This window comes from Mytilus edulis, chromosome 4 (genome assembly GCF_963676685.1).
Source record: "Mytilus edulis chromosome 4, xbMytEdul2.2, whole genome shotgun sequence".
NCBI classification, from domain to species: Eukaryota; Metazoa; Mollusca; class Bivalvia; order Mytilida; family Mytilidae; genus Mytilus; species Mytilus edulis.
Window position 1 is genome coordinate 76,311,118 of NC_092347.1, and position 133,095 is coordinate 76,444,212.

At 31.6% G+C, this 133,095-nt stretch overlaps 3 protein-coding genes across 18 annotated transcripts; 2 read left to right on the top strand and 1 right to left on the bottom strand.

Annotated features, from left to right (window-relative positions):
• Positions 1–2,475: 2,475 nt before the first annotated feature.
• LOC139520560 (centrosomal protein of 120 kDa-like) lies at positions 2,476–25,839 on the bottom strand. Its single transcript, XM_071313332.1, has 21 exons — positions 25,664–25,839; positions 20,903–21,171; positions 20,237–20,369; positions 19,792–19,946; positions 18,579–18,776; positions 17,925–18,044; positions 17,497–17,595; positions 16,534–16,810; positions 14,747–14,845; positions 14,180–14,315; positions 13,231–13,380; positions 12,181–12,298; positions 11,458–11,525; positions 10,724–10,820; positions 10,047–10,187; positions 9,468–9,557; positions 8,726–8,931; positions 5,843–5,891; positions 5,079–5,201; positions 4,500–4,744; positions 2,476–3,764 (listed from the first exon to the last, which is right to left on the bottom strand). The coding sequence occupies exons 1-21, from the start codon at positions 25,707–25,709 to the stop codon at positions 3,521–3,523; spliced, it is 3,063 nt and encodes a 1,020-aa protein (XP_071169433.1). The 5' UTR covers positions 25,710–25,839; the 3' UTR covers positions 2,476–3,520.
• A 306-nt stretch (positions 25,840–26,145) lies between these two features.
• Positions 26,146–68,351, top strand: LOC139520561 (casein kinase I-like). 16 transcript variants are annotated; one of them, XM_071313334.1, is made up of 12 exons: positions 26,173–26,875; positions 41,320–41,360; positions 42,936–43,005; positions 43,950–44,098; positions 50,677–50,911; positions 51,865–52,035; positions 52,271–52,416; positions 54,359–54,421; positions 58,700–58,801; positions 59,420–59,455; positions 61,970–62,079; positions 63,547–68,351. In XM_071313334.1, the coding sequence occupies exons 1-12, from the start codon at positions 26,689–26,691 to the stop codon at positions 63,590–63,592; spliced, it is 1,356 nt and encodes a 451-aa protein (XP_071169435.1). In that variant the 5' UTR covers positions 26,173–26,688; the 3' UTR covers positions 63,593–68,351. The 16 variants fall into 16 exon arrangements, with proteins under 16 accessions (XP_071169439.1, XP_071169448.1, XP_071169447.1 ...); XM_071313333.1 differs by having other exon boundaries at positions 64,422–68,351; XM_071313336.1 differs by having other exon boundaries at positions 54,359–54,406.
• A 6,158-nt stretch (positions 68,352–74,509) lies between these two features.
• On the top strand, positions 74,510–101,513 carry LOC139520563 (activating signal cointegrator 1-like). Its single transcript, XM_071313350.1, has 12 exons — positions 74,510–74,853; positions 76,736–76,880; positions 77,187–77,309; positions 87,202–87,310; positions 88,001–88,119; positions 88,746–88,951; positions 89,555–89,897; positions 90,591–90,760; positions 97,829–97,950; positions 98,381–98,478; positions 100,108–100,204; positions 100,756–101,513. Exons 1-12 carry the CDS (start codon positions 74,777–74,779, stop codon positions 100,815–100,817), a joined length of 1,671 nt encoding a protein of 556 aa, XP_071169451.1. The 5' UTR covers positions 74,510–74,776; the 3' UTR covers positions 100,818–101,513.
• Positions 101,514–133,095: the final 31,582 nt, after the last annotated feature.

Consider the following 133,095-nt stretch of genomic DNA (forward strand, 5'->3'; position numbering starts at 1 on the left):
TCAACTCCGACAAAAAAAATGGAGGTTATGTTTCTTAATCATGTTTAAAAGAAGACAAAATTGAAGGCTAGTATTTGTTTTATTTCTGTAATGCATTATGGCATCTTGCTGCATATTTCCATAAAACATATATATACATGTATATGTGAATTCAAATGTTTAAATTTACACTTGTTTAAATTTTCTATATACAAATAATTTTTGTATAAATAAATAAATAAAAATGTCAACAATAAAATATAATATCACTAAAATGAATTCAATGACTGAATGCATAAATTTGATTTAAAATACAAAAGAAAAAAAAAGTACATTTTTGAAAAAAGACTAACCAACTATAAAAACATCATTTCTTTCACATAGAATCAGAGCAAATATTGGTGAAACATGATTCAAAGTTTTATCTATGTTCAAAGATTATTCATCTAAAATAACCACAAGATGGGCCAAACTAAAATTATCAGGGGGGAAAGGAGGGATACAATAACAATAGAAAGGGACACTAAAAAGAAAAAGTTCAACCCTTTGAAGGAACTGAATTTGATTGAAATTAATTTCTTCTAGTTGTCTGCCCATAGACTGTTATTTGTATTCCCGCGCTTCATGGGATATAACCATTCAAAATGACAGGGCCGACTCGACTAGACGTGTTTCTCAGATAAATTTTTTTATCTTGCTTATGTGAATTTATTCGATGTTAAATGACATGTTCTAATTTCAGTAGTAATTATAAATTACTTGACTATATTATGTATTATAATGTGCAATTAAAATCAGCACATGTCATGTGGGTATTCAATTTGAACTTTGGTTGTTATTAGTCTTATGTGTATAGAGTTGAGAAGTCTATGGGCGTTAGTAATTGTAGAAGATTAACAGTGAGTACAAGACTTCTCATATTTAGTTCTATAAAGATGGCCTACTTCTTACATCTTATCAATGAATTGTATAGGAGACAAAAAGTAGGAAGGAAATATTTTAAATTTTATCCATCATTACTGTTGATTGCATTTGCTGAATCTGAAACTATGCAAACACACATTAGTGCATAATGGCAATTAAAAATTCTGAATATGATTTCAAACTCTTATTGGCCTTTTTAAAGAGTCTTGCTTGATCAGGCAAATATGAGTGTTGTTGGCATGACACCGGTTATGTTCTTCTCATATATGTTATGATGGTATGATACTAAACCCCTAACGGGAAGGATTGTGCCTGATGTTCATATGATGAAATCATAATCTTTCAGTCAGTTTAATTGAAGTCTGGAGCTGGCATGTCAGTTAACTGCTAGTAGTCTGTTGTTATTTATGTATTATTGTCATTTTGTTTATTTTCTTTGGTTACATCTTCTGACATCAGACTCGGACTTCTCTTGAACTGAATTTTAATGTGCGTATTGTTATGGGTTTACTTTTCTACATTGGTTAGAGGTATAGGGGGAGGGTTGAGATCTCACAAACATGTTTAACCCCGCCGCATTTTTGCGCCTGTCCCAAGTCAGGAGCCTCTGGCCTATGTTAGTCTTGTATTATTTTAATTTTAGTTTCTTGTGTACAATTTGGAAATTAGTATGGCGTTCATTATCACTGGACTAGTATATATTTGTTTAGGGGCCAGCTGAAGGACGCCACCGGGTGCGGGAATTTCTTGCTACATTGAAGACCTGTTGGTGACCCTCTGCTGTTGTTTTTTATTTGGTCGGGTTGTTGTCTCTTTGACACATTCCCCATTTCCATTCTAAATTTTATTCCACATCCTTATAAACTTTAAGGTTTAATTTCTCAGGTGAAGATTCCTAGGGTACTAGAAAATTTAAACAGACTGTCATGTTAAATATAAATGCTAAATGAACACGGACTAGAAGTGTAACAGGACGGATAAATATTAAGCAAGGAAAATATTAAATTGAGATACAAAATGTATATGAGTAATTTCCATGCAGAATTAACAATGAAATAGTATGTTAAATGAAATGAAAAATTCTCTCTGGCTTCTTGGCAAAATGATTTATCTACAATGAACAAAAGCTGAAAGGGTTATGATTTCTAAGTTTTACTGCTTTTCATATATGTGTTACCAGAATCAAATTTAATATTCTTTTGATTTTTTTTCCCCACTTTCCAAATGTATTTATCTTAATTCTATACACAAAATATTAAGATTTGGGATGAATTTTAAGGTAAAGAAGGGATTTGGTCCAGTTAAAAAAGATAAAAAAAATAAATATGTCAGAAGCTGTAAAACTGAATTATAGACCACCCTTAACATAGAATTATTCATATTTTGAATTAGATCTGGTAGTCTTTTCTAAATATTGATATAATTTGTCCCAAATGTAGTAGTACACTGTAAAAAATTTTGTTTATGCTTTCTTTTTTAATTCAAATTTATTGTTTAAAAGAAATGCCCTACGAAATTATTGTTTTTTATGGCCTTATTTGTAAACAATGACTTTAGATATCACAAGGTGAGTTAGTTCCAGACTTTATTCTCGAATGAACAATAGGATAATAGAATGTTTATATCACTTAACATAAACATGATGAAGGATCTACACATTTAAAGTTTGTATTTTCCTAACTATTTGCATATAAGTGCATCATGATTTTTACCTTTTACACTTCATATATACATGTACCATATTGTAAACATTATATTTCACTATATCAGCACCACAAACTTAGACAGCTGCTGTAAATTGTTTATTTTCAGCTGTCAAAATTTTTTTCACTTTACAAATATTAACTTTTAATTTTACTCTACAATGACTAATTTTTCTTTATTTCTTAATTTAAAAGGATTATATGTATAACTGAAAAGTTTTAATTTTTAAGACATTCCTTTTATATAGTATTTGTTTATCATTATCAACAACATTGAACATTGTGGTCTAGTCAATAAATTAGAAACAAAAAATCTACAAGATGCTATATTCAATTAGTTAATTCCACTGTAATTTAACTAATGGAAAAGGTAACTTTATTTCTATCCAGTAAAATGTATAATAACATTAGCTAACCATCTTTATCATAGTTTAAATTAGAATTTCTCCAAATTACCTCCCCTTAGACTGGATCTTTATTTTTCTTTTCTTCTTTTTTTTAGACTGGATATTTTTGCCTACTTAAATAAAAATCAACTTGTATGTTCATACATTTCTGTCCTAATTTTTGAAGACTTCCAGGAACTCCAAACAAAATTTTGATATTTTAGTAAGTTTCAATATAAATTTCTGTATTCTTAACAACAACCTTTAGTGAAGTATATGGCTGCAAATAATCACAGGTTCAATTTACAGTCTGCCATTTCCATTTACATTAGTTCTACATCAAAAAACTTTTCTACAAAAATGAACAACAAAAAGACCACTAAAGTCATTTCAATCGAAATAAATTGACATCACTTTCTGCTATGCAATGCATTACTTCTTTTAAAAAGTGATTTGACTGATGACTATTCAGTGGCATAATTATTTTATCACAGACAAGCTTCCATCATACAATTTTCTCATTCAATTTCACAAGTTGTTTGTTTTCTTCTGAACCATTGAATCTCTGATCTGTCTGTCTAATTCAGCGATAATTCTGTCCTGTGTACTATAAACACCTGTCCGTAACAAAGTATCACGCTCTTCAATAAGTCGCGTTATATGTTCGTCTATACTGCAGTCTAAATCTGGTTTCAGTGGTCTCATACCATCCACTTCCCGCGGACTGTTTTCAAATGAATTCTTTAACTTTTCTTCTTCAAGTTGCTTTAACCTAAAGAATAATTTATATATATAATAGCCAATTACTGCTATCTTTATTATGAAGAGATCAAACTTTAATTATTTTATTACTTTAATTTCAACATTAAAGACATTTGATTCAGTTAGAAAAAGTATGTCTCCAACATTACTTCTATGAATAGTTACTTTGTTTTCAAAGTGCCTTACCTAGGTACAGTGCATGTCTACATGAAACATACTATAGATATTGGTACATTATGCCATCAAACAGCAAAATTTCCATTTCAACCATTTTTGTTTGTTTTCTTCAACTTAATAAAATGATGTTTAGCAATCAACATAAAGCATAGAAATATGTAAATGTTCTGTTTATCTTGCTTACTAAAAGAATAAATTGTAATAATGTCTGATATACATCTTTCTGCTGAAAGTTTTGATATCCTTATTTCTCATCAACTTTAAATTTATGTGACAGATGCAAGTCTTTTCATATTTTAGTGTTCAAATAATATCTGCAATAATATAGGTCCATAAATTAGTACAGATTTTATGTTCAATTACTATAAATTTATCACAAAATAGTGGTGCCAAAAATAGATTAATGTTTTATATCTGGACATAATTAATTGTATGCAGTATTTCCTGAAATTACAATTATTTTCTCACATTTTTTACATTGTTAAACAATTGCAATAATAAATGGACACCAAATTTTCTGAATTTACAGTATCTTTCTTCTGTACAATCTACATATAGACTAAATTACCTATTTAATTCATTCTTAATTTCCTCCAGTTCCTTTTTATCAGATTTGACCACTTCCTTCTCCTCGGCTGCTAGATATCGTAATCTCATATGTTCTAACTCCTGTTGTTGTCTCTTTAATTCAGCTTTAGCAGCAGTTTGTTCCTTCTGTTTCAGTCTCGCTAGTTCCTTCAATGCCCTCCCCCATTGCTGTTTGTAGTGTACTTTAGACTTGTTTACAGTATCTAGTTTTCTTTCTAGTTCAACCTGATAAAAGTAAAAAATTATCAAGTTAGGTTTTGTGCCACTATGGTTTTCCTGTATATAAATCATTCTGATTTTGTTATAACTTTTCTTTAATTTTCTAAAATAACAGGCTTCCAATTTAGCTTACTTTTTAACTTTGACTTTTAATCCTCACATTATTTTACCCGTTTTATACAATAAACACCACCAAAAAATAAGATATCATCATCAGAACAACTTTGTTTAATTTTTTGTGGTTTTTTTTTTCAATGGAAAAAGGCCATATTATCTTTTATCAAAGAGATTACTTCACATCAGACCACATAAGCTATTTATGAAAATTACAAAATTATACCTTTTCTAAAGTGAGAAGATTGATTTCTGCCTGAAGTCTGACTTCTGGTTTGGTATTCTGTTGTTCTTTGTAGACAGCAAAATCTTTCTCCAATTTATGGTACTTCATTTCTGCTTCATTCATCTAAAAAATAGCATAAACTTTGATCAGATCCTGTATCAGTGTATGCAGAAAGTATAATATCAATCAATTGAAATAAACTAATATTTCTTAATTCTTTGCACCTTCTTATACTGATTTACTTTTAAAACATTAGGACTTGGTTGGTTAGTTGTCTCATTGACATTCATTTGTCAAAGGGAGATAATTCATATGATATCTGCCATATTGTGCTATTTCATGACTGTCAAGTTTTTTTATTGGTGGTGAAGGCCAGGATGCCAGGCAAGAACCATCAACCTATGATGAGAACACTGAAAACCTAGTCAAATCAGATTGGAGTCCAATGCATGCACCTGCCACATGCTGGATTCACCTCAGATTACAACCTCGTTTTTCAGACTACGGATATATAAGTGTTGGACAACTTGAATCACTCTTCCACCAAGGCCCCGTAAATTTAAATTAAACAAATGACCAATGTAAATTAAAAATTGAATTGATTTTCCCTCTAAATTTACTTAACCATGACTACAGTAAAGAATAACTTAACTACACTTAATATTACTTTTTTCATAAACCTCATAGATAACCAAAGTTGTTCAATACTATATCAAACCATGATTAACTATTCACCTATTAAATCAGTCCTGACTCTGACTTACCTCTCTTTTATATCTCTCTACTAAATTTTCTATCTCTTTTGTTTTTGATCTGAAAAAAAATTATTACCAGTATTAAATTATAAATAAAGAAAATAAATACTCTTTCTCCCAAGTGCCCTGCAATGCAATTTAGTTTTACATGCATGTAAATGCCAAAAGTAATTAATTTAAACTCTAACCATTAAAGATATCTGAGCCTTTCTAAAAAAAAATCACTGCATTCTCTTTTACAAACATAACAGCATAGCTCTTAACTGGTAAATGTAGCATCTACCAAACAGAGACCAACAACAAACAAATAATCATTTTTTTCTTTTGACATTTCAACAACAATTGGCAACATGTTAGGCCAACTAAAATTAGTAGATTTTCATCCAAATTTTTGAAAAAAATGGGGCGGGTGGGAGGATTTTATTTTTTAAATTTTATTTCATATATCAAACCTTCTTGTCACGTGTTATTCATATATGCAATTTTAATTATAAGCTTATATCATTTATACACATGCATAAGGTATTGTGTATAAGACAATAACAATCAAAACCAAGGAGTTACCAAAAACCATAAAACCAAAAGACATTTAAATCATCAAATACAAAATAAGAAATAAGAAACAACACAAACTCCACTAAAAACCAGGAATGAAATCAGGTTCACCTAAAGGGTACGCATTTCCTGCAACTTATATGGTACCTGTCATGTTATTTCTTTGTTCAGTGCGGTAATGATGGAAGGTTATTATGATTGAGGAAGAATATCAGATATGATTTCTGACACACTTTTGTCATAATGGCAAATCAGCTCATAATGGCAAATCAGCTCATGATGGCGACCATAAAATTTCTTGAGTGATGACCTTAATTTGATTGATTTATAGCCCTGTCTTAGCAACTTTTGAGAAAGCAGTATTCAACAAAATCAACGTACTTTGATCTATAGCTCTAGAATAACGTATTTATTGAGACACCTAATTTGGGAAATAAAAATATACTCCATATGCTGGTGACGCTTTTCAAATTCGTAAATATATATCTCTGATTGGCAACCACTGTTCTACATGTAATTGCCGCTTTAGAAACATATTTCATAGTAAACAGCAGAAACGTGGAGAAATGCTCTCTTCAGTTGGACTACCTACACCAAATTTATTTTAGCAATGTTTTGTTGTCCTAGTAAAATGAAGCAAATGCATTGGTATGAAACACAAGTATGATAAGTACAGAATAAAATAAAAACTCAAACAGTGTTGAAACAACAGGGTTGGTCCTTAATATGCAAGTTGCAAATATAATTACAATGCTGAAAATATGGTTGTTTAATGACTCTATCGTGGGTATTGGGACAGAGAATATTTTCTGTTCGTCTACAAAAATCTAAATTAATAAATTAAAAATGCGTATGTTTTTCGACTTTCTGAACTCAATATAGGGTCACCAATCTAATAAGTTCATGTTTGTTTCAATTTCTTTATTCCAGTCATGATTTTTGTACCAATGTGTTCCACGATTCTTAATACGCTTTTTGGTTTCATTCACAGTCATAATTTCTTGAAACAAAGTCATCAGCTGGTCATTGTATAAATATAATAAATCCAAGTTGGATTTAATTTATACAATGACCAGCTGGGCAAGGTGTTTTACTCACAAACGTTTGTGACATACGGCGATTTGCGTTCTTGGACACAGCGTAATCGTAACCCGAATATTTCACGCCCTTCTCGTAATCATTCTCTATTCTCAGTAAATGATGTTGTCATCATAGATCAGCAGTATATATTGACTTAATAATTTAAAAAGAATCAATACGAAAACCGAAATTTTGCATTTTAAACAGGAAGTTTTAAATGTAATGAAATTATCGACGGTTACCGGTGACAGAAATGAACAAAATCCGGAAATCGTAATTTTTTCAAAAATAAAAAAAATCAGGGCGGGCGGGGATGAAAATCTATCAATTAATTTTAATTGGCCTTATTGAAGCATTAAAATGTAGGTTTTTTTTATCATTTTGTTATGTACTAGAAAGTATGAAACAAATTAAATTATTTCATTTTCAGAGTTCACGAAAATGGTCGGTCCTGTCGGTCCTATCGGTCAAAATTAGGCTCGGACCAGTGTTTTGAAAGCTAGTGCGGGTCCTGATGACCGATGTAAAAATCGGCCGTTGCAGTGCCTTTTTTTTATCGGTAATTAGTTGTACCGCAACTAATTCCAATATGTGTTAACATCGGTCTTCGGATGTACCTGCTGCTAATTTCCTGTTATAAACAAACTGAAACCTATGGAAACCAAAGTGCCGATCTACACGTGGCCTGCTAAATTTGTTCATGGCAAACAATCGGCGATTGAAATCTTAGATGGAGATAACAAATACTGAGAAAATGAATCAGATGATGAAATGGATAGAGAAAATGACTTTAATTAAGAACAATCAGAAGATCAGAACTGGTCCTTCATTATTAATTTGTCCGTGGCTGTGAAAAATAAAACTAATAATAATAAATTTACTTTTGGATAAAATATGTTATTATTTTTATTTTAGGATCAAATTGACAGATTTTTTTAGGACTGGCTAAAATTTTGAAGGACTGACAAATAATCTTGCTTTGTCGGTCCCATGACCGACGGGTCAAACAAAGTTTTCGCAAACTCTGCATTTTTCTGAAAATGTTAGTAATCCAAAAATACTTTTGAAGTGGTTGTTTTCCTCACAATTTATCCTTTTCAAAATAAAGCAAAGAATGTGTCCACATGTCAGGAAATTTCATTTTTATTGAACAAAAATAAATGTATAATTGTTTATGAATAGTTGTATAAGGTTCCTCGTGTGATTGCTTTTTCACCTGTTAATACATTAAGTAATTTCTAATGACTGTCAACTTACTTTTCAAGTTCAATTTTATGATCAACATCGTCTTTCATACGTCTAGAAGCCTCCTTCATTTCCTGAAGTTTAGCATCATGATCTCTCTGTAAATCCTTCTTTAATCTCATAACTTCCTGTTCATTAGCAGCCAGCTGTTTCTCTCGTTTTTCTAAATCTTTCAATGTTTTCCTTAGCTGTTCCTCTAGGTTTGCATACTCTGCCAACTATAACAAAAGAGAATACGGAGTTTCAAACAGTGAGCAGAGAAGGTTCAATTCAGTCCAGGCATCAATAAATCAAACTGAAAAGCTATTAGAGCATCAGTTTACTTACTTGCTTGTACATAACCTAGTTACAACATGTACATCAATTGTCCCACTTTTAAATCACACTATTAAAAAACAGCATATAGCAATAATCTTTTGTAAAAAAAATCTTTTTAAGAAAAAAATATAAGTTTATTTGTCCCATATTTTAGAGAGCAAATGTCTGTAGAACTTCATATAAAATTAGTCAAGAGATTATGACACTGTTTAAAGATTCTATACTAGTATCCAAGTAAACCAAACATACTAATTCTAGTAACCTATCTTTATCTATGATGCTTGTTTATACTAACATGTTATCTGATTGTTTTGTTATAAGAATACACATGTTAATCATTTCTGAATGGGATCAGTATTTTTTTAATTATGGTATTTCTATGCACCTCCTAAGAAACTGGTGTCTGTTATCAAAAAATATTACAGAGTTAAATTACCTTTTTCTTCATGAGTACTTCTCTTTCTCTGTCTCTTTTCTTCCATTCTTCTGCAAGTGCTTTCATGTAAGATGCCTCCTTCTGCTTTAACTGAAAAATATATCAACTCTTACATCAATTTCAATAAAGAATAATGAATCACTTTTTCCATGATAATTATTGATATTGCTTTTTACCTGATGTATACAAGAACTACTTGAAAGAAAGCAAGGAATGAATGTACGCTATTTTTTTTTTTTTTTTTTTCATGTTATTGGCTGCTTGCCCAAGTCAAAATAAATGAGTAATACTGTAAACCAACTTATTTTCGCGGATACTTTATTTCGCGTTTTACCCTTTCTAGATCACTTCGCAGGTATTTAATTTCGCGATTTTCTGATTTACTTGAAGAAGTTTAATAAGGAATAATTGAAGTTTTACATATTCGCGACGATTTAAATTCGCGTTTTTTTTCTACTCGCGAAAGTCGCGAAAATAAATCGCTCGCGAAAATAAATCGCTCGCGAAAATAAGTTGATTACAGTAATGCTTACAAAAGCTGGATAAACACCACAATTTTACATGAAAGTTTTGCCTTACCTGATTTTCAAAATTCTTTTCCTGAGTTTCTTTCCACAGCTCCAGTTCAATAGCAGCTTGGTATTCAGGTGTTTCCCTTGGTTCTACAGGTGACGGTGCTCTGGGTGGCTGTGTCTGTTGTACTTGAGGATGACTAGGTGCCTAGTAAATAACAATTTTGTAAGCAAAAATGATCATGAATCTTATTTTAATCATCTTTCTTATACCAAGCATACTATGTTTGAAATTCTATAATCTATAAAATTGTATTATCTGGACTTACTCAGAATAATTCAACCTCATAAAATGAAAACAGTTTTCTTGAAACAGATACTGTTAATTCAGAAATTATTGCTTGCATTTATTATTGCAATTTTTTAATTTTAAACTAAAATGCGAGAAAAAATCCTGTTTAATTCATATAAAAAATTTCAAAATGCAAATTTAAATTATTGCGATTATAACCTTGTATTTTTTCTAATAATTTCTGAATTTACAGAATGGCATGTATATATGAAGGGTAAAAAAATTAAGATTTGACCAACATGAGAAATTTCAAAATGAACAAATACTTTTTTTGTTGTGGATTTTGAATAAACCATCTTTAAGTATGCTTAGAAGTCAAATTAAATTAAAGTTCTCCACTTTTCTCTTGTAAAATGATCTACAGATCATGCATATGTTACTGTAGTACTCACAGTGGTAGTTTCTTGCTGTACAACAATTTGATGTGCTGAGATTGGTCCCCAGTCTTCTAAACTCAGCACCATACAAATGTCTCCTACCTTCTTTTCACTATAAATAAACAAATATTTATTCTTGAGAAGTGACTTGGATTTAAAACTATTAAAGTATAGAGTTATGTTTTCTTGGTAAATGAATTTCAATAAAAGAACAGAGTTCCAATTACAATGCCCCTGCTAATGCACATATTTTATGTGTCCAAAAGTAATATCTTAAAAAATAAAATCTTTTAAATATTTTCCTATATATGTATGCTGACAATATTATTTTCTATAAATTATCTTTTTCAAATGAATATAACTCTTGTATGATAGTCCATTGGTGCTGATTATCTAACTCTTCCAAAACCTTGCTGATAAAAAAACTTTGATATAAATTTCATGAAAATATGACAAGAAATGTAGGTTTGAGAGTGTTTACAATGTAATTGCAATATTCAATATAAATTTCATTTCAAAGCAAATAAGTTCTATTAAATAACTTGATTGGCACTGATTTCAAATCTGTCTAATACACTGTTGATTTAACCTTTGATATGAATGTTTAATGTAATTTCAATTTGATAGACGCCAAGTGAGCTAGAAAGGTCAAACAAAATGGATTTCAAAAAGGGAAATCCAAAGAAAAACAAATGAGTAAAGGGACCCAATCCCTTGGCAATCCTCTCTCTTTAAATTTTAAATTTTACCTTTCTGGAGAAATGACGTTAATTCTGTCACTAAAACTCTGCCTCCAACCTGAACCACCTGTATTACTCTAAAAAAACAAAACAAATTTTTTTTTTATTATTACTTACTGGTACAATAACAACATGTGTTATATTTGATAAATCAAGTTATTGTGTGCAATCTATAAACATTGAATGTGTTTTACACTTTTCTTTAAGCACAATTACAAGATTTGGTTTATGTTCATGTCTTTGTCTCAAGCAGTATCAAATTCTACTAAAAACTCACAAAAATTTTAGATAAATAAGGGATTAAAATGGTTATGTGAGGGTTGGAAAGATATTTTTCAAGGGTCGTAGGTCAGTTATGGTTGTATTCTAACTTTATGTATGCAAAACTACTCCACAAAGTATTTTGGTAGTGAAGGTATTTCACAAGTTCCTTACAACCCTCACACACCCAATATACTAGAATAGCCCATGATATCAAGTTATAAAATAAGACACTAATATAAGTGTACATATAATGTGAAGGTAGTAAAGCAACATTAATAAATAACAAGTTTGTACTTAAGCTGCTTACTGATTAGGTGTGGACATTTAAATTTTACACAAAAGAAAAAACGCAAACATTTAAAAACGTTGTTTGTGATGAAAAAAAATACAATTCATATTGTGGCATCAAATAAGTTTTCAAATACTATAGTATTTTTTAACACGACAAGCAAAATTTCTGGACATTACCGAGATTCTGTTCTTATCAGTTGATATAATCTGTTCTAATGGCAATTTAGTTACACCAACAAGTACATCTCTTGACTGTTGTTTATCTCTGTGGAAAACCTCCACCATCAATGGAACTCTAAAATATATAAAAAAAAAACGAAATAATTTTACTGAAATGGTAGAATTATTTCCAAAACTGTGCTCTAGTATATTCAGTTTTCTTTTAAATCTGGAAATAAAAAGAATTAAAACTATTGAGTGAATGAACTAGCTATGAAATAAAAAAAAAAATGTGTGCATGTAGGGGCATTGCCACTTCCGTTCCAATGTTGAGCGAGTGGTTGGAAAACTATAAAGCTATATTGCAAGAATTTTTCGGCAAATTGAATTCTCATAATAGTCATTCAGCACTGCTGTCATTAGGGAATTGTGATTAAGTACCTACAGGACAAAAATTATTTCTAGTAAATCCTGCACAATGACGATCACTTAGACGTTATAAAGGCGGGCATAATTTACAAGTTATTTCTGGTGACGGACAAATTTGAAAGTGGTCTATTCAATAATTCAACCTCATTGTAATACAAATAAATTTAATACAAATAAATTATGATTTATATATTTATTAATCTTTGACATGAAATCAAACAGTCCTAGAACATTTGTCAAATGATTGCACATAACTTATTTGTGTCATAGCTTATGCATCAGCATACTAAATAAGCATTGAACTAGCACAAGTGGTTCCCCTTAAACTGACCTAATCACAAACAAATACATGTAAAGTAAGATAAAGTGTCAATGTCAATAGATCATGATTGAGGGCCAAATAGTCTCTACAGAAATTAGATGTGCCAATGATAATATAAATAAATACCAAATATCTGTGGCCTAGCACTAGTGGCTTCCCATAAACTGACCTAATCATAAACTTATACATTGTTGACGACATCACTGTCAGTCTTGCCTTTTGATTCTGTGAAGACGAGACAAAAACATCAAGTATTAATTACTTGACATATTTTAATCAAGCATACAAAGAAGAATTAACCATCAACATGAGCTTACCTGAGGAATGTTTCTTGTAATTGCTGTGTACTGCAGGCAAAGTCAAATGCACAGAATGACTGGGGTAGAAGTACCTCCATACCTCTACGAATCTCTACTGGAGGATGTGTAATAATAGCAGAAGCACTCCCGAAAAAAGGATACATATACCTATAAAATGAACATTAAGTTGTGATTAAGCAGCAACACCATATAGTATAAATATTATAATAAAAGAAGTGATAAAAAAAACTTTGAATTACATTCGATTGGTGTAGTATGTTGTAGTATGTAAAATTCTATTTTTGGCAGTATTATTTATGAGACATAATTCTGTTTTTGTACTATATTGATTTTGAATTATACAATACAATAGATAATTGTTTTCGCAGTATAATGTAGTACAAATGTATTCATAATTCTATTTTTGCTGTATTTTGTATTATACATAGTATATTGTATTATACATAATTTTGTCTTTGTAGTATATTGTATTATACATAATTCTGTCTTTGTAGTATATTGTATTATACATAATTCTGTCTTTTTAGTATATTGTATTATACATAATTTTGTCTTTGTAGTATATTGTATTATACATAATTCTGTCTTTGTAGTATATTGTATTATACATAATTCTGTCTTTGTAGTATATTGTATTATACATGATTCTGTCTTTGTAGTATATTGTATTATACATGATTCTGTCTTTGTAGTATATTGTATTATACATAATTCTGTCTTTGTAGTATATTGTATTATACATAATTCTGTCTTTGTAGTATATTGTATTATACATGATTCTGTCTTTGTAGTATATTGTATCATACATGATTCTGTCTTTGTAGTATATTGTATTATACATAATTCTTTTTTTTTATAGCAACATTTGGTTACAGTGAGTGCCTTTGAAAAAATATATGAACCAGTATCTGCAGTAATATACACATGTTGATTGTAAAATACTAACTTTAAATAAACAAATAATGTATTTGATGAGTCGACATCTTTAATGCTGCGTAAATCAATGGAAAATGTGAAATGATGTGCCTGTGGAGGAATAGCTACATGTGTAGATGTGGTTTGATTACTGTACTCTTGTTCACCTGGAAATAAAAAGTTAAATTGTATAGGTGTTATCATGTTGAACCTTTAATATGAAATCTATGATTTATGCACTCCAATTTACAGGTACAACTAAAACATTTTCTCAATCTAACGTAAATTGTCCAATATTACATAATCACTTTATAATACTCAAACAATATACTGTGAATTCATTTATTTTCGTGGGTACCAATTTTCGTGGATTAAGAAAAACTTGCATATTCGTGGATATTTAATTTCGTGGTTTTGCTGAAGTCTGCATACAAACCTAAAGTAAAATTATCATTCGTTGAATATCTAATTTCGTGGTTTGACTGTGCCCACGAAATCCACGAAAATTGGTATCCAACGAATAATAATGAATCCACAGTATACAATTTATATTATACATGATATAGATATAAGAAGAGATATCTATATTTGTACATACCATGGTCTGAAAGTCTTTTGTGTTCATGGCCAGCCATTATAGGACTTGGCGGTCCCTTTGGAAACATTGGAGGCTTATCTTTTAATTTCTTGGATATCTCTGTAAAATAATTAATTGTCACATCAACAAATTCCATTGAGACAAATAACAGTTTACTAATAAATATATCATATTTGCTTCCTTAATATCCACATGCTTATTTTCTAGTTCTCATTTCAATAGTTTGGCTGTACAACCACTTATCACATGGTTATTCAGGTACACAATCATTCTTACGAACTGCTTCAAATTTTCAAATAGAGATTCTGTTATTCCTAAAAATATCTTAGGAAAAAGGAAGAAGATAACTCCTATTCATTTTTAAAGACTAATTAAAGAGTGATACCAATACAATTTTAATCTTTCAAAGACCAATAGGCAAATATTAAGGTAAATTCCATGAAAACATGTATTGGAAGGCACTTTAAAATTTGAACAATGAGTGGTTGTCTAGTGCAATGAAAATTTAAATTTGTCTCTATGGGTGGGTACCCATTTTTGGAAGTGCAGTCTTAGGTCCAATGTAAGATTAAATAGAATAGCCCTGAAGTAAAGTTTAAAGTTTTAAACTAATTACTTTCTATCAAATGTCAAAAAGTGTTACTAAAATTTATGATAAAAGGGATGATTTTTCATTTCCTATCGTTATTTATCCGTTTTTAGATGGTGACGTTCCCTTGTCACCATCTTACGGTGTTTATATATCTCAACTTGTACGATTCGCTCGTGTATGTAACAATGTTTTAGATTTTAACGAGAGAAATTTATGTATTACTGAAAAATTATTACACCAGGGTTTTCGATATCACAAACTAGTCAAAACATTTACTAAATTTTATCATCGGTATAAAGACATCATTCGTAAATATAGCTCAACATGCAGACTTCTAATACGTTCAGGTATTTCACATCCAATTTTTTATGGTAATATTCTTTATAAAGCACAAAGGTGTCAGTATTCACCTCAGAAACTTACAAAACCTTTGAATAGACTTATTAAGAAGGGATATAATTACGATACTGTTGTCAAGTCATTAAAGATTGCATATTTTGGCGTTAATATTGAGTCACTGATAAGGTCTTTGCATCGGAACTAAACACATTTATTTTTAAAAACAGTTGTTGGCATGACACGGGTTATGTTCTTCTCATATATGTTATGATGGTATGATACTAAACCCCTAACGGGAAGGATTGTGCCTGATGTTCATATGATGAAATCATAATCTTTCAGTCAGTTTAGTCGAAGTCTGGAGCTGGCATGTCAGTTAACTGCTAGTAGTCTGTTGTTATTTATGTATTATTGTCATTTTGTTTATTTTCTTTGGTAACATCTTCTGACATCAGACTCGGACTTCTCTTGAACTGAATTTTAATGTGCGTATTGTTATGCGTTTACTTTACTACATTGGTTAGAGGTATAGGGGGAGGGTTGAAATCTCACAAACATGTTTAACCCCGCCGCATTTTTGCGCCTGTCCCAAGTCAGGAGCCTCTGGCCTTTGTTAGTCTTGTATTATTTTAATTTTAGTTTCTTGTGTACAATTTGGAAATTAGTATGGCGTTCATTATCACTGGACTAGTATATATTTGTTTAGGGGCCAGCTGAAGGACGCCTCCGTGTGCGGGAATTTCTCGCTACATTGAAGACCTGTTGGTGACCCTCTGCTGTTGTTTTTTATTTGGGCGGGTTGTTGTCTCTTTGACACATTCCCCATTTCCATTCTCAATTTTATTCCAAAACTTACGTTCTTTCATTTTATCCTCCTCCAAGCTACTGACATTTTCCTGAGTATTGTTGCCAATTTCAAAATCATCAGGATAATGAACTTCTTTTTCTGCAGTCTCTTCTTGTTTTCCTTTACTCTTTCCTTTGCCTTTTCCTTTTTTAGGAGATTTGTGTCCATCTTTTTTAGGGGTTTTTGGTGGTGATCTCAATGGAGAATGTGTTAGAGATCTCACAGGTGACTTTGGAATTTCATGGATGTTTTCCCCTGAAGGACCTTTACCAGGAGACATGACTCCCTGAAAAAGGACAACTTTATATCTTTAAGGTAATTTATACAGTAGTATGGACATGTGGTAAAATATCTGAATGAGCATACTGTTTTTTTATGTTGCTTAGACCAAGTTATATAATTGTCTTTCTTTTTTTAAAACTGATCTATGACATAAAACTTTAAGATAGTGCTTTTTGTGAAAATCAGCTATCAAATTTGGTCATCAGGAACAAAAAGCATCAATTTTAATTTTTTTTTCAGCCTAGTATTTGACCTGGGAGACCAAGGAAAGCTGATGAAATCCAACTTTAGTTTCAATGTAGAGTGGAGCCCAGCTGTGAACATATTAATCACAACAGTTCTTAGGTCTTTAAACAAGGTCATTTTCACCAAAAAATCCAGAATTTCCTGTTTTTTTTTATTTTTTACTTCTACTGGACCTGTTTCTGGAAGTAGTCGTTTCCTAGTATTTCTCAATAATAAACATGATCAGTAGGGAAATGCCTGCCGGTTTACACTATTTTGGAAGTTTAAGGAAGCTGAACTTTGTATGTCAGACATTGATGGGAAGCCCACAGCTCCAAAACAAAAGTTTTATCTGATTTCAAGTTTGTATTCTAGCTCAAAATGAATATCAAACCTGAGAAATATTACAACAAATAGCATAAGGTTGAGGGAACATGCATTAATTTTGAATATACAATAACTTACTAAATCTTCTTTTCTGAGTACAATTGACACACCAACAACAGGGGCCAAATCTGGGGGTGCTGATAAGATCTGTTGCTTTGCCTTGTTAGGTGGATTTAGCTGAAATAAATAAACAGAGCTTTTGAAGCATGTTCAAATAAACTGGTGAGAAAAATTATTTTCAATTAAAGTTCTGCAGCTCTTTTAAATAAAAAATAGTCTTACAATAAAATCTTATCATACTTTACTTGTTCATAAATTAAAAATATGTAATACAGCAAAATCGACTAGAAAGTTCTAAACATAAAAAAATATCTTTGTAAAGAAAGACTTATTAATTTACAAATCCAATGATATTTATGAATGAAGAACTCCATCAAACAACAAAAATTTACATTTGTATATTTATGTTTTTACCCAGTTTTCATTTCCAAGTGACTATTTATTACCTGAAATGGTCCCTCTATGGTCACAGGTTTCATATGGATCTCTGTACTGTTTTTCTTTATTAATGTATTCAGAGGTATTTCACAGTTTCCTAAAGACTGGTCTCCACAACATAAATGGACCTTTAAAATAAATTTAATAAATGTATTGAATTATTTAACAAGCAGGTCTTTTTCACTATAAACTTTTATAATGTGATAAATGCCACAACAGATAAGCTTGGTATGGTTTTGTACATTTTTTTTAATTTTGTCATATTAACTCTCATTTCTTGCATTTTATCATAGGTAAAATGATTACAAAAAGTTGTATTGACATACATATATAATATGTTCAACAAATAAAATAGCCTTTTTCAAGTGATTGGCCAAATACCTGTATGTTCATGCTTTTTGCATGCAGTAGAATGTTTCTGCACGCTTGTTGCGTTTGTCCTTTGTTTACACCATTTTAGTTTTTTCTTTGTAAGAGAGATGTCCTATGTTAATTTTTATTGTATATTTGTACAGTTGTTTACATCCAGGTCCTTCGGTCTATGCTGGACAGTTGTCTCATGGACAATCATACCACATCTCCTTATTTTCATAACAAATTATTTTCACTGAAACAGCTTTTGTATACTGTGCATGTGAAGCCAATATAATCAATTATTTTACCTGTACTCCTGGTTGGCTTGATAGAAATATTCTGAGAGCATCTACACTAGACTTGATCTTAACTGAAGCTCGCTCTGCAGGGAAGTTTGGATTAATGAGGTCCTGGAATGTCTCATTCGTCACATCATTTCCCAGCAATGAAAAGTAGAAGAAATATCCAGTGGCTAAAGATGGTAATGGGTGAGTGCTTGGAATTAACTGAAACATTGAAATATTTATTACTTCAGGTAGGCAAAAAAATAATATGAAAAGCATTAAAAGCAAACTCACTTAAAATCATAAGAATGTTTGCTCCATTTTTTCTAATTATGGTCTGCATTTTTATATAGACAGAAATGGGGACCTGACCTGTGCTGATCAGAATTATTCTGATCAAAAGGGTGAATGTAACTGTTGATAGTGTAGGTAGTACATTTTGTATAATGTGGATTCATTATTTTACGTTGGATACTAATTTTAGTGGGCTTCATGGATACAGATGAACCACGAATTCAAGTGTTCACCAAATTATAAATTTTCCATTGACATGTATGCACAGACTTTAAGAAAACCACAAAATGAATTATCCACGAAAGAGTAATTTTCCTTAATCCACAAAATTGGTACCCACAAAAATAAAAAATCCACAGTATGACAAAAACAAGAGTTTGTATTTTATCATGATTAATGCTGACAACAAGAATGTGTCACAAGTACATATATGCCCTATCTGCACTATCATTTTCTATGTTCAGTTGAGTGTGAAAATGGTATAAATTCTCTAATTTGGCATTAAAAATTAGAAAGATCATAGGGAACATTTTTACTAAGTTTCAAGTTGATCGGACTTCAACTTCATAAAAAACTACCTTGAACAAAATTTTTAACCTGAAAATGGACAGACAGACGAACGGACAGAGGCACAGACCAGAAAACATAATGCCCATAAATGGGGCATAAAAATATTTGTAGTATATGTGTAGAATAACCCCATAGTGATGCATGATTGATTGTTGATTTTTAAGGCACCTTCAGACCTCTTATCTATATCATGACTGTTAGGTTTTCTTTTTGTTGTAGGAGTAAGCCAAAGTATCAGAAGACAATCATGATCTAAGTGTTTTCAGGGTAGTGATAACTAGAGATACAAACTTAGACCACTTGGTCACCTAAACTCACTAATAGTTACTGTATCCTGCAGAAAATTTTAAACCTAGTTATAATTCCTGTTTACCTGAGCTAAGTTATTAGCATATCCAATTGTTACAGACATGACAAAGCTATCTTTACATTTGTCTGCGGGACCTATTTGGTAGTAACCCTCATCTTCCACTAAAACTGGCTGTAAAGTACGCAAGTAGCCTTCACCTTCAGCTAAATCTTCTATGACTAAAAAATAACAGCATCAGTTGATATAAAGCAATATAGAATACTCAGAAATAATTTGTTAACAATCTACTTTCTTGTGGTTCTTTTTAATGATTCAAATTAAATGTTTTAACCATATTTTCAAATTACTTGTTTGAACTTGGGATTTGCTCATTGTTACAGGCCGTATGGAGTACTATAGTTGTTAGTTTCTGTGTCATTTGTCTTATTGGCAATCATACCACAACTTCTTCGAAATGCAGTTTATACAGGAGGTGCTTTCCTGATTTTATCTCTTATATTATAATTACCTCGAGGGGGTGCTTCTCTAGCTTTAAAACTTGGCTGTTCTCCAGTTTTATCATCGTCTAGGTATATAGACAACTTTATCTCAGGTTTATTTTTACTGTACTTTGAATGTAGCAATGGATACCACTTTGGAGTCTGTAAATAAAATAATAATATATATTTGCCACAAGTAATTAACTACATTTCAATTACTTTTGTGTTAAGAGCTTTATTATATTGGATATAAATTTTACACATTCATTTTAAAACCTTTTTTAGATTAACGTTAGTGTATAGGCACCACACAAACCACACACCAGAAGTCGGCTATTGGTTACATATATATATTTCTCTTATTCATACAAGATTTTAAATAACCTTTTCCTGACCTGTTGATTATTTTAATAAATCAATGTGTGCATTTGATCTCAGTTCTTCATTGGTCTAAATTCATTTATGACTACAATTTTTTTTTTGCTTTCCTCTGAATTTCCTATTGTGACGTCCTAAAAAAAGTCATTTGATGCCTAATGATGCACATAGAAATAACACATCTTTTGCAGACCATTCAAATGGAAGGATTGAATTTTTCTGCATATTGTTTATAAATCATTAGAGAAACAGATTTCACCACCAAATTTTGTGCAAATATTTATTCTTAAAAACTCACTACTAAAAATGTACTGTACCTGTTTTGTTTGAACTGATCTGATGTCTAGAACAACATAACCAATAACTTCTTTCATGGTACTGACTGAATCAACAGCATAACATTGGATTTTGATTGAAGTCCTCTGTAACCTGTGTTGCTGTAGACCTTTTTTATCCAATTCCCATGCCAGTTCCTGTGTAAAATCTGGGGCCTCCACATGATCAACAGGGTCTGAAGCCAAAAGCTCACCATCAAACCTTGCTTCAGCAATGACCTTGTGCTTTGGTCTCTTTGGAAATCTCCTACCTAAAACACAAGAAATCTTATAAAAGGCCTTGAAAGAAATGTATAAGACATACAAACATTATATGATTATTAACAAATAAAAGCAGCAACAAAATTAAGTGAAAAGTTGCATGTATATATACAGATGATTCCTGAACGGCACATTTATTAAGAAATTATTTTGGGGAAACTGGAAACAAATTAAATGCTTTAAAATTGTGTGATTCTGCCTTCTTTGTTGTTCTATATCAGTGGCGGATCCAGCCGTTTTAAAAAGGGGGGTTCCCAACCCGGGACAAAGGGGGGGGTTCCAACTATATGTCCCCATTCAAATGCATTGATGGGCCAAAAAAAGGGGGGGTTCCAATCCCTGGAACCCCCCCCCCCTGGAACCGCCAATGTATATACTGTTCATGTTCAATATATTATTACAAAGTTAATTATCTTTAATATTGAAAGTCTGTCATGTCTGTTATCAATGGTTTTAGTTTCTGTGTATGCACAATAGTAAGGAGCACTTTGACAGTTAGGTGTGTGCAATGAGTGTTGTACTTGAGAAAATGTAAAAATAATAAATGCAGTTTTTTTCAACAATAACAATATAATTAAATGTTAAACATGTTTAAAATTTGAAAATTTCATAGTATCTTCAGACACAAGACAATACAATATCAAACAGGCAGATTGAGAAAATCTGATAAGTATCTGACTTTAATGCATACATGTAGCAGTATTAAGTTAAGAAAATAAATTTAAAATTTACAAATCAATTCTATGTGAGGAACTCAATATCATGCAATTTTATGAAGTCTAGTCAATTGGAATTCTGGTCCAATTATAATTAGCACCTGGTTATTTCAGCACCTAAGGTAGGTGGGTTTTTTTCTCGGCAGACATGATTTAAATAATATTATGCTTTGCAAGTCAGTCAGAATAATGAAGACTCTGATTTTTTTTCCATATTTTCAAAAATCTATTTGTCACGCACATCAAAAGTTCAAATTGAAACTGTTATATTAACAATGCCATAATATTTGTTCCTATTGCAACTTATATTATACATGTACAGGAACTTCTATTTCATGACAATAAAATACTAGTAAAAATGTTGCCATGTTATTCATTCTATAAAATTAGACAGAAAATGTTGAAAAAACGATTTAAATAACAATGATTAGATTTGTTTGTATTCTTATCTGTAGATTAAATAAAAGCTTCTGTTTGGTTAAGACATCTATGAATAATCTATTTAAAATTTACAAAATCGTAAAACTTCAAAATCCAACTTAAAATGGTTGTAACAACATGAACAACAAGAGGGTTAGTATAAGTTTTTTAAATGATAACCAATCAAAGGATTATTAGAATATTATAAAACTTCAAACAGCAAATTTTAAACCAACTGATTTTTTATTGTGTTTTTTAACTGCTGAACTTCAGGTGCTAAGTTTTTTAACAATAAACAAAATGTATCTATATGGTCCTCCTGTAATACACTTTAACATTATTTGTTCATTAATGTGGGCATCAAAGGGTATAAGTCATATAAGCTTGCTCAAAATACAGAAAAAAATATATCATTTCAACATGGGTGCAAAAATTACTTCATGCATGGGATGCAATTTAAACAGGTGTCGATATGACTAACTTACATTCAAGAACATCATAAATTTTCCTGTCACAACAATAACAATAGAAAATGTTTGACGCCACAATGAAAATTTATTGTTGTTTGGCGTCAATAGATCAGGTGCCAAAGATTCTAAAACAATGATAAGGTCTATACCCCTTATCGCTATTCCCAGCTAGCCCGAGAATCTGTCCCACTTGAACTATTGACGTCATAAAACAATCACTTTTCCATTGTGGCGTCAGATATTTTGTATTATGACGTCAAAATTTTACGGGAAACTGTGTGATGTCCAATAATGGCGGACAAATATAGCGATATGGTGTATTCAGGTATTATCTCCTGAATCCGGGTCCATCGCGCCCATTCACGTTCGCACCCACTCATGTTCGCCCCTTTTCATTTTCGCACCCTACATGTTCGCACTCAAAGTCCGTTCGCACACTACATGTTCGCGCCAAATTTTAATTGGTTTTGTGTTTAGTAGCTTTGTAATCAAGTTTTGGCAAGTAGTATTCTTATAAGTATAAATGTTTTCATGGTCTAAAAATAAAGTGAAACAGCATTTTTTTTTTGTGTTGAATAAATCTTAATCATGTTTTGGATAGTGTATTGTTAAAAAAAATTATATTCCTATCTAAATAAAGTGGGATTCTGTCAACATTTCAGTGTTCTCCCCAGGCCGTTTTAGCGTCGCAGTACCGCGACGCTATATTTTTTCACCGTGATGCTATAATAATTTCCGCGACGCTATAATTATTTTGAAGATGCTATTTTACTTGTCCTCATTTTGAACTTTCATCTATTATCGATTATGATCATAAAAATTATATCACCTTTAATTGTAATCCCTTTAAGTCGGACACTAAAGGCAATTAAGAGATTAAATAGCTAGGTGTTAATTGCCCTCAGGGTGATAACTGTTTGGATGCGGATATCCCAAGCTGACACTTGTGACATGACTAATACCACGGCACGTGTCTGCAATCACCAATTTCGACATGGAAAAATGCAATCACAAAACATTTCGAAATCTACGTTTTGTATTACGAAATTTCAAAGATTGAAACGATTTTTTTTTTTTTTTAAAAGGTCGTTTATTTGTGCATCTCTCCAAAAATTACTTTCTTTCTCTTCCGGTAATACGAGAGCGAGAATTTTGGTTTAGAGCTAAACTAAGTTTAATACTTCTTTAAAAAGTTATCATAATTGGCTTAAGTTTATGTTTAATCCATTTAATGCATTAAAAGCGTCTTATTCATTCACAATCTCTTGTCAAACAATGTTTATTCTCGGACTCATTTTCGTAAATTTTTCTACGGCCCCCATTGCACATTTTTGTGTAAACTGCGGATCGAACCGGACAAGATATGACAAAAAGCCGCATTTTCATGATAATGACAAAAAATGGACAGTAGACAGAAAAAATATACCAAGAGAGAAAACTACGCATTAACAGACTATTTGTTAGATAACTTTGTTAAAAATACATATCATTTTGATGTAAAGATAAGAAACAACTGGGACTAATTTATTGAGTGCCATGAAACAATGAATTTCATAAACATGATAAAAAAAAGTTTTTAAATTGATTTTTTTGCTACTTTATCTTTACTTGATATACTATAAAAATAGTTAATTTTGTGTACTAGATATTTAGTTTTGTATATAAACAGGTTGATCTATAATGAACCATTCATTCATTTGACTTATTGTTGGGTAACTGAAACCACATATTTATTTTTATTTGGCACAAGAGGAAAAAAATAATTCTGTAACTATAAATGAATAAAGAAAACACAAACTGAAACAACTGTTTTTGTGGTGATAGTTTAATTGTATTCTCAGTTATGAATTGAACAATATAAACTAAAACATATAAAGGAAATAAAGTGTCAACGTGACGCGACAAACGACATTAAAAAAATACAGTTATTTATTTTACGCAAAATGTGATGCTATCCAAAATTTCTGGGGAGAACACTGCGTTTTATTTTGTGTTGAATAATTCGCCGTTTCAGAATCTAATGCATCCTGGGTAATATTTTCAAAAGTGTTCACCAAAACGTTGTGATTGGTTAAAAATGTCATAAACAATGGAAATTCAACCAATGACGTGACGTTATTTTCATTTTGGGGTACGAACAATGAAATTACCCATGATTCTTTAGATTCTGAAACGGCCAATTGTTTATCATGTTTTGGTTAGTGTATTGCTATAACTTTTTTTTCATTGACTTGTTTCAAAATGAAGTGAGATTCTGACTACGTTTCTTTTTTTTTTGTGTGTGTTGATTAAATTTTATCATGTATAGTGATATATAATACTCATTAGTGTATTGTTTCATTATTTCAGATCAAAGGGACCAAGCTGTTAAAAACAATTATCTTTTGTGTTTTTCATTTAAAATCTTCAATCTTTTACTCATATACCAAGCTATAAATACATTCAATATTTACACGAAAGCAATTAAAAACAACAAAAATTACAATCATGGTTTTCCAATTATTCAACTGGAATTTGAATTAAAATTGGGCGTGAACGTGTAGAGTGCGAACAGACCTTGGGTGCGAATGTGCGAGGTGTGAACGTGTAGGGTGCGAAAGTATATTGGGCGCCAACGGACCTGATACCTTATCTCCCTTGAATGTGTACAGGAATGATAATTATATCATGTAAATAACATTAGAGCAATTTAAATAAAGAAATTATTATACAGTACAGTGCAAAAAAGACACAAAAAACGGTATGCCAGAAACTATAAAGGGGTGTTTAACGTGCAATTTTTTTCTATGTTGCCGATCGCTTTCGATGCTGAAACGAGAACGGACGTGTTTAGAATTCCTCAACAGACTAAAAATCTACTTCTAGGTTTCTTTTACCCTCCAACACAGAAATAACAACTAAGAATTTTTCCTTTTCAACCATTCTTCTTAAATATTTGGTTATATGTATGCTGATCTGTTATAAGAGGCAATATTTCATTATAAGTTCTGAGACATCTGACTTTGTTTGAAAACAGCCGCCATATTGATGCAAATTTATTGACGGAAATGACGTAATATGGGGTGACCCTAATATCCACTTAAAATTTTTCATTTGAAAACAACTTTATCTACAAAATTCGTAGACTGGTTCGCCTGTCTAGATCAATGTGCATATTACATATTTCATATATCAATATTTATAGAACAAGGTGATTATATATAGCGGGATCCCAGTCTACAAAATTCGAACTGTAACTTTGTTGGGAAATTGAACGAAATATAAGTTTTAATGGAATAATGCATTGTCGATTTATTTCGTAGACTTTATAAACTGTTTACAAGTAAATAAAATAAACCGCCTGGTAACGGGAATTCCCGACTTGCGCAAACTACCGGCACACGTATCACAATGTTCCGGTTCTGAAAATATAGTTCGATCTCTACTTTAAATTTCTTTAAATTTGATTTTTTCAAAATTGTTGAATGTTCAACTTTGCAATTTAGATTAATGTGAAGTTATTTGGATGTAAATATGACTTGGAAAGTCTGTCGTTTACGAAAAGCGGATTAATTTACTTGTCAAACAGCTGGTAAATGTAGTCCACAAGAGAAACTATGAAGTGGAAATGACAATAACATTTGGCCGATCTCGCAAATATGCTAGTCAATTACCTTAATTTTGGACACTTTACAAGAGAGTTAGTCAATGTGTCATCTCAAGGCTGGGGTTAACTAAGCAGACAGTTCTAAATTCATTTATAATTATTATTATCCGGTATAAAATGATCGACAACTCTGACACATTTCATGTGCTGAAACATGTACTTTCATATCATCTGGTATCGCTGGTGGTTATTTCACGTTAATATTTGTAGATAACATTTAGAAGAGACGCGTGTGTGTGTTTGGACTTAATTAGTATGCAGAAAAGACCCGAATACGAAAAAAGTGAAGATCAAAGTAGACGTAAAACAAGTGGAAGAAGCATGCACACGTCTAGAACACCAGGCCAACCAGGCTCCAGCAATTCTGGGGTTCTTATGGTTGGACCAAACTTTAGAGTTGGCAAGAAAATAGGGCATGGGAACTTTGGCGAAATACGCCTTGGTAAGAATTTGCCCATAGTCCTATTTATCTCCTGTAATTCTAACACATCTAGTTTCAATGTGTACATGTACATTGAACTGTATACAACTAGGTTTTGTTTTAATGTTTATGTGTACACACCAATGAAAAGTTGACAACTATTGTAGAGTATTCAAAATAGTATTGGTTATATATTTGTGTTCTTTTAACCACAGTTATGCATGCAATTTATATGAAGATCTGGAAAAAAAATATTACGACTTTGAGGATCGGGAACACAGTTTTCACCTTTTGATTTTCATTGTTCAAGAATATAGTCCCTAGTGTATTCTGTTTATTCAAATGCAAAACCGTTTTCTTCTTCTTTTTCTACTTGCAATCGATAATTTTTAACTGGTTCTTTGTCAGGTACATTTTAAAAGGTAAAAGGTATACTATTCTCGGAAACCAGTCTAACTGATCCGAATCAATGATGCGCTTTGTAAATAAGGTAACTTTATAAGACAGTTCGTCACCTGGACAGGTTTAGCTCCAAGTTAAATAGACAGTTTGGCTCCGTAGGAGACATATTTAGTAGACATGATTGATAGACAGTTTGGCAAGGCAGGAGACATTTCGGGACCAAAACAAATCAGTACCTCATTTTGCTATCTTACAGTGTTTTCCATTCGGCATTTAAGCCGGGTGTGCCGACCACCTTCTTTTGAAAGCCGACCACCTTTCGATTTTAGGAGGTGGTCGGCTTTTTTTTCAAAATCCGGATTTTTTTCGGTTCCGTACCGTTAAAATTTGAATACTAATCCCGCCTTGTTTTCATTAATCAATCGGGGGAAAAGAAAGGCAGATGACGATGATGATAAAGAAAATACTAGACCAAATAAGTTAAATAAAATTGATAGTTATGTTGAAGTTGTGGAAATTGAACAAAAATCAACCAAACAACAGAAAAGACACGCAAGTGAAGACAAATATGAGCAACACTTCAAATGACTTATAGTCACAGAGGAAGGATACTACTGTTCTGTGTGCCAAAAATACGGCACAAAAGCAAGAAACAGGACGGAAACCTGGATCGAAAGGCCTTAAATCCATGCTGATGCATAAAATTGTAAATGAAAGAAGAGACAAAAGAGATAAATTTTTGAAAAAATAAAATCAAAGAATATTTGACAATTAATATGACTACTTCTATTTATGTTTGTTCAACTCCATTAAATGTGAATATTATACTCATCTTTATTTCTGTGACCCCCACGTGCACCCACAGTAAATTAAAAAAGGTTGGACATTTAAAAAAACCCACCCGGTTGCAAGTTATTTTTTTAAAACACCCACCTTACCTTAGTGAAAAAAGGAAAACACTGTATCTTATTCGTTCCTTATAATACATACTATACCAGTAATTTTTTCACAAAAATTTTTTTTTTTTGATTTACCATAAAATTCACAAAATCATATTTGATCATAAGTAGAATATTTCAATAAAACAATACTTGCAATATAGTGACCTATAGCTGTAAATTTCTGTGTCATTTGGTCTCTTGCTGAGGCCAAAAAAAAATATATGTCTGTTTCCTGCTTCCAAGGCAAATAAATAGGTCGGGATTTTTTTTTTTTTTTTTTTTTTTGCACTCCCTGTCAGATTTGCATTCGGTTACATGTCATGTTTGGTTAGGGTCCTGTACCCCAAAATGATTTAATCCCTTTAAAGAAGCTTTAATTGAATAATCCTCCCAGTGCAGACATTTTTTAAACCTTAATTGTAGCACATTTGTGCTGGGAGCAGCCATTTTGATTGTTTGGGCATAGTAAAATACGGATTTTGATCAGACCGGAAACGATTTTTTTCCGGATTTGAATAAAAAGATCTAGGGTCGGGGGGTTTGAGTCAGGGTCGGTCGGGAAACGGGAAACAGACATATATTTTTTTTTGGCCTGAGAGTTGTCTCATTGGCAATCAGACCTTATCTTTTTTTTATTGATTGCATTTGAATACACTTTTTATACGACCGCAAAATTTGAAAATTTTTTCGTCGTATATTGCTATCACGTTGGCGTCGTCGTCGTCGTCCGAATACTTTTAGTTTTCGCACTCTAACTTTAGTAAAAGTGAATGGAAATCTATGAAATTTTAACACAAGGTTTATGACCACAAAAGGAAGGTTGGTATTGATTTTGGGAGTTTTGGTCCCAACATTTTAGGAATTAAGGGCCAAAAAGGGCCCAAATAAGCATTTTCTTGGTTTTCGCACTATAACTTTAGTTTAAGTTAATAGAAATCTATGAAATTTTGACACAAGGTTTATGACCACAAAAAAACGATTGGGATTGATTTTGGGAGTTTTGGTTTCAACAGTTTAGGAATTAGGGGCCAAAAAAGGGCCCAAATAAGCATTATTCTTGGTTTTCGCACAATAACTTTAGTTTAAGTAAATAGAAATCAATGAAATTTAAACACAATGTTAATGACTACAAAAGGAAGGTTGGTATTGATTTTGGGAGTTTAGGTCCCAACAGTTTAGGAATTAGGGGCCAAAAAGGGACCCAAATAAGCATTTTTCTTGGTTTTCGCACCATAACGTTAGTATAAGTAAATAGAAATCTATGAAATTTAAACACAAGGTTTATGACCATATAAGGAAGGTTGGTATTGATTTTGGGAGTTTTGGTCCCAACAGAATAAGGGGTCCAAAGGGTCCAAAATTGAACTTTGTGTGATTTCATCAAAAATTAAATAATTGGGGTTCTTTGATATGCCGAATCTAACTATGTATGTAGATTCTTAATTTTTGGTCCCGTTTTCAAATTGGTCTACATTAAGGTCCAAAGGGTCCAAAATTAAACTTAGTTTGATTTTAACAAAAATTAAATCCTTGGGGTTCTTTGATATGCTGAATCTAAAAATGTACTTAGATTTTTAATTATTGGCCTAGTTTTCAAGTTAGTCCAAATTGGGGTCCAAAATTAAACTTTGTTTGTTTTCATCAAAAATTGAATAATTGGGGTTCTTTGATATGCCAAATCTAACTGTGTATGTAGATTCTTAATTTTTGGTCCAGTTTTCAAATTGGTCTACATTAAGGTCCAAAGGGTCCAAAATTAAACTAAGTTTGATTTTAACAAAAATTAAATTCTTGGGCTTATTTGATATGCTTTATCTAAATATGTACTTTGATTTTTAATTATGGGCCCAGTTTTCAAGTTGGTCCAAATCAGGATTCCATATCAAGTATTGTGCAATAGCAAGAAATTTTCAATTGCATGCACAATAGCAAGAAATATCTAATTGCACAATATTGTGCAATAGCAATTAATTTTCAATTGGAGTTATCTTTCTTTGTATAGAATAGTAGTTGATAATATATGTTGGAAATTTGCCAGACATGACTATGATGTCATTTTCTATTTTTATTTGCCAATAACTTTATGTAAATAACTTCATTGGAAATTTGCCAATATAAAATGTTGCTGATGAAGCTTTTTTTCCTTATCTTATCTAAAATGTTTTTATACGACCGCAAAATTTGAAAAAATTTTCGTCGTATATTGCTATCACGTTGGCGTCGTCGTCGTCGGCGTCCGGCGTCCGAATACTTTTAGTTTTCGCACTCTAACTTTAGTAAAAGTGAATGGAAATCTATGAAATTTTAACACAAGGTTTATGACCACAAAAGGAAGGTTGGTATTGATTTTGGGAGTTTTGGTCCCAACATTTTAGGAATTAGGGGCCAAAAAGGGCCCAAATAAGCATTTTCTTGGTTTTCGCACTATAACTTTAGTTTAAGTGAATAGAAATCTATGAAATTTTGACACAAGGTTTATGACCACAAAAGGAAGGTTGGGATTGATTTTTGGAGTTTTGGTCCCAACATTTTAGGAATTAGGGGCCAAAAAGGGCCCAAATAAGCATTTTCTTGGTTTTCGCACCATAACTTTAGTATAAGTAAATAGAAATCTATGAGATTTAAACACAAGGTTTATGACCATAAAAGGAAGGTTGGGTTTGATTTTGGGAGTTTTGGTCCTAACAGTTTAGGAATAAGGGGCCCAAAGGGTCCAAAATTGAACTTTGTGTGATTTCATCAAAAATTGAATAATTGGGGTTCTTTGATATGCCGAATCTAACTATGTATGTAGATTCTTAATTTTTGGTCCCGTTTTCAAATTGGTCTACATTAAGGTCCAAAGGGTCCAAAATTAAACTTAGTTTGATTTTAACAAAAATTGAATCCTTGGGGTTCTTTGATATGCTGAATTTAAAAATGTACTTAGATTTTTAATTATTGGCCTAGTTTTCAAGTTGGTCCAAAATTAAACTTTGTTTGATTTCTTCAAAAATTGAATAAATGGGTTCTTTGATATGCCAAATCTAACTGTGTATGTAGATTCTTAATTTTTGGTCCAGTTTTCAAATTGGTCTACATTAAGGTCCAAAGGGTCCAAATTAAACTAAGTTTGATTTTAACAAAAATTAAATTCTTGGGCTTATTTGATATGCTTTATCTAAATATGTACTTTGATTTTTGATTATGGGCCCAGTTTTCAAGTTGGTCCAAATCAGGATTCCATATCAAGTATTGTGCAATAGCAAGAAATTTTCAATTGCACAGTATTGCACAATAGCAAGAAATATCTAATTGCACAATATTGTGCAATAGCAATTAATTTTCAATTGGAGTTATCTTTCTTTGTATAGAATAGTAGTTGATAATATATGTTGGAAATTTGCCAGACATGACTATGATGTCATTTTCTATTTTTATTTGCCAATAACTTTATGTAAATAACTTCATTGGAAATTTGCCAATATAAAATGTTGCTGATGAAGTTTTTTTTATTGTTTTATACAATAAACAATGTATATTCACTTTTACTACCAACCAATCTTTACCATTCAGTGATAACAAGCACTTTATTTTACATTTTAATATTTTATGATGTATTTAAAAGAGTAGTTATTGTTGCAAACTCCATTAGAAATTTGAATTGATATCAGTTTTGGAAAAAGGGAAACGGGGATGTGAAAAAAGGGGGGGGGGTTAAATTTTTCTCATTTCAGATTTCATAAATAAAAAGAAAATTTCTTCAAACATTTTTTTGAGAGGATTAATATTCAACAGCATAGTGAATTGCTCAAAGGCAAAAAAAAAAATTTAAGTTCATTAGACCACATTCATTCTGTGTCAGAAACCTATGCTGTGTCAACTATTTAATTTTAGATTTAAATAAGAAGAAATCTTTAATTGATTTGTAAAATCTTGACATTTGTTTTGTGTAAAAAAACCCATGTAATGTCAAAAATTTGATCACAATCCAAATTCAGAGCTGTATCACGCTTGAATGTTTTGTCCATACTTGCCCCAACTGTTCAGGGTTCGACCTCTGCTGTCGTATAAAGCTGTGCCCTGCAGAGCACCTGGTTAGATAATGTATGTTGGACATTTGCCAGACATGACTATGATGTCATTTTCTATTTTTATTTGCCAATAACTTTATGTAAATAACTTCATTGGAAATTTGCCAATATAAAATGTTGCTGATAAAGTTTTTTTTATTGTTTTATACAATAAACAATGTATATTCACTTTTACTACCAACCAATCTTTACCATTCAGTGATAACAAACACTTTATTTTACATTTTAATATTTTATGATGTATTTAAAAGAGTAGTTATTGTTGCAAACTCCATTAGAAATTTGAATTAATATCAGTTTTGGAAAAAGGGAAGCGGGGATGTGAAAAAAAGGGGGGGGGGGGCAAATTTTTCTCATTTCAGATTTCATAAATAAAAAGAAAATTTCTTCAAACATTTTTTTGAGAGGATTAATATTCAACAGCATAGTGAATTGCTCAAAGGCAAAAAAAAAATTTTAAGTTCATTAGACCACATTCATTCTGTGTCAGAAACCTATGCTGTGTCAACTATTTAATTTTAGATTTAAATAAGAAGAAATCTTTAATTGATTTGTAAAATCTTGACATTTGTTTTGTGTAAAAAAACCCATGTAATGTCAAAAATTTGATCACAATCCAAATTCAGAGCTGTATCACGCTTGAATGTTTTGTCCATACTTGCCCCAACTGTTCAGGGTTCGACCTCTGCTGTCGTATAAAGCTGCGCCCTGCAGAGCACCTGGTTAGATAATGTATGTTGGACATTTGCCAGACATGACTATGATGTCATTTTCTATTTTTATTTGCCAATAACTTTATGTAAATAACTTCATTGGAAATTTGCCAATATAAAATGTTGCTGATAAAGTTTTTTTTATTGTTTTATACAATAAACAATGTATATTCACTTTTACTACCAACCAATCTTTACCATTCAGTGATAACAAACACTTTATTTTACATTTTAATATTTTATGATGTATTTAAAAGAGTAGTTATTGTTGCAAACTCCATTAGAAATTTGAATTAATATCAGTTTTGGAAAAAGGGAAGCGGGGATGTGAAAAAAAGGGGGGGGGGGTAAATTTTTCTCATTTCAGATTTCATAAATAAAAAGAAAATTTCTTCAAACATTTTTTTGAGAGGATTAATATTCAACAGCATATTGAATTGCTCAAAGGCAAAAAAAAAACTTTTAAGTTCATTAGACCACATTCATTCTGTGTCAGAAACCTATGCTGTGTCAACTATTTAATTTTAGATTTAAAGAGTTTGAAGAAGAAATCTTTAATTGATTTGTAAAATCTTGACATTTGTTTTGTTTAAAAAAAAAACCATGTAATGTCAAAAATTTGATCACAATCCAAATTCAGAGCTGTATCACGCTTGAATGTTTTGTCCATACTTGCCCCAACTGTTCAGGGTTCGACCTCTGCGGTCGTATAAAGCTGCGCCCTGCGGAGCACCTGGTTTTAACTTAGAAAAATAAAGGATGCAAATGTCAAACATGTCAAATGAGTGTACATGCCTATCAGATGGTGCCTCATGTGCAGAGTCTGACGAGACTAGCATTGATGAAAACTAGAACCTAAGTCCTGTGACATGACAAGATTCAGTTGTACTTGACTCATATTTTTGAAAAGTATTTCAAAAGAAAAACATCAAATTCTGTTCTATTGTTTAAACTCGTTTTGTTCCTGTGATCAACTTAAGATGTAAAAAGGTTATTTGTAGTAAAAAATATTGGACAAGTAACAATTTCATTCAGACAAGTAAGTTTTGGTATGTACTTGTCCTACTAGACAAGTTGAAAAAAAGTTATTGTAGAGGCCTGTCGAATAATGATCAATTTTAGACCCTTTAGACCTAAATGTGGACCAATTTGATAACCGGGCCCAAATTATGGCAAATATTAAAAATCTAAATACATGGTTAGATTCTGCATATTGAAGAACCCTTTATATTATTTTTTTGATGAAATCAAACAAATTTTTAATTTGGATAAAACTTTTTTATGTTTATGCAGTCACAATGACATGAAACTTCATTGAAAGCTTGAACATTTTGAAGCAAAATTAACATCAACAGCTCACACAATTATTCAAGTCAGTTTTTCACGAACTATTCCAAATCAAAATAAGCACTTTAATTTTGTTTATTAAATATTTGATTTGGTAACTACACAGAAGCAAATCCAGATTTTCAAACTCAACACTAATTACAAAATTTATAGCTTTGTAAAAACCAATTAATAATACTCCTTGTTTTCAAAATTCCAATAGGGAACAAATTCCAGTCTGCCATGTTCCATCTCCTCACAATCTTCCATTCTTTTATAGGGTTTGAGTAAAAATCCTTGTTTCCAAAATTCCAATAGGGAACAATATTATGTGACTATTAATAGTAATCATAAATAACAAACATCTATGTTTAAACATTCTATTGTCCAAAGATTAGAATCAAGTTTTGCAACTGAGAACATCTTCTCCATTACATACAAATAATAACTACATGTAACCGAACAAAATAAAAACACATGATAATAACATCATAAACATTATTAATATTGAGACATGAAAAAGGGGGCAAATGGGTGGGGTGTAAATGTTAAATTGGAGCAAACGGACCAGGTACCAGGTTGTAGTGTATGGAACACTTTCAGGTCCTGTACATGTAGGCATTTAAAAAACACTTGTGTTTCCAGTAAGGAACACATTTGATGTCCCGAACATACATGTACCTTGATACCTGATCTGTCAAATGTATACTATTAATTAGCTTGAACATCTTTACTCATTATAGCAAGAATATCAAACAAAGTAAAATCTACAAGTTACAAATAAGTCTACATGAGTTATTGTCCTGTAAATTCATTTCCTGCAATTTATTTGTAATTTTTGTAAAAAATCAATATTTTAAATCTTTTTAAGTTTGCCTCAATCAAATGTTATGATACTTAAACGCATTACTTATTACCACTAAACACAGATGAAGTATTTATTTTGATGGCATATTTTCTACCATTCTAGAGTTCTGTCCCTTTATCATAGGAAAAATTGCTGAATTTTTCGTTTCTTTTCTCTGATCATCAGTTTACCTCAACTAATTAATTATATATAATTGTTATGAAACTTATACATTGTAAATAATGCTGAATGCAAAACTCAGATCAAATTTTGATAGCGTCACTTTTAAAGTGCTTGAGTTATGTCCCCTAATAACTATAAGACAAACAAAATGATATGTGACAGTGTGTTTCATTTTACATTAAGACTATGGTAGGGACATTCTGACTTTAACAGTGCTTATTGAAAAATTACAAAAAAACGTTAGCTTGAAAAATAAGATGGGTACAATTATAGGAAAAGGTAAAGGACATTTGTAGATTTGTTTAGGTCCATGGTCTGGTTTTAGGGAACGTTATGGTCAATTATGGCATTCACGTAAAAGGTACATTTGTACATGATTATGTGAAATGCTTTAGAAATGGATTTTAATGGACAAAACACATTTTTTAACCATTTTACATAATTGTCTTTTTTACATATTCATCATGTTAATACATTGTGCAACCTTGAGTCATGGCGGCTGTCTTTCGTACATGTAGACCAGAAATATATTTTTATGGTGGCAATGTAGGGTTTTTTTATATTAATAAATATGAATACAATGTAGATCATGTACATGTAGATTGAACATTTATAATGTTTTGTATTTAGTTCATGTATATTGATCATGACCCTTGAACTGGCTTGAAGTCATTTACAAAGGAAATGATAATACATTGTATTTATATTTTCTGTTGTATGAAAGCAGATTTATAGAACTATGTCTCTTTTGTGGTTTAAATAATGTTGATTGTGGACATGGAAATACATTGCTTGAGGAACCTATTTCACTTTCAGTTTTTATTTTTTTGCTGCAGACCTTTCTTATGCTTATTGATGAAGCTTACAGTAATATACATTTGTAGCATGTTACTTATTGATTAATTCTGTTATTAAGCTGTTGATTCACTCACAAACTAATGATGACTTCCTTCATTTACATAATTATTACCATCAACACAAATACACCTCTCTTGTCCCTCAATGTCCATAAACCTGGTCAGTTAGGTTCTTCTTTTACCATCAAAACAATTCAAACTGTTGTAATTAACTTTTCCCAATTTTATGTGTATCTCACCTTCATCTCAATCATGCTGTAACATTCACTTGAGTATTAAGCATTTGGCTGCTGATTAAGTTATGAGATATATTTAGGCTATTATTTTTTTTTACTTAAAAAAGTGTTATAAAATTTGTTTTAACCAAGTACAATAAACTATAGAAATGGTGTGAAAATTAATGCTGCAATGATCATGAAGGCAAATATTTTAAAAACTAAATAATCATGTGCTTTATTTTATTATTTCTTCAATATTGAAAAAAAAAACGTAACTGATTCATTCATGAGTCAGGCTAATTTTAGCTGGCTTTTCTACGGTTCAATATATATAACAGTCATAGCTAACATGCATATCATTTGGAATAAAACATATTTTTAAATCAAATGAAATAGTATATATATCTTAACATAGAAATAACTTATTAAAAATTTATATCATTAAACTTCCCTGTTTTATTTTGAGAATATAGAATACTAACAAGTGGGGACATGTGTGTCTTACTATTGAACATGGATTTATTAACTAGAGAGGAAGTCCTTGTTATTGACATCCTAAGACGAAGTGATAATTAAAATACCACATGTTCAAAACTAAGTGAACTAAACAATTGAAGTATGATCATGGTGATTTATAAATGTCTAATGGCATACTAAAAAATATGATAATATGTAATAAAATCATAAAGTCTGATCATTGATTCAAATTTCTGAATAAATTTACTTAAGCAACCCCTTCTGTATCTCAAGGGTGATCTCAAACACTTGTATGCCTATATTGCTTAAAGTAATTATTAGGTTGTCAGGTTAAGTCGTGTAAGTAGTGTAGATACATTAGCTTGCTTCTACCAATAACAGTATCAACCAGACCCCTATAAGTGTTAGTGAGATGGTTCTCAGAGTGACTGTCCTTCAAACAAGTACATGTATCACTCCATGTGATTTGTCTTTGAATTGCATTAAAATATTACCACTATTAAATTTAGAATACAATATTTACTAAAACAAATCTTTTTGACACGGACGACACAGTAAATATCATAGGTGTAAAATTAATGTGAAACAACAAGCTCCTAGATTCTTTACTATGCTATATTTGTCAGGAGAGTGGGGTGCTCATTTTCGCCATAATTTTCCATGTTTTTTTGCAGTTTATGTTTAGGTCTTTATGTTTTTGAAGTATATTGATATTTCAATATGAAAATAACATCAAAAACAAAATATTTTTAGCTTGTCAGAAACTGTGTTTCTTTGAAAAGTTAGATTAAAGGCTATTTGAAATTTCCTGATTTATTGTCAAAGGGGATACATATTCGCCGTTTTTACATATCTATTTAAAACCAAATAACTGCAGCTTTTATCAAATCAATTTTATCATAAATGAACAGCAGACATTTCAAAGGTGTAAAGAACTGAAATTTAGGGCATTCAGTCAATAAATTTACTTATAAATACTTCTTTGAAATCATTTTTTATTCAGGAAATTGGCTGAAAATTGTTGTCTGTTTTTCAGTCCTTTGCAGTAACTTACTTTCGCCAGTAAGTAGCGAAATTTTGTTTAAGTTTAAAAAATAATCATTATTTGTTATGATAATATAATTTACTGGCATATTTTTTCCATTTAACCCATCCTTTGAAGTTTTTACACCTCAAAATCATATAACGGCGAAATTGTGTCCCTGGCGAATATGAGTGCCCCACTCTATATGAATCACCTGGACAATTTCAGTTTTGTGAACAAATTTAATTTAGGGATTCCCAATAGCCAATTAAGTTTACAAGCTGTACAATGAATATTACTGTTTATGTAAAGAAAAATCTATAACTCAAAATAAGTAAAACGGCCAGTGTGGGCAGAGATTTCTATAAAATACTGCACCTCTGAGGATATTATTTTCCATTCACTCATTCATTCTAATTATAAAGATCGATGTTATAGGTCTATTCATTTAATGAAAGTTCACATGACTGATGTACAGCAGTACAGAATTACAAATTGTTTTAAAAATTTATAATGAAATGCTATTTTGTTTTATGCTTGAACTGTTGTTATGATTTTGAATCATGGATATTCTTTTTTTCTTCTTTTGTATTTCATTTTTCTATGTTAATATATGTACCGGAATGCAGAACTGATAACAAGAGGTTTTTATCCAATCAGAAATTTTGATTGCTGTCTCATTTATGAATATGATATCCCTAATCTCCTTCGTTCTACAATACAAGGCTCTCCAGGAGTGAATTTGGTGGTGGTGGTGGGGGGCAAGGTACCATCTCCCCCATCTCCCCCTTTGGTTGAAAAAAAGTAGTTGATATACAGGGAATCACTGGTGACTGGAGCAGACCCCTCTAAGGCAGTCATTGCCCCTCCTGAAAATTACTGAATCAGCCACCGCTTTCTTGGAAAAACAAATAAGTTGTTAAAATGAAAGATACTACATTGTAACTGGTGGGTTTTTCTGGACCTGTCCTGTACATGTAATTGTATTGGACCTTATATATTTATATCTTTAAAAGCCTTTACATGTTTAATGACCAATAGATCAATTGAACTGACAGGAACATGAATTTGAATGGCCTCAACATTTTGCTTCAATTCCATATTTTTAACGTTCAGATTTGTTCATTATCTAGAAATGTGTGTTTCTCATAATGTTGAGAATTTTTGTTCAAAAAGTAAACTGAACTAGAAGAAAAATTTAAAACATTTTCATATAAGACTTGCCCTTAATCAAATGGCAAAATGAAAATATATATTTACTGTAAGAATTGGCTTTGTACTTTAGTAAAGGTGTAAATAATCAATATCTACACATGTATTAGGAGTAGATTTAATCCTGTTGACCTGGGGAATATAAAGAAATACTGAGATAAATCCAGCCAATACTTAATTATGTCTAGGGGGTCTGGCTAATGAACTTCCTGATGGGGGGTAAACAATAAATTGATTGGCGCCAGATGCACCTGTTGCTTGCAAATGTTTTATCAGAATATTAAAGGATTACCCTACTTTTGAAATTGTCAATAAAATCAATAATTTATAAGTTATAAAAATGTTTAATGAATTTTAGTGTTTAGTCCTAACATTTCTGATAAATGTACAGTTTAAAGTTATTAAAAGTTTGTGATGATTTTTTTAATCTATAAATTTACATGTTTTACTGTTTTTCACTGTACATACATGTAATGATCATTGTCAAGACAATTGTTCATACATGTATTCCGCATTTCACTGACAAGTTTATTTTACTCATAGGTTATGAGCAAAATTTAAGTTTAATATTGCATTTGTGCTTTTGGGTGGATTGATATCTTTATTTTGTCGATTTAGTTATTTTCATACAATGAAGATACATTTTGTATGATTTAGAAGGCCTCATTTATTGTCCGTTGAGTGCACTGTACATGTATTATAAACCATAAATGTTTTCTGACATTTCATTTCCCATACACTACATGTATAATAAAATTGACTTTATTTTATGAGTTATAACCAATTGATTTAGTAGTTATTTGAATATTTATCTCATTGAAATGTGCATGTTAAATAGGTTTATAATCCTTCACTTTATAAATGACAACATTAATTAGTTTCCCCGGCTGATCCCAGAAGCAGAATTACACACTTCATTAGCTAATAGTGATCAATAAAACACTGTCACAATGCTTTACAATGGTTGTTTGTGCTATATCTTGTCAGTGGACTAAAGGGGTATTTTGAGAGTTGTTTCTGGTAGTATTGTACGTACTTGTACTTGTATTTAGATTTTAGAAACACAAGTTCAGTACAACTGACCACAAAACATGTTTGCATTTGTTAACCTCTCTAAATGTACTTTTAAAATCAAAACTTCCTTTTAAACCCACTTCATGTATGACTATGATTATTAGCTATAGGTCAACCAGAACAATTCTTACTTCAGTCTTCACGCTCAACTGCCAAATCTACAGGCCTGCAGCTCAATTTTTGAAAAGTTTTAGTTAGATTCTATTGGCCTGTAAGTCTGATTTTTACAGGCCCGAGAGCAATTTTACCTGCCTGGGCTGCCACTCAGCGTGAAGACTGTACTTATAATCAGTCTAGATTTATAATTAGAAGAGAAACATCTGCCTTTCATGAATTGGTGGCTCAATCTTTGTATTCGTACTGTAGTTAAACAAGTTTTACGTTGGCACAACCCTTGGCCCTTCTACGCCAAATGGCCTAAACGTCAAACACTATGATGGTTTATATAATTGATACCTGGCAACTGGTACTTATCTCATCTAATGAATTTGTGATAGATTGTCATGAAAAAGATGTGACAGTGAAATACAGACTTCAGAGAAACGGTTGTCTCAGGTTCTAACTTAAAGTTATCTAGGTCAGGGTCATCTAGAATATTTAAAAAAGTAATAGATTTCAACTTTAATATTATGAAAAAATTGAAAACAACATATTATGAATTGCATGCGCCTAAAGCAATTTTCTGGATCTACCTTCATCAGGAATGACTATAGTTGAATATTTAAAAGTCAAGGATGTATAAGAACGGAAACAGTATAAGACACCCACATGCATCTTTGGCTCATCTACACATGTATATATATAAGTACAAAACAAGTCTATATTATCAGTTTAAACCAATGTAAACTTGTAAAGTGTATTTCCAATTGTAAATTGTAATACATGTTAGCAACTGATGACACCTGATGAAATATTACATTTAACTTAAAAGATATAAATGAAAGATTTATTTAAAATAAGGTTTAAAACTGGTGACAATTAAAAACTCAGACCCTGGACCTAATAAAAATGAATAAACAGCTACCAATGTGTTTTCTTCATTAATATTGACATAATTCTTAGAAATTGATCAATGACTTTGAACTGTCAGACTTACTTTATTAATTTATTCTTTTCAGGAAAGAATTTGTACAATAATGAACATGTGGCCATAAAATTGGTAAGTATAAAGTACTGTTGTCTTCATCAATTAACAAAAGAATTGATTTGATTATATAGAAGAAGGGAGATGTTGAGATAGATGAAACTGAAATAAACCATTCCAACCAACTTAAAACATACTCTAAAGATAGGGATTGGTAAATATGAGATATAACAAAGCCTTTCAAAGGGAAAACATTTTATTAGATATACTGAAGAGTGTATACAAATGTAATAAAGAATCAATACAATGTTAAATTCAAAATTTACTTATCATACTTTGATACTTTTATAGATCATGTAAATGCAAATATACTCTTTTAAGTTCTAATAGTTATCAAAGTATCAGGATTGTAATTTTGTACGCCAGACACGCGTTTCGTCTACATAAGACTCATCAGTGACACTCGTATCAAAATATTTATAAAGCCAAACAAGTACAAAGTTGAAGAGCATTGAGGATCCAAAATTCCAAAAAGTTGTGCCAAATACGGCTAAGGTAATCTATTCCTGGGATAAGAAAATCCTTACTTTTTTAAAAAATTCAAAGTTTTGTAAACTGGAAATTTATAAAAATGACCACAATATTGATATTCATGTCAACACCGAAGTGTTGACTACTGGGCTGGTGATACCCTCTGGGACGAAACGTCCACCAGCAGTGGCATCGACCCAGTGGTGTAAATATTTATCAAAGTACCAGGATTATAATTTTGTACGTCAGACGCGCGTTTCGTCTACATAAGACTCATCAGTGACGCTCATATCAAAATATTTATAAAGCCAAACAAGTACAAAGTTGAAGAGCATTGAGGATCTAAAATTTACTTTTAACTGGTGTAATTAATATATCTTTCAAGATTATGAGTTCACTTTTTCTACTATTTAAGAAAATGTCTATATTCTTTATTTCCATATCTGGTATTCTTCTTACATTTTACCATGACTAATTGCAAACACTTTAAAATAAATTATATGATTTGACTTGCTAATGTACATGTAACAGAAGTCAAATAAATCACTAACATGTAAAATATATACCAAAGGAACTGATGGAAGTAAAATGAACACACCCTTCAGCAAGATTCAAGACAAATATTCTGTCAACTTTTAATTTCATAGATACATTATCACTGCTATTACATGTAAAACAAGTAGATTATGCAGATAATGTTTATTAGTTTAGTTACTGTGGATTCATTTATTTTTGTTGGTGCAAAAATGTATCAATTTTCATGGATATGGTAAAAAAAAAAAATGTTGGTGGGTATTAAAATGTTTTACAAAAGTCATACAAAGAGGCTTAAATAAAAGTTGAGTTCATTTGGCAGTTAAATTTGTGGTTCACCTGCACCCAAGAAATCTAGGAAAATTGGTATCCAATGAATAATAATTAAAGAATCCACAGACCTTCAATTTACATTCATTCACTGGTTGTAAAAAAAAAAGAAATTAATAAACCATATTAAAAATCAACTGTAGAGCTTGAATACATATTGTGTTGTATTAGTTAACTATTATATTGAGATTTAACAAGGTCTGAACACTGAATTGTAAAAGCTGTTACAAGTTATATAATGTGATTGTATTACAGGAGTCTATGAAGTCTAGAGCTCCACAACTTCACTTAGAATACAGATTTTATAAACAGCTAGGTCAAGCAGGTAACATCTTGTTTAATGTTGGGGTGTGAATTGGAAAATTATAGACTTAAACATGTGCATAGGATATGGTCCTGTTGTCCTTAACCTGTCCATATACATATATGGGACACGAAAAAAACCCCAGAAATTACATGTATAATTTGGAAAAGTTTTCTTAAACAAACACAGCTTACCTTAATTTATTGTAATATAGTATATTCATGTATTGCAAACCACTTGATTAATCAGAAACATGTTGTATTATCAATTTTATTATTGACAAATGGTGGTAGATTGAAAGTATACAAGACCATAAAAGTTCAGCCGAGTAGGATGAAGGATTTATGCTTATTCATGAGTAAAAGAGAAATGAAAAGAATACAGACAAAAACTTGTGTTTTAAAGAGAACATATAAGATTGGCTTGAAAGAAGGGTCACTGGAAACAGCCATAATTTCGCTATCATAAATCCCAAATTACAAACTGATCAATGTGAATTGTCTTTCTTACAGTGTGAATCACTAAATTAAAAAGTCTTATGGCTTATTAATTCATCAATAATGTTACCAGTTTGTACCAATTAAAAAATGAAGTTCTCAAATGTATTTATGCACAGTGACAAATACCTCTGCTGAAGAAACTTTAAAAAAAAAAGTCACATGACAAAGGATTGCATACAATTCAATTGTAACTGAAATTATAGAGCTAAAGTCAAAATTGGAACTCAAATGTGAGAAAAATGAGAGTGTGCATGCAAGCGTATATATATATATATGCAGTCCAATTTGATTTGTCTTGGACTTAAGTCAGAACTATGTATTGAGGGTGTAAAAAATTTATACATGCATCACTGTCAGAGTGGTCTGTCTATTGCATTTTGTGAATATAATTTTCTTTGTCTGTATATGACACCTCAGAAACCAACCATTTATGAAGGACAAATATTGTATATTTTCTTATTTCAGAGGGGATTCCAAATGTATATTATTTCGGACCATGTGGGAAGTATAATGCCCTGGTACTAGAGTTATTAGGACCTAGTCTAGAAGATCTGTTTGATCTATGTGACAGAAAATTTTCTCTTAAGACTGTCTTGATGATAGCTATACAACTGGTAAGTAGTTAGTTAACTGGTTCCTTGTTTTGATCAGTCTATGCATTGTATTTAAAAGTAAGGAGTAGGGGTATGCTTGCCAATTGGTCATATATTCCCCAGTCTAAATAACCTGGATTTAAACAATTATAGGTCACTATAAGGTCTTCCAAAAATTGAAAGAGAGCACCAACAGCTGAGTTTATACAACAACAATGAACCATACATGCATCAAACAGCAGTCAACCACAACTACTGGATTACAGGTTCCTACATAAATGATGAGATTGGCTTAAACATGTTTGTAAGCATTCAACCCTCTTCTTAACATTTGAAAATAGTGTAACAGCACATCATAAGAACAAAGTGCAATATACATAAAAAAAAAAAGATAAATGAATAAGAAATTGTTATCAACTTACTAGAGTGAATAGTTTAAAAAGTTTATTTTTGAGACTGAAACTATCTCTTTTAAGAACATGCAGACTTTGTTAACTTTGTGATTCCACAATTGTACGCTTGCTAATATAGATTTTAACTATTCTTGATAGTTGTTACAATGTATATGGACCATAATTTGGTATTCGGCCTTTGGTTTCTTTTTGTATCCTTTTTTATAAGTTCTAAAATTTTAACTTTTATTTTGTGGGTTGTGTTGGTGTTAGAATAGTATGAATGGAACAATTGAGTTTTTCGAGAAAAAATTAATACATTTTGATTCACCGTTTAAGTGACAGGAAACCAAACAGGAAACCAATCTTTATTTTCTTTATTTTGCACAATATAATTCAAAAGGCATAAATAAACACCATTACAAGTGTTACTTGCTTCATGTTAATATTTAAAATCTATTTTCAATGTTATATTAAAGTTTTTTTTAAACGTGACAGGAAACCATAAGAAACCGAAAGCATTTTTTTAGTTTTATTTTATTGCAAAATCTGCTTAAAATAATCTGAACAGTATACTTTTTCTTAAAATCCATCTTAAATGTAACAGTATTATAAAACTCCTAAATATGTGCTTGTTTTGAAAACAATTAGTACAATTTATTCAGAATTTTCCATATTTTCTTCATTGATACAGGATACCATAATCGTTGTATCTTGATGTTTTGGCCAAAAAAATATATTTATATTTGGTTTTGAAATTCCAGTTATATAAAATTTATTCCAAATCATTGGCAATGTAAAATTCTTTAAATCCAGTAAAGAAAAAAAGCTTTTAACTTGGAATTAAAATCTTTAAAATAGGCACCATGTGAAATTTGTGACCTGTACACCATCTACATGGTTTCCACATTTTAACCTACTTTAGTGGGCTAAAATCAATAAAGTACTTCCTTTCAAGTCATGCCTGGTAAAAGTTTACTTTTCCTTTGACAAGTTTATTGCGTTTCTGAAAAGTGTTTGCAGAACAATAAAAAAAAAAAAAAAAAAAAATTGTGACAAAGTTACCAACTTTGTACATTCCTAGTGTAACGGTATATTAACATGCATTTTTCATTTAATTATCTTTATTCACCTAAAATATCCAGTAATATTTACTGCTGAAGCAAAATCAATCCAACGAACATCGGCACCATGATAAGAGACGTAATTTCGATTGAATTTTCCAAGGACCCTTTACATCATTATTGGGAAACGTAGTGTGTTTAAACGTCGGTCAAATTTGAAATCGATTTTGTCAAGTCATTGGGCATTTATTTTCACACAAGATCGTATGTTATATTATGCACATAGGAATAATAATAGACCCCCGGCGCAATCTCTTTGAAAATTGTATTTTCCTTTTTAGCTCACCTGGCAGGAAGGGCCAAGTGAGCTTTTCTCATCACTTGGCGTCCGTCGTCGTCCGTCGTCCGTCGTCGTTAACTTTTACAAAAATCTTCTCCTCTGAAACTACTGGGCCAAATCAAACCAAACTTGGCCACAATTATCATTGGGGTATCTAGTTTAAAAAATGTGTGGCGTGACCCGGTCAACCGACCAAGATGGCCGCCACGGCTAAAAATAGAACATAGGGGTAAAATGCAGTTTTTGGCTTATAACTCAAAAACCAAAGCATTTAGAGCAAATCTGACATGGGGGTAAAAATGTTTATCAGGTCAAGATCTATCTCCCCTGAAATTTTCAGATGAATCGGTCAATCGGTTGTTGGGTTGCTGCCCCTGAATTGGTAATTTTGAGGAAATTTTGCTGTTTTTGGTTATTATCTTGAATATTATTATAGATAGAGATAAACTGTAAACAGCAATAATGTTCAGCAAAGTAAGATCTACAAATAAGTCAACATGACCAAAATGGTCAGTTGACCCGTTTAGGAGTTATTGCCCTTTATAGTCAATTTTTAACCATTTTTCGTTAATTAAAGTAATCTTTTACAAAAATCTTCTCCTCTGAAACTACTGGGCCAAATTAATCCAAACTTGGCCACAATCATCTTTGGGGTATCTAGTTTAAAAAATGTGTGGCGTGACCTGGTCAACCAACCAAGATGGCCGCCACGGCTAAAAATAGAACAAAGGGGTAAAATGCAGTTTTTGGCTTATAACTCAAAAAACAGAGCATTTTGAGGAAATCTGACGAGGATAAAAATGTTTATCAGGTCAAGATCTATCTGCCCTGAAATTTTCAGATGAATCGGTCAATCGGTTGTTGGGTTGCTGCCCCTGAATTGGTAATTTTGAGGAAATTTTGCTGTTTTTGGTTATTATCTTGAATATTATTATAGATAGAGATAAACTGTAAACAGCAATAATGTTCAGCAAAGTAAGATCTACAAATAAGTCAACATGACCAAAATGGTCAGTTGACCCGTTTAGGAGTTATTGCCCTTTATAGTCAATTTTTAACCATTTTTCGTAAATTAAAGTAATCTTTTACAAAAATCTTCTCCTCTGAAACTACTGGGCCAAATTAATCCAAACTTGGCCACAATCATCTTTGGGGTATCTAGTTTAAAAAATGTGTGGCGTGACCTGGTCAACCAACCAAGATGGCCGCCACCGCTAAAAATAGAACATAGGGGTAAAATGCAGTTTTTGGCTTATAACTCAAAAACCAAAGCATTTTGAGGAAATCTGACATGGGATAAAAATGTTTATCAGGTCAAGATCTATCTGCCCTGAAATTTTCAGATGAATCGGTCAATCGGTTGGGTTGCTGCCCCTGAATTGGTAATTTTGAGGAAATTTTGCTGTTTTTGGTTATTATCTTGAATATTATTATAGATAGAGATGAATTGTAAACAGCAATAATGTTCAGCAAAGGAAGATCTACAAATAAGTCAACATGACCAAAATGGTCAGTTGACCCCTTTAGGAGTTATTGCCCTTTATAGTCAATCTTTAACCATTTTTCATAAATCTAAGTAATCTTTTACAAAATCTCCACTGAAACTACTAGGCCACAATCATCTTTGGGGTATCTAGTTTGAAAAATGTGTCCGATGACCTGGCCATTCAACCAAGATGGCCGCCACGGCTAAAAATAGAACATAGGGGTAAAATGCAGTTTTTGGCTTATAACTATGAAACCAAAGCATCTAGAGCAAATCTGACAAGAAGTTTAATTGTTAATCAAGTCAATATCTATCTGCCCTGAATTTTTCTGATGAATTGGACAACTGGTTGTTGGGTTGCTGCCCTCCAATTGGTAATTTTTAAAGAAATTTTGCCGTTTTTGGTTATCTTGAATACTATTATAGATAGCGATAAACTGTAAACAGCAATAATGTTCAGCAAAGTAAGATCTACAAATAAGTCAACATGACCTAAATGGTCAATTGACCCCTTAAGGAGTTATTGCCCTTTATAGTCAATTTTTAACAATTTTCATTAATTTGGTAAATTTATGTAAATTTTTACCAAATATAGTTCTCTGTTACTAATGGGCAAAGTTCATTATAGATATAATTGTAAGAAGCAAAATCGTTCAGTAAAGTAAGAACTTCAAACACATCACCATCACCAAAATACAATTTTGTCATGAATCCATTTGTGTCCTTTGTTTAATATGCACATAGACCAAGGTGAGCGACACAGGCTCTTTAGAGCCTCTAGTTTAAACAAGTCGAAACAAGTCTACAGATTATGTTTGCTAACATCCCGTTGGAAACAAAAACAATGTTTAGAACTAGTATATCGTATGTCCGGCTGTAAGGGCGTGATCACATGTTAGTCACATGTTTCACGTATGACCGGAAATGATTAGAACTTAAGGACAAAAACAATTTTAATAAATAACTGGACTTCTGTTTCGTGTGAAATGTAACGCATAACGATAACGTCATTTTCTTACTTAATTATTACGAAGATCAAAACAAGAATGTAAATCATCTCTGATTTACCTGTTTGAACATCTCGCGTGAGTTCATATTTGCATATTGTTTTTAAGAATTCTATTACAACAAAGCAGATTACATCATCTAAAATTTGCGTTACGAAATCGGACACAAAAATCACGCCACTGTTCTTACATCTGCTACATAAATACTTATAGTTCTCGGCATTTTCTTCTCACTATTCTTATTGGTCGATGTTCTTTGTTATTTGAAAGCAAAAGTTACGAATTTGCCAGTGACGATTATCTATAAATCAGTCGGGGTTATGCTCTTCGGAAGCAAAAAGTAACGCGAGAAACGACACAAAAAATATGGTTGTAGAATCTTTGAAATTTGTATATTTCAATTTTTTTTCTAGGGAAGAGTAGCATACACTTGTATGTTAATAAAAATAATGGCATCTTTAGATGTAGTTTCAACTTTTCTTACAGTAATTCAAATTTTATCACTTTTCTATAGTTATAGGAAACGGAGCCCAATAGCAAATTATGGTCCATATATGTTTTTAATGTTATATAAATTCGTAATTTTTATGTGACCAGCTGAGACATATATTTGTTGTCAGTGATGTATGACATATGTTGGATTATAATAATGTCATGTAACAAGGTCATAACCTTGTCTTAGTAGTAAAAGACATGACATGCATGAGTAGTTACATACTAGATTAGGTGGAACTTATAATTTCTGTTATATATACTTTTATTATCACATTTTGGCAAGATCATGTGGGGTATATTTAAGATATAAGGATTTTTCATTTATAAGTACTATTTTCTTATTGTGACCATGACAGAAGCCAGAAGGTGTTTGAACCAGGTGTGATAATTGGTTTATAAACCTGTCGTGTAAAATCTGGCTGAATGAATTATTGCTGTTGTCTCTGGAAAAAAAGTTCTTGGGGCATTAGACTTTGCTATACACTACAAAATGATGAGCTGGACATTTTATTTAGGCTATTTGACTTTAACATGTTTAATACCTCAACAATAGAAAAAATCTGTATGTTTAATATAAGGTTAGACGACAAGGTTAAGGTTTCCCATAGATATCAATTATCCAAGTGTTTTGCTTTCTAATTAAGGGAAGTCATTTTCCAGGACAAAGACTGAGTTTTGTTTTGGTAATTTGTTTCCTTAATTTATGAATGTTTGGTTAATTTGCATGTATGCTTCCAAATAACAATAGTGGATTGAGAAAACAATATGATATCAATGTTTTTAGCAGTAATCTTAAGTTTTGTGTCTATATTATTGTAGATAAGCATTACTTAGTAACTTACTGATATATTTCAGTTCTAAATAATAGTTTTAAAGTGTAATAAACAATTGTAAAAAGATTGACTGTTACATTTCTTACAACAATCAATAACAACTGGGAACATATGTACTTATACTCAGTAGTTGTACATAATATACCTTATATTTTTATTTTTGAAGTATTTGAATTATCCTCTAGTATGTAACATAATGGATACTTTGATTGTTTTTCTGGTTTCTATTGAGGAAAATTTCATTTTTTTTTTATCATTTTATAGATACTTCTGATAGAAATATCAATTTATATGATTGATGATCTCAGTATGACATTAGAACTCTGGTGAATTTACAAATTAGTACTAGATTATCAATCTCTAATAACTTACAGGTAAAAACATAACCTGAAGGCAAAAATAACCTACATGTATGATGTATGTCCTTGACCTTTTTGGTACACTTATAAATCATTTATAAAATAAAAAAAGGTAAACATTGTATTTTTATTAAAGCTTTGTACTGTAAAAGCACACACTTCCTCAAGGTGTGTTTTGAATAATTGTTTACTGATTAGAGAATATGAGAACAAAATTATGTATGATTGCTGTATGTTTCAGTTTTTTAGCAGTTTTTTTTATCAATGCTATTTCATGAGTTGAAAAGCAATCTTCTCATGACCCAAACAAATATTCTGTCTTTCAAATTTTTTACTTTATTGTCAGAGATACAATGTATTAAGTATGCAGTTAGAATAGTTGCTTATCCTATTACCATAGAAATATTTTGCCCCTCCCCCTCAGTCATAATCTATTGACTATTTGTTAGTCTAATTTTAAATGTTGAAGATTCTGATTTACTGTTAGAACTTGATTGGAACCGCTAATGATAAGTCAATGCTATTTGGTGTGTAGTTGAATCAGCATAAGTACATCTCATATCCAGAATGACACCAATTTAAAATGTATGTACCTCATCTTCAATGTACTTTTTTCTTTTCAGCTCACAAGAATGGAATTTGTGCATTCTAAACATTTAATATATAGGGATGTTAAACCAGAAAATTTCTGTATAGGACGACAGTCTACTAAGAAACAGCATATTATTCATATAATTGACTTTGGTCTTGCAAAGGAATATATAGACCCTGAAACACATAAACATATTCCATATAGGGAGCATAAAAGTCTCACAGGAACTGCCAGATACATGAGTATAAATACTCATTTAGGCAAAGGTACGTGTCAACAGGCTTAAATTGAAATTGTTTAGAGATTATGATTTGTATATACAGATTTCAAAGAATACTTTTAACATTAAATAATTTAATTTTGGATGTAACACGTCTTCTGATTGGCTGACGTTATTTTGTTATGAGCCCATAGACATAATTTAGACATGTGACAGTGACGTCATCAACGTTTTTAATGGTTTTCTACGGTTTAAAATCGAATTTAGAATTAAATTATAAGAAATGACTGTAATATTTTTTATGTTATTTCTTCATAGACAGAAAAAATATTACAGTCATTCCTTAAATAAAGTGAAGAAGAAAAGGCTACACTGTATTAAGCCTCAAACCTAGTTGATGATTGTCTTTGAGTATATCATGTTGGGTTTTTTCTGTCACTAAATTATTTGTGTTGCTAGAAGCAAAAATGTCATTTATGTAGATAATTTTCTTACCATATATCATGTTAGATTTTAAAAGTTTTTGTTGTGCTTGCTGTTATTTCAGGCCAAGAGACAGATAGTTATGTGTATTTTTGTCTTCTCATTACAGGTTGACATAACAATATTTTGTGATAAAAAAATCTTTAAAGATACAAGAACATTTTAAAAAGTAAAAAATTTGGTACCAATAACTGTACTAATAAAGGAATGCATAAAACAAATATATGAAAGATGCCGTCAATTCAACATTTCCTACAGTTCATTCTTATAAAGGTTGTTGATATGCACATTTTGATATTTCTAGTATAGCTAAACAACCTTAAAAATGACAAGCTAATTATAAATAATGGGAGCAAAGGTGAAACGAAAAAGGACACTTGGGTCAAACAAAAACACTTTATCTAATAAAATTGTACATATGTAACAAACAGAAGAAACAATAATTCCTAATTCTATGAACTACGAGTACAACAAATTCACTTTAAAGTTTGCTTAAATGTTGATATCTCTTTTCAGAACAAAGTAGACGAGATGATTTAGAAGCATTAGGTCACATGTTTATGTACTTCCTGAGAGGAAGTTTACCGTGGCAAGGTTTAAAAGCTGATACACTCAAAGAGAGATATCAGAAAATTGGAGATACGAAGAGAGCTACTCCAATAGAAGTTTTATGTGAAAACTTTCCAGGTAATTTTCTTCTCTCTGTTGTGTTGGTTTACACAATTATCAAGTCAAGTTAATAACGTTTGAATTTTAAGTTTTGATTTAATCATTCAAAACACAAATTAAGTTTGAGGTAACTAACTGTTCTCAAATTTTTCCATTACCATTCATAAGAAATTATGTGTTTAATTATATGGTATAAAATTCATTCTATTTTCAGTTACAGAAAGGTTTCATTTTATTCACTTTTTATTTGCAGATGAACTTGCCACATATTTAAGATATGTACGACGGTTGGATTTTTTTGAAACGCCAGATTATGATTACTTGCGAAAGTTGTTCACAGACCTTATGGAAAAAATGAATTATAGTGTAGATTGGGAATATGATTGGACTGGAAGACAGGTGATCATTCTTATATTTTGTGGAAAGTGATTCAGTCACCTTATCTTTATTCATAAGAATGGGAATTCAATTGTAGCTAGTGATTACCTCATTCATTGGTGATAAGTATAGTGAAAACCTTATTACCTCATAGATGGTAATATGTATTGGAGAACCTGATTTCTTGTGTAAGAAAATGTTCTTGACACAAAGAAAACTTGTGCCATTTGATAATTGCAAGTTCTATTATTCAGAACTTGCTTGGGTGAGATAAGCAAACAAGAAAATAATAACATGAACGAGGAATACATATTTTTTTTGTCAAACTTAATTCTGTTATTTGTGATTTATATTTCCAACTCTGAAAATCATTAGGCAAAATCACACATTCAAACACACACAATTTTGTCAGTATATACAAATTAGATAAGAATGCATATAGAAAAAAAATTAAAACATCTGGGATAATACTCATTCAAAATAATTTCATTAAATAAAGAATACATTAAAAAGATAACACAAATAACCAAAAAGTATTAAATAGTAAAACAGATTACAAGAACCGAAAACATCCAAACTCCAAAGTAGATGTAGAAACAAACACAAGTAACAAATTGTCCAGATAAAGACCAGAAAACAAAACATCTGTGGAAGGAAATGAGGAATTTTAATAGTCATTGATTTTTGTGTATTTTATCCAGATATGAATTTGATAAAAAAAAAAATGCACTTCTTTTATTCCTGTTTTCAGGATAACATTAAGGAGTATGGGATGACAAACGTAATGATAATTAAATTTTAAAAAAAGATTAAATTAATCAGGTGCTTTTTGTGAACAACTATTTTGCAGTTCATACAAGTAGTAATTCAAATCCAATTTGTCAACCAAAACTACTTAAGCATTAAGATGTAGCAGGAAAATTTAGAGACTTTATCTTATCATTTTGAAATATCTTTTGTTGTCTGTAACAAAGTTTATGATTTGACTTCAGCCATATTCTGAAATGTAAAACTGAAAAGTTTCATTGATTGAATTTTACAAAGAAATTGAAACTCTATACATTTGTAACACAAAAATATTGTTATTTTGTAACTCAAATAGCCATAACTATACCATATGAATAAGATTGGATACAGACAAATTTGGCAATTTAGGATTTTTATTGCAAGATAAACTGCAAGATAAATAATATAAGCAGATAAATACTCTGAAAGAAATTATTTGTGGATAATCAATTTTCATAATTCTATGATTGTCTTATTCCTGCAGATTTAATTGTGTGTACATAACTTCTGTAATCTTTTATGAAAAGTCTGAAGCCATAAATTCTCAAAACGGCTAACATACAATGCTTCAAACAATAAAAGTTGTCATCCACAAATAATGACTTTTCAATTTAAGACAATCTTATCACCATTTAAAGTTATATACAGTGGACCAGATTCTGCTTGATTGACATATTTAGAACATGTATAATGTTTAGTAGATGTAATATAAGAACAATACTCATATAAGTACATTGCAATTTGTTAAAATCTTCCAACTAAAAAAGGGAAAGTTTTATTTTTAGCACTTAGTATGTTGCATGTACATGTAGGTTCAGTGATTTTGTCTTAATATCAATAAGCATCTTTGCATTTGGGAACTTTAAGTTGTGTTTATACTAAATTGGTACACCAAATTTTAAATTGTCTTTTGACAAAATCTTTAAAACATTGTAAGTAGTTCTGGTTTTTGTAATATGGAAGTTTGGTCTCATCCATCAATATAATTACCTTCACAGGTATTAATCATTTTAATACATGGAAATGAAAAATCAACTTATTTAAGATGTCAATATCATTCATCGAAATTGTCTTAACCCAATCACAGTCAACAAAAAACAAGTGACATGAGAGTATTGACAGAGATGAAATGATATTTTGTCCATAATCAATTATTTATAAATTTTCTTCTTTGTAGCCAACCCCATCTGACACATCAGCACCACCACCAAAAGATGACCCTAAGGTGAGGCAACACAAGGTAAATAACACATGGCTACAATAAATCAATGTTACATTGTACTGTACTGTTAACATGGTTTAAAAGTTATATTAAACTTCAAATTAAAAAAAATGGTTAGTTTTTATTATAAAACTTATGTACATATATATACTTTATTCTTTAGAAAATTCTATAATTTGTCATAATTTAGAAGAATTTAAACAATTCAACTATTTGTTTTCCGTATGTAGTGAACTCAGTATGACTTTTCTCATAAAGATCTGGTGATCGTAATATGCATGAATATGTCATTCAAATAAACATCTTATTGTACATGCTATACACATTCTCAATATCCATGCTTCTATGATGATTGTTTACTATAATGTGACAATCTGTAAACTACAACTTCAAAACACGACAATTAATTAGTCTCCATACTTTCACATAATCACAGACCGAGAGCAATTTTATTTTGACGATTAAACGTTATGGATGCCTAAAAAATATTTAAATCATGCACAGACAACTAAGTTTTTGATATATACATACATTTGGTCAAGAATTGAATAAACACTATTTTTCACCAGTCTCTAGTTTTTTATGACTTTAACTTCATTACAGCATATTACCAATACCATACTCCTCTCTAAGTGTATGTACCTTATAAAAAGGTGCTCTGAGGTTTATTTCAACAGTGTCTCAGACAATTTTGAAAAAATCAGTGCCAATCAAATAATTCCCTTGGAAGTATTGCCTTGCATTTACTCTCCAGCCTTCATTTCTCTAAAATATAACAAGAATGTGTCCATAGTCAGGGCTCACACTACTTCAGAATTATAGGGAGAAGTGACTTCTCTTTTTGAAACTGATAGGGAGAAGTGGTGAGATTTGAAAGAGAAGTGCTCATTCGCGCGGTGCGCTACAATGTTTGGATTTTACAATAGTATACATTGTAAAGGGCCATATGTAAATAATGTTCTTTTTATGTTGTTCAATTCATATGAGTAAAAAATTACAATTAAAGTAACATTTGAAATTAAAAGTTGTTTAAGTTTTACTAAGGTTCTTGTGAGAAACTAACAACTAAATATATAGCACTAAAAAAAAAAAATTATTTTAAAAAATGTAAAGAAATTATAATATATCAATTACAATTGATATATAAAATTATCTTGTGTATGAAATTCAGTGTTTCTCATAAAAAAAAATATAAAAGTTATTAAGCTGGGCCATAATATATTGATATTAGTAGAATAGTCTTAGAGTTAAGCAACTTTAATCAATAGTTTGAAACAATCCATAAAAAATATAAGGAATTATATACACCAATCAATTAGATGTAACCAAAAGTCTCTTAATGCGTGTGGAATGCGTAATTTTTCCCTTTGGGATCAATATTCTTCTGTCAGCTGTTCCATCCGTGCGTCCGTAGTTGTAATTATTGTAAAAGTACGGATTTCGGTCATAGCTGGTCCGCTTCAGATCCGTAGTTTAGAAATCGGTCAATGGCGGACGAATGCAAGAAAATTTACAAAAATAAACGATGTTTGACAAGTTATTTGGAAAGGAACATGACGGTTTTAATGCAATAAATGGATTAAACATTTACTGGAGGCAACTTTTATCACGTTTAAATGAAGTAACAAACTTATTTTGCCGCCGAAATTTAGGTTGATGTACGTTTTCGAGTAACAAGCACCGGGACTTGCGGAAATGCACGAAGTGATAAAAAGTTGTATTTTTATCAAATAACCTGCTACACACTGCGAAGACAATGCTTCAACCTCTTTTCTAAAGATAATGAATCGTTTATGTCTGAATTTCTTTAATTATCAGTAAAAAAATGATGTTTCATCAACTTGGTAAAAATTGAAAGTGTCCGATGACGGAAGCGACTGAAAGCGACTATCGTCAAGAACAGGGCGACTTGTTTTCGCTTTTGGGGGTCGGGGAAAGCGAAGTGACGGTCGGGAAGGCGACTTCTTCGCCCAAGTCGCCTGGTAGCGTGAGCCCTGCATAGTACATGGATGCCCCGCTCACACTATCATTTTCTGTGTTCAGTGGACTGTGAAATTGGAAAAAAATCTCTTATTTGGCATTTAAATTAGAAAGATCACATGATAGGGAACATTGTGTACTAAGTTTCAAGTTGTTCAGACTTCACATAAACTACCTTGACCAAAAACTTTAACCTGAAAGTATAGGTAAACTATGTGCAATGAAAAAGGGGGGGGGCATATTGGACCTCTTCTAAAATTTATTTAACAACATTGAGAACCAAAAGTGTTATTTTATTGTAAGGTATTTTTAACAAAAGAACAGCTTTGGTCATATCCATTGAAGCTGAAGCATTTGGTTATTTTATTTAAATTCACAAGCATTCAGCTCGCCATTTAGATGAATTTTTTTTAAAATATAAAATATAAGCAATGTTAATGTACAGTACAATGTGACAGAGTTTTCTGAGTTCTTCATGGTAAACTGGGTAACAATATAACTCAATACACATTTCTTTACCAATCAGATTCTAGTTTTGCACAGATTTCATAAGAAAATGTATTGGTTTATTGGAAAATATAAAAAAATTGAAGTATTTTCAGCATTTGCAGAGAAGAAAGAACAATGAAATATTTTTAGTGATTACATCATTGTAGGGTTGTGAAATCTAGAACAAGTTCCTCAGTTTTGTAGAATTATTATTTTACTAACCTTCACTGTTACTAATCAGATGAAAATCAGTGTTGTTTATAAAAACCTACATACTCATAAACACTTGCTATGAATGTTGCGTACACAATTACATAGGACACACGAAATCATAGAATATAATAAAGCAAGGAATATATTGTATATCTCTTGCTTATCTTTTACAGCCAAAAATAGTATTCATCTGTAGCATCTTCCTTATACTAAAGTAATTGTACATCTTCCTAAATATACACCTCTTACTGTTCATAACATTGCCTCTTTATTCAATTATATAAAAAAATTCTCCTTAAAACAAAAGACAGAATCCATGTCAATTTATTCCCATTACGATGGCAGATTCAAGTGGTCACTTCTACTAGGCAGTGACAAATAATGGAGAGAAAAGATTTGCCTTCATACTGAAATTCTTATCTTCTTTTTTCCATCATCTTCTTTGATTTGCCACTTTTACTAAGAGTTAATAGTATAGTTCATTCAACCTTCCTTATGCATAGCTATTCCCATGACTACCATGTAACTACTAGTAAAGTACATTTTGATTGATTAAGCATTATTGACAACATAAACATGTTGCACTAAAATTTGCCATCAATAAGTACAAAAGGAAGTTTTAATGAACTTTTTAAAGTGTGTATAGATAGAGCTCAAGTGTGTACTGTGTGTTAGAATAATTTTTTTGTCATAACAAAAAAACAGTTGTCAAATGAAATATTATGTTTGTATACCATAGGTGCTGTATATGAGCAATTATATCAACATTTTAATCCTTTGGAAGAGCTTTCAAAGAAACCTTGGTATTGGTTGTAACCAAATTGACCCAATATTTATCAATATAATAAAATGCTGGTTTAAAGCGTAGAATCTCTTAGAAATTAGTAGTTGGAAAGAAGCCCATACATTTTATGAATACTTTTACTGGAAACCAATTTGAGTGAAGTAATAAGTCTTTAAGTTTTGACTATTATCATTAAATTATGAATATGTCATCAGGTATGGCCGAAAGATCACAAATTATGTAAAGTTCTCTTAGTTATCTTCATCAGCATTATAAAATGGGATTTAGTAACAGTTCTGTGCCAGTTGGGTAACTTTTTCAACTGAATACAAACAATTGATTTATATTTTTCTTGAAATATTAGGGTCACATAACAAGATACTCTCAAGTTACACCTCTAATTTTCATGGTTGGAGATCAAATGTCTAGCTGGTTCGATGGTATAATGCATATGTCAAAATCTTACTCAGTACATCAGACTAAACCCTTTAAACAAATTTAAGCAATTTGTTGATGTCCTCAGGAAGGGATGATTTCTATTCCATTTCATAACTAAATAATGATTTTGGATGGTGAGGGAATGGTTTGTTAGTGCCCAAGTTTATGTTTTCTCCCTAAATCATTCTGTAATCTGCCTCGACATGGACACCTTATCAGGAGTTTTTTAATACATTGATTCAATTATTGTCAACCTATTCTTATCACGTAGCCCTTTCATGTGGAAACTTTTGAATAATGATGATGGTTAAATTGATAGCTCTTCCAGTGGTTGTGGGCATTGTATTCTGTGTAACACAAAAACTCAGATCCTCAACTAATTTGCCTTTCAGACAAATACATATCAATCTGGTAACGCATGGGGTGAACCCCGGCACACCGGAAATTATCTGGGTGCCAACCTTGCTGCCGATAGACTAGGGGGATCTGTACAGGTATGCATATCCTTACTACATAATTTTGGTCGTCGCCTCTTTTTCGCTAATTTATTTCCTTTTTTTTTTCTTGTATGAAATTGCCTTGTTGTCTTGTAGTCTTGTCGATAGATCTTAAAATATTACTTGTATCATTAAATTCTGCCAATAACATCATTCTGCCTGAATATATATATCACATTTTGTAACTAGAGATAGTTTTCAAGCAAAATAAATTGTTCCAATCTTTACTTTATTTGATAAATGCACTTTTCAAAGGTAATTTTGCACTATTCCAGGTATAGATTATTTAATCATTCTTTACACTAGAGTGTATTTTATGTAGTAGTCGTATGATATTAGCTACATATACTCTGGAAATAGAATCTTACCATATATTACAAAGTGGTAAACAGATATTTTTTTTAAATTAGGAGCCTTTTATGAAAAAGTATTCTGAAACTTAAAGAGAGGTTATGAAAATAAGTAGTAGCTTTATTCAAGAAAGGGAGATAAGAAAGGTAATAAACCTTTTGTTTAAGGTAATATTTCAAGATCTTAAGAAATTCCCTCCTCTGTTGCATGTCCTGGTGAAATGGTGAACATATTTTGCTTGCTTAATTTGTGACTCGTTCTTAGATTCCAGAAAAACGAGACTTACGAATGAGAAATCAGGTAAGGCAGCTATTCCAGATCTTGTTTTTCTACCATTTTAATTGTCATGTGTCTTTATCTGTGTTTTTAACAGTGTCTGATTGCACTGTAAAAAGTGTGTGATTGATTGATTTGTAATCTCCTCGACACAATGGAAATTAATCCTGCACTTCTGCATATTCAACTAAATTTTAACTTTATGCACTTTATAAATATAATAACCTAACAGAACTATCTTTACCTAATGTGCCTGTTTTATTATCTGTTAAATTCAACTCTAGTGTGTTTCACTTGTTGTGAACAAGGTTTTAAACCTTTCCTGCTGCCAATAAATTGTAATTTAAAAATTGCTTGAATAATTTAGTTTATCAAATAACAAAAAATGTTTAGATTGAACTGAAGACAAGCCAATCTTGTTTGATTCCCAGTGTTATAAATACTCAAGCTGTCTTAGAATTATATATTTTAATGCTCAATTTACATGAATTCATAGTACTGATATTTCTAGAAACATTTGCTGATGACATTGCTTTATTTTTGTTTGGTGTTTTCTATGTAGCCACTCATTTTAAAGCTTGATACCAACATTGTATTTTATGTTGCAAAATTGACAGCCGTTCTAAATTGTCTCCCTTAATAGTGCTGGTCACATTGACTAATAAAGCAGGATTTTATAACCTTCCTTCACAGACCTTTAAACCAATCACCAATTCTTGTATATACCCTTATAACCATAATCTAACATCTATATTTAAAGCTAGACATTATCAAAAGTACTTTTAAATATGCAATATTATGCTAAGAAAAACTTGTATCAAGATAAAGGCTCACACATCAACAAGATTGACCACATATGGCTTGTTATAGGTGTTGTCTTTCAGGTCTTAAAGTAGCGAAAAAGTGTGGGGCTTTCATGTCATTCATTTTTGCTTTAGGTTATAACACCAACCAAATTAGGAAATTACCATAGATAATCTCATGTTTTAATTTTAATGTACATTTTTTGTATCTCATGATTGAGAATGTGAAGATAAACCATTGAGTGTTAAAAAGATAAAAGTTCGGAACTGTTCCTGTTACTGTCTTTAAGTCTAGACCCTGGTAATTTCTCAAGTTAAATTTTTTATTTTTCATTTTCATATTTTGAGGAAATGCTCTTCAACTTCGTATTCTATTTGGCCTTTTTAACTTTTTTCGATTGGAGCGTCACTGATGAGTCTTTTGTAGACAAAACGCACGTCTGGCATATATACAAAATTTAGTCCTGGTATCTATGACGAGTTTATTTATATTGATTCACACAAATTCAATAGACTGTTGGTGATTTAGACCTTTGCATATTGTAAAGACATGTATGTCTGTTAATGAATGCTGTATCCTGACAATGCAGACAATTTGATTTTTTTTTGTCTATTGGTTTCGATCTCGGAGAATCTTATGCTATAAATCACCTGTCTTTTATACTATAAAACAATTAACATGATTTAGAAATATAGTTTTGAAAATATCACATATATTATGAATAGTCTTCATAAGACTGGTCTTACATATAACAAGATTATGACCATCACATGGAAATAATTAGATTTTCTTTTTAAAAACGATTCACAACAAATGGTAGCATATTTCTTTTCAGACTGCAGATAATTTATTTTCGCCTGTTCATGTCTAATACATGTAAAAGTTATCAAAACATTTTCCCCTTACATTGTATTGATAGTTTCTGTAAGACTATCTCAGACAATGCTTTTAATTTTACCAATTCTGAATTTAGCTGCTATTAATTTAATCATTTTGAAAGTAGAATTAACTAAGATTGATGAATAAATTACCACATGTATGTCAACCACAGAAAAAAATTGTATTTGTTAGAATTGTGTTGATAACTTGCTGTAAGTGATTGCTTGAGTTTATTTATAATTGCATTCAAATTATGTTTTATGACATTTCAAAGCAAATAATTTAAAAACGTCATTTCATTAAAAAACAAATATATGACATGCATTAGATTCTTCATTGGATGTGTAGCAAGTGATAAGTACATTTTATTGAAACCTGATTTGAAATAAGCAACAAGTGTGCATATGAAAGCTTACATAAAGTTTCCTGTGGGGGGTAGGTTGTGATAAGGTCAGTTTAAGAGGAACTACTAATTGTAAATCAGTAATATTTGATATACAGTTATATAGCATTTAAAAATTGCCATGTATATTATCCCCCATCACCTCATACCGTATAGTGGGTTATTTTTCGCAGGTGTAAAATTTTGCGATTCTCATTAAATAAAGTTTACGAAATAATTTTGGCAAATTTAATATTTTCTCAATACTTGTATGTACACTGTTAAATTGGCGGAATTTATTTTAGTGATTTTGTCCCTATCTGCAAAAATAAGCAAAAATTTACACCAACAAAAATTACCCGCTATACGGTATATGGCATATTCATTTTGTATATAACTTGTAGATGAAACCGTTATTTATTTCAAGTTTTCGTAAAGGTTTAATTTCATTTTTTTAAATTTTTTTCTTCCAGGTGGTGAACTCAACAAATGGAGACCTTGCCCCTGATGACCCAACAGGTGCTCAATCTAACACACCTTTCAACAACCAGGGACAGAGAGAGGAAGATCAAAGTGAAACAAAGTAAGTAAACACAACACTGAAGGGTCATGGTCAGGATAAACAAAGTAAGTAAACAACACTGAAGGGTCATGGTCAGGATAAACAAAGTAAGTAAACACAACACTGAAGGGTCATGGTCAGGATAAACAAAGTAAGTAAACACAACACTGAAGGGTCATGGTCAGGATAAACAAAGTAAGTAGTACCTAAATACAACACTGAAGGGTCATGGTCAGGATGAACAAAGTAAGTAAACACAACACTGAAGGGTCATGGTCAGGATAAACAAAGTAAGTAGTACCTAAATACAACACTGAAGGGTAATGGTCAGGATAAACAAAGCAAGTAAACACAACACTGAAGGGTCATGGTCAGGATAAACAAAGTAAGTAGTACCTAAATACAACACTGAAGGGTCATGGTCAGGATAAACAAAGTAAGTAAACACAACACTGAAGGGTCATGGTCAGGATAAACAAAGTAAGTATTACCTAAATACAACACTGAAGGGTCATGGTCAGGATAAACAAAGTAAGTAAACACAACACTGAAGGGTCATGGTCAGGATAAACAAAGTAAGTAAACACAACACTGAAGGGTCATGGTCAGGATAAACAAAGTAAGTAAACACAACACTGAAGGGTCATGGTCAGATATAGGATAAACAAAGTAAGTAGTACCTAAACGATGAAGAGTCATGGTCAGAAATAGGATAAACAGAAATGAAGACAGAGCTTATACATACACAATATTTTTTAACATACTTTGAATAATACCATCATCGCAGTACCAATAATGGAAGGAAATTACAACAAATGAAATGAACTATAACGGTTGCAATATCACAAAATGCTAGGAAATGACAACAAATTGAATAACATTATGAACGTTACAATGCCACTAAAGGTTTGGAAATAACCAAATAAATAGTACTATCGCATTAAAGATACCTCAAAAAGCTTGGATATAACAACAAATTAACTAGCACTAAAACAGTTGAAATAACTCAGACTTGGAAATTACAAATTGTATAGCACGATCATTATAACAAACAGCCTGTAACTAATACAAATAACTTCAAATGATGTAACAATTTTTCAAGTACCTGGAGAAAAAGACAAATTAGAAAATTGTTATTTCGTACTCTGGGAAATGTTTACAAATTAAAAATCTTAATTACAAATTACAAATACAAGTGAAAACAATGACTTAGAATAAAGGAAAGAATGATATAACATGTTTCACAAACTTCAAACAAAAAATTGTAAATACATCTTTTTCACTTTTTATCAGGTTGAGATTTTGAAATCAAGTAATTTTCATGAAAATTTATAATCACAGATAGTATAAACTTTACACCATCAATAATTTGGTTATGTTAAAATTTATAGACACTCCTTAATTTCTAAATCTAAATTGATCATATTATTTGTCATACTGGTTAAGGTCTCGCATACATGGCATAGCTTCAACTATTATTGCTTTCAGGTGCTGCTTCTTCAGACGGAGAAAGAAAAAGAAGAGTCGACGATAAAGACATACATAAACAAACAAACATGGCTGTCCATGACTTATATTAATGCTGACAGAGATCTGTATCATTGTGATAAACTCAAGCTTTACTGTCATATTGTTGGTCACCATTTTACAGTGCTTACCATTTATTTCCTCTTATTTTTAAAAATATAAGACAAGACTTAAGAGGTTTTGGGTAATAGTGATGTTTTTTGCCACACTTAAACATTATATCAAAATGTTACAAGCTCTTTTTATATATTTGATGTGTTATATGGATTTTAAGAATTTATTGAAATTACATAGAAGAAAGTGAAGTTATAAATGTTTTTATCAAAATGGCTAAAAAATTACAAGCTGTCTCTTACAGAATTTATTAAGTATCATAAAGATTATTACATGAAAGCCTAAAAAAAAAAATGAAGTTCAACTTTTGAATATCCTCTTGTCTCAGGATGCCGTTACTCCCTTTCATTACGAAATTGTTTCCTTTTTCTTTGGGTAGATAGCATGTTAAACAATGTTTATTTTCTGTGAAGGTACTAAATTTTATAAAATATAGAACTCAAATTATCCTAAAGGGAAATAACTGCTATTTGCATGTTCTGAGAAAAAAGGGAGTTAAAAGTGAAGTAAAGCTTGGGAACATTATAAAACTTCATTGCTCATTATAGAATTTCTTAATGGGCTATGAATCAAATATGCCGATATTTTTACTATTGATATATTATAAGCATATATGTGAATAATCTTTTTTGTTATTAGAGTTAAGAAATTCCCCCAAAATACTATAAAATGTCAGAAATAAAAAAAAGACTGCTTGTTTTTATTGTATCTCTTTGATACAGATGCTGTTGTTTCACAAACAAGAAAAAAGTAAAAAAGAGAGGAGTAAAAAGTCGCAAATGACACATGGGCCTGGACCAAGAAATAGATACAGTTCCATTGTATTGTGAAGAGGATGTACTAACATTTGACACTGGACATCCAACTATCATTACACTCCAGGGAATAGCTAATCATTCTTACTTGTAATGCTCAACTTTATGGTTGCAGTTTTGCTACCTCACTGAACTCTTTTTCATTAAAGCATTTATCAGCTTATCTTCTGTTAATGGGGTGTGATTTTGTAATGTGTGACCTAGTAAGCTCACATCAGATCAAATTGTTTCCAAGCGTGATTAATGTTTTTCACAGAATTAAGTGCTAATTTAACATTAAGTCATTATGACTTAAGATATTCAGTGCTTTAAGTCCTATTTGAAATGAAATATTTAATGAATAGATTTCAGAAAAAAAAATGCTAAAGTTGTTTGTTATTTTACAAATTTTGAAGATTTTGTACAATTTTTCAATTAGTTGAAAGCTTTTTAAAAATGATTGGGTGAATGGTAAGGAAGTTTATTTTCACAATTTTTCCAATACAAGAACTGCACTTTAGAGGGACTTGTTCTACTCAGCACTAAAAACTGAACTAGAACCATACTGTTACAATGATTGGTGAATAGATATTAAAAAATTAGAACTAAACTGAAGGTAAGCCATATTGATATAAAAAGGGGCCATGATGTTTTTATCTAGAGTGTTTAACAAAATTTCAAAAATCAAACAAAAACAAAAAACTTTTGGGCCAATATCATTTCAAATATCTTTCTTCTTTAATTGAAAGAATGTGTGTACATCCATTATAGAACTGTAGTATTTCTTGATCCATGGCCATACAATTGGACATTTATAGTCATTCCGTATTAAATGATCCGTGTTGTACTTACTTATTTTTACTATTTTGAAAGTTTGTAATGAATGTATTTTCATCAAGATTTTGTACGAACAATGTTAAAAGCATTTACAGGAGTAGACACATGGTAGGAGGTGGTCATCTTCACACATCTGGGTTAGATGCTATCATAAAGCATTATCATAAGGCATTATAATCTATCAAGATATACATCTCATTTTGAGCACGGTGATATCAGAATACCAGCCATTTGTCAGTAACATAATAAGACATTTATTTTCTTTTAGATTATTGAAGTGTTTTTGTTTATTGAGTACCTTCACCCTAGTGAAAGCTTAGAAATAGTTATACAAACTTTTGCAATGAAATTTTAATCATTTTTTTTTTTTTTTTTTAGGGTAAGGGAAATGTATTTTCTTGTCACACTTTAAAATTAGTCCTTCATGATAGATATCCTAACTATAAGAGTTGAATTTAGATCATATTTTGTTTAAAAGAAAAATTTGGAACCCTAATAAATAATTTTGACTCCTGTTTTTTTATTGAAAATAGAAGAGCTAAACTTGTGATTTTATCTTTCCTGATATAAGCCATGTGTTTACTTCTGTGAAGTGAAAGTAAAGTTCCAAGAACACTAAGAAAGTGGATGTTTTGTGAACAAAGAATGCAAGTATCAAGCATAGCTTCTTCAGTATGCATGAGTGGAAAATATGACATATATATTTTTCGGTGAATGCATGAAAATAGCAACTCTCAGTGAGATGTATGTGTGAAGTTTTACATAAATAAAAAAATAGCATTTTTATTGAGCTGTAACTTTAGCCTGTACCTTTTTCATTGTTTTAGATATTTTCATAATTTTTTTTTTCGAAATGAAAATGTGTACCATAGAATTTACGAGATTTGAGCAATGATTGGACTATTTGGTGTTGAAGCTGGCCTACATGTGTGTCATTTATGTATAAATATTCTGAAGAAAGAAATTTTAACATACTGCAATCTATTGAATATTTGTTATGGAAGTTGATATGATTGTTAAATTTTATGTCTTATTAGCAGCTATTTATGGATCTCATATTATTCCATTAATTACGCTACTTGTCTATATATGTGATGTTATAACATGTTGATTGAAAGCACCATTAATAATGTATTGTAAAGGTTTTTTTACGTTATACTATTTTTACCGTAAAGCAATTGAACTACTAAATGTCAGATTTCTATCGGGTTTAATGTAGGATATATATTTAACAGATGAAAGGTGGTAATAGCACTTTAAGGAGAAATTGTTTTGCACTTATTTGGTGCAATGTTTTGCTTTTGTGATTTTCTGGTCCTGTCATTCTGTTGGCCCAGTTAACCAAGATTTCAACCTTTTTAACAGATTTCTGTTTCGTCGAAGTTATTTTATGACCTCTTCATTAAGATGACAATCAAAGAAAACTGAAGTGAACTGAACACCATTTTATATTTCCTTCATTATTAATTGAATAATTCATGCACAGGAAATATAGTTCAACTCTCTCATCATTTGAAAAATTATTCTAAAAATACTTAATCACTATGGGAAAGTTAAGGGATGTTCTTTGCCATAGTAAGATATGTAAAGTATGATTGTGTTGATGTAGTTTGGATGATGAATGGTGGACGTACAACTGACATTGTAATTTATATTGTTTGTTGATGCCGTAGAATCTCTGTTTCAGTCAAGGCTGACACAGATTAACTTTGGTGCAATACATAATAGTGTTTTTGTTGGACACACGTGTAATGAAGGTGTATACTGTGACCAAATATTGGAATCGGGACAGTCAATGAATATCATAATTCTGTTTGTTATAAATTAATTAAATCTATAATGTAGATGGGTGATATACATCAATTTCATTTTTTAAGCAAATTTTTTCAGTGAAATCTCAGTTTTCTTTTAATTTTGATTACACATTTTTTGCTTAACTTTCATTTGCTGAAGGAAACTGACATTTTTGACATTCCTTGGATAAACGTTTTAATTTATCTTTACTTTTTTATCTTGGCCATTTTAAATGTGAAATGCTACAACATTGCTATTTTAATATCATTATATTCTGTTTTGTGGTTTCTAAAAATACATTTTGTAGTGTCTAAAATGTTTGTATTTATTAACACTGTTTACTTCATAATGCATTTATATTTAGATTATCAGTAAAATGTCTCGGACCATTTTAACAAATATTGAATTTTGTTTATGACAATGTTACTCTGGGTCTGTAAAATTAATACAAATAAAAAATTAACCAGAAATTAAACAACCAAGTTTTTACAAACCTTCTCCTGGCTGCATAATTTTATGAGCATTTGAACTACGCCACAAAGAAAGCAGTTTTACAGCATAATACAGTATAAAATGTTTTCATAAAAGTTGTCTCATCTTCAGATGCTTGAAATTTAGGTCGGTAAAGGGTGAATTTATGGTTTGATTGTCAATACTAAGCAGAGACTATTTAAGAATTGAACATTTTAGTAAACAGACTATGAAGATGAAGATTTATGCGCCCAGTATATCCTCCCCTTGATTAATTGTGAACATGATAATATGTTGAGATATCTCACCTTAAAAGCTAACATAATTATGGATAAAATCAGTGATATAAAGACACCAGTCATCTGTCAATTTTCTTATAGGTTTTACATTTTATTGAAAACCATCCTTTAAAAGCTGCAAATAGTTACACAATGGTTTTGTTTTCTTCATATATAAATGTATGAAAGAGATGTTTTGTAATTTAAACACTGATTGATCAGTGTTAAACTATTGTCTGTATAGATGCATTAAGATCATATAGCTTTCCATTTAATTGTTCATCGAATGGTTGACATTCATATAATATTGTTATTCATTTGGTGAAATGTTTATCAAGTGATTTAAGTATTATGTTTATTTCATATATGTACAGTTGATGATTTGTGCATACAACAATTTAAAAAAACATTACATTTTAGGATAATTCTTAGAGATGCTGTGCTCTTCATGAAAATAAAATCATATTTCTTATAAAAATGTCTGTGTTAATATCTATGATTTGATATAAAGCCTTAGTGATAGTTTTCTTACAGGCGATTGCATTGAGTGTGTAGGTAAAGGTAATGATTTTGGTTAGCTTGCTTGCTAGCTGAACCGTGAAGTCATTATGAGGTAAAGGTATACTACCCTCCTTTTGGAGTAGCCTAGTCCTACATACAGATTGATTGGTTATCTGACTGACTAGTCTACTCCGAAAGGAGGGTAGTTTACCTTACCTTATAATGCCTTCATGGTTCAGCTAGCAAGCAAGCTAACTAAAGATTTTACCTTTACCTACACACTCAATACAATCGGCTGTATCACCTTGTGAAAAGTTTTCTGTTACATGTACAAAACAATGTACTACAAACAGTATTGGTCATATATGTATTTGCAATATCTTTTAAGATGGTCAAATGTATGCGAATTAGTATTTCAGATATCTGTCTCTCTTAAATGTTAGGATTGTCCAGATACCAAAGTTCTTTAGGTGACAGTGTTTGTATAACCTTCAACAAAATTTGTGAGAGTGAGCCTGAAGGGTGCTGTTTTCTGTGTTGGCATCATCAACAATTATTTGTGTTGTGGTAGATACTATGTTTATCTATGGTAATCTGTATTTGTCAGACATCTCTTTCTATCTCAGGGTAACAAAGTTTTCCCTGGTTATTGTTGGGTATATAATCTTCTAGGTGACCAGAGTTCTTTAGGTAACTAGTCGTCTGTAGTTGGCAGGATCTTTCAGATAATTTCTACAAGTAGATTGTTTATCTCTAGTCAGATGTTTGTTGTTTTAGGTTGTGAAATCTGTGCATAGCAGTTAATTTAGTTAAAAAGTTATGTAGTTCATATAGTGGAAAAAGTAAAATTACAAAAATTCTGAACTCTATTGAAGGAAATTTAAAATGGAAAATCCCTCAACAAATGGCAAAGTCAAAAGCACAAATACATAAAACAAATGGAAATCGACTGACATATTCCTGACTTGATGGATTAACCTCTTATTTATATGACAGTCCCATAAAAAACATTTACATTGACAACCGATGGTAGAGTTAACTAGGAAAGAGGTAAACAAATAAAATAAGGAAAGTTAAAATACTAGCAAATTGACATTAAATTCTTGAACGTTCAGATGGTTGTCTAATATTTAGGTGATCACAAAAACGTGTTTCCTTTACAACTTATCTGATACCCAACTCAGAGGTATCTTTGATGGTTTGGTGGTAAATACTGGAACTAAGGATACAAGTGTCCCATGAATATACAAAAACAACACCATAATCAGCAAACAGATGTTTTGTATTTGTTATTATCTTCTAATTAAGATGGTTGTTTGTACATGAAAATTGTCATATGTAGGGGCCTAGGGGCACATTTAAAATCATTTAAATCTATGGAGAGGAGTATACATCAGTGACGCAGCAATCTGAAAACTAATGAAACATTAAACTGGGAAAGACATCGAATGGATATTACAGAATTATAGACCTAAGTTGTCTAGTTATAAATTAAATGTGTATATCTTGACTTGAGAAGATGGACATGTCCAATGGTGCGTCATTTAAAGAATAGACCTTTACATAACCCTTAGAGTTAAAAGATAAAACATTTCAAGATAGAACGAGCCTCCAAATCCTACAAGAAACAATTGATTTGTTGCCATGTTTAAGATGTCTAAAGAAGTAATGGCTTAAGATGATATGGCTTTACAATTGTCAATGTTCTATCCGAATCACTCATGAACAAAATAATTCAGAGATTGTCATATAACTCGTATTCGAACACAATCCCAGATGAATAGAAGATTGGCACCACATAACACAGGTAAATTTGGATCTTATAAAGAGATCATTGGCTCAGAAAAGGAGCATTGACCTATAATGGTTTACTTTTATAAATTGTTATTTGGATGGAGAGTTGTCTCATTGGCAGTCACACCACATCTTCCTATATCTATGCCAATGCAAAACAAAATAAAAAAAATAACAGTTGAAAGTATTTTCCGTTACCAACTAAACCAACGAAAATAGCTTACAGGACAGTTTAAAACCTGTGATTTAACTCATCGCATTTCACTTTTATTATAAGCTAATCTCGAACACATTAGTTTTTTCTGCAGGGATGGCGACGGCGTAATCTATTTTGTTTTAAGCTTTAAAAATCAGAAGGAAGAAGACTTGAATGTGTCATACATTGTGTGCACAAAAAGTATGTTACGAAGTTTCTGTCTGTCATATGTCCATTGACCTTGACATCATTTTCATGGTTTAGTGACTGCCTGAAAAAATACATTTGTTTTGTTTCAAAAGTGTTATACTCATTTATTATGAGTACTAGTAATTGGAAAACTATTCGGTGTATGGGTGCCTTGCAACGTCTACATGTCCTTCAGGTAGGGTTCATCTGACATCTACTTTATCCCAGGGATCATTGGTTTAGGTAAAAGTTACATGGTCGAGTTTGTTTTTCAAATACTATAAGCAATAGATCAACTATTATACATAGTGAATGGAATGATTGTAAGGTATACATATCTGTCTTGCATGGTCCATATGACTGTGATCTCATTGAAAATGTTGGGTTTATGGAATACTTGAAGTAGAACCTTCATATTACAGACTTTCAAAATGAATTCCATGAAATATAAAACAGGCGATACAGCTCACTTGTGTTTGTTATCATTGTCCTCATAAAGGTAGATAGGGTGTCTTCCTTCCATCTTGGATTTGGAAATACTAGAAAACAAGGTCTAGATCTTTAATAGAATGTGCAAATTTTTAGAGTAGTAGGTAATTCATGTGTAAGAACTTCCACTTCGATATAGAAAATGACATGTTTTATCATATTGATGGTTGTATTTTACAAAAAAATTTGTCAATTTTGAACACTGAGTAGCATGAAAATAAGCACGGTGACCCATTCTTTTTATCATATTTTTTTAAAAAGCATGATATAAACTACATTTTGGCAAATTATTAAAAAAATCTATGGATTATAATTAAGACACCCCATCTGTCAGTGTGGTGGGTTTTATCTGACATTGACCTTATTTTTCATGGTTCAGTGGTCGACGTTAAGTTTTTGTGTTTTGTCAGTCTTTCGTTGACCATAAGCAAAATGACAACTTGAATGGAATGATTGTAAGGTGTACAAATCTATGATCTGTAAGGGTTCATTTGATCATGACCTCAGCGAGCAAGCAACCTAACCAAAGATATTAACTTTAGCTACACACTCAATGCAATCGGCTGTAACAGAAACCATTTTCTTTAGTTTATGAAATTGTTCCATTGCGTAAATGTTGAACTGTATGTTCTTAATCTCATTTGTGTGACTCATATTGGTCTACATTAAATGTTTGTGATTAGATCAGATTTTCAATTACTGCAAGTAATATAGACGAACTTCCTTTAGTTCGTATTATTAATCATCTATGTAAGGATTTTTTTTATTTCTGCAACGGACATCCTTTCTTATTTCCAAACCACGATCTTGTAAAGTCAAGCAAAGAAACAAAGGCATAAAGAACGTAATTTCTAGACAAATATACAAAGTAATCACGCCAGTTTTCAAACGTGTACAATTACTTTAATTAACTGTTTAACTTTCATAGCATCGAGGGTAGGAATGATGTGTGTTAAAATTACCTTTCCCAAAAATGATAGAAAATATTTTGATTAAAAAAATTATATAACATAAGAATAGCAATTACCTATGCATATATTAATAAGAAGTGGTTTGGTTGCCAATGTATTATTCCAAATGAATCCGCCGCGGATTTCATTTTTCCAGTAAGAACGTTCATTTTATTTTTATTTTAAATATATTGAAAATCTTATGCGTTTTCACGTTTTTGCTTTCGCAATTTAGTGTTTGATTTCGCGTTCGCGCTTTCGCCATTGAAGATGTAAAGGCGACAACTGTGAAGAGCGAAATTGGTCACATCTGCGGCTTCTATAGTGTTTTACCTCGATGGAAATGTTTACCTACATTTAACATAACGTGTTGAATCGTTTTTAGATACGTGTCTATGTAATATTTAGTTTTATGGGGTTCTAAACCTGCTTTTGGTCCAAACATGCGTTGGAACATCGGAAATAAACACATTTATTCTATAAACAGTTGTTGGCATGATACAGGTTATGTTTTCCTGTATTTTTTAATGGTTTGATACTAAATCCCTAACGGAGGGATTGTGCTTGATTTTCATATGATGCTGACATAATATCCCTATAATCAGTTTAATTGAGGTCTGGAGCTGGCATTTCAGTAACTTGCTGCTATATATATATAGAAGCTTGTACTAATTCTTTGTTAATTTATTCATCATTGTCATTTTGTTCAGTTTCTTCTGTTACCTTTTCTAACATCGGACTCGGACTTCTTTTGACTAGCTGAGTTTTACCTGGGACTATTATACTAACTGTTAGTCTCAGGTTTTACTGTGCATATTGCTGTGTTTTTGTCAAGTTATTCTACATTTGCTAGAGGGTTAAGATATCATAAAACATGATTACGACTATTCTAAGTCGGGAGCCTCTGGCTTTTGTAAGACTACGGTGGCGGATCCAGAAATTTTCATAAGTGGGGGCCCACTGACTGACCTAAGAGGGGGCCCGCTCCAGTCAAGCTTCAGTGATTCCCAATATAAGCAACCAAATTTTTTCCCAAAAAGGGGGGGGGCGGGCCCCCTGGCCCCCCCCCCCTAAATCCGCCTCTGGACTTGTATGTTGTTTTTTGATTTTATTTCAATTCATATTTATATTTCTGAATTTAGCCGATATGGTGTCCATTTTCGCGGAACTGTAGTACACCTCCGAGCACACATTTTTTGTTTGTTTCGGGGCCAGCCTCCATTAGGTATCAGATTTTCTCGTGTGTTGAAGACCAATTGGTGGTCTTGGGCTGTTTTCTGCTCTTTGGTCGGTTGGTTGTCTCTTTTACACATTCCCGTTTCCATTCAGTCAATTTTATTAGTGGGTAGACTATAAGTGCACACCCTTCGGTATTTATCTAAATATAATGAATAGAATAGAATAGAATAGAATATTTTATTTACCAAATTAGGGCCCCAGGAGGGCATATGATACAGACAATATTATTATAAACAATGACATATGCAATACACACACAGTAAAGATATGTAACAAGTGTTATAAAAATAATAAAATAAAATAATATAACACAGAAAATACACTCAACAAAATAGTAGCAATGTATTATTATTCAATGAATACTATGTTGAAAATGACTCAAGTGCACCCGGTAAGTGTATCTTCACTTTGAGAAGACAAACATGAGGCATTAGTATTTTGTGCGGAGAAATGTCAATATATAAAAAAAAAAAAAAATAAAATAAAAAAAAATACAAAAAGAACCCAATAAAAAACAAAGCAATTAAGCACTCCCACATTTGACTATGAGGTATACTGCAAATAACAAAGTTTATTTAATAATGGATATTTAATATGACTCATCTGCAGAAAGCACCAAGAGTCGGTGTTTAAAGGGGAGTCCCTACTTTTACTTAATGCAGATGAGTCAAGCTCCTTAATTATTGAAAATATATTTTAAAAACATATTTCTAAGATTATAGATTCTGTGTCCAGCCAGCAAAGATCATCAAGGGACAGTGCCAAAGAATTATTTATTTAAAAAACAAAGCAATTAAGCACTCCCACATTTGACTATGAGTGCTTAAATTTGGTTGCTTATATAGGGAATCACTGAAGCGTGACTGGAGCGGGCCCCCTCTTAGGTCAGACAATAATCACACATTAAAATATACCAAGAGGTATTATTTTTAATAAATGAGTATAATGTGTATCATTAACACCATAACTATTCAATATAAAGTAAATAAAGGTTGAAACACAATATAAACACTATACAAATCCTTGAATAAATCAATTATACTATCGGCTTACTGGAAAACTTGACGAAATACAGAAGATACTAAACTAGAGGAGGGGGTTAAAAAAATCGCAAGTCGGGAAGACCAGACAACACAATTGTCAAAACCTGAGATTACTCAAAAACCTGTTGTCAACAATAACATTGTAAAAATGTCCTGTAATGCTTTTTCAGTTTACACTTTTAACCTACAACTGCTAAAAATATCTTTTTTTTTTGTTTTTAGATATTTCAGGGACGGACGGACGGACGACGGACGCATAGGAATGAAGAAAGCTATCATGGTCTTTTAGTGCAGGTGAGCTGAAGTGGCCCATTTCAGTGGCACGTTTTCGTATGTTCAGTTAAAAAAAATCTGAATCAGCGACATGTATAATATGATACTATTTATAGTATTTATGGAACAATTAAAAGCGGAAAGTTTTACCGATATGTTTTAATTTTAAGATGGCATCTTCGGGATTTTTCCTTACAATCGAAGGAAATACCCGATAGACTTCCCGAAAATGGCAACGAAAATAGAAGATTGGATGTGTGAAGAATTAGAAAAGCTAGGCATTCCAGCTTCTCATGAAAATGCACAGTAAGTGTAGGGTAAAACTTTTCAGGTGTACAAGGGAATCACATAACCATGTAAGGTTGTCGAGATTATGAAGCCAGAGAAATATTTGCAATATGTTGATGTGCAAATGATGATTGTGCAATAATGTGTAAATCGCTTTGGATTTAATGTTTGACATATTTTAATGTGTGATTATTTTATTTATTTGTCAACACTTTGAGTTTTTTTTAAAGTATCTAAAATATCACTACAATTTCAGTCATTTTGGTCTGCACTGGCGGATCTAGAAATTTTCATAAGTGGGGGCCCACTGACTGCGCTAAGAGGGGGCCCGCTCCAGTCACGCTTCAGTGATTCATATATAAGCAACCATTTTTTTCCCAAAAAGGGGGGGCCCGGCCCCCCTGGCCCCCCCTCTAAATCCGCCTCTGGTCTGTTGTGGATAGTTGTCTCATTGGCAATCATACCACATCTTCTTTTTTATAAGTGTACTCTTTCTATTGTCGCCTGAAAGCCTTTAACATCAGAGACAGATGGACATTCAAACTCAGAAGTCGAAAATAAACTGAAAACGCCAAGGCTCAAAAAAACAAAAAAGACAAATAGACAAACAATAACACCCAAAACACAACATTGAAAACTAGAGACTAATCAACACGAACCCCACCAAAAACAGAGGGATCTCAGGTGCTCCAAAAGAGTAAGCAGATCCTGCTCCACATGTGGCACCCATTATGTTGCTCATGTTAGTACAAACCCAGTCACAAGTCTAATTTGGTAGGTAACATTAGTGATTGTAGTTACAATATTATGAACATTGACTACCTAGTATACTGTTCAGTAATCATTTACATTGAAAGAAACCAGTTGTTCATGTTAATTAGTCTCCTACCGACAAAGTCGGAAGGGACTTTAGGTTTTACACTCTGTCTGTCTGTCTGTGTGTCAATTCTTCAGTCCGGCAAATCATTTTTCAACTCTTTTTTTCTTTATTCTTGAGGATATTATCATATTGATTTGATATTTGGTACATAGTTTTATCATGACTAGTTACAGATCAAGTTCGAATTTTGTTCCAGACTGATGATTTAGTCATGTTAGTTTAGAGTTATGGTCTATATCTAATGTTAGAGTACTATGTTAAACCATATTTCTGTACAAAGGGAGATAACTCATTTAAAAAAAATACATTCTTTTGTAAATACATGTAGTTGGAAGAATTTTGTTGCAGGTTTGTTTGTAATTTTTTATAAACTAATTTTCAGAATGCTATACACGTATATTTAAAAAAAAATAATGAATAATTAGATAAAAAATCTAATTTTTTTTTAAGGTACATATATGTCCTTATATACATTGTGTAAACATTTTTTTTTATAGATGAGTTACAAATCTATATTAATTTGTGACAACTGAAAGAAAAATTATTTGGAACATTTGATTATAAATTGAAAATAGATATACATTGTATTACATCATATCTAATTTTAGAGAACTATTAATCATATCTAATGTTAGAGCTTTCCCCATTTTTTTCATCAGGCTTGAAGATATTGATTGATAATTGGTATATAGTCTTATCATTACAAGTACATGTAACAGATCAAGTTCAAATTTTTGTTTTGGTCTGATAAGTTTGTGCAGAGTAATGGTCCTTGGACTTGAAAAATGCACTCATATAATCAGTTTTCCACACTTTTTTTTAGTCATGCTTGAAGATATTGACTTGATATTTTCTTTTTGTTTAATACACCATGACAAGTTACAGAACATGTTAGCATTTTGTTACTGTATGAATTTTTACCCAGTAGGGGACTATGTATTACCATGCAATACTCTCAGAATGTTTGTTGAGTTTTGCATAAATTTATGACATTGAAAAAACTGTTATTATATTTTACAGCTACATTCTGAGTATTGGAAGTGCAGAAGATTTAGAGGAATACATGTTAGAGTTATTAGATGGCAGTGATCCACGTGTCCATAAATTTATACATGAATTATTAATAAAATGGGATCCACCTGAAGATGGACCTGAAATTATACAGGTACATACCAAGTTAATAGCTGATAAATTCTTTTATTGAAATTAGAATTGACATGTAATTTTATCACCAACAACCAGTCATGGCATATACAAAATTCTTAAAACTAATTAAGGTAAATATTACAGGTTCTAATGTGTCCCCATTGAAGAATTCTTTTCGAAATTAGATTTCAGACAGACCAAATGCATGTTGCCCAGTTGTTGTACATAAACAAGGATTGGTGGGTCAATGTCACACACAATGATAAAATACACACAATAATTATATTGAAAGTATGCAATATTTACATGGTATTCATTTTCTTAGGTTTACAGAAAACCTGCACTAGGGGATGAGGATAGGAATTCTAAGAAAAAAACAGAGAAACCAAACAAGCACACAGAAAACCAGAAAAAAGGACTGCTGAATGGTGCTACCAAATCTAAAAGTGTAAGTACACATAAGTTTACCTGCAGAAAACACTTCGTCCACAGAATTAAGTTTTAAATTTGGTCACTCTGACTTACATTTATTTCATGGTTTATGTTATGTCTGAGTTTAGCTATCATATACATTATGTACCAATTGATCTAAAATCATATAACAGTTTTTGTCGAGCCTGCAACTTTTGTTGCAGAAAGCTCGACATAGGTATAGTGATCCGGCGGCGGCGGCGGCGGTGTTAGCTAACTTCTTAAAAGCTTTATATTTTAGAAGGTGGAAGACCTGGATGCTTCATACTTTGTATATAGATGCCTCATGTTACGAAGTTTCTGTCAGTCACATGTCCAATGTCCTTGACCTCATTTTCATGGTTCAGTGACCACTTGAAAAAAAAGTTCAGATTTTTAGCTCACCTGGCCTAAAAGGCCAAGTGAGCTTTTCTCATCACTTGGCGTCTGTCGTCGTCGTTAACTTTTACAAAAATCTTCTCCTCTGAAACTACTGGGCCAAATTAAATCAAACTTGGCCATAATCATCATTGGGGTATCTAGTTTAAAAAATGTGTCCAGTGACCCGCCCAACCAACCAAGGTGGCCGCCATGGCTAAAAATAGAACATAGGGGTAAAAATGCAGTTTTTGGCTTATAACTCAAAAACCAAAGCATTTAGACAAATTTGACTGGGGTAAAATTGTTCATCAGGTCAAGATCTATTTGCCCTGAAATTTTCAGATGAATCTGACATTCTGTTGTTGAGTTGCTGCCCCTGAAATGGTAATTTTAAGAAAATTTTGCTGTTTTTGGTTATTATCTTGAATATTATTATAGATAGAGATAAACTGTAAACAGCAATAATGTTCAGCAAAGTAAGATCTACAAATAAGTCAACATGACCAAAATGGTCAGTTGACCACTTTAGGAGTTATTGCTCTTTATAGTCAATTTTTAACCATTTTTCGTAAATCTTAGTAATCTTTTAGAAAAATCTTCTCCTCTGAAACTACTTGGCCAAATTTAACCAAACTTGGCCATAATCATCATTGGGGTATCTAGTTTAAAAAATATGTCCGGTGACCCGCCCAACCAACCAAGATGGCCACCATGGCTAAAAATAGAACATAGGGGTAAAATGCAGTTTTTGGGTAATAACTCAAAAACCAAAGCATTTAGACAAATCTGACTTGGTGTAAAATTGTTCATCAGGTCAAGATCTATCTGCCCTGAAATTTTCAGATGAATCTGACATTCCGTTGTTGGGTTGCTGCCCCTGAAATGGTAATTTTAAGGAAATTTTGCTGTTTTTGGTTATTATCTTGAATATTATTATAGATAGAGATAAACTGTAAACAGCAATAATGTTCAGCAAAGTAAGATCTACAAATAAGTCAACATGACCAAAATGGTCAGTTGAACACTTTAGGAGTTATTGCCCTTTATAGTCAATTGTTAACCATATTTCGTAAATCTTTGGCCAGGATTTTTTAATTTGTTGGTTTACGGATCCGCCGACCCGATTTTTCCGATTTCCAGAATAAAAATAAAATTGACTTTTCATGCTTTTTTATTCCCGCCGACCCTAACAAATGCATTATCCCTGAAAAATAATTAAATAATTTTTTTTTATGAAATGAAATGCATTAGTCACTAACAAAATTGATAACACTTTCTGTTGTGAAAAATAAAACTTCCAGTTTACGTTTCTAAAAATAGACAAATCAATTATAACTGACCTTGAAATGTCGTTTGCGCAAATAATATTGCGGAACGAAACTTGTGTTTAAAACCAATTACACAATAAGTTCGTTTCCCTTATTTGTCATCAGTCCGTAAGATGCATCATCTCATAGAATTAGACTTGTCCAAATGTGGACAGGGTAAAGGCATCAAGTTGAAGTACTGAATATTAACAAATCATTTGGAATTTTCTTGTTTCATAGATAATAAAAAAATTATCGTCCATTTGGATAAAAAACGGGAATGCGAGACAACAGATTAACCCGATAATCTCGTTTTCCAGTGGACGAGTCTATTAGGTTTTTATACGACCGCAAATTTTGAAAAAATTTTCGTCGTATATTGCTATCACGTTGGCGTCGGCGTCGTCGTGTCGTCGTCGTCGTCGTCGTCGTCCGGCGTCCGAATACTTTTAGTTTTCGCACTCTAACTTTAGTAAAAGTGAATGGAAATCTATGAAATTTTAACACAAGGTTTATGACCACAAAAGGAAGGTTGGTATTGATTTTGGGAGTTTTGGTCCCAACATTTTAGGAATTAGGGGCCAAAAAGGGCCCAAATAAGCATTTTCTTGGTTTTCGCACTATAACTTTAGTTTAAGTTAATAGAAATCTATGAAATTTTGACACAAGGTTTATGACCACAAAAGAACGGTTGGGATTGATTTTGGGAGTTTTGGTCTCAACAGTTTAGGAATTAGGGGCCAAAAAAGGGCCCAAATAAGCATTATTCTTGGTTTTCGCACAATAACATTAGTTTAAGTAAATAGAAATCAATGAAATTTAAACACAATGTTAATGACTACAAAAGGAAGGTTGGTATTGATTTTGGGAGTTTAGGTCCCAACAGTTTAGGAATTAGGGGCCAAAAAGGGACCCAAATAAGCATTTTTCTTGGTTTTCGCACCATAACGTTAGTATAAGTAAATAGAAATCTATGAAATTTAAACACAAGGTTTATGACCATAAAAGAAAGGTTGGGTTTGATTTTGGGAGTTTTGGTCCCAACATAATAAGGAGCCCAAAGGGTCCAAAATTAAACTTTTGTTTGATTTCATCAAAATTGAATAATTGGGGTTCTTTGATATGCTGAATCTAACTGTCATGACTGTGTATGTAGATTCTTAACTTTTGGTCCCGTTTTCAAATTGGTCTACATTAAGGTCCAAAGGGTCCAAAATTAAACTTAGTTTGATTTTGACAAAAAATGAATCAGTTAGGTTCTTTGATATGCTGAATCTAAAAATGTACTTAGATTCTTGATTATTGGCCCAGTTTTCAAGTTGGTCCAAATCGGGGTCCAAAATTAAACTTTGTTTGATTTCATCAAAAATTGAATAAATGGGGTTCTTTGATATACCAAATCTAACTGTGTATGTAGATTCTTCATTTTTGGTCCTGTTTTCAAATTGGTCTACACTAAAGTCCAAAGGGTCCAAAATTAAACTTAGTCTGATTTTAACAAAAATTGAAATCTTGAAGTTCTTTGATATGCTGAATCCAAAAATGTACTTAGATTTTTTATTATGGGCCCAGTTTTCAAGTTGGTCCAAATCAGGATCTAAAATTATTATATTAAGTATTGTGCAATAGCAAGTCTTTTTAATTGCACAGTATTGCGCAATGGCAAGAAATATCTAATTGCACAATATTGTGAAATATCAAATTTTTTTTTAATTAGAGTTATCTTTCTTTGTCCAGAATAGTAAGCAAGAAATATCTAATTGCAAAATATTGTGCAATAGCAAGATTTTTTTTTAATTGGAGTTATCTTTCTTTGTCCAGAATCAACTTAAATCTTTGTTATATACAATATACAATGTATATTCACTTTTTACTACCAACTGATAAATTAAAATAATCTTTACCATTCAGTGATAACAAGCAGTTTTTTTACATCTTAATATTTTATGATGTATTTAAATGAGTAGTTATTGTTGCAAACTCCATTAGAAATTTTAATTGAGATTAGTTTTGGAATAAGGGAAAGGGGGATGTGATTAAAAAAATTGGGTTCAATTTTTCTCATTTGAAATTTCATAAATAAAAAAGAAAATTTCTTCAAACATTTTTTTGAGAGGATTAATATTCAACAGCATAGTGAATTGCTCTAAGAGAAACAAAAATTTTAAGTTCATTAGAACACATTCATTCTGTGTCAGAAACCTATGCTGTGTCAACTATTTAATCACAATCCAAATTTAGAGCTGAATCCAGCTTGAATGTTGTGTCCATACTTGCCCTAACCGTTCAGGGTTCAACCTCTGCGGTCGTATAAAGCTACGCCCTGCGGAGCATCTGGTTAACACGTGTGTTGAAACTTATTTTCGTACGACGTTTTTACATTTTTTTCTTTATCAGTTTTCGTGCTTGAAGATCAATTTTCACCAAGTTTTCTGGAATTGATAAAGAGCTACGCGAATTTATTTTTCTTGTTTCTGAAATGACGATTTAATTTCGTCTTTGACCGTGCACCCCCCTTTTTTTTACTGTAAATTATTAGACAATGTCATGCGATGTTTATAACAGTTGAGCAATAATATTTCATCGAACTAAAATTTAAGAAATGATGATAAAATAGCATAACAAACATATTGTTAGAAAGGTGAAATATATATTGATTTTGCGTATTTTTCTGTCTTCAAAGATGATTTTTTTTCTTTTTTTTTTCCCGACCGACCGACCCGACTTTTTCATGGGGAAAAATTTCGTAAACCATCAAATTAAAAAACCGTGGCCTTAGTAATCTTTTAGAAAAATCTTCTCCTCTGAAACTACTGGGCCAAATTTAACCAAACTTAGCCATAATCATCATTGGGGTATCTAGTTAAAAAAATGTGTCTGGTAACTAGGCCAACAAACCAAGATGGCCGCCATGGCTAAAAATAGAACATGGGGGTAAAATGCAGCTTTTGGCTTATAACTCAAAAACCAAAGCATTAAGAGCAAATCTGACAGGAAGTAAAATTGTTGATTAGGTCACGATCTATCTGCCCTGGAATTTTCAGATGAATCAGATAATCGGTTGTTAGGTTGCTGCCCCTGAATTGGTAATTTTGAGGAAATTTTGTTGTTTTTTAGCTCACCTGACCTGAAAGGTCAAGTGAGCTTTTCTCATCACTTGGCGTCCGTCGTCCTGCGTCCGTCGTCCGTCGTCCGTATACTTTTACAAAAATCTTCTCCTCTGAAACTACTGGGCCAAATTCTACCAAACTTGGCCACAATCATCCTTGGGATATTTAGTTTAAAAAATGTATGGCGTGACCCGTCAAACCAACCAAGATGGCCGCCATGGCTAAAAATAGAACATAGGGGTAAAATGCAGTTTTTGGCTTATAACTCAAAAACCAAAGCATTTAGAGCAAATCTGACATGGGGTAAAATTGTTTATCAGGTGAAGATCTATCTGCCCTGAAATTTTCAGACGAATCGGATAACCTGTTGTTGGGTTGCTGCCCCTGAAATGGTTATTTTAAGGAAATTTTGCAGTTTTTATACGACCGCAAAAATTTTAATTTTTTGGTCGTATATTGCTATCACGTTGGCGTCGTCGTCTGCGTCGTCGTCGTCGTCCGAATACTTTTAGTTTTCGCACTCTAACTTTAGTAAAAGTAAATAGAAATCACTGAAATTTTAACACAAGGTTTATAACCACAAAAGGAAGGTTGGGATTGATTTTGGGAGTTTTGGTCCCAATATTTTAGGAATTAGGGGCCAAAAAGGGCCCAAATAAGCATTTTCTTGGTTTTCGCACCATAACTTTATAATAAGTAAATAGAAATCTATGAAATTTAAACACAAGGTTTATGACCATAAAAGGAAGGTTGGGTTTGATTTTGGGAGTTTTGGTCCCAACAGTTTAGGAATAAGGGGCCCAAAGGGTCCAAAATTGAACTTTGTGTGATTTCATCAAAAATTGAATAATTGGGGTTCTTTGATATGCCGAATCTAACTATGTATGTATATTCTTAATTTTTGGTCCCGTTTTCAAATTGGTCTACATTAAGGTCCAAAGGGTCCAAAATTAAACTTAGTTTGATTTTAACAAAAATTGAATCTTTGGGGTTCTTTGATATGCTGAATTTAAAAATGTACTTAGATATTTACTTATTGGCCTAGTTTTCAAGTTGGTCCAAATGGGGGTCCAAAATTAAACTTTGTTTGATTTCATCAAAAATTGAATAAATGGGTTCTTTGATATGCCAAATCTAACTGTGTATGTAGATTCTTAATTTTTGGTCCAGTTTTCAAATTGGTCTACATTAAGGTCCAAAGGGTCCAAAATTAAACTAAGTTTGATTTTAACAAAAATTAAATTCTTGGGCTTATTTGATATGCTTTATCTAAACATGTACTTTGATTTTTGATTATGGGCCCAGTTTTCACGTTTGTCCAAATCAGGATTCCATATCAAGTATTGTGTTATAGCCAGAAATTTTCAATTGCACAGTATTGTACAATAGCCAGAAATATCTAATTGCACAATATTGTGCAATAGCAATTAATTTTCAATTGGAGTTATCTTTCTTTGTATAGAATAGTAGTTGATAATATATGTTGGACATTTGCCAGACATGACTATGATGTCATTTTCTATTTTTATTTGCCAATAACTTTATGTAAATAACTTCATTGGAAATTTGCCAATATTAAATGTTGCTGATGAAGTTTTTTTTATTGTTTTTATACAATAAACAATGTATATTCACTTTTACTACCAACCAATCTTTACCATTCAGTGATAACAAGCACTTTATTTTACATTTTAATATTTTATGATGTATTTAAAAGAGTAGTTATTGTTGCAAACTCCATTAGAAATTTGAATTGATATCAGTTTTGGAAAAAGGGAAACAGAGATGTGAAAAAAAAATGGGGGGGGGGGTAAATTTTTCTCATTTCAGATTTCATAAATAAAAAGAAAATTTCTTCAAACATTTTTTTTAGAGGATTAATATTCAACAGCATAGTGAATTGCTCAAAGGCAAAAAAAATGTTTTAAGTTCATTAGACCACATTCATTCTGTGTCAGAAACCTATGCTGTGTCAACTATTTAATTTTAGATTTAAATAAGTTTGAAGAAGAAATCTTTAATTGATTTGTAAAATCTTGACATTTGTTTTGTGTAAAAAAAAACATGTAATGTCAAAAATTTGATCACAATCCAAATTCAGAGCTGTATAACGCTTGAATGTTTTGTCCATACTAGCCCCAACTGTTCAGGGTTCGACCTCTGCGGTCGTATAAAGCTGTGCCCTGTGGAGCACCTGGTTGGTTATTATCTTGAATACTATTATAGATAGAGATAAACTGTAAACAGCAATAATGTTCAGCAGAGTAAGACCTACAAATAAGTCAACATGACCAAAATTGCCAGTCGACCCCTTAAGGAGTTATTGCCCTTTATAGTCAATTTTTAACAACTTTTCATCATTTTTTGTAACTTTTCTAAAAATCTACTTCTCTAAAACTACTTTGCCAAATTTAATCAAACTTGGCGACAATTATCATTGTGGTTTATAGTTTAAAAAATGTGTCCGTTGACCCAGCCTACCAAACAAAATGGCCGACATGGCTAAAATTAGAACATAGTGGTAAAATGCAGTTTTTGCTTTATATCTTTGAAACCAAGACATTTAGGGGAAATCTTTCAAGATTTTAATGTCCATCAGAATAAGATATATCCCCTCACAAATTTTCAGTTGAATCGGACAACCTGTTGTTGGGTTGCTGCCCTTAAATTGGTTATTTTAAGAAAATTTTGCAGTTTTTGGTTATTATCTTGAATACTATTATAGATAGAGATAAACTGTAATCAGCAATAATGTTCAGCAAAGTAAGATCTACAAATAAGTCAGCATGATCAAAATTGTTAGAGGACCCCCTAAGGAGTTATTGCCCTTTAGAGTCAATATTAAACAACTTTTCCTCATTTTTGTAACTTGTATAAAAATCTTTTCTAAAACTACTTGGCCAAATTTAACCAAACTTGGCCACAATCATAATACTAGGGTATCTATTTTTAAAAAGAGTGTCTAATGACCCCGCCTACCAACAAAGATGGTCGACATCAGTAAACACATTAACAGGTGAGCGACACAGGCTCTTGAGAGCCTCTAGTTTGTTATTGTCTTGAATATTATTATAGATAGAGATAAACTGTAAACAGCAATAATGTACAGCAAAGTAAGAACTAAAAATAAGTCAGTATGACCAAAATAGTCAATTGACCCCCTAAGGAGTTATTGCCCTTCATAGTCAATTTTTAACAATTTTCTTAAAATTTGAAGATTTTCAATAACATTTTCCACAGAAAGTACTGTTATAGATAGAGATAATTGTAAGCAGCAAGAATGTTTAGTAAAGTAAGATCTACTTCACCATCACCATCACCAAAACACAATTTTGTCATGAATCCATCTGTGTGCATTGTTTAATATTGACATAGACCAAGGTGAGCGACACAGGCTCTTTAGAGCCTCTAGTTTGTAATGTTGAATTCTCTCTTATTATAAGTAATAGGATAACTATATTTGATATGTGCGTACCTTACAAGGTCCTCATGTCTGTCAGACAGTTTTGACTTGACCTCGATCTCATTTCATGGATCAGTGAACAAGGTTAAGTTTTGGTGGTCAAGTCTGTATCTCAGATACTATAAGCAATAGGGCTTGTATTTCGGTGTATGGAAGGACTGTAAGGTGTACATGTCCAACTGGCAGGTGTCATCTGACCTTGACCTCATTTTCATGGTTCAGTGGTTATAGTTAAATTTTTGTGTTTTGGTCTGTTTTTTTCATACTTTATGCAATAGGTCTACTGTATTTGTTGTATGGAATGATTGTAAGGTGTACATGTCTAGCGGGCAGATGTCATGTGACCTTGACCTCATTTTTATGGTTCAGTGGTTATAGTTAAATTTTTGTGTTTTGGTCTGTTTTTTTCATACTATGCGCAATAGGTCTACTATATTTGTTGTATGGAATGATTGTAAGGTGTACATTTCTAGCGGGCAGATGTCATGTGACCTTGACCTCATTTTCATGGTTCAGTGGTCAAAGTTAAGTTTTTGAGTTTTGGTCTATTTATCTAATACTATATGCCATAGGTCAACTATATTTGGTGTATGGAAATATTTTATGATCTTTATGTCAGTAGCGCAGGTTTCTTTTGACCATGACCTCATTTTCACGGTTCATTGCACAGTGTTAATTTTTTGTGTTTTGGTCTATTTTTCTTAAACTTTAAGTAATAGGTCAACTATATATATTGTATAGAAGCATTGTTAGCTGTACATGTTTGCCTGGCATGGTTCATCTGACCTTGACCTCATTTTCATGGTTCATTGGTCTTTGTTTAGTTATTTTGGTTAATGTTAAGTTTATGAGACAGTTGTAATAAAGCTTTATACTTAGGGCTATCAACATAATATCAATGATTAGTAAAGAAGGCGAGACATTTCAGCGTGTGCACTCTTGTCCTTAAAAGTAGGTCACAGTGTTCTACATTTTTGTCTTTATTGACTTAGGGTGAGTTGTCATGTCTACATGTATGTTTTAAGTATGAATAGGATTGCATCCATCACTCAAAGACTATTTTGTGCTAAAAAAACTTTAAAGTTTTTTTGTCATATGCACACTATCAGTAACTCGTAACTGAAAATACCAAAAATGTTGGATGATACAATAGATTACATGAACATCCAACAACTCAGAGATAAAAGACATTTAAACAAAGGCAAACAACAACAAACAAAATATTGTCCAAAATAGTCTAATGTAGACGAAACACACGTCTGGGGTACTAAATTATAATCCTGGTACCTTTGATAACTATTCATACTCACACAACATGTGTGTGTTTGGGGATGGTTGTATAAATCATATGTACATGCTTACAAAACACTGTTTTTGGTCTAGACTATTTGTTAAGTAAAATAAAAACCTGCTACATATATATGCAAAGATAAGATTTTATATAAGATAAAATTTCATGTAGTAAGAACTTTTTTTGAAAAAAATGTCATAGATCAACACACAAAAAAATGTGAGAAAAAAATCTATAAAAAATTGACAGAGCTGTATGGATAATATGTTATGTCTTTTTAGTAGTTGTTATACATTTTGATCTTTATTATTTACTTAAATGTTTACTTTTTATTTTAGGATAGTTTTCCATCTGCACAGTTACCATCCAACGATTTTAAAAAGAAAAGTAAATTTGTGCCGCTTTTTAGTCAGGAAGGACAGGAGAAGACGGTTGTTAAATTACAAGGTAGAAATAGATTTAATCTTTCATTGATACTTATAGGATTATAGTTATCTTATTATATATCTAGAAGATAGGTTATAAACAAATATTGTCATTGCATTTTTCTCAAAAACTTAAAAAACAAAGGGACTTCATATTTGGTTTGCAGCTTGACACTGAAATGTTGTCAGAAATTCCTGTTTGTCTATTCTATGAAATTTAATATGTTGAATGAACTTAAAACTTTCATGATATATTTCTCCAGTATGTCTTTACAGAAAAAAGTGTGGAGAATATATTAAGGACAAATGTATATAAGTATTTAATCATATGATAAAAGTGTGCATATTGTCAGGTTTTGCAGGGATAGTATAAAACTTTTTTGGAGCTTATTTGGTGCCACTTCTAGCAATTAACTTAAGAAACTGCCAGGATTATTAAAAATATCATCAACTTGCTCCCTAATGTGTTTTTTCATATTGATTGGAAAATGAACACACACAAAATAAAGTTTTCTAGACTCCAAACACAAAAGTTATAATTCTTGTTGAAAAGTACTGCTACATTTTTTCACGATAGCAATGCCATGAAAAAGTATGTTTATCTACAAAACTCTCAAAGCTATGTCTATATGGTTATATGACAATATTGTATATTCTTACGAAAATATATATGAATCATAATAGTGTTTAATATTTTGTATCAATTAAACAGGTCGACATGCATGTGAATGTCAGGCAGCCAAACACAAACTGATAAGTAATTGTACAAGATGTGGAAGAGTTGTTTGTGAACAGGAGGGATCAGGACCATGTTTGTTTTGTGGACATTTGGTAAGGCTATCAGAAGAAAAGTATTATCAAACCTGATTGAAGTTTTTATAATGATAAAATACAATTCTTGCCATATTCTAAAGTTTTTAGTTTGATGAATATTTATTTTTTAAATAAGACCATATACTCCAGGTGTGCATGTGAGAGGGATTTTCATTTTTCCTTTATATTTTTCACAAATGACTTGAACTTTGTCTTTTATTTAATGAGAATGTGCCTTTTTTCAGGGTTTTGATTTTCTTAAATTTTCCACAAATGTCAAGATGTTGAACATTTTGTGGAAATATTATACATGCAAATTACATATACTAATTGTTTGAAAATAGTCAGGATTTGGTTTTGCTTTAAAATTTCCATAAATGACAGGATGTTGAAATAAGCCATTTTTATGACCCTGTGACAATTTATCATACCAGTCCATAATTTTCTTAGAAATTTGTTATAGCAATTTTTGATGTTGCCAAGGAAGTAACATTTGAATGGGTAATCATCATGAGACAGCTATCCAATTAAATAATAAACAAAAGTCATTGAGAGGGCAATATACAGTCTCAAACAAAAGACAAGTGTTTATACAATATGTGAAGCTTTTGAAAGCCTATTGTCAACTTTACATCACTTTGCAGGTTTGTACAGTTGAAGAACAGGAAGTGCTATCTCGTGGGTCAAAGAAAAGTGAACAGTTACGACATCGGTTAATGAAGGATGCAGATCGAGTGCAATATATCAGAGATAAAAAAGACTTCTTACCTAGTTCTAATTCTAAAATTAATGAGGGATATCAGAAAGCTCTTCAACATAAAGAAAAATTATTAGATTATGATAAAACAAGGTAACTGCATATGATGGTGGTCTTCACTTCTATATTCTCTAATTTTTGAAGAATTTTTCCCCTATTAAATTTTTGGCTGTTATTTACTTTTGTTTAAAAAACGGATGTCAAATCTGATGCCTCATATATTGTTTACTGCAAAAATAAAGGACTTAAATATCACATCAATTCTTAAAAAAATCAGTTTAATATCCATGCTATCTCTTTTTGAAGTTGGGATTCAAATTCAATATTCTGGTTTTTTTTTTTTTTATTTATTCAAGTTTACAGCAACTTTCTATAGATTTTGAAGGGGGCATGAGTCAGACATTTCAGAAAACTTAAAAAAAGTTGTATTTTGGATAAAAACATATCATGTTATTATGTACAACATGTTGCCTACTAAGTTGGATTTTTTGTTAACAAAAAGTGGCATCAACAAACAATGAATGATAAGTATTCACTATTGATTTATAGTTTATTATTTATTAGAGAAAAACAGTTTGTTAGATGCAAAAGGATTTTATTTATCTAGGTAATTTTTTCACAAAAAATTAAGTGAACAATGTTAATTGATAAGACTTATAAAAATATTTAAGATTATTAATTATTGTTCATTTTCAGTGCAAGGAGAACACAAGTAATAGACGATGAATCTGATTATTTTGCTACGGACAGTAATAGATGGCTTAGTAATAAAGAACGAGAAAAATTACGGAAACGTGAAGAAGAATTACGGTCACAACGATTTGCTTCAAGAAAAGACAGAAAAATTACATTAGATTTTGCAGGTCGACAAGTGCTAGAAGAAAACAATACGGTTGATATGTATAACGTGAATGATGAGGTAGTTCAGGAAATACAATATGGTGCTAAACATAAAAAACAGGAGTTTGTTCACAAAGAGGAAGACTTTGATTCAATTACTGGAATCGTTAATCCTAATATTAAACAGCATGCACCTCAGGTATATATCATACAGTACTAGTAGGTTTTGTCTTGTCTGAAACAAATGTAGCATAATGTGAGACTTATGTATGCCAACCTTCTGCAGTGTTAGCTCTTCACATAAAGTCTTGTGTTTCAGATGATAGAATACATGGATACTTCTTGTATTTATGCTCTTAATTTTCTGTTTGGCTAATTTCTGTTTGATTTTCAGTTTTTATCAAATAATACAAACAGCTAATACAAAGAGATACTATGAACAGCAAGTCAACTACATGTATATTTGTATATATGAACAATTGTAAGGTGAACATGTCTGTCTGGCTGTGTTATCTTATCTCTTTGTCAGTGTTTTTTTTGTGTTTTTTTATTGGTTTATAATAAACTCAAAGTAAAAGGTACACTATATTTGGTGTATGGAATGACAAGGTTTTTCTGATCTTATTTTTATAGATATTGTTAATGTTAAGTTTAATTGGTGGTATTGATATGTGTGCAGTAAAAAAAATATATTTTCTGTCTTTGTTTGCTTGCTTTAAATAACAATTCAACAACAACAATAAAAAATAGTCAATTGTATTGAATTAATTTAACATTAGTGCCAGTGACAAGTAATACCAAGATGTGTATATGATATTTAAGTGTTTACTTGAACATTTGTGTTGTAAAATGTATTAACACCATACCTTATAAATAGTTCATTTTTACATAGTTTGTAGATAACAAGGTTAGTGGTAAAAATTCTCCGGCAAATGTAGTGGGACCAGAAAAAAAGAAACCAGTACGAATACAAGACAGAGAGTTGTTACAGATGTCAGATGATGGCCATTGTCTTAGCATGCATCAACCATGGGCATTATTGTTGGTCAAAGGTATTAAAATGTAAGTATGAACCAACCATGGGCATTATTGTTGGTCAAAGGTATTAAAATGTAAGAATGCATCAACCATGGGCATTATTGTTGGTCAAAGGTATTAAAATGTAAGAATGCATCAACCATGGGCATTATTGTTGGTCAAAGGTATTAAAATGTTAGTATGAACCAACCATGGGCATTATTGTTGGTCAAAGGCATTAAAATGTAAGTATGAACCAACCATGGGCAATATTGTTGGTCAAAGGTATTAAAATGTTAGTATGAACCAACCATGGGCATTATTGTTGGTCAAAGGTATTAAAATGTTAGTATGAACCAACCATGGGCACTATTGTAGATCAAAGGTATTAAAATGAACGTATGAACCAACCATGGGCATTATTATTGGTCAAAGGTATTAAAACGTAAGTATGAACCAACCATGGGCACTATTGTTGGTCAAAGGTATTAAAATGAACGTTAACCAACCATGGGCATTATTGTTGGTCAAAGGTATTAAAATGTTAGTATGAACCAACCATGGGCATTATTGTTGGTCAAAGGTATTAAAATGTAAGTATGAACCAACCATGGGCATTATTGTTGGTCAAAGGTATTAAAATGTTAGTATGAACCAACCATGGGCATTATTGTTGGTCAAAGGTATTAAAATGTAAGTATGAACCAACCATGGGCACTATTGTTGGTCAAAGGTATTAAAATGTAAGAATGAACCAACCATGGGCATTATTATTGGTCAAAGGTATTAAAATGTAAGAATGCATCAACCATGGATAGTATTAATATTGTTGGTCAAAGGTATTAAAATGTAAGTATGAACCAACCATGGGCACTATTGTTGGTCAAAGGTATTAAAATGTAAGTATGAACCAACCAAGGGCATTATTGTTGGTCAAAGGTATTAAAATGTAAGAATGAACCAACCATGGGCACTATTGTTGGTCAAAGGTATTAAAATGTAAGTATGAACCAACCATGGGCATTATTATTGGTCAAAGGTATTAAAATGTAAGAATGCATCAACCATGGATATTATTAATATTGTTGGTCAAAGGTATTAAAATGTAAGTATGACCCAACCATGGGCATTATTGTTGGTCAAAGGTATTAAAATGTTAGTATGAACCAACCATGGACATTATTGTTGGTCAAAGGTATTAAAATAAAAGTATGAACCGTCCATGGGCACTATTGTTGGTCAAAGGTATTAAAATGTTAGTATGAACCAACCATGGGCATTATTGTTGGTCAAAGGTATTAAAATGAAAGTATGAACCGTCCATGGGCACTATTGTTGGTCAAAGGTATTAAAATGTAAGTATGAACCAACCATGGGCATTATTGTTGGTCAAAGGTATTAAAATGTAAGTATGAACCAACCATGGGCATTATTGTTGGTCAAAGGTATTAAAATGTTAGTATGAACCAACCATGGGCATTATTGTTGGTCAAAGGTATTAAAATGAACGTATGAACCAACCATGGGCAATATTGTTGGTCAAAGGTATTAAAATGTAAGTATGAACCAACCATGGGCATTATTGTTGGTCAAAGGTATTAAAATGTTAGTATGAACCAACCATGGGCATAATTGTTGGTCAAAGGTATTAAAATGTTAGTATGAACCAACCATGGGCACTATTGTAGATCAAAGGTATTAAAATGAACGTATGAACCAACCATGGGCATTATTGTTGGTCAAAGGTATTAAAATGTAAGTATGAACCAACCATGGGCACTATTGTTGGTCAAAGGTATTAAAATGTAAGAATGAACCAACCATGGGCACTATTGTTGGTCAAAGGTATTAAAATGTAAGTATGAACCGTCCATGGGCACTATTGTTGGTCAAAGGTATTAAAATGTAAGTATGAACCAACCAAGGGCATTATTGTTGGTCAAAGGTATTAAAATGAAAGTATGAACCGTCCATGGGCACTATTGTTGGTCAAAGGTATTAAAATGTAAGAATGAACCAACCATGGGCACTATTGTTGGTCAAAGGTATTAAAATGTAAGAATGAACCAACCATGGGCACTATTGTTGGTCAAAGGTATTAAAATGTAAGAATGAACCAACCATGGGCATTATTATTGGTCAAAGGTATTAAAATGTAAGAATGCATCAACCATGGATATTATTAATATTGTTGGTCAAAGGTATTAAAATGTAAGTATGAACCAACCATGGGCACTATTGTTGGTCAAAGGTATTAAAATGTAAGAATGAACCAACCATGGGCACTATTGTTGGTCAAAGGTATTAAAATGTAAGAATGAACCAACCATGGGCATTATTATTGGTCAAAGGTATTAAAATGTAAGAATGCATCAACCATGGATATTATTAATATTGTTGGTCAAAGGTATTAAAATGTAAGTATGAACCAACCAAGGGCATTATTGTTGGTCAAAGGTATTAAAATGTAAGAATGAACCAACCATGGGCACTATTGTTGGTCAAAGGTATTAAAATGAAAGTATGAACCAACCATGGGCATTATTGTTGGTCAAAGGTATTAAAATGTAAGAATGAACCAACCATGGGCACTATTGTTGGTCAAAGGTATTAAAATGAAAGTATGAACCAACCATGGGCATTATTGTTGGTCAAAGGTATTAAAATGTAAGAATGAACCAACCATGGGCACTTTTGTTGGTCAAAGGTATTAAAATGTAAGTATGAACCAACCATGGTCATTATTGTTGGTCAAAGGTATTAGATGTAAGAATGCATCAACCATGGATAGTATTAATATTGTTGGTCAAAGGTATTAAAATGTTAGTATGAACCAACCATGGGCATTATTGTTGGTCAAAGGTATTAAAATGTAAGTATGAACCAACCATGGGCACTATTGTTGGTCAAAGGTATTAAAATGTAAGAATGAACCAACCATGGGCATTATTATTGGTCAAAGGTATTAAAATGTAAGAATGCAACAACCATGGATATTATTAATATTGTTGGTCAAAGGTATTAAAATGTAAGTATGAACCAACCATGGGCACTATTGTTGGTCAAAGGTATTAAAATGTAAGTATGAACCAACCAAGGGCATTATTGTTGGTCAAAGGTATTAAAATGTAAGAATGAACCAACCATGGGCACTATTGTTGGTCAAAGGTATTAAAATGTAAGTATGAACCAACCATGGGCATTATTATTGGTCAAAGGTATTAAAATGAAAGTATGAACCAACCATGGGCATTATTGTTGGTCAAAGGTATTAAAATGTAAGAATGAACCAACCATGGGCACTATTGTTGGTCAAAGGTATTAAAATGAAAGTATGAACCAACCATGGGCATTATTGTTGGTCAAAGGTATTAAAATGTAAGAATGAACCAACCATGGGCACTATTGTTGGTCAAAGGTATTAAAATGTAAGTATGAACCAACCATGGTCATTATTGTTGGTCAAAGGTATTAAAATGTAAGAATGCATCAACCATGGATAGTATTAATATTGTTGGTCAAAGGTATTAAAATGTTAGTATGAACCAACCATGGGCATTATTGTTGGTCAAAGGTATTAAAATGTAAGTATGAACCAACCATGGGCACTATTGTTGGTCAAAGGTATTAAAATGTAAGAATGAACCAACCATGGGCATTATTATTGGTCAAAGGTATTAAAATGTAAGAATGCATCAACCATGGATATTATTAATATTGTTGGTCAAAGGTATTAAAATGTAAGTATGAACCAACCATGGGCACTATTGTTGGTCAAAGGTATTAAAATGTAAGTATGAACCAACCAAGGGCATTATTGTTGGTCAAAGGTATTAAAATGTAAGAATGAACCAACCATGGGCACTATTGTTGGTCAAAGGTATTAAAATGTAAGTATGAACCAACCATGGGCATTATTATTGGTCAAAGGTATTAAAATGTAAGAATGCATCAACCATGGATATTATTAATATTGTTGGTCAAAGGTATTAAAATGTAAGTATGAACCAACCATGGGCATTATTGTTGGTCAAAGGTATTAAAATGTTAGTATGAACCAACCATGGGCATTATTGTTGGTCAAAGGTATTAAAATGAAAGTATGAACCGTCCATGGGCACTATTGTTGGTCAAAGGTATTAAAATGTCCGTCCATGGGCACTATTGTTGGTCAAAGGTATTAAAATGTTAGTATGAACCAACCATGGGCATTATTGTTGGTCAAAGGTATTAAAATGAAAGTATGAACCGTCCATGGGCACTATTGTTGGTCAAAGGTATTAAAATGTAAGTATGAACCAACCATGGGCATTATTGTTGGTCAAAGGTATTAAAATGTAAGTATGAACCAACCATGGGCATTATTGTTGGTCAAAGGTATTAAAATGTTAGTATGAACCAACCATGGGCATTATTGTTGGTCAAAGGTATTAAAATGTTAGTATGAACCAACCATGGGCATTATTGTTGGTCAAAGGTATTAAAATGTAAGTATGAACCAACCAAGGGCATTATTGTTGGTCAAAGGTATTAAAATGTAAGAATGAACCAACCATGGGCACTATTGTTGGTCAAAGGTATTAAAATGTAAGAATGCATCAACCATGGATATTATTAATATTGTTGGTCAAAGGTATTAAAATGTAAGTATGAACCAACCATGGGCATTATTGTTGGTCAAAGGTATTAAAATGTTAGTATGAACCAACCATGGGCATTATTGTTGGTCAAAGGTATTAAAATGTTAGTATGAACCAACCATGGGCATTATTGTTGGTCAAAGGTATTAAAATGTAAGTATGAACCAACCAAGGGCATTATTGTTGGTCAAAGGTATTAAAATGTAAGAATGAACCAACCATGGGCACTTTTGTTGGTCAAAGGTATTAAAATGTAAGAATGCATCAACCATGGGCATTATTGTTGGTCAAAGGTATTAAAATGTAAGAATGCATCAACCATGGATAGTATTAATATTGTTGGTCAAAGGTATTAAAATGTTAGTATGAACCAACCATGGGCATTATTGTTGGTCAAAGGTATTAAAATGTAAGTATGAACCAACCATGGGCACTATTGTTGGTCAAAGGTATTAAAATGTAAGTATGAACCAACCATGGGCATTATTGTTGGTCAAAGGTATTAAAATGTAAGAATGCATCAACCATGGATATTATTAATATTGTTGGTCAAAGGTATTAAAATGTAAGTATGAACCAACCATGGGCACTATTGTTGGTCAAAGGTATTAAAATGTAAGAATGAACCAACCATGGGCATTATTATTGGTCAAAGGTATTAAAATGTAAGAATGCATCAACCATGGATATTATTAATATTGTTGGTCAAAGGTATTAAAATGTAAGTATGAACCAACCATGGGCACTATTGTTGGTCAAAGGTATTAAAATGTAAGTATGAACCAACCAAGGGCATTATTGTTGGTCAAAGGTATTAAAATGTAAGAATGAACCAACCATGGGCACTATTGTTGGTCAAAGGTATTAAAATGTAAGTATGAACCAACCATGGGCATTATTATTGGTCAAAGGTATTAAAATGTAAGAATGCATCAACCATGGATATTATTAATATTGTTGGTCAAAGGTATTAAAATGTAAGTATGAACCAACCATGGGCATTATTGTTGGTCAAAGGTATTAAAATGTTAGTATGAACCAACCATGGGCATTATTGTTGGTCAAAGGTATTAAAATGAAAGTATGAACCGTCCATGGGCACTATTGTTGGTCAAAGGTATTAAAATGTCCGTCCATGGGCACTATTGTTGGTCAAAGGTATTAAAATGTTAGTATGAACCAACCATGGGCATTATTGTTGGTCAAAGGTATTAAAATGAAAGTATGAACCGTCCATGGGCACTATTGTTGGTCAAAGGTATTAAAATGTAAGTATGAACCAACCATGGGCATTATTGTTGGTCAAAGGTATTAAAATGTAAGTATGAACCAACCATGGGCATTATTGTTGGTCAAAGGTATTAAAATGTTAGTATGAACCAACCATGGGCATTATTGTTGGTCAAAGGTATTAAAATGTTAGTATGAACCAACCATGGGCATTATTGTTGGTCAAAGGTATTAAAATGTAAGTATGAACCAACCAAGGGCATTATTGTTGGTCAAAGGTATTAAAATGTAAGAATGAACCAACCATGGGCACTATTGTTGGTCAAAGGTATTAAAATGTAAGAATGCATCAACCATGGGCATTATTGTTGGTCAAAGGTATTAAAATGTAAGAATGCATCAACCATGGATAGTATTAATATTGTTGGTCAAGGGTATTTAAGTGTATGAACCATCCATGGGGAAATCATGGATTCAAACTATATCTTATCCATGGTCATAACTGTTATACTAGGGCAAGAGTTTGGCAATTTTTCATACAATTTGGGTTTATTTTGAAATGATTTATATGTTCAGGTCCTTTTTGCAAACTACATGAGTATCAAGTTCATGCAAGAATCACCACATTAACATTGTATTTTATTATCTCTAAAAAGTGATAACTGATAAATATTTTCACTCTCAATTTGGTATGAAATCTTTTACATTTTATGATTTAGGGTCTAATTTCTTGTCAGAAGACACTTGCAAACATGCATATTACACAGTAAATAAACAAGTTTGTCGGCAGATTTACAAATACAATTTTAAGAAAGCAAAGTGAAACTTGATTTTAATCAGATTGGCTAAGTACACACTAATGATTTTATTTTTATTTTTGTGTTTTCAATGCCACTTTTAAGCACTGTTTTTTGGCTATTTTGTGGCATTCAATTTTTTTTTTGTGGAGAAAGCCGGAGTACCTGGAGAAAACCACCAACCCTCGATAGAAAAACAGACAATCCTAGTCGATGAAGTTTGTATTTGAGTGCATCCGCACGATTTGGGTTCAAAAACACAACCTCAGTGTTGACTGGCTAGTGATTACAGTAGTAACTACTTAGACCACTCAGCCATTGAGGTCCCTGTACAGACTTATGTAGAGCAGCTGAAATATACTATTAAGTCTACAATTATAAGTGAAGTAATATTTACACTTAGATGACAATAGTTCAAATGAGTTTATTTTTTTTCTTGTTTCCAGTCATGAAGGTAGATCATGGTATACACCTATCCGTGGACGATTGTGGATTGCTGCTACAGCTAAGTCACCTTCGCCGCAGGAAACAGTGGATGTTGAACAACAGTACAGATATTTACTTAATGGTAGAAATTGTTTTAAATCAGAATAAGTTTTACATGTTTAAAATGGGACTCATAGATTTTATAGAAGTAACACTTGGTAATCATGATTAAAATAAGAACTACTTATTATGTCAGAGCAGTCCACTTTGACTTCATTGTTCTTGTTGCACAACATTTAGATTCTTTATCTTTTATCTTCTCACTGTCACATTATTTAGCTTAAAATTATGAGCTAAACTGAATCTACAAACACTTCAAATTTTGCAGAAATTACAGAAGTAGTTCTCTTTATAAGAGTCTTTGCCCTTCGATATCAATTTATTTACCCTACATTGTGTTTTGGGGAAAAAGTAAAGGAGATAGAAAGAAACTGCTTGACAGTGATTCTAATTTGTACTTTTGATTTTGATATATATGTTTGTATTAACAATGATATTTATTTCTATTTTAGACCAGAAGATATCATTCCCTACACATTACCCGGTAGCCTGTTTGTTAGGTTGTGTTGATCTAGTCGATTGCTTACCACAAGATGAATATAGAAAAAAGGTAGATATACATTTACAAGATTAAATGAAAAAGCATAGAAACTTTTCACTTTATTCTAATAGACCATATTCATATTACCGACTTTTGACTCCAGGTTCTACAATTATTCAACAGCTTACCTACTCTGTTATAGGACATTCTGGTACTCTGTCAATTAAGAGCAACCAAAAAAATATCAAATCAAATATATGCAAATTTGGAGGGAAATTGACTACTTTCTAATGATTTAGTCATGTATAGAAAGCATTTAAAAAGTTAACTTTCACTCAAAATTGTACTGATTAACATCTTGAATTGATTTATTTACGTTGCTCTTGCTCTAAAGAGTACCAAGATGTCCTACCACAGAGAAGGTAACCTGTAAAAAAATATTAATTCTGGAGTCAAAAGTCTGTAATATGAAAATGGACTATTGAAAACAAAAGTACCAAAAAATGTTATAAACGATGTTGAAATTGTACCATTAGACGGAACAACTAAGTGACATTGTTTTGTCTCTTGTTTTTCTAAAATATCATTTTCATCCTCTTAATCATGAGAGAAGAGTATTGGGGAAACAACTTGGGTAGCATTATTTATATTGTAAGACAGTTTCTATTGAATTTAAATACTGTGGAACTATTTATTGTTCGTTAACACCACTATTCATCAATTTAACACCAATATTCATGAATTGAGAAAATTTGTATTTTAGTGGATATTTGATTTAGTGATAAAAAAAACAAATTTTACGTACTGGTCCGAGACCACAATTGTCATCCCTTGTTTTTCGTTGTTCACGAATATAGTCCCTAGTGTTGACAGTGGGTTACTTGCCATTAATTTTTATACCCCTTCCAAATTTATTTCTCCATGTTTATTGCCTCAAATTGCAAGTATGGGGGTGAAATTACACTGTAAAAAAAATTGGGTCCAGAATTTTAAAGGAAAGTAGTGATTTGGTCCAGCTGAAAAAGGTTGAAAATTAGCACTTCGGAAGCTGTGAAAAGATTTCAAGACGCCCTAAACATAAAATTGTCCATATTTTGAGTTAGAGCCGATGAAGTTTTCTATAATTTTGATATAATTTGTCCCAAAAGTAGTAAAACACACTGTAAAAGTTTCTTTGAGAAAGCGCAGGTGGGATTTTTTTTATTTTCATTTATGTTCTAAAAGAAATGCACTACGAAATAATTGTGTTCTCGGACCTACTGTTAACTTACTGTTAACTTAAAATGATTGTGCAGGAGTTATTTTCAGTTATTTGGTGGCAACGTCAAATGCATTACAATATTCCTTGAGTGAATTGTATTTAGATTTTAGAAGAAAACAATATAGACATTAAAGATGACTTTTTTAGGCGTGGGAATTTAATCCCAAGAATAAAAAGACAGCATTTAAATCCTGACAAATGTCTACATTTACAATACATGCCAAAATGAAATTTCTATTTTTCTTAAAACATTTAACTTTATTCTCAATATACCTGTTGCTGTAAAAGGTCACTCTTATCCAATAATTTCACATACAATACCTTTGCTACAACATCATCCTGATTTGTATTTGTAGTGATATGAACATCATAGTAAGTCTTATAATGACACCAGTACATTATAGTCACCACTTTCATAACTAACTTTTCTGTTTCAGTTTCCAGACGGGGAGTCGATATCACCTTATGTTTTTATATGTGAAAACCCACAAGAATTAGTTGTAAAATTTCCAATCAAAGGGAAACATAAGATATGTAAGTTTACAATGAGTATAGAGTATATACTAAAGTTTGTGGAGTGGAGTTGTCATCTGTGTCTATATATATATATGCCATAATATGAGTTTAGTAGAGAGTAAGTTTGACATGTAAACATCAAAATCAAACTATACCATTTAGATAAGATTAAAGGCATTGATCACAGAGGCCACTGAAGAAAACAAAACCGAGAAAGATTTTATAAGATAAAGAATCTTAGATCTTTGATATTGAAAAAACATATTTGTATTTTATTGTTTATACTTTCAATAGTTTAGGGACTATTTGTTTTATATAGATATATTATTTATTTTTTTACATTGTAAATAAAGAATGTAGAAAGTCTTATAACAAAAACACTTTAGGGACTGCTGCTGAAATTTATTGATCAACATGTTTCGGTGCCTAGGCACCGACATCAGGATAAAAACAATACATAAAATCATGCTGTAGTACAAAATCGGGTTATAAATAAAGAAATATAACTGAAAAATTAAGATCAAATTATACCAAGAACTTACAAATCTTTCTTAATTTTATATTTGCAGATAAGTTAGAAGGACATATACATCAAGCTGCCAAGAAAGGATTACGAAGTTCAAGTGATTAAAATCTGTGATTAACAACATTCTAATTGTTTTATGTTATTTTGTGTCTTTATATACCGGTATATACATTGGCATTTTATCTCAGCATAGATTCTACAAATTAAATATAAAGACCTCCCTTGAAAAATATGGACATTGTATAGACAAAACTAGATCAATTATCGCCAACTTTTTTTATTCGACCGCAAAAATTATAAAAATTTTGGTGGTATATTGGCATCACGTCGTCTTTGTCGTCAGGTTTGTCTGGAGACGGATGATTTCCAGATAATAACTTTAGTATAAGTAAATAGAAATCAATAAAATCTTGCACCAACTGTTCCAGATTCGACCTCTGCAGTCATATCAGGCTGTGCCCTGCAGAGCATTTTATTTTAATCTGCAAGGAGAATTGAATCAAAAGAAAACCAAAGGCAACGAATTTACAATGGTTTTGAATGAGTAACCTTATTTCTATGCCTGTTTTGTCATAACTGTGCACTAAAATATACCTCATTTGAATGCACTTCTAATGTATTAGTCTATATAATTAAGAATTTCAAGTGTCAGATCAACAACTCTCATGAAGAAAGCCCACAGTTAACAGGAAAAGTTGGTAGGTCTGAACAAGAATTAATTGTATCATTTATATTATCATTATTTTCATTGCTAGGTGTAAAACATTGTTATTAAGTTATTAAATATAATAATATTCTAAATATTATTTTCATTTTTAATAGTATAACAGTCTTTGATTCAAAAGCAATACAACTTGTAGTCTTTATGAACACATATATAACAGCATCAGTGTATAATGCACATGTTTTACAATTACAAACAGTTTGAATCATTGGGTAATCGACGGTAATGGCAACAAATAATATAAATAATGAAATATGAGCATTATATTATGAATTATGAATAACCAATCTGATCAGCTAAATAAAGATACCAATACAGATGATATATTTCAGCAGGACTACAGTGCATAAATAAAGGGCTTTAAATAGGCTCAACAATTATTTTTTTATACCCCTGCTTTAATGAAGGGGTTTTTTACTGTTTTACCTCTGTCTGTCCGTCCGTCCGTCACATGAATATTTTCCGTTGCATTTTTTCTCAGGAACTTCAATACAAGGATTTCTGAAATTTGGTTTCAGGATTTATATAAGTCAACTATACTGTGTGATGCATTTTTAGAATCATCACTCAACAACTTCCTGTTTACCAAAATATTCAGCTGGGGGTATTATCAGTGAGCAGTAGGTCACACTTTCACTTGTTATGTCTTGTTTGTCAGTCTGTGCATCCCAAAGTTAGTTTACATTCTCTGTAGTAAGTTTGTTTCAACCAAATGTTATGAAGCTAAGGCACAATGTTTAACACCAGAAAACACAGATTTTGGGTGGTTTCACTAACACCATTCTCCTATTATGTCCCTTTGTAAATAGAAAAATTGCTAAATTTTCCATTTGCACACTCCTACTTTAGTTTACTCGAACCAAATTTGATAAAACTTATACACAATGCTTATTACAAACATACCACAAAAAAAAATTAGATAAGGTTCAAATGAGGGTTTCATCTTTATCACTGTTCTTGAGTTATAAAATTGAGAATGGAAATGGGGAATGTGTCAACGAGACAACAACCCGACCAAAGAGCGGAAAACATATGAAGGCCTACAATGGGTCTTCAACAGTGTGAGAAAATTCCACACCCAAAGGTATGCTTCTGCTGTCCCCTTGACAAAATGTGTACTAGATCAATAAAAATAGATGTCCCATTTAAGTCCTACCCTTATAAAAGAAGTAAAGTTAAAAAAATCATTGAAACTAACAAAGGCCAGAGGCTCTTGACTTCAGACAGGTGCAAAAAATGCAGTAGGGTTAAACATGTTTTTGTGAGATCTCAACCCTCCGCTTATACCTCTTCAATGTCTCTTTATAAATGGAACTAGATGCTCCACAGGGTGCAGCTTTATACGACCGCAGAGGTCCAACTCTGAACAGTTAGGGCAAGTATGGACACAACATTCAAGCTTGATACAGCTCTGAATTTGGATTGTGATTAAATAGTTGACACAACATAGGTTTCTGACACAGAATGGATGTGGTCTAAGAACTTAAACTTAAAAACTTATTTTTTTTATAAATTGGACATTTACCTATTATGGTCCAATATCCAAAATCTAAATACATGGTTAGATTCAGCATATCAAAGAACCCCAAAAATTCAATTTTTGATGAAATCAAATAAAGTTCAATTTTGTACCCTTTAGACCTCAATGTGGACCAACTTGAAAACTGGGCCTATAAGCAAAAATATAAATACATGTTTAGTTTCAGCATATCAAAGAACCCCAAGGATTCAATTTTTGTTGAAATCAAAAAAAGTTTCATTTTGGACCCCGATTTGGACCAACTTGAAAACTGGGCCCATAATCAAAAACCTAAGTACATTTTAAGATTCAGCATATCAAAGAACCCCAAGAATTCAATTTTTGTTGAAATCAAACAAAGTTTTATTTGGACCCCAATTTGGACCAACTTGAAAACTGGGCCCATAATCAAAAATCTAAGTACATGTTTAGATTCAGCATATCAAAGAACCCTGAGAATTCATTTTTTGTTAAAATCAAACTAAGTTTAATTTTGGACCCTTTGGACCTTAATGTAGACTAATTTGAAAACGGGACCAAAAATTAAGAATCTACATACACGGTTAGATTCGGCATATCAAAGAACTCCAATTATTCAATTTTTGATGGCCCCTATTCCTAAACTGTTGGGACCAAAACTCCCAAAATTAATCCCAACCTTCCTTTTATGGTCATAAACCTTGTGTTTAAATTTCATAGTTTTCTATTTACTTATACTAAAGCTATTCGGCGAAAACCAAGAAAAATGCTTATTTGGGCCCCTTTTCGGCCCCTAATTCCTAAACTGTTAACCAAAACTCCCAAAATCAGTCCCAATCTTCCTTTTGTGTTCATAAACCTTGTGTTTAAATTTCATAGATTTCTATTTACTTATACTAAAGTTATTGGGCGAAAACCAAAAAAAATGCTTATTTGGGCCCTTTTTGGCCCCTAATTCCTAAACTGTTGGGACCAAAACTCCTAAAATCATCCTAACCTTCCTTTTGTGGTCATAAACCTTGTGTTTAAATTTCATAGATTTCTATAACTTTAGTATAAGTAAGAATCTACATACACGGTTAGATTCGGCATATCAAAGAACCCCATCTGGTTTATAATACAATGGACTATCATCAGGTACTAGCATCATTATTGCATTCAAACTACAGATTATAGCATTTGTGCTAATTTTAAGCAGTTTTTGTCCAAAATGGAAGTGGTTGCACATGTGTTAAGTTTTGACATTTTTATAAATGTTGTATTTAATGATAATATATATAAATGTTGTCTTCAAAGTGAACACTTCCATTTTAGACCAATACCATCTGAAAAGTAACGTAAAACGACATATATATATATGATAGATTTTTCATATTAAAGCTTGAATTCGAGCGCTTTTTTACCAAGCTAGCCCACATTAATCTTTCATCAGATGTACTTCGAGTTATGGACCGAAATTAAACCTGACTGGACCTTCTTCTTTGCTATATCCGCAATCAAATTAACTTTTGTGTTTATCAACCAAATGATATCAGTGCATGTACAGTTAAGAATACATAAAAAGCAAAGAAACTGCTTTGATTGCTGTTTTTTATCTCAAAGTCAGAGCGAGACCTCACTGAAAGTTTAAGTCAGTCCCTTAGCTTAGATACTTAAATTTACCATTAGTAACATGCTGTTGTCATATCAGGCTGAAAACTAAGTCTAACTAAGCTTTATATATAATAATGGATGCCTTCCAAAACTAGTTTGGGATCAAACCTTTTGAGCTATAGGGAATATATTTCATAGCATTGGATTTATAATGCCCATAGAAAGACTCCATTTAGTTAAATGGTCAAAAAGTCAGCGGTCAAGATCAAAGTAGTTGTTTAAAGACTAAAATTTAGGCCAGATCTTTGTGTCCAGATATTGTTATAAACATATGTTCGACTTCTACCAAATTTGATTCTATAAATGCCCTAATGGAATTTGGAAGACACCTATTAATTTAGGCAGCAGCTATTCATAGACTTGAATAAGTCGTCCATGAAATGAGTTGTGTATCTATCATATTCGAAATGTTGGCTCTGTCCAGTACTAATCTTGCCATTCTTATCATGCTTAGAATCTAGAAGTACTAGCTTCCTTGTAGATATTATAATCCATTAAGGGCAGATTTGCATGCGGTAGGTTTTTCCATTCCATTGAGTTATTTTCTGGTGTAATTATACAATGAATGTAGAATTGTTGGCCCTGTCCACCTCCTGTCACCATAACTCCTTAAAGACGGTTAATTATATTTACATGACACTAAGTATATCGTAGGATGCACATGCATCTTAGGCAACATGATATAAAAAAATAAGAAATCTTCTTTGATAACCTCTAGTTCAGTCGCTAGCATACTCAAATGTGAATTCAACTTGAATAACGGAAAATGCTGATAATCCAGGAGAGTTCAAATGATTTTTGAGTTTAAAGAACACTTGATGAAAAAAATAATGTTTTAAAATTGATGAAATTTTTTCTGAGCTATTGATGTTATTTTACAATGTGAGAATTGGCTAATCAATCATGGATATTGCACTTTGTCAGAACGTATTGAAGACTGAATCAATCTTAAAACCTATTTATGCAATTTATTGAAGTTCAACAAAAAGATTTGTATCATATAGTTTCTTTATACTAAATATTTATCTTGTATGATGAAATTACAAGCATTTTTTATTTAATTTATTTAATATACGTTACAATCGGTGCAATGTTAGTGAATGTGAGTAACAGAATTTCAACAATTAAATTGCGAGAAAAGCTTGCGAAAATGACTTCAAAATCTTCTTCCGCGATATGAAATAGAGTTATCTCTCTTTCTGCTGTTGGCTCAAGTAGTAGTTAGTTCAGGAAATCGCTATCAAAATAAAAACACTATTTGATGCTATCGTATTTTCTGTTCTCTTACATTGAAAGAAAATTGATGACTTGAACGTCTTTTAAAAGACGTAATTCAATAAGCATGTTTTAAAAGAAATGCTGCCTATTTAAGACCCCTCGCGTTTCTCTTGTCAATTGTTTGATATCCGATATTTGTTTAATAATTAATTGCACAAATATTCCTCTTAATGCTTAATAGTTATTTTTTTTCTGTTTGCTCCTAATTGATACTCATTTTTTTCCCAAAGGAAATTGGAGAATAGAATGTATTAATTTCGTTTGCAGGTGTGAGAAATAGAAACGATATTTTTCATTTTCCCAATAAATAAAACTCGAGGGACAAGCATATCAACTAACCAAAACAACATTTATGTGCTAACAATAATAATGATTTAATCTGAAGTGAATAAGATATATTGCATTTTATTCATTTCGTTTGAACAAAGATTTAGTACATATATCAACCATAAACTTATACGAGTAATACTGTAGTTACTTTTGATGAATCGTCGTTTTTAGTCTGGGGTCCTGGCTCACTGCTTGACACGAAGAGGAGGTTTGGCCAAGATACAAAGCTAAAGTCGTTTTGTCCAGTAGGAAACTTGATTCGAACCGCCTCCTGATCTCATGGCAACTTGACAAAATATCATAGTATCGTCTGCTTACAAAAATAAGTAGTAAATCCCTTAGCCTATCAAATAAATATATGCTTTGTTTATCATGATTACCATCTAACGTCTGTTTTAAATTACTAGCCTATTTCAAACCAATTTTCCATAAATACCCTAAAAGTCTATTAATGCCTTGTCTTCTGAAGCCTTGTATAAGGTTTGTACTATCTAAATTCAAATGTTTCCAAGTACACAATTGTCCGTAAAGGACATTTGTAATCCAAGTCATGTTTACAAATGAAGCACGATCTGAATATGGATTTGTTTGTCATTACCTATATCGGTAAATGACGCAAAGAAAGAAAGAATTGGAAACCATTTTGATCCCCAGACTTATTGGAAATATCCAACCCATTACCATATCTCCGACAGTTATACATATCGGTATAAGTCTAATGTCAAATTATCCAATTTTGCATTCGGTTTCAAAGACTAGAGGTAGTTGAACTTTTAAAATGTCGTTCTTTATATTTTATTACTCATTATATATATATTTATGTATCTGAACAGCTATAGTTACATACATGTAAATAGATACTTCAATAAATACGTAACGCAAGAGTTTTAGGATAATGAAAAATCGTTAAAAAAAGTCGGAATGATACATGTCGGGCGATCATTGTCCTCCAACAGTGAAACCAACTTAATATCAGTTTAAAAAGTCTAAAAAAGGATACTAATTATAAATTATACAATCTCTTTAATAGTCAATAAAGTTATCAGCAGAGCATCCTGCATACCTACCCCCTCACCCACACACACATATACATGATACAACCACCTACAAAAACAACAATGCAATAAAAAAAAAAAAAAACAATAATTAAGAAACCGCTTCAAAATAACCAAACATTATATGTAACATACTAGTTTATCAAAAATATGTTTTAGCCAGATTCAGATCTCTTTCAAACGTACTTCTTAAACTTTGAGCCATATCTTTACACTTATTTTTTAGCAACAAAAACAAATCTGATTTAAAAAAAACTATTTGTAGTAATAATGATAAATATTCCGAAAAGCTGTAGAAACGTATACGTTGCATCCCTAGATAAGTGCATCCTCCTACATAGTAGGAATAACCAAAGGGACCATCTATTATTTTATATACATGTTTTTAATCTATCTCTGTCTCCTAACCCTCAGCCTAACCATTGTCAGTAGACTTCTGTATTTACAATTGATGCATCGCTATCTCAACACAAACATCAATGTCTTCCAATACATTCTTTAAATTCACTGTTACAGACTTTAAACATTCCTCTAAGAGCATTTAGATGTTTTTCATGTAAATTTTATAGTGAAATGAACGTTTTCGCTATAAGTATTTCAATACAACTAATCTGTCATTGTGGAAAATGAGGTGTAAAGGTTATATAAGAGATATTCCGAATGATCGATCGGTGTTTTTCCATTACTATAAGCGTCTGGAGATTTCAAAGAATCCTGAAAAATGAACCACTTTCTATTTCATTATTGAACTAAAGATTAAATTAATAACTAATAAGGAAACGTCAGTCTATTTAATTTTTCAATTTTTCATTTGGTTGAATTAGTAAATGTTTCACTATGATGCAATTTACTTTATACTTTTTATCATAGCAAAAGATATAAACATGTTATGCGGTCTGTCGTCTATTGAAACAATATCACAACAAGACTTCGCTGTCGATATGAGATATAATATTATCTCTACGTTCATATCATTGTCTAATAACGTTTGTTCATTTTGCAATGAAATATATATAACAAAAACGTAATTGGTCGACATATGCATCAAATAAAACATAACAATATACCAATTTTTGAATCATGTACATAGAACTATCCTTTGGCAATACACATGCCTTTAAATGCTCAATGATATTATCGTCCCTGTAACATTACAGTTATATATAGAAAAGCAGCAGTTATGTCGAAAACAAAAATAACGTTATATCCCTTTGACATAATTATGGCTCTGTATTTATGTATAGAGAGAGGCAATCTTCCCTCAATCTTCCGTATACTAATTGTCGTATAAAAGTGAGAAGAAATTATGTCGAATGTCATCTGATATGACAGTAATGACCACTTATCTATGTGTATTGTTTGAGGTTTACCAATATTATTTTATTGTGACATGACCTTACCTTATAATTAGTTTGTCCTCAAATCTTGTCGTGTTACTAAGAAGGTGAACATATCTATACATGTACCTCGGAGACTACTATAATGTTATAGTAGTCTCAGATGTACATGTACAAAATGTGTTCCGGTATATTGATAATAAAAAAGACATATATATTGGCTTACTTCATTATACTATATGAAACACTTTGCACATTACTTATTTATTAGTCCAATGTAAATACCGAAAGAGCGAAAAAGTCAATTTTATTACTTTTTACTGTAATACATGCAGATGGAACCTTTGTCATATTACTGATGACATATTTATAGAATTATCTCGTTGATTTTCTGTATACGAGTTCTAAACGGATCTGAAACCAATTCAACCGACTCATTTTATTTGCTTTCAATAATAAATGTACTTCTGGTTTTCTTTAAACAGCTTTCTACCCTAAAATAAACTGATCCTATGTAAAGATTAAATTCGCTTGAGATGACAATAAACTGGCATATCTCATCCAGACCTACTGCACTGACCCCCAGACAAACTTCAGTGATATGTATGACCTGATCAGTATTTTAAAAGAATTGCTAGAGTAACACTGAGCATGGAAATGGGGAATATGTCAAAGAGACAACAACCCGACAAGAAGTGTCGGGTCTTCAACGCTGCCAGAAAATCGATTCCGCCATGATCCGTTTTTCTTCTTCTTTTTTCTTTAAAGTAAGATGAAATTACTAGTAAAATTGTATGGGAGATGCAACTGGAAAGGAGACTGAAATAATTTGCAAATGTTTTTGGCTGTTTTATGCTCTTTGTTCGGGTTGTTATCTCTTTGACAATGACAGTATTATATCGACAATTTAACACTAACATGCTGAAACATTCTCAATTTTAAAATTACCTCGTCCAAAAATCCTTATAATTGTTCTACTTCGAAGACCGTTTTGAACCCAATATTTCTGATATTTCCTGTATACTATTTGACATAGGAATAATTAGACCTTCTTATTATCAAATGTTTCCTTTTTAAAAAACAGGTCCTCAACAAAAAACTTGATATAATATAAGATTTTAACCTTTAATAAAATACAAAGAATTGTACAGTTTTACTACAACGCCCCTTTTAACGCTTGTCCAAAAAAGGGAAATAAAATACAAGTGGCTTCTGGCTGTTTTCTACTCTTATGTCGGATTGTTGTCTCTTTGACACATTCCAAGTTTCCATTCTCAGTTATACTACTAGGATTTAATGTTTAATCCTACACCCTCTCTTATATATATAGTTACCATTTAACGCCTACACAAATGTTCACGATACACTTTGCAGCATGCATTAGGTACGCGATAGTCAACAGATTAAAAAACATGAATGAACAAGTATCATATACGTTGATAAAATTCCCTAAAGATAATCCTAAATGGAAGCATGACTACACACTTAAAAAAATGAAACAAGAAAAATCTTATCAGACATTTGTGGAAAAACAACTCTATGAGATAGAAAATTGTAGTCAATTACACGTGTTATTAGTTTGATACCCCAGACAATTGAATTTTATCTAAGTAGTACTATTGTCTTACTCGTTAGGTTTGTAATTTATATAGGTCGCTATTGTTCTGGTCATTTTCATTTGTTAAGTGCTTCTAGATGTCAATTTAGTCTTATTTTCTCTGACGATGATATTTACATCTAATTTCATCTAGTCAATGGTTACCGTCCCTCTGTGTATACTTAGTATACAATAAAGTCAATTAAATAGCCTTTTATGGTCCACCAAAGTTACGATGGGGCCATATGATCTATGTTCAAAAAAGAACATCAATCGGGTTGGCTTTCTTGAGATTAATCAAAGAATTTAATCAATATTAACGTTTGGTTTCCGCAGCTAATATACGAATTATATTATTATTGACTGGTATCCATTGTTTACTGGTATCTATTGTCTTAAAGGAAAACTCAATGACCATAAAGCCTAAAACAGCTGAAGATCTAGGATTTTGAAAACGGGGAGGGACCCGGACAAACCGTTTTTTGGAGCGAAATTTGTAAAAAGTCAATGCATTTATCATGTATATTACCTTCATAAGGGGGCCAGACCCTCTGCTCCTCCTAAATCTGCCCTTGGTACGTTATTTGTTGAAACGGAACCTTATTAAATCATTTGTTCGTTAATGTAATTATACATGCTTTCTTCTAGTCATTGTGGTATACTAGGTTTTGTTTATTATAGTCACAAATCATAAAAGTTGATTTATATGACAATAAAGTTTGAATTGATTTAAATAGTGTTATGTGGAATTCTAAAAACAAAAGCGTCAGTGGTCAAGGGAAACTACCGTCATTTTTACAATCTATTTTCATGTTTCAATGTGGTCAGTAATGTAAGTTTAAACTCATATCCATACATTTCGGAATCAGTAATAGCTTACTTCGCAGTATGGTTTTTGCTCATCTTTGAAGGCTGTACATATTTTGAACAGATATGGAGAACATTCAAGTTATAATGGTGTCCGTAAAATATTTAAATATATACCTTTTAATTTTACCAATCTTTTGATACAATAGTTTTATTGTAAGCATTGGCACCATGTTAATGTTTAAAGAAAAGGCAAGCCCAAAAATATCGTATCAACTTGCACGGGGATGCATATTTCATACCCAGACAGTTGCTGCTCGAATGTTGTTACATTAAATATACAAGGTAGATCCATAAAAAGAAAATAGGAAGTCATCTCCCTTGTTGTACAGTTTAGTTTTTACATCTTCGATAGCTAAGGGTTACTTCCCTCCTCTCCACGCGGGAAGTGGATCGTAACCCTTGGCTAGCGAAGATGAGTTTTCAATGTTTATTTCTAGATTAAATCAAAACCTAGCTGAGAATATATCTCTGGTATCCATTCTTTCAATTTTAATGGGTTATATATGCGATCAACTTCATCACCAAACAAATTGCAAACTGTCACTCCTCGCTGTACAAATATCCCCATTCAGGTCTTTTCAGCCGGCTTGGTTCTATACTGTTAAAACGTTCAATGAATTAAAGATTTAATTGCTTCAAAATTGTTGACGCTAAGTTTGTGCTAAATTTCATCAGATTTGAATTTTCTATCTCAGCGATCCGCTATTGAAATCTGATTAGATGTCAATTTCTATAATAAGGAACTTGGTTCTGATCAAATATACCAAAGATTAATTATCCTTAATTTGTAGCGTATAACATTATAAGACTTTGCACTTTTTCACCTTGGTACCAATTAAATAGAATTTTATTTATTTGAAGAAACAAGTTAATTGATTGATTTCTTTTCTTTTAGAGACAATTCTCACCTGGTACTTTCATGGTGAACTTTACTGATTGCAAAGTCATCTTTTGATAAATTCCGATGAAATAAAAGTATGATCAATAAATACGTTGAGTAATGTCTATGATCTCATTGATGTAAAAATAATCAAAAATATTGATGTCTTTGTCAATTATCGTTGACTCATAAAAGTAACCACTAAAGTGTGCGTTTAAATATGTGATATTAAACTGCAGGTTTTTCAACAGAAACATATAATAGTCGTAAGATCAACCGTTATAGATCTTGGAATCTTTGAAAAAGATGTACACATTCCGGGTAGACCAGTGAACACATAGGGTTATGTGATTGACATGACATTTATTTTCCCATTCACACTTATTTCTATATTTGACCTACTGGTTCAATATTACAGACATGCAAAAAAAATGTCAAAGAAATTATTCTGAGAGTCTACATTTATAGACAAAACACAATCTGCAATTCCAATTGCTAGCTGACATTCCAATTTTCAACTGACAGATGCATTTGCATGGTTTTTTCTTCATATCAGACATGCGTTTACTATTTGAAGAAAGTCAAGAATTTACGAACTAGTGTTAAATAGACATGATGATTTTTATTCAACTTCTCCTCTCCGAACTTAATGTTTTTATAAAAGATATCTTAGATAGGTATTTATTTTGGAACAACTCGAGCTTAACACGTTACAGATATGTGAAAAAAAGAGATAAGCCAAACAGAAAGTAGCTTGCTGATCATCTGACTAAGTAATAGAAACAAACTTGAACAAAAGAGATATGTGAAAAAATAATTTTCTGATCACTAGACTAAGCAATATAAAACATGCTTGAACTAAAGAGAAAGTAGCATGCTGATCATCTGACTAAGTAATAGAAACAAACTTGAACAAAAGAGATATGTGAAAAAATAATTTTGTGATCACTAGACTAAGCAATATAAAACATGCTTGAACTAAAGAGAAAGTAGCATGCTGATCATCTGACTAAGTAATAGAAACAAACTTGAACAAAAGAGATATGTGAAAAAATAATTTTGTGATCACTAGACTAAGCAATATAAAACATGCTTGAACTAAAGAGAAAGTAGCATGCTGATCATCTGACTAAGCAATAGAAACAAACTTGAACTAAAGAGATATGTGAAAAAATAATTTTGTGATCACTAGACTAAGCAATATAAAACATGCTTGAACTAAAGAGAAAGTAGCATGCTGATCATCTGACTAAGCAATAGAAACAAACTTGAACTAAAGAGATATGTGAAAAAATAATTTTGTGATCACTAGACTAAGCAATATAAAACATGCTTGAACTAAAGAGAAAGTAGCATGCTGATCATCTGACTAAGCAATAGAAACAAACTTGAACTAAAGAGATATGTGAAAAAATAATTTTGTGATCACTAGACTAAGCAATATAAAACATGCTTGAACTAAAGAGAAAGTAGCATGCTGATCATCTGACTAAGCAATAGAAACAAACTTGAACTAAAGAGATATGTGAAAAAATAATTTTGTGATCACTAGACTAAGCAATATAAAACATGCTTGAACTAAAGAGAAAGTAGCATGCTGATCATCTGACTAAGCAATAGAAACAAACTTGAACTAAAGAGATATGTGAAAAAATAATTTTGTGATCACTAGACTAAGCAATATAAAACATGCTTGAACTAAAGAGAAAGTAGCATGCTGATCATCTGACTAAGCAATAGAAACAAACTTGAACTAAAGAGATATGTGAAAAAATAATTTTGTGATCACTAGACTAAGCAATATAAAACATGCTTGAACTAAAGAGAAAGTAGCATGCTGATCATCTGACTAAGTAATAGAAACAAACTTGAACAAAAGAGATATGTGAAACAGAAAGAAACCTGCTAATCATCTGACTAAGTAATAGAAACAAACTTGAACAAAAGAGAAATTTTCTAATCACTAGACTAAGCAATTTTAAACAAACTTAAGCAAAAGAGATATGTGAAACAGAAAGTAGCCTGCTGATCATCTGACTAAGTAATAGAAACAAACTTGAACAAAAGAGATATGTGAAACATTAATTTTCTGATCACTAGACTAAGCAATTTAAAACAAACTTGAACAAAAGAGATATGTGAAACAGAGAGTAGCCTGCTGATCATCTGACTAAGTAATAGAAACAAACTTGAACAAAAGAGAAATTTTCTAATCACTAGACTAAGCAATTTAAAACAAACTTGAGCAAAAGAGATATGTGAAACAGAAAGTAGCCTGCTGATCATCTGACTAAGTAATAGAAACAAACTTGAACAAAAGAGATATGTGAAACATTAATTTTCTGATCACTAGACTAAGCAATTTAAAACAAACTTGAACAAAAGAGATATGTGAAACGGAGAGTAGCCTGCTGATCATCTGACTAAGTAATAGAAACAAATTTGAACAAAAGAGATATGTGAAACATTAATTTTCTGATCACTAGACTCAGCAATTTAAAACAAACTTAAACAAAAGAGATATGTGAAACAGAGAGTAGCCTGCTGATCATCTGACTAATAAATAGAAACAAACTTGAACAAAAGAGATATGTGAAACAGAAAGTAGCCTACTAATCATCTGACTAATAAATAGAAACAAACTTGAACAAAGGAGATAGGTGAAACAGAAAGTAGCCTGCTGATCATCTGACTATTAATAGAAACAAACTCGAACAAAAGAGATATATGAAACAGAAAGTAGCCTGCTGATTATCTGACTAAGTAATAGAAACAAACTTGAACAAAAGAGATATGTGAAACATTAATTTTCTGATAACTAGACTAAGCAATATAAAACAAACTTGAACAAAAGAGATATGTGAAACAGAAAGTAGCCTGCTAATCATCTGACTAATAAATAGAAACAAACTTGAACAAAAGAGATATGTGAAACAGAAAGTAGCCTGCTGATCATCTGACTAAGTAATAGAAACAAACTTGAACAAAAGAGATATGTGAAACATTAATTTTCTGATAACTAGACTAAGCAATATAAAACAAACTTGAACAAAAAAGATATGTGAAACAGAAAGTAGCCTGCTAATCATCTGACTAATAAATAGAAACAAACTTGAACAAAAGAGATATGTGAAACAGAAAGTAGCCTGCTGATCTTCTGACTAAGTAATAGAAACAAACTTGAACAAAAGAGATATGTGAAACATTAATTTTCTGATCACTAGACTAAGCAATTTAAAACAAACTTGAACAAAAGAGATATTTGAAACAGAAAGTAGCCTGCTGATCATCTGACTATTAATAGAAACAAACTTGAACAAACGAGATATGAAACAGAAAGTAGCCTGCTGATCATCTGACTAAGTAATAAAAACAAACTTGAACAAGAGATATGTGAAACATTAATTTTCTGATAACTAGACTAAGCAATATAAAACAAACTTGAACAAAAGAGATATGTGAAACAGAAAGTAGCCTGCTAATCATCTGACTAATAAATAGAAACAAACTTGAACAAAAGAGAGATGTGAAACAGAAAGTAGCCTGCTGATCATCTGACTAATAAATAGAAACAAACTTGAACAAAAGAGATATGTGAAACAGAAAGTAGCCTGTTAATCATCTGACTAATAAATAGAAACAAACTTGAACAAAAGAGATATGTGAAACAGAAAGTAGCCTGCTGATCATCTGACTAAGTAATAGAAACAAACTTGAACAAAAGAGATATGTGAAACATTAATTTTCTGATCATCTGACTTTTACCATACTAGAAACACTGTTTTCTATGAAACTTTTATCATTCTGCTTTTTGTAACAGTATTATTTCTAGCGACTTCTTTATGTCTCAATGGAGCTTGTATACATGGAGTCTTTTATTTCATACTGACATACTACGGGGTTCCATTAATTTGATTATTGTTCTTGGAATAAAACTTTATGCCTTTGCACGGTATCATCAGTGCTTTGTCGATTGTATTTTTTTCTAATAAAATATTGCAATCTTTTATTTTTGTTACCACAGACTTCCATTTTTTATTTTATTAATGTAAACTGTTGTGGTCAGTATATTAGATAAATTTTTACTTTAGTGTTTTTTTAATACATTTTCCGTGATAAAAGTTTCTCCCGTACGAGTTCGACGATTTGAAATTGCATTTTAACGTATGGAAAGTGTAACTAAATCTTAATCTGTTTTGAACAACTTGTACCTGTCTATATATTAGGTGTTGACAATTTTTGTTGTAGAACTATGAAGTTTTATAGCAATCCTTTGATGGCATCCAGATTAAATTGATACATCAGGAAAGCATTGCTGGCCTTCCATGATACAAGAGTATAAATCTCCAAGCATACCCACATATTCATTTACAAAATGAAAAAGAACACACCTAAAAAGCTAACTAATCAAGAAATTGATCTAATAATTCACAAAGACAACAAAGGAACGAGAATTAATAATGCAGCCGACGATGTCGAGTTGCAAACATCGCACGAGATTTCAATCGTCTGCCCAGTCCAATCGATAATGTGCAGATTAGAAATTCCCATTGTCATCTTTTGTACTCTTTGTAATACTGCCGTCTGCGAGGGAAAATTGCAGAATTACTGGACATATGTCAAAATTGTTTCTTTGATTAACCCGCTCATTTAAAATTCGATAACTATACAAATCACATGCGGAAGAAAAGCCATAATTTATTTCAAGTAAGGCAGACATTTATTTCGACTTTTATTCCATAAAGCTAATTCATCATGGTGTTATAACATATCATGCTTGACCGGCTATTATTAAAAGATATGCACGTGCGACTTAATGATAGGATTATAACTTATTTTGTTCTCAAGATTTTAATATGAGACCCAAAGACATCAATGATGGCAACACACTGTCTTAACCGAGAGTTGTCACTCACCATGCTCACATTGAAAACTAGACAACAAAAAGTGAGGTTGACATTGACAGCCTATTAAATAAACTTGGTTCAAGTTAATAACATGGAAAAGTAATGTCTACACTTCAGTTTTAAACAAACATTGACGAAATAACTGGACAATAACGAGGAGCGCACACAAGTCAAAACCATGATATTATTTCATGGCATCCAAGTTGTCAGGGAGACACACTCCTGTCATTGATCGTCATTTAATAAAAAACAATTTCATCAAAACTTTTGAAAAAAAATATGATCGGAAGTGATTACATCAAATAAAAACGAGGCTATATAAACACGTGAAAACATAAAAGAAAAGAAACTGCTGTTGGGTAATATTTATACTGATAATTAATGACATAGTATTGACGTGATTAATTAGGTCCTCAATCTAAATTCATTAAGATGTTATTTTAACCGATGGTAAGTAAACACGTGATGCAACCTGTTGCTTATCTATATAATGTGCATCAGGTGTAATCCCGTGTCAATTACAGATCATGTTTAATTAGATTTACAAATCAACAGCGATTTTATCTGTGGTATTCTCATGAAATTAGGGACAACTGATTGATATTTAATTGGTTCTGGCATCTTTGGCATTATTGACCTCGGTAAACAATTTTATTGCTTTGAATAAATATAAGAACTTCAGATATCCCAAAATATGTTGTGGCTAATTCGGCAGTAATGAATCCTGGAAACATCATCCTCTTGCTTTTTGTTATATAACTCCTCAGTATAACTCATACAACTACATTTCATAATAAATCATGACAAATAAGACACACCGGTATTTGTTTGCCGCCTAACTGCCCTGCTAAGCAGCTTTTTGTATGTTGGTTTTTCAATATGGTCTAGCCTGGGATAGTAGCGTAACAGCACCACATATGAACACACTTTACAAATCGATTACAAAGGGTTTAACTAATACAAAGTAACAAAGCACAGACCGGACGTATCTATTATCCTCACAACAACAAAAAAAGACATGAGAATACTCGCAGTTACTGACAACTAGTTCAGCCAATAAGCAATTAATAAAAAAAAAATAATGTATCTAATACCAAAATATCCATCCGCATACATCGAACATCCAATGGATTTTGTGTACAGATGTCTTTAACAGTCAGAGAAAAACTCGACCTTGAATGAATATGTTTGTGTTTGTTCATAATTCATATATTTTGCACAAGGTAGGTACTTTGCTTCTATTGCATTATCAGTAAAACATGCAACACAATAACGACATAAAAAAATCAAAATTTAGTCAACAAGTACCCGGGATATATTTATTATCAGTAGAACATGTTAAATAATAATGACCGCTAAAATAATCGAAATTTAGTAAAACTAGTACCCGGGACCTCGAAATCATATAAAGACTACTTTATCAGGCGAATATTGTTTAAACATATTTATTTATAGTGGATTGGGAAACAAGTTTTGTCAACTTATATTAATCCCTTTCAACTTTGAGGCGAATATTATTCGTATAGTCATCCAGTAGATATTATCAACATTTCTTTGAAAATATAGCTATTTCGTCACATCTATTTAGAATATCTTATTAAGCAAATACCGCGTAAGTTTTGGCGCAAAATTTAATAGCAGTTCCAAGAAATCAGCTCTAATCATCGTTTATCATCAAGCAAGCTAGGATTGCTGTCAGAAAGTTGATTAAATAAACCGAAAACTAATTGACATCAGTAAAGATAATTTCAATTTTTCCAGTTCGTCAACCATCTGTGAAAAGAGTATAATGAGGAACACCATCAGTCATTTCTCAATCTCGTCTGTCTCGATTCTGTAATCAAATAATTACAACGCACACCTGCTGATTAAAACAATCATATAAATTATTTGATTTCCCGCCACTGCAGGAAGTTTACAAGTAATAGGTGTATCTTATTCAACTGCCATCTGGACATGCTTGGCGGGAAACAGAAAGCATGTTCATTGATTTTCGACGGTAGCAAAGGTCAAGCACTGAACAGACCTGATAACAGATTGGAAGGAGGGTGTTTGGCATTATAAAGCGACTAGATTGTCCTAAACCGTTGGAGTGTAATGGAAATATGTTACCTTTTTGTTAAAAAGTGTCATATATCATTGGAATATGTATATATATTCAAAGAATTGTACCCAAACTTAATGTGGTTCTTTAAGTTCTCCTATCAGACAGTAAAACCAATGCATATTTTGGATATGCTTGATTGTACAGAATGTATATATTCGCAGTCGCATCCGGTATGGAGACGTTCATTTTGATGCCTCGTGTTTTAAAAAACGAGTGTTAAAAGGTTCTCACGTTCTCTGCAGAGAAATGAAAGTTTTAATAAGCGCTATGAAGTGACCGTAGGTGGCCTGTTGTCGGACAGAGTTCATGTCAACAACCAAAGCACTATTTTCCAGGGCAATACAAAAATTATTCAGTACCAGCAGACCACTTGGTTACTCTGTTATGCAATTTGTCCTCGTTTTGTATATGCCATAAATATGTTCAATAAATTTAATGATTTTTATCATTTTTCAATGAGTTGCTTATTACTTTGAGTTTTTAGTATAGTCTTAGATTTAGAATACTAATATTCATATCATTCAGCTCTCTTAAATGGCGACATAATAATTTCATATATACCCCTTTTTAAAATTATGACGAGCTCTTTAAAATCGTTTGAGGCCTTAAAACACACTTAAAACACACGCTCGAATACTCAAAATCAGTCAATGAACTACCCCTCCAAACATACAAACGCGTTCAGCTATTAATGACTGATACGTTGTATTGCATCATCACCAAACAGTGGAAATATTTAGAAAAAAACATGAATGAATGAATGAATGTGTTGCAAGGTAACAGGTGTGTGTAAGAGATAATCAAAAACGCTGTATGATGCATACAATGAGGCTCAAGACAATTATACTACACTGATTTTTTTAAAAGATCAATTATATGTAAATTAGGGTTCAAGCTGAACACAAAAGGAGAAAAGGAGATTCAAAACAGAGATAAAGAATGATGGAGTTATTTGGAGATATTGAACCGGTAAATGTTTTGGCGAAATTGACATACTAGCACGTTGTTTTGTATGGTATACTAGCACGTTGTTTTGTATGACATACTAGCACGTTGTTTTGTATGACATACTAGCACGTTGTTTTGTATGACATACTAGGACATTGTTTTGTATGACATACTAGCACGTTTTTTGTATAAAATACTAGTACATTAGTTTGTATGATATACTAGTACATTGTTTTGTATGACATACTAGGACATTGTTTTGTATGACATACTAGTACATTGTTTTGTATGATATACTAGGACATTGTTTTGTATGACATACTAGGACATTGTTTTGTATGATATACTAGGACCTTGCTTTGTATGACATACTAGTACATTGTTTTGTATGACATACTAGGACCTTGTTTTGTATGATATACTAGGACATTGTTTTGTATGATATACTAGTACATTGTTTTGTATGATATACTAGGACATTGTTTTGTATGATATACTAGGACCTTGTTTTGTATGATATACTAGGACATTGTTTTGTATGATATACTAGGACATAGTTTTGTATGACATACTAGGACATAGTTTTGTATGACATACTAGGACATTGTTTTGTATGATATACCAGGACCTTGTTTTGTATGATATACTAGGACATTGTTTTGTATGATATACTAGGACATTGTTTTGTATGACATACTAGGACATTGTTTTGTATGATATACTAGGACATAGTTTTGTATGACATACTAGGACATTGTTTTGTATGACATACTAGGACCTTGTTTTGTATGATATACTAGGACATTGTTTTGTATGATATACTAGGACATTGTTTTGTAAGACATACTAGTACGTTGTTTTGTATGACATACCTATATGTTGTTTTGTATGACATACTATATTATGTTGTTTTGTATGACATACTAATACGTTGTTTTGTATGACATACTTATATGTTGTTTTGTATGACATACTAGTACGATGTTTTCTATGACATACAAATACGTTGGTTTGTTTGACATACTTGTACGCTGTTTTCTATGACATACTAGTACATTGTATTACATGACATACTAGTACGTTGTTTTGTATGACATACTAGTACGTTGTTTTGTATGACATACTAATACGTTGTATTGTATGACATAATAGTACGTTGTTTGGAATGACATACTTGTACGTTGTTTGGTATGACATACTAGTATGTCGTTTTGTATGATATACAATTATGTTGATTTGTATGACATATTATATTAAAGTATGCTGTTTTGTAGGACATACAAGTACGTTGTTTTGTATGACATACTTGTTCGTTGTTTGGTATGACATACAAGTCAATTTAGGGGGTAGTGATTTGTAAGGTAAAAAGAGATACTTCATAGTCGAAATAGCATTTGATTTTTTTTTATACAAGGCAGGCAACACTTTTCAATTGTTTGAAAACCTGATTCGAATACAAAAAAAATATTATATTTCAGCTTTTCTTCATTCACTTATCCCTCTAATGAACAAAGCTTTACTTATTGCATAATTTTGTCTTTTATGAGTATTGACAGTACTTTCATTGGTGTATATTCATAAACCACACGTGGTATAGTTTTAATAAAATGATGCAAATGTGTTCAGCGTCAACTGTAAGATAGAAATAACAGCTTCAGAATAAAATTTTATCGCTTAGAAAAACATATAAGTGCACATAACTTAGTGTGGCGGTATGACAACAATGCATATTACATAATAGTGTGGTATAAATAATAAAACATAACTTACTTTTATTACGACGCTTTGCCAGATGGTTTGGGGTTTATTATAAGTATGTATATATAAATGTGACGTATTTGTAACCATTATAGAAATCATTTTCAGCTTTAGATGGTAAATATATACTTGAAAGATTTCTTGACACCTATATAGAACATATATTCATATACTAATTATACAAGACCATTACATAACCCGAATAATGTCAGTCGTTATATTCCGCCGATCTCCGTCTAATCTCCTATTGTTCGATAGGCTATAGGCCGCTAGAGGGCGCAGAATTATTCGAGTTATGTTTTACCATGCTCACGACAAATTTTAATAGTGAGTATCCGACATGTCGGAAATATTTTCAAACCGTATAAACTAACTATTAAGGCCAAAAAAATATATGATGTAGCGTGTTAGAGTTTCATAAAAAAAAATAAGTTAAATAAACAAACACTAGTCTATATATTTGTTTATCAAGGTAAATGGGTTTATTATTTTTTGTTCGATGAGTTCGTTGATACGTCGATAACTGAAAGCTATAAACACGATTGTTTGGGTTTTTTTTAAATTATTTTACCAACATTGCAAGAACCATACTCTTTTATCCAAAGATTGATCATAATCGGTAACTTGATAATGGAACCCTGCACAGGAACTATGATAAGCTGATGATTCAAAAATTATTAACTTGATACTTGATATTTAATATGACTACCGTTATTAATTTATACTTCACTAACTTTTTAAATGATATTCGATAATCGAGTATAAAATAAAGCCCGTTATAATTACACTTGTATTTCAACACCTCCCTAAATATAGATCTCTGCCTTGAAAATATGTAATTCGATAATCAAGCATAATTTTATATATATCAAACCTCTGAATTCCGAAATAAATTGATAGTCCTTTCAATTTTCAATTCAATTTAACAAAACACCACAGACAAAACTTAAGTACATAATTGAAGGTTTAAAAATCGGAGCATTAATTAAATAAATACCAAAAGTTAAATACACTGAGTAAAAGAGGTCCCTTTCACCATTTGAGTTTTCTACTTCCTAGGTATAGACTATTTTTTTAAATTATAGTTGTTGCTATTAAAAATGTACCGATTGATTTAACTTCAAATGGTGGTTTGATGCTAGGGTGTATGTTATCGCCTTAATTGTTCCATATTTTCATTAATGATCTAATTGATGATATTAAAAAGCTAAATACTGGAATAGATGTTGATAATATTTATAAAAAAAAAAAAGTATGTATATTATTACATGCAGATGAGATGAAGTTATTTAATTAAATATGAAAATTATTTAAAGTATTCTCTCAACACAAGGTGTAACATAAATGATACGATATTTAACTTTGGTTACTCTACACTAGTAAATCACAAAACAAACCCGCAGATTGTTTAAAACACTATGCGTCGTGTTTATGTTATATTTTAAGTCCAAGTTTTCTGATTGATTGGACATTGAGCATAAAGTTTAAAAACATTATATCATAGTATTTAACAGAGGCACAAAAAGTTCTGTGAAATTTGATTTACGAAAATGATGAGTAACTGTGTTTTCAATTGTCTTTTGATTAGACAAAAACATTAGAAAAATCTTCCAAGATAATTATGTTAATATGACTGAGAAAAAGCATGTATGTAAAAAAAAACTGAATTTGTAAAATTGAACGATGATCAATAAAAAAAATTACTTACACTGTGTAATAAAGACTCATAATCACAAAAAAACTAACCCGTGTAGAGCCTCTTACTTAAAAGATTTTGATTCATAAGTCAGACGTAGGTTACAGCGTGTGAATGGTAGATAAATAGAATCAGTTTTCACAATTTTTGTTATTTTTGCTACTTTGTATAACGGTATGACTTCCGCTCCTTATCAAACCACAAAGGTCTGTTTTAATGTTTGCAGTCAGTGAACCGTTCAATACTTCAAACAATTTACGAGGAATGCCAGGAATGAAGCACGAAAATAGAAAAAGAAAAACTGCTAAAGGGAAATGAAAATAAAGTTATGGACAATTTTTCACTATTTTCGCGACTTCATGCAATGTTTTTGGTTAAACGTGGTGTTTACAGGTCTTTCTAAAGATGAAATATTGTCGAAACACTCTAATATGAATAATGTGCCGGTCATTTGTATTTGTAAATGTCAAACGGGTGGTGGCGAATAGAGGAGAAACGTGATTGCTAGTGCAATGAACATTATCAACATGTTACTACAACAGCATGTAATTCCAAATATTCAATAAAAATAAGAGGTTTTTAACCGATTATTTGGTTATCTCTGTTGAGCAGACATGTTCTTTCCGCCCTGGTCGTGGTTCATTATGAAAACTGGCTAAAATCGAACTTAATCTTTTAAGGGGTAACTTCAAGGGGAATGTCATTAAAACATTCAAGTTATATCATCGAGAGAAAAAAATACTTCACTTCAAAAGTTCAAAAAAGTGCGAAAATCGTGATTGCTTTCAAGCTCAGAATTAAATTTCACAACTTTTCAACTTTGGGGAAAACAAATTAAGCTTTACCCTTCTGTGACCTATAAAAGATCATGAACCTTTCCCTCGTGGGTGATGTGTATTGAATGTATTTTTTCATCAAGTTAATTGAAAAGCTTATCTGCAGACATCATCCGAAATACAAACTATACATTTTGATAATCAGCAAGATTATACTGTTTATTTATTGAGCAATTAGATTTTCCGTTAAAACAAATATGACTACATTGTTTAAACAAAATATTTCATCGAGGCAAAACTAACAATATTATACTTACGAATGTACAGACCATTAATTGTCAAAATCAAGCATTCAATCAAGGCATTTGAAGAAAAAATGCATGACTGTAAAATTATGTTTTCCATTCTTGATAACATATACATAAATATCAAAACTGTAAAATGAATAAAATCTATGGAAGTAATCAAAACCCTGCATTTAATGGTATAACGATACTTGGCGAAACAATTGCATTGCATTACATTGCATGCGAGTATAAGACGTTTTTTATTCGCTCCATAAATACACCCCAAAAAAAACCTGCAGTTTTGCACTTTTATATTTTTATCCGTCCCCTGACCCTGATTCTAACGTTTTCACATCAACGTTGACCACTTGGACAACTATTGTAAACTATATTATGAAACTAGCGCTTTTTGTGGCTAAATATCCTCATTGACAACGGTTATAATTTGCTGATATTGTTAAAATACTAATATTTCATCCGGTATTTTGTGTGTTCTTATTATTTAACGTGTTGCACAAGATCGTATCCCTCTGTCTTTCTGTACTTGTAATGACATTACATTCCCCTTTCGTGGGAAACATTTGGTTGATTATAGAGGAAATCGCTGAAGCATGACTGTTTTAAGTCAGTCAGCGTTCTGGGTCCACCACTGACACCTCATATGCTTTGAAATCACAATTTAGAAGGAACCACACACCAGACTGCTCTATTGAGTAGTGTAATTTAGGGATGAAACAAATGTGTTTACATTTGTAGCATCAACAAATTAGATCTTTGTTCTACAATTAGTCAACATTAATTTTGTTTACACGTCTGTGTATCAAAGCTTGTGTGACTTGTGTACTGTTGCGAATGAGACAATGATCTCTTTGAAACCATGCGGGCTCCAAACATTAATTAAACATATCGACATCTTGGTCTTAGTTAATCACACAGTTTTCCCATGTTTGATGTTTGGATAATAAATAATGAATGATGGCCTTGGATTGAAACGTATAATATCCTATACAGCGAATCCCAAAACTGTTCGGCGCATGTTATGTCTCCAGTTATATAATCATGTTTTTCAATGAAAATTAAGTTACTATAGAAACTATAAGCTAGTTTACTACTCCCTCAGGCAAAATTGACCTTTGATTGATTATGTCTCTTTTGGTAATAAAGCTTATCAAGTATTTATACATTCCCGGCTTCAAAATTTGTTTTTGGATCATTGCTGATAAAGGTAAGTCTAGAGGTGGCTCTTCGGACGTACCAAGGTTGTATCCATTCAAAAGTGGCGTCAAGGTTTTAAACTGAGGCCGTGAGTCTGAGATATATTATAAGACAGTCATAAGACCGTCACGTATAATTTGTCCTTATATCTTAAGACAAATCTTAGGACACATTCGATGACACGGTCCCTGCTTTGCTAAAAGGAATAGTTCTGTCTTTTACTAATTAAGTACAACTTTTCACATTGAACAACATTTATTCGAGGTTATGAAAAGGCGGTCTAATATCAGTTGAGTTATTACGTACAACATTTTTCGGTGGATGCATGGAAGAAGCATTCAACGTTTTGTGAAAAAATACAATTAGCTCAAAAATAAATCAGCTTGATTCAAAATATTTCATCACTAGAACGATAAACAATTTTGTCATGGATTTTGTACAAGTTGCTAATAAATCTTGCGTGATTAATTAATATTTCAGTGACGGTAAACATTAAAAAAGTACTTAGCTCTAAGGGCTGATTATCCTAACTGGATTTACCTTATACATAAATAATTACTTATAGTTACAACTATTGGATGCTCCAGGTCCCAAAGGGTTCTACAGACTGGTTTATAAGGTTACACAACCAGGCGCGGATCCAGCCATTTTAAAAAGGGGGGTTCCCAACCCAGAGTAAACCCGGAACCCCCTCCCTCTGGATCCGCCACTGACAACAAATATGACGGTTATTGCTTTGCACTAACAGTGTACAAAGAAAATTTAATTACAAGAACAAGTTGTCGAGCGGGCGAAACAAATACATTATTTTTTTCATCGTTTAGTATTCAAGCAAATGTCTTAAATTATCGGAAATTGAATGGTTTTTCTTTTTTAATTATAGAAGTACTCCAGGATTACTTGTGTGTTGCATTGTGAGCCTTCATTTTCATAATGTATACTTACTTTAAATCTCTTTTTTGGCTTGATCAATTTTTCGACTTTGTATTAAGTTTCGGAGTCAAATATTTGGGTACAAAGAGCATTGGATTATCGAAATGCGCATTTGGTATTGAAAAATTGGCAATGAAAGGGTTCATTTTTTTTAAAGTTCATTTTTAAACATAGTGTGGTGTATGTTTCATTTATTAATCGTTTGTTGTGTCAGATCATAGATGTAATACCCATCTATAGTTAGATGCAACAGGAAAGATTTAGTTTTGTTTAACCTTGATTCTAGTGGACAGTTGCCGACCCTGAATCGCCATTGAATCGCAGCGGAAGTATCTGTTTTTATAAATGTATGCATTTCCATGTGTAAGCGTTCCCTTGGGCATTAATTTGCGATTTCAGTTTTCTCTTCGATATCAGTTCTAAATTAATTTGGCAGAATAAACTTCCAAACGAATATATCAAAGTCTGAGATATAAGGTGCACTTGATTGCACTCCGGTAAACTGAAGCAAGGTGGGAAATTCTGTTCGACAGATGGACTATTATCTTAATCAATATATAAGAGGTGTTGTATATAGACTAATCACAATAGAAACAAACGAATCCATATGTTGATATTAATTGAAGGATAGGTACACTGTTTATTATATACTTAATGTAATACTTATACCCAGTAAATCGTGTTGCTTTTGTCACGATTTATACTACGTTCAAATCTTCTGTTGAAAACTTCATTTGCCGTTTTTGACAATGTTAGCAACTAAGTCAATATCCTTTTTTTTTCCCTTTTGAATATGCTTATTATATTCATACGCAAAGATTAAACTGTGGTTCTGATCTACGCAACAGTTTTTACTACTATCTGTAGTTAAATTTAATCTTGGTATATTGGTGTTCTATTTCTTTATTACAACCAACATGAAGTGGAACTGACCAAGCATTTACACTAATCGTTTTGTTTAAATACATTGTTGTTCCCGGTGTTACACCAAAGACTAGATACAGTTTGAAATATGTTTCAAAGGTGCATGTAAAAAATAAAATCACTGAACTCCGAGGAAAACTCATAACGGAAAGTCCCTAATCAAATGGCAAAATCAAAAGCTCAAACACATCAAACATATTGATAACAACTGTCATATTCCTGACTTGGTACAGGCATTTTATTATGTAAAAAATGGTGGATTGGGCCTGGTTTTATAGCTAGCTAAACCTCTCACTTGTATGACTGTCATCGAATTCCATTATATTGACAACGATGCGTGAACAAAACAAACAGACATAATAGGTAAAATGTCAAATTTACAGCAGTCATTCCTTTTACAAATGGCAACGTATACATGAGTTATTAAATTTATTATATTTTATATATAATTTTGCAACGAGCACAGCAAGCGATGACTCCACATACATAAATCAAGAAAATCTTCAAACTTTACTAGGTACTCGGAGTACAAAATTTGTACTCGAAACACCAAATCCAGCATTTTGATTTGTTGATTTCCGAGTCTTCGAACGATAATCGTACTCAGTTGTTCGTTGGTTGTACGCCAAGAACAAATTCTATTCAGTACTTTTTGTTTCTGGTATATGTCAAACTCCCAATTAATCAGTTACCACTATATAAAAGAGGGACGAAAGATACCAAAGGGACAGTCAAACTCATAAATCTAAAACAAACTGACAACGCCATGGCTAAAAATAAAAAAGACAAACAGAAAAACAATAGTACACACGACACAACATAGAAAACTAAAGAATAAACAACACGAACCCCACCAAAAACTAGGGGTGATCTCAGGTGCTCCGGAAGGGTAAGCAGATCCTGCTCCACATGTGGCACCCGTCGTGTTGCTTAAGTGATTACAAATCCGGTAAATAGTCTAATTCGGTAGGTCATATTCATGAAAGGGAAGGGGATTGTAGTTACGACGTAAGGAACATATCCGATATCATTTGTGAAACGGTTATTCCATAACGGTCAACCAACTCGTGATGGCGTCCGTAAAATTTACGAAGGGATGATTTCAACTTCACCATTTGGAACTCTTGGTTTAATAGCTTCCGTGTGAGCAGCAAACCTCTATCAAGAAAATCATGATAGGAAATGCAAGCACGGGAATATCGTATCAATTGGGAGATATATACCCCGTATGCAGGTGCTGCTGGAATGTTGCTACTTAGAAATGGAAAGTTCACAATTGGAAAGCTGAAATCATCTCTTTTGTCGTAAAGTTTTGTTTTCAACCGACCCTCATTGTCAATTTCTACATGTAAGTCAAGATATGAAGCCGACTTAACTGTATCTGTAGTATCCTTTATCTTTAGTTCGATTGGATAGATGCGTTCCACATAGTCACCAAATTTTGAATTGTTTAGTGAAAGAACATCATCTATATAGCGGAAAGTAGAGTTAAAGGATATTGCTAACTTCTTATCTTTCTTCCTAAGAAGTTCCTGCATGAAGTCAGCCTCATAATAATAAAGAAACAAGTCGGCGAGTAGAGGGGCACAGTTTGTTCCCATTGGAATGCCGACAGTCTGTTGAAAAACACGTCCTCCGAACGTAACAAATATGTTGTCAATCAAGAAATCAAGCATCTTGATAATATCAGTTTCAGAGAATTTTTTGTTTGATACTGCGACGTTTTTACTAATACTTTGGTTTTTACAATTTTGACAGTTACGTAAGTTATAAAATTGATAGTTGTACTAGAGTTTATAATGATGTTACTGATTTTTACAAAGATGAGGGAGTTATTACTTATTCTTTGATGATTTTTTTAATTGCTATAGTTTTTCTGGAAAATTGTTGGGTTTGAATACCGATTTGGAAATGTTTTCAGGAACATTACTTGATTTTTCTATGTTTTGTTGTTTCGTTTCGTTTCGTTTCGTTCATTCTGCTGAATGTCTTTTTTTGCGCGCGTTTGCAAACGCTTAGGTCATTTCAGGCTTTTTAGCTTAGTTTAAAAAATAAGTTCAAAGAGTAAAAACTCGAGCCACCCCTTAAATACCGCAAGAAAATACCCACCTATTAATATTTGTTTCACACATTTCATAAATTTCCTCCCCCTTCCATAATAAAGTTGTAAAATTATATGAGAATGTTTTTGTCCATCTCTGTACGAATTTTGTAACAGTGCAGTAATTTGTCATTATTTCACTATTCGTATGGTAATCATACAAGTAAGATAAGCATAGTACACAAGGGACACTGACAATTTATCTGTCAAACACAGTCTATTGAAGTCTTCAGCTGACTTGTGGAGAAGTTACGACTTTCTATTAAATGTGTATAGGCGTTAAAAATGCATGCATTGAATTTTTTTTTATCGAATGATATTTTAATAAAGAAAAAAGCGAAAATGAATATTTATTAAATATTAAACAATATTATCTTTTTCTATCAGTATTTAAAGTAGGGTTTGAAATCACGACCTGCGTCCATCTTCTATCTCTTGTCACAGTTGTGGTCGATTTTTAGTTTCCTCCATTTTGCCCAAAAAGAATCTACCGCATCGATGGGCTCATGGTGTGCACCTCAAGTGCGTGAGGTCGTTGGTTCGATACCAGACCAGCTCACACAGATGAAATTGTTTGTGCTGCTTATCCGATAGCCAGGAGTTATTGAAGAGTATAGGAGCGATGTCTGGTCTGCTCGGAATCGGTATAATATGTCAAAGTAGAATGACCTGTCGTCCTGCGGGCTCGGCCTGTCGGTCAATAGCAATGCCATGTTCAAGCATGTTCTGATTCTAGATATGCATTAAAATTTGCCATTATACCTTTATAAACATTTGATTCAGTTATTTCCTCTTAACCAGCAACCCTCCCGAGAAGCTAAAAAAAATACAATACATGTACTGATAAATCGCAAGTTTAGGAATATCATATCAACTGGGAAACATACAGTCCTTAATCAGTTACTGTTGAAATGTTACTACCGTACACATATGTACATAATACTAGGTAACGTTTATCCATTATTGAATATGGTTATTTACCAATGGTTAAATCATTGCTTATAAAAACACATTTGAATTGAAATTTCAGCCAATACATAGTTTTCCTGCAGTTCTTGGAATTCTATAGTAAATAGCCTATAGTAATATCAATAACTCTACACGATAGAAGCTTAATTCTACTTTATATCAATGAATATTGGTTATAAATAAGTTTATATTACGTTTTAAATGCATTTGTAATATGGAATGATTCTGGATCATTGAAAAATTTACATATTAACACAAATTAGTATGAAGAAATCGACAAATCATGACGATGCCACTAGCGGATGATTGTTCTTGCGCAATGTATGGACATTCTCACGAACCACAGACCCAGATACATTTCAAACAGATTTTGGAGTAATTAAAACATGTTCGAGTATTGATTGATTAAACACTTATGAATAAAGTTATTCAACTGATATTTTGTTTACGTATGTCAAGTCCTGAATCCAGAATTGATTTAGCAAAATAGTATATTTTTTTTTCGGATTTTGAACAACGTTAATTTGTTTACCAATTCTACGTACTTCTTTTGTGTAAATGTTGTAGTCCAAGTGATTTCTCGTGTCCACTCCTGACAAACAGAATACTTAAATAACGAGAAATAAAGGTAATCACGAATCCAATACAGAAATAATCATAGAAGATTAATATTTATTTAACTAAATAAAATAACTGTTGATGCAGATGAGATATTGGATCTATCTCCAGGTAACGGCGGGGGCATGCAACTGTTTCTAAAGCTTTATATTTAGATATAAAAATAAAGCAATTTTTTTAACGAAGTTTCCTAACCTGAGGTTTTGTTTAATGTATATTACAACAACATTTCAGCAGCACTTTGATATGGATTATACATGTAAGCCGTTGACGACATGATTGGCATGGTTCTAGAAAAAATAGAGTGCATATATAATAACTCGCTATTATTGTACAGTTTATGTATATAATTATGTACAGATCTTTAGTCTTACTAACTGACACGAGGTTAGGTCTCATTATAATAAAAGGCAGATTGGGTAAACAGTTTTGAATGGGATAGGTAATGAGAGGTATTTTTACCTTCCAGCATTTTTTGTCGATGTTAAATAGTTTAAAAATCGAAACCTTTGAAGCTTTTTTTGGGTTAGCTCCTTCTTAGACCTATAAATGACACTATAGTTGTTACAAATCAGAGGGTAACTAAACATAGTATACTTAACTTGATCAACTCAAGCCAGAAGTTGCACGTGTTTTCGTGCTATAATGATACCCTTTAACTATCTACGTAATTCACAGATTCTCTCCACTCGTAATTTATCGGAGGAGGAGGTGTCTTTTATACCCTTAAGCCTTTACACACCAAGCTGCTAACAAAATCTGAAGTCATTCTGTTAGGATGTACTGGAGAAATGTGTGATGAATATATTTAGTCGACGGACGGACGGACATGAGCGAATACAATATAGCTACACTCTAAGAGTGCAAATATGATATTTTTAAGTTATCATTGTCAGTCACACAAGTATCGGTCGAGCTTGGCAAAAATATATCAACTTTCTATTTTAAACATAACCATTGAGTATTCAACACATTGCTGTACTTGTACATTTGATTATGATTGTATTGTTTATACGATCAAGCCCAAGTCACAGAAAGCGTCGGTTTCAGAGTAGATTCTCATCAGGTTGTTTATATTCTACTAATTTACGATAGTATTGCACATGGCGACCTATTGTTTCAATAATGAAGCAAATATAATCAAGCAATTGTCTGGACCTACACGTTATAGAATCGATGCCTCCCGAGACTAATTCATATTAGCTCGGATGTCAGAGGCATATACGAGAAAGCATATATTGCATTTGACTGGCGAGCAAGTTACGAGAAACAGAATTTGATGGATTTTTTATTGAGTAGATCTATTTGATGTATTAATAAGTAATCATTTTCACTTGAAATAGAATAAAATATTGCCAATCTCAGATACATGAGAAAATTAGTTTTCACCAGAAAACATGAAATAAAAGAATAATCTTGATTTGTTTAATTTCAATTAATAATGCATTGTTTGATTTTATTTTGAGATACTTATCCTGTGCATGAGATATGTGAATTAGCTGAGAGCAAACATATTGTATTACTTGAAAGAAAACAAACTATTTAATGAAGCAATAAATCGATCACAACAAAAAACCCAAACCAAATAAAACTCTTGATGGTGGTATGATATAGAACATGTCTGCAGACAAAGACACTCAGACTCACTGAAAAACTGAAATTCGTCTTCCTGATTTTAATTCCAATGAATTACAATATAATAATAAGATGTGGTAAGGTTTGGGTTGAGGAGTGGTTGCCAAATGCAACAACATTCAATCAGAGACAAAACAACAAAGGTGTACACAACTATATCGCACTGTAGGTCTTCAACAATGAGCAAAAACATACCGTAAAGTTAGCTTTACAAAGTCTCGGCATGATAAAATGTGCAATAACTCAGAAGTCATCCTATTCACCCTATAAAAATCAGAAATTAATTA

What these genes read in the sequence shown, in the direction of transcription:
- LOC139520560 (XM_071313332.1), bottom strand. Translation starts at nt 25,709, where the DNA reads ATGGTTGAAAAGGAAAAATTCTTAGTTGTTATTTCTGTGTTGGAGG. An exon ending in TACTCAGAAAAGAAGATTTA is followed by an intron (nt 16,811 to 17,496) that starts GTAAGTTATTGT and finishes GTCCTTTTTCAG; the next exon opens with GGAGTCATGTCTCCTGGTAA. An exon ending in ACATTATTTGTTTATTTAAA is followed by an intron (nt 13,381 to 14,179) that starts GTTAGTATTTTA and finishes TTCATTTTATAG; the next exon opens with GTATATGTATCCTTTTTTCG.
- LOC139520561 (XM_071313333.1), top strand. Translation starts at nt 26,689, where the DNA reads ATGCAGAAAAGACCCGAATACGAAAAAAGTGAAGATCAAAGTAGACGT. An exon ending in CTTTGGCGAAATACGCCTTG is followed by an intron (nt 26,876 to 41,319) that starts GTAAGAATTTGC and finishes TATTCTTTTCAG; the next exon opens with GAAAGAATTTGTACAATAAT. An exon ending in TGATGATAGCTATACAACTG is followed by an intron (nt 44,099 to 50,676) that starts GTAAGTAGTTAG and finishes TTTTCTTTTCAG; the next exon opens with CTCACAAGAATGGAATTTGT.
- LOC139520563 (XM_071313350.1), top strand. Translation starts at nt 74,777, where the DNA reads ATGGCAACGAAAATAGAAGATTGGATGTGTGAAGAATTAGAAAAGCTA. An exon ending in TTGGTCAAAGGTATTAAAAT is followed by an intron (nt 90,761 to 97,828) that starts GTAAGTATGAAC and finishes TCTTGTTTCCAG; the next exon opens with TCATGAAGGTAGATCATGGT. An exon ending in GTACAGATATTTACTTAATG is followed by an intron (nt 97,951 to 98,380) that starts GTAGAAATTGTT and finishes TTTCTATTTTAG; the next exon opens with ACCAGAAGATATCATTCCCT.